General features: G+C 45.1%; 1 protein-coding gene across 3 annotated transcripts; it reads left to right on the plus strand.

The window, feature by feature from the left end:
* Positions 1–30,457: 30,457 nt before the first annotated feature.
* GASK1A (golgi associated kinase 1A) lies at positions 30,458–110,496 on the plus strand. Of its 3 annotated transcripts, XR_004058721.1 has the most exons (6): positions 30,458–31,053; positions 83,867–85,153; positions 106,234–106,356; positions 108,127–108,230; positions 108,871–109,228; positions 109,958–110,496. XR_004058721.1 is itself a non-coding variant. In XM_010374337.2 (5 exons), exons 1-5 carry the CDS (start codon positions 31,051–31,053, stop codon positions 109,079–109,081), a joined length of 1,728 nt encoding a protein of 575 aa, XP_010372639.1. In that variant the 5' UTR covers positions 30,458–31,050; the 3' UTR covers positions 109,082–110,370. The 3 variants fall into 3 exon arrangements, 2 of the variants coding, with proteins under 2 accessions (XP_010372639.1, XP_010372640.1); XM_010374337.2 differs by having other exon boundaries at positions 108,871–110,370; XM_010374338.2 differs by lacking the exons at positions 106,234–106,356; positions 109,958–110,496 and having other exon boundaries at positions 108,871–109,487.
* The last annotated feature ends 12,238 nt before the right edge of the window (positions 110,497–122,734 follow it).

The following is a 122,734-nucleotide window of genomic DNA, read 5'->3' on the forward strand; positions in this document are numbered from 1 at the left end:
GCATTTCAGGTGTGATGGCTCATATCTGTAATCCCTGCTACTTGGAAGGCTATAGCAGAAGGATTGCTTGAAGATAGGAGTTTGAGACCAGCATGGGCAACATAGTAAGACCCCCATCTCTGAAAACATACCATTAGCCAGGTGTGGTGTTACATGCCTGTAGTTCCAGCTACTCAAGAGGCTAAGGCAGGAGGATTACTTGAGCCCAGGAGTTCAAGGCTTCAGTGGGCTGTGATCACCCTACTGTACTTAGTCCTGGGTGACAGAGTGAGACCTTGTGTCTTTAAAGAAAAACATTTTATAAGGACACAAAAGCTGTGTAATAATAGGACATATTAATCTTACTTGCTGATTAGTTCAGGCAAACTATGACCCATAGGCCAAAATCTGGCCTACCACTGGTCTTTTTGTAGATGACCTGTGAAATAAGAATGGTTGAATTTTTAGTGGCTGAAAGAAATCAAAAGAAGAATATTTTGTAACACATGAAAATTTTTTGAAATTCAAATTTCCGTGTCTATAAATGAAGTTTTATTGAAATGCAGTTATGTTCATTCATTATGTTTTGTCTATGTCTGCATTCACATTACAATGATAAGGTTGAGTACTTGCAACAGAAATTGTATGGCCTGAAGAGCCTAAAATATTTAATATCTAGTCGTTTACAAGAAATGTTTGCTAACTTCTGGTATACTTCCCTCTAGCATTGCTGAGAGGTGGGTATTTGTATTTCTTCTTCTCTAATCAGGTGGACAAACCTCGGCTGAGAATGAGCATCTGACATCAAAACACTTTCTGATAAACGCAAATCTTGTGGCATGGTATCAGGTGAATATCTGAGAGGGGGACCTGATATTCAAGATAATTTGCAGATCAGAGGGCAAGTTAGCGAGACATAAAAAAGATTTCACAAGGGATGAAATAAATAAAAATGAGAAAGGTTCTGTGAAGGAGGTAATCAATAATGAGAAACTTCATGTAGAAAAGACAAACCATCTACAAAAGAAATCAGAAAGAAATATTAGTGTTAGTTCTCAGCATGAAACGCATCTGCAAGGACCAGGTATACAGATTTTCTATAAATCTGATGTGTGGGACAAACATTGCAGTCACAGTTCAGACTTTTCAGTGTCAGAAAAACTACACTAGAGCTCCCCCAAGTGCCATCATCACTTCTGTCCTTTCTGTGATCTTTCCTGGACTTACATAGGCCCTTTGCCCTTTGTAAATTTCATACTGCCTTTTACATTCAGTCTTAACTTGCACCCTCCTCCATTTTGCATTTTTACCTTTCTGTAGATGGCCACAGCACTCTTGCTGCTCAATTTTATACCCTGTGGTGGACATAGGTTTCTGTTTTTGTCTGTTGTAGCAAGGGTAAGAAGCAACGATTAGATGAAAAAAGGTCAGGAAATATGAATATATTTCCACTGTAAATGAATATATAGCATGATCATTTGAGTACATTATAAGAATGGCAGAAGTGAGTGAGTTCACTCAACTCAGGAAGAGAAGGATTCAAATAGAAACTGAAGATATTGCTGCCAGAAATGGACTTTTTAGAGAGGTGTTTATGCCTTGACCTCATAGGAGGCTGTAACATAGTAGTAAATGGGAACCGGTCCTCAGTTTTACTTTTTGAGGGTTGATTTCATCTGGGGTGCCACATTCAATGAATACTAGCCACTGAGTTCATTTGACATTTCACAGGAGACTGAATTGTTAAACAAAAAGTCAGTTTGTGGCTGGGCATGGTGGCTCAGACCTGTAATCCCAGCACTTTGGGAGGCTGAGGCAGGAGGATCAATGGAGGCCAGGAGTTCAAGACCAGCTTGGGCAACATAGCAAGACCTCCATCTCTACAAAAAATTTAAAAATGAGATGGGTGTGGTGGTGCACACCTGTAGTCCTAGCTACTCAGGAGGCTGAGGCAGAAGGACCACTTGAGCCCAGGAGTTTGAGGCTGCACTGAACCGTCATCATGCCATTGCTCTCTAGCTTGGGTGACAGAGCAAGATCCTGTCTCCAAAAAGTCAGTTTGTTATTTTCCATATAGGGACATCTTTTCTAGGTCCAAAGGAATAATTTACTTACTTTTCATGTGTCTGTCTTTTCTTCCCTCCATAACTGGGTCAAGCAGTGTTGTTTATGAGAAAGGTATATAAGCCTTTGTAGGTTGACTGCTTCTAGATGACATTTTCAGGAATAGAGTGATGAATTACCTCCCTTTCCTTTGTCTCCCCTTTGCAAATGTTACCCTTTGTTGTAGGCAAAGGTTATGCTTTGCAAAGGTTACCCTTTGTTATAGTCAAAGGTTACCCTTTGTTATAGTCAAAGGCTATGCTTGGCCAGAAGCTACAGTTTAGAAAAATGTAAGCGAGCTAGATGTTGGTAACTTTGAGCCAGAATAGTCACCACCTACTTAAGAGACCATTTTATCCAAGGTTAGAAAGTATGAACTCAGAACAAGGTCTTGTAGCTGAAAGCAGCATTGTCACTTAGAGAAATGGTCTAGAGGAGACATACTGTGAGCTGAGAAAAGAAAGAACCTCAGTTAATGGAGTTCACAGATTTATTCAAACAGCAAAGAGGTTTGGGAACCCCAGGATGAGGAGCATCAATCCAGAGAGCAAGAAGAAACATCCCTGGAGGTCCAGGCTGTGGTATTTATGGCCTGAGTGCATTATTGGTAACTACATTACATATGATGGATGATGGGTAATGCATCCATGGACTGTTTCTAGATATCTGACAAAAAGGGAACTTGTCCTTGAGATCCGTTCATAAGATTGAGAGGTTACCAGGCCAAGAAGAAGATAAAGGAGACTGAGTACTCACATGAAACAGTCTCCCCCACCTGTATATTAAGCTCAGACCAACTGGATTATGTTAATCTCATTTATTTGTAATTACCAGCCTGCATGGAACTTCTTGTGTCTGGGGCATATTGGGCCATCCAGACATAGTAGGGAGCTGAAAATATTTAGCGTGATGTTGAGGGTTACTCTAAGAATTAATGTTGAAGAGGTGAACAACATTTAAATTACTAAGAAGCTGGTATGCCATGCTAATGAGATTGACTTTATTCTTGCCAGGGGAAGCTCATCAGGAGTTTAAAGCAGGGCTATATGTATAGTCGATCTGCTTTCTAGCAAGGTCATTGACAGCATGGGAAGAGTTAAGGGTTGGTGAAATAGGAGCCAGGCAAAATAGACCAGCAGTTCCAAAATGGGAGTCTGTGGACTAGGGGAAGTCTGTGATAAAATTTCCACTAATTTGAAGTTAGAAAATGAAGGAAATGTGGTAGAAATCTAGGTATATATGAGGTGTATATGTATACATAAGATGACCCACAGTTCTTGGAAACTTACACATTGTTGTTCTTTCTCTTTTGGCATAAAAGTTATCTTTTATGAAGTAATCATGAGCCTTGTATGCTTTTGTTATAGTTATGCATTTGTTTTTGATGTCCTTTATTGGAAAATAAGAAGATGACCATGCCATATTTCTGTTCCTTTTGTCCACCATTCATGTTTTAAAAACTGTTTTGTGAAATAGAAAAGATAGCTAACCAGTTTTGTATTAGGGTTCTCCAGAGGGACAGAACTAATAGGATATATGTGTGTGTGTGTGTGTGTGTGTGTGTGTGTGTGTGTATATATATATAGACACACATGGAAGGGAGTTTATTAGGGAGAATTGGCTCACACAATCACAAAGCGAAGTCTCACAGTAGGTAGTCTGCCAGCTAGGGAAGAAAGAAGCCAGTAGTGGCTTAGTCTGAGTCTGAAAACCTCAAACGCGGGGAAATTGACAGTGCAGCCTTCATTCTGTGGCCAAAGGCCCAAGAGCCCCCAGCAAACCACTGGTGTAAATCCAAGAGTCTAAAGGCCAAAGAACCTAGAGTCTGATGTTCTAGGGCAGGAGGAACAGAGGGAAGCATCCAGCACAGGAGAAAGATGAAAGCCAGAAGACTCAGCAAGCAAAGATCCTACCTTCTCCTGCCTGGTATGTTTTAGTTGTGCTGGTAGCCAGTTGGATGGTGCTCACCCACATTGAGGCTGGGTCTTCCTCTCCCAGTCCACTGACTCAAATGTCAGACTCCTCTGGCAACACCCTCACAGACACACCCAGAAACAGTACTTTACCGGCTACATAGGCATCCTTCAATCCAACAAAGTTGACACCTAATATTAACTATCATAAGTCTGCTAAACTTTTCTGGATCATCTTTGGAAAATTGAGTGGAGATTAAACCAGAACTTTCCATACTACCTCTGGTTAAGGATTAGTCTCCCACTCCCCCCACCAATCTTTCATAGACAAATAAATGCTTCTGTTGCACATGACTAACACATAGTTCATGCCTCATGTGACCCATTGATGGGTTCCAAACTGGTATAAACCTTGTGTGAAATGAGTTCGCTGATCGTATGCTTGGATGTCCTGGCAATGTAAAATGCTATATAAATTTTTAAATGTTTATTCTCAATTTTTGGACTTAGAGGCCAGTGAGAAAGAGTCCACAGATGGACACTAGCCCACAAACCCCCCTTTGAATTGTAGGGCATTAGACTGTCTTTATGGATCAAATCAGGAGTTTGTCAGGTTAGTGGGTTGAACAATTGAAGAGAATTTGTTGGCCCTACAGTCAGAGTACCTTGGGGCAAAAGGCACTGCTTTTCCTGGGATATTAAGAGCTAAAGGGAACTCCATTAAGCCATGGAGAGATAAGTAGTGTGATTGGACAAGAACTTGGGAGTGTAAAATTCTCAGAGGAATGACTAGAACCACCAAGAACCCTTCATAAATAACATTTTTGCTTGTTTGATTGTTTTGATACTGAGTCTTGCTTTGTGGCCTAGGCTGGAGTACAGTGGCACAATCTCCGCTCACTGCAACCTCTGCCTTCTGGGTTCAAGCGATTCTCCTGCTTCAGCCTCCCAGGTAGCTGGAATTACAGGCACCCACCACCATGCCCCGCTAATTACTGTATTTTTAGTAGAGATAGGGTTTCACCATGTTGGCCAGGCTGGTCTTGAACTCCTGACCTCAGGTGATCCACCCACCTCGACCTCCCAAAGTGTAGGGATTACAGGCGTGAGCCACCACACCCAGCCTTAAATAAGGGTTTTTATCATGTAATTGTGTTTTATGTGAACTATAATTTGTATTTCCCAGATTGTTGCACTGTAGTAAAGCTAGGCTCTTAAATGAACCTGGAACATGTTATGTAGGGGCTGCTATGAAGAAAGTCTACAGAGTGAATTAAGGCAAAGTTGGCTAGGAGTCAAGCTTAGAAATCTCCAGTTTGGTACCCCTGCTCCCCGCTGGAGTGTCCAATTTGGTTTCATGGCTGAAATCTCGATGTCCAGTTGTGATAGCATCAGTAACTCTGCCTGCTGCTGTCAACCTTGAGTGTCCTTAATGGGGTGCAGTGCACAATAGGCAAATGGTGGTGGGAAGCAGGTTGTAGAGAATGTTCAGAGTAAATTGCTGGCATGGCCTGCCATTTGCTACTGAGACCCAGATGTTTTGACTCCTCCCTTATGTGAGCGGTGGGCCTGTTATAAGGAACAGGGCTGTCCAGAAAGTCCTCAATAATAGAAATAACATATAGTTACACTACCATTTATTACATTCTTACCATGAACCAGGTCCTGTGATACAGACTTTATATGCTTTATCTCAGTCCTACAATAAGTGTGAAGTAAGGGGTTATTACTGTCATCCTTTTACAGATGCATACTGGGTATGAGTGGTCAGAATTCAAACCCAGAGAGCGATGCCATGATTCACATGCTATTGTGATTGCACCACCTTTCGCATTCAGGTACCCCTGTTGATGCTTTGTAACCTAAGCTAGGCTCTTTGAAGTCAGGGATCCCAAGCTTCTCATTCCTCCTTCTGTCCCTGCACTGCTGAAAGATATCCCAAGATCCTGCTCCCACACATAGCCAGCTACAGTTTCTATCTTCGCATGCTCAAGACTGGGAGTGGCTGAAGATCTTGCTCCTGAGCCTCTCTGGTGAGAGGTCAGAAACTGAAAGAAAAAATGGGGGTGAGAGAGAGAGGGCTTGGGGAGAACAACTGCAGCCTTGCTCACAGCTCGGGGTGGGGAAGAGGGTTAGCGTCCAGCCATGTTTGTTGGGAATGGGTGGTACCTAAATGAATGTATGTGTGAGGATCACATTGTATATGTAGCAGAGTCAACTGTTGAGATACGCAGGTGTGCGAAGAAGGTGGTAACCACTTGGACTTCCTAAAACTTGAATTAGTTTTAATCAATACAGTTGGATCTCAGTTTCATTTGATTATGACACTGGTATTTTGTAGGCTGAGACTACATAATTCATAGTGTGTTCATGTATTATGAATCTTATAGGACAGTGAAAAATTTATCACAGTGTTGTACCAATAAATTATAACTAAGCAAGATTTAAAGAAAAATACACCTCCATACCTCCAATTTTGATACTCCAGTAGATCCCCATTTTTATTTCTCTATGTCCATTGCTAACCCTTGTCCATATGTATACATAATTTAATCATAACAGATAAAATGTTACATGTCTTTTTCTTTTCATTACTATTATCTTAAGTATCCTCCCTTTCCCCCAATTCTGTATACCCTATAATTACTGTTTGTGATAACCCCTTCTTGATTACCCGTATGAGTACGTTTCTTTATTCCCTTCTCCAAACTGTGAATTGCTTTTAGGGTAGATACTGTGTCTTTTTTTTTTTTTTTTTTTTTTTTTTTTTTTTTTAGACAGAGTCTCGCTCTTTTGCCCAGGCTGGAGTTGAAGTGCAGTGGCAAGATCTTGGCTCACTGCTGCCTCGACCTCCCAGGCTCAAGCACTCATCCCACTTCAGCCTCTCCAGTAGCTGGGACTACAGGCATGCACCACCACACCTGATTTAATTTTTGTATTTTTTGCAGAGATGAGATTTTGCCTTGTTGCCCAGGCTGATCTTGAACTCCTGAGCTCAAGCAATCCATCCATCTCGCCTTCCAAGGTACTGGGATTGCAGGCATGAGCCACTGTGCCCGGGTGAGACTGTGTCTGAATCACATTCCCCGCCCCACCATCCATCCAGTTGGTGTTAGTTCATTTTTATTAAAATGCATTGATGGGCATTAGGACATTTCTATCTGTGAGCTATTGCAAATAGTGGTGTTGTCAACAATGTCATGAATATAGTGTTTTTTTCCCTTTCTTTTGAATGATTTGCTTGAAATAAATTCCCAAGAATGAGATTAACCAAATCCAAAAATGTAATTATTTTATGTTTTAAAAACATGCTGCAATATTGCCTTTTTAAAAGATTGTGCCAATTTACTCTGCTATTAGAAACGTATGAATACAGTACTTAATTTCAATCTTATCAACAATAAATATTACAATTTAAAACTTTAAAAGTTAATTGGTATGATTGTTTTTATTTATATTTCTTTTTTTTTTTTTTTTGAGATGGAGTCTCGCTCTGTCGCCCAGGCTGGAGTGCAGTGGTGTGATCTTGGCTCACTGCAAGCTCCGCCTCCCGGGTTCATGCCATTCTCCTGCCTCAGCCTCCCAAGTAGCTGGGACTACAGGCGCCCGCCACCACGCCCGGCTAATTTTTTGTATTTTTAGTAGAGATGGGGTTTCACCATGTTAGCCAGGATGGTCTCGATCTCCTGACCTTGTGATCTGCCCACCTCGGCCTCCCAAAGTGCAGGGATTACAGGGATGAGCCACCTCACCCAGCCTTATATTTCTTTACTATAATTAGTGAGGTTGAATTTATTGTTACTTTACTAATTTTAATTCCACAGTGGAAAATTTCTCTTTGTGTCATGTGCCTTTTAATATAGTAAATTCTTAATGTTATACCTAAGAATTTGAGATATTTAATGCAATATATAAAAACCCATTGTTGGCCAGGTGTGGTGGCTCACACCTGTAATCCCAGCACTTTGGAAGGCCAAGGTGAGTGGATCACCTGAGGGCAGGAGTTTGAGACCAGCCTGGCCAATGTGGTGAAACCCTATCTCTACTAAAAATACACACACACATACACACTCACACACACACACACACTAGCTGGGCTTGGTGGCACGTGCCTGTAACCCCAGCTACTTGGGAGGCTGAGGCAGGAGAATCGCCTGCAGTGAGCTGCGGAGGTGGCAGTGAGCCGAGATTACACCACTGCACTCCAGCCTGGGTAACAGAGCGAGACTCCATCTAAAAACGAAAAAAAAAAAACCCCAAAAAACCCAAAAAACCCATTGTTAATCAATCTTCAGAAAAATGATACCTACTCATTTCTACTTTATGCTATATTTAGCAAATATAACTTGATTTAAAAGCATCTAACCACCTGGAATTTTTTTTTAAATACCTAGAAGTATTCCCGTAAGTAAATAAGTATTCTGAGACCCGTTGATTTATGATGGCCCTCATAATCATGTGTTTAAATTCTAAGATAAAGTAGGATTGATTTCCAGGCTTTCTATTTTGCTCCATTAATCACTGAATCTTTTTTTTTTCTTCACAGCAGTATGTTAAACTAGTAATTATTAGTTGCTTAGAGATTGTTTTAATTTCTGGTGGGACTGTTCTCCATTCATGGAGTGTATTTCAAGTACATTTGTTTCAACAACATTCCCTGTACTTTCTTAAATATTTAAACTATTTCATAATTTTAAAGTGTAAGAATACATACCGTGTAACCATCACCCAGATTTTTAAAAATGTTAATCTGTTATGCACTCATTTATTTTTCCACACACTTTTCCTTTTTTCCAAATACTTAAACATTTTTAGAGCACTTTTAGGTTCACAGCAAAATTGAGAGGAAAATACAGAGATTTCCTGTATATCCGTTACTCCAACACATGCGTAGCTTCCCTAGTTATTAACATCTCTTACCCGAGGGTACACTTACTGCAATTGATGACCCTACATTGACACATCATTATTACCCAATGTCTATAGTTCACCTTACTGTTTGCTTAGCTCTGTCATCCCGCCTGGAGTGCAGTGTCACGATCTTGGCTCACTGCAGCCTCCGCCTCCCGGGTTCAAGTGAGTCTTCCACCTCAGCCTCCCCAGGAGCTGGGACTACAGGCACGCACCACCACGCCTGGTGAATTTTTTATATTTTGGTAGAGATGGGATTTCACCATGTTGCCCAGGCTGGTCTCGAACTCCTGAGCTCAGGCAATCCACTCACCTCATGCTCCGAAAGTGCTAGGATTATAAGTGTGAGCCACCGTGCCCAGCTTTGTTATAATCATTATTATATATGTATAAATTTTAGTCCCATACAGAATATTTTCACTACCCTAAAAAAAATCCTCTGTCCATACACATTTCTCATGGTTATATTGAGCTCAAATCCTAACATTGAAAAAGTGAGGGAACCTTGTGTAACAGCATGAATATGAAGCATTATTGCGAAGTTCTTTTTCTCCCTATTTTACTGACTGACTTCTCCTTTACTTCATCTTTTGTTAAAGCCAAGAATCATGTTGATTACTGTGGGGATAGATCTCCACTGAGGAAAGAGCACAAAGACCCTGCCTCACAATTATGAAGCTCAAAGAGCACTTGCCAGTTGTGAGGTCAAATTTGTGACCCAAAAAACTAGTTTCTTCTTCCATCCAAACAGAGGTAGATTTATAAAGTGGTTTGGAGGGAGAGTTTGGGGAAAATGATCCCTGCTACCTCTCTCCCTTCGTGGATAATTCAGGGGAAGAAGTGGGATGGGAGACCTAATCCTGTCATGTCCTCAAGTGGGGTGACTGGACTGAGGGCCAAGTTCCCACATCTCTGGAGTTTGCTTATTATGAGCATCGGAACCAACAGGCTACGCTTCTACAAAGATGTTGGGAAGGAATGGCAGGAGAGGCTTTTTTTTTTTTTTTTTTTTTTTTTTTTTGGTGGTGGTGGTGGTTGTTTGAGATGGAGTCTTGTTCTGTTGCAAGGCTGGAGTGCAGTGGCGCAATGTCGGATCACTGCAACCTCCATCTCTCAGGTTCAAGTGATTCTTCTGCCTCAGCTTCCTGAATAGCCTGTAATAATACAGGCACCCACTACCACGGCCAGCTAATTTTGTATTTTTAGTAGAAACGGAGTTTAACCATGTTGGCCAGGCTGGTCTCGAACTCCTGACCTCAGGTCATCCACCTGCTTCAACCTCTCAAAGTGCTGGGATTACAGGCGGGAGCCACCGTGCCCAGCTATGAGAGACCATTCTTTGCCTGCCATGTCTTAGCCATGATTGTTTCTGCTAAGTGGAGTTTGGCATGGGGGGGGGTTTACAGTGTTTCCAGTAGGCATAAGGTAGGCTATGGAAACGGGATCCTAAAGTGGTTTGGAAGACCCACAGACTTCTCTGTAGTGAGAGGAAGCTATTAGAGCTGTTGGAGTAGTGAGAACGAGTGGCTTGCCTCAGTAGTATTGCCTATGCCAAGAAACTGCTCAGGTCTAATTGGGACATGAGTCTAATAAGCCACACCACAAAAGAATCTGCATTGCAGGCCATATTAGTCTGTTTTCACACTGCTGATAAAGACATACCTGAGACTGAGTAACTTATAAAGAAAAGAGATTTAGTGGAGTCACAGTTATATGTGGCTGGGGAGGCCTCACAATCATGGCAGAAGGCTAAAGGCACGTCTTACATGGCAGCAGGCAAAAGAAAATGAGGACCAAGCAAAAGGGTTTTTCCCTTATAACACCATCAGATCTTGTGAGACTTATTCACTACCATGAGAACAGTATGGGAAAAACCACCCCCATGATTCAATTATCTCCCACTGTGTCCCTCCCATAACATGTGGGAATTATGGGAGCTACAATTCAAGATGAGATTTGGGTGGGGACACAGCCAACCCATATCACAGGCCATCTATGCCAAGGAGCCAGCCACCAGACCAACAACTTGAAGGAAGGAGAAGCCCTGAAATACAGTTTGAGCTGGAGAGTTATTGAGATGATACATAAAACAATTCCTTGACAGCACCATATTTACCGGATTAGACTTCAATAAAGTTTTTTTTTTTCCTCCAGGCAGAATGAGATCTCAGAAGTGTCTATGCAGTTATAACAAAAATGGTAGTTTACTTTTACTGAGTTTTGTAGCACAATGGGAACTGAAACAACATTAATAGCAATGCTAGGAAGTAAGTTACGTTTTTATGAACTTCACCCCAAAGTTGCAGCTAATAGGGATGTAATAGACCAGTTCTGTGTTTTAAAATACCATTCAGAATGTTTCAGCTTAAGATGATGAGTTGAGCACAGACATCCAACTCTCTAACTCCCCACCCTTGTGGCCTGATGTTGACCTGAAAAGAATAAAAGACTACGTAAAGAGGAGAGTGAATCTCAACATACCACTTGTCTGAATCTGTTAGTGCTGCTATAACAGAATACTTGAGACTGAGTAATTTATAAAGAACAGAAATTTTATTTCTCATAATCATGGAGGCTTGGAAGTCCACTAAAGGCACTAGAAGGTTTGGTATCTGGTAAGGGTGTGGTCTTTGCTTCAAAGGTAGTACCTTAACACTGCATCCTCTGGAAGGGAGAAATGCTGTCTACTCAGCAGGTGAAAGGGCAAAAGGGAACCAAACTTCTTCCATCAAGCTTCTTTATAATAGCATTAATCAATTCCCTCATGACCTACACACCTCCCAAAAGACCCCACCCCAGCATTGTTCCTTTGGGGATTAAATTTCTAACACATGAATTTGTGGGACACATTCAGACCATAGCACCACCTTATTGCTTCTAACTGATGACTTTCTTCAGGCTGGTATAGGTGGGTCTGGACTGAAGTATTCTTTGAGAAAGACTCAAGACCTTTTCTGAGAAAGTTTACAGTAATTAGAGTATATCCACGCAAGATTTTACGAATGTCCCTGAGTTTGGAGGCACTAGATAGAGCATGTTAAGTTACTGTGGAGGAATCAAATGAGAGTGTCAATATTTGTTGCAAAAGCCCGGTAGCAATAGAAACTCTGCTAAACAAAGCCTGAGAAGGTTAGACCTTTTCTCTAACATGGAGCAATAGTAAAAGGAAAGAAACTACATGCAACAAGGCCTGAGGTCAGTATGTGGTGGATCGGTGGCCTCAAATACAAGAGAAACCACTGTGCTTCCTCAGTGACAGTTTTTACCAAATTCTTTTTTTCCTGTGAGTGGGCCAGATTTCTTTGTATGCTTTGTGATTTTGTTGTTGTTGCTGTTGAGAACAAGACATTCTGCATATTAACTCCAGAATGGTAACTCTGGAAATTTGATTCTTTTGCTACTTAAGAATTGTTTATTTTTGCTTGTTGAGTCCTGCAGCCATCTATTTGTGTCTTTTCTGAACTATTTTTGCAAGATGTGTATTCCTTATTTGTGGTCACTGAAGTTTCTGATCCATTATCGGTGGTCAACTAGTCACCAAAACAAGACTGCTTACCCACCCCCCCACCCCCCCCACCCCCCCACCCCCCCCACCCCCCCACCCCCCCAACCCCCCCACCCCCCCCCCCCCCCACCCCCCCCCACCCCCCCACCCCCCCACCCCCCCACCCCCCCACCCCCCACCCCCCCCACCCCCCCACCCCCCCCACCCCCCCACGTATTATACATATTATACGTGGCAAAAGAGACTTTGCAGATGTGGTTAAGGCTAAGAACCTCAAGATGGGGAGATTATCCTGGATTATCTGCATGGGCCCAATCTAATCACCTGAGACCTTGAAACTGGAAATCCTTTCCTGACTATAGTCAGAAAGGTATGTGACTTCGGAAGAAGACGAAAGTGATGCAATGTTACTAGTTCTAAGAACGAAGGAAAAGAATCATAAGCCGGGAAAGGTAAGAAAATAGATCCTCCACTAGAGGCTCCAGAGATCAATACAGCCCTGCTGATATCTTGATTTTAGCCTGATGATACCTGTGTCAGACTTCTGATTTATTGAACTGTAAGATAATAAATTTGTCTATACATTAAAAAAATTTAAAGCAGTAAATTTGTTATAATTTGTTACTGCAGTGACAGAAAATAAATACAAGTGGATTTTTAAAAATTTAATTTGGCCAATGTTACTGTTATGTAGAAATATAATTGCCATTTTTATATTGAGTTTATATCTATCTTACTAAACTACTGATTCTCATAATTAATTTGTAGATTACTTTAGATTTATATCATTTGTAAATCACAGTTCTGTTTCTGTCTTTTAAATCCTCATACTTTTTATTTATTTCTTTTATTAAACTAGCTAGAACCTCTGTTACCATGCTGAATAGCAGTGATGATAGTGAGCTTTCTTGCCTTATTCCCAATCTCAATAATTTCATTATTAAGTATGATCTTTACTGTAACTTTTCATTATTATTATTATACTTTTAAGTTCTAGGGTACATGTGTACAACATGCAGGTTTGATACATAGGTATACGTGTGCCTTGTTGGTTTGCTGCACCCATCAACTCGTCATTTACATTAGGTATTTCTCCTAATACTATCCCTCCCCCAGCCCTACTGCAACTTTTAATAGATATTCTTTATAAGATGAAGGGGAATCCCTCTGCTTCTAGTTTTAGCAAGGTTTTTCCTCCCTCCCTCCCTCCCTCCCTTCCTTCCTTCCTTCTCTTTTCTTCTCTTTTTTTGAAACAGAGTCTTATTCTGTAGCCCAGGCTGGAGTGCAGTGGTACAATCACAGCTCACTGCAGCTTCAGTTTCCCAGGCTCAAGCAATCCTCCTGCCCCAGCCTCCCAAAAGTTGGAACTATAGATACGTGTCACCATGCCCAGCTAATTTTTTTATTTTTATTTTTAGTGGAGATGAAGTCTCACTATGTTTGTTGTCCAGGTTGGTTTTGAACTCCTGAGCCCAAGTGATCCTTCCTCCTTGGTCTCCCAAAGTGCTGGGATTAGAGGTGTGATCTACTGTGCCCAGCCAGTAAGGTTTTTGCCTTCATTTATAATTAGGAAAGAGAAGAAGGTTGAATTTTATCAAACGCTCTTTTGAAATCTATTGCGATGAACATAGGATTTTTATCCTTTAATCTAGTAATGTAGCCGATTACATTGATTGATTTGTTATGTTAAATCTTTCATCCCTGAAATAAACTAATATTTGTAATGATATATTAGCTCCTTCTCCCCTTTTTAAAAATTGATGTTTGATTTACTATTTGTAAATATGTATACTGTATAGTATTATATAGCAAACTTCCCTGTATTTACTACTTTATCTGCATCTCCAAATTTTGTTACCTTCATAACAAATATGTATACTATATTGTATACTATAGAGTATTTTGGCATCCATGCCCACGAATGATATTGGGCTCTAAATTTTCTTTTTATATCGTCCTCATAGGATTTTGTGCTATCAAGATTGTGATAGCCTCATACAATGAGTTGGGGAAGATATACCTTTTTCTTTCTTTCTCTGGAAGACTTATAAGATTGGCATTGTTTCTTCCAAGTTAATTTTGTGGAACCCCAATTGAATGCTTCTGGGGATGGAGATTTCTTTGTAGGAAGATTTTAATTATTGATGCAGTCTATTTCATAGGACGATTTCAGATTTTTAAAATTTCTTTCTGTTGTATTTTTCTGAAAAAATTTTCATTTCCTGTTTAAATTATAAATGTAGTGGCATAAAGTTATTCATATCATCGTATTTTCTTTTTAATTATTATAGAATCTGCAGTTATGTCTTTTTCATTCATGATATAGGTTATTTGTGACCTCTCATTTTTCTTGATCAATCTCATTAGAAGTTTATCGATGTTATTAGTCTTTTCAAAGGACTTTAAATTTCACTTTAATCTTCTTTATTGTATGTTTGTTTTCCCTTTTATTTTTTCTCTCATCTTTACTAACTTCTTCCTTTTATCTTTTGTTTTTGCTTTTCTTTTTATAACTTCTTGGGCTAGTGTTTAACTCTTTAGTTTTCCACCTTTTATTTTTTAACATATGAATTTAGGCTGTTAACGTCTCTCTATTTACTACTTTGTCTGCATCTCCAAATGTTGTTATCTTCATTTTCATTCAGTTCCAAAAATTTTCTAATTTATATTATGAATATATTCTTTGATCTATTTGTTATTTAAAAGTGTATTTCTTAATTTCCAAATACATGAGAATTTTCTAGTTATTTTCTGTAACTGATTTCTAGCTTGGCTGAATACTTTGTAAATAATATACTCTTATGATTTCAGTCCTTTGAAATATGTTGAGACTGTACAATGGACGCTTAATTTTAAGAAATGTTCCATACTTTAACATATGTATTTTGCAATTTTTGGTTGCAGTATTCTATAAAGATCTACTAGGCCAACTTTGTTTTATATTCTTCTTATCTCTTATACCTTGACTCAATATTTGTCTGATTGTTCTATCTGTTATTTTAACCTCTCCTATTGATTCTGGATGTGTCCATGTTTCCTTGTTTACTTGGTAAACTTGGAGGCCATGTTTTCAAGTCTGTAGAGCGCCTAATGAGTTGGAGTTGCCATGACTGAAATGTCAGTAGATGGGTAGGCTTCATGCCACTGTCTGTGGTCCTGAAATGTGCTCAAGATTCATTTTTAATTTTTTCTCTTAACCTGGGGCAGCAGTGCTTCCTATGGATTCTTGCAGGGATTCTGAGACTGGGTAGGGGAAAGGTAACAAGTTGGGGAGGAAGGAGAGAGGAGAGAAACAGACAAGGGGTCAGGAAAGCAGAGTTGCCAAAGGATTACCAGGGAGGAAAAAGAGAGGTCATTATTTTGAAATGTTTTCAAATATTCCTGGTTGCCAAAAAGGGAATTATTACTTTTGCGGAGAAGGTTTTGAGGGCTTTGCCCTATTGCTTCCTACCATGCCTTCAAATGCTGTCCTTATGAAGATGGGTATTTTGTATTCCTCAAACACAGCAGAAAGCTCAGCTTCTTGCTCTGTGAAGTCCAGAGGTGAGACCCTGCTCAGACTCCATGCACAGCATCCTGTTCTCTTTGACTAGAATTCCTCTCTCCAACCCCCAATTTATAGTCCATCTGGAGAACTACTCATCCTAAACACTCTTTTGACTCAGAAGCCCTGGAGGCCTTAGCTCTTCAACTCAGGCAAGTTGAATTCCTCTTTCTCCTCCAGGTATCAAGAGAAGCCTGCTAATTCCTTTCTTATAGCTCTGGTTATATTATTCATGTTCATAACTGTCTGTTGCCCACCTAGAGATACTTGCAGGCAGAGGACTGGTGTTCTAGTCATCTTTGTCACCCTAGCCCCATACACAATTATTGGCGCATAGGAGGTACTTAATATGTGTTGAATCAAGGAGTGAGTGAAATGATTTCTGAAGTCAGTGGATATATCATATATTGAACAGTTGAATCACTTTTATATTAGTTTGCTCAAAAACATTTATTAAGCTCATTCTCCATGCCAAACATCATGATTGGTGCTAAGATTACATCTTTGAATAAACTGTCCTCATATTGTTCAGGAAAACCCGTAAGTAGATAGGCAGCCATATATGGTAGAAGACAGGAACTGTGGCAAGAAATATGTTTTTATAAACCCCACATTGAGAGTTCAGCTGGCAGTAAGTCGGAGTAGGGTGGAGTTTGTACAGGTTAAAGTATATAAAATGCCACGACGAGGTTGAATTAGAGCCTGATTATGAAGTTAGGAGGCCCAAAATACAGTGGGCACATATCCACAGATCTTGTTGAGGAACAGATGGAGGGATCAACTGTGCTCACTGCCCTTTGTTTATCTTATTTCTCTGTCCACTCCTGTGAAGCCAGGACATTATATAGTAACTAGGAAAGATTCATGGCTGAATCCAGGCATAGAATGACTTCCATATGGAATGTTGGCCACTTGGTGGTGCTATTTGCTTCTTCAAATTCTCGTTATATTTCTTTCTTGTACCCTTGATTCTGGGATCAGCCTGGATGTGTCAGACCCTGCCTGCCAGGCTTAGAGCTCAGTGCATTTCTTCCCTTTTATTCCTGCTAATGGGATTGCTGGCCATGACTGGTGAGAAGAGGAATCGAGGAACCCATTACTATGAGTTCTCAGGATTCATCTTCAAATCTCAAATGATGTGGTAAGTTAAACCAAATTAAAAACAAGCTCTTGTTAAAAGCAAGTTAAAAACAAACTCTTGACCTTGGGAAGAAATGATTGGTATTAGGAAGACTGTTGAGCTGATACTGCCCTTCATTCATTCTCTACCCTGGTGCTTGGATACAGGAGCAAAGTAAGAAAATAATCACAGCTTTATTGAGGGCTCTATGAGCAAGGCTTGGTGAGGATGGAAGAGAAAGGGGTTATCATTTGATGAGAACCTACTAGGTGTTGAGCTCCTTACATTCATTGCCTAGTTAAAACTTTCTAACAACTTTATGTATAGGTGTTATCCTGATTTTAAAAAAATAGATGTGGAAACTGAACCTGGAGAAGGTGTGTAATTTGTCCAAGGTTGCACAGGCAAAGGGGCAAAATTGAGCTTTAAACCCAGGACTGTTTCCACAGCTCCAAGTTCCCTTTCTTCATGGGATTTGTAAGCTGGAGCCCCTGCCACTGTAGCATTTGTAATTTACTTTGGAGAACAAGATTCCTGAAAGTGTGTTTAATAAAAAAAAGATGTCCAGCTATGTGCGGCGGCTCACGCCTGTAATCCCAGCACTTTGAGAGGTCAGGGCGGGAGGATAGCTTGAGGCTAGGAGTTTGAGACTAACCTGGACAACATGGCAAGACCGTGCCTCTAAAAAACAAAATTAGCCTGGCATGGTGACATGCACCTGTAGTCCAAGCTACTCAGGAGGCTAAGGTGGAGGGTCGCTTGAGCCCAGGAGTTTAGAGGCTGCAGTGAGCTGTGATGGCGCCACTGCACTCCAGCCTGGGCTTATACAGACGGAGACCCTGTCACAAAAAAAGAAAAGAAAAAAGACGTCAACAACTTAATATTAATGAAAGAGATATCTTTGCTGACATGTAAATGGTCACAATATATTGTTAAGTGAGAAAAAGCAAGCTTGAGACTAGCAAGATAGTATTTAGCAGAGGCAAATCGTGAGATTTATTGTACCCTCCACCCAGATCAAGGTAGCACAGAAGGCTTCCTCAAAGTTTTCTTACAGTCAGTCTCCTCCCAAGGGTTAGTTACCATTATGATTTCTATTACTGTAGGTTAGTATTATCTATTCTACATATAAATAAAATCATTTAACATATACTCTTTTATGTTTAGATGCTTTCACCAGAATATATCTGTGAGAGTTATCCATGTTGTCGTATGTAGCAGAGGCTTTTTAAAATTGCCGAATACTCTTCCATTGACTGAATATACCACAAGTTGATGGATATTTGGTTGGTTTTAGATTTGGGACTATTGTGAATAAAGCTCATATGGACATCCTTTTATATGCCTTTGGGATAACTTATTCAGTACTCCTTTTTGGAGATATATATATGTATATGTAAATATATACATATACACAATATATGTATATGTATGCTAAACATATGCCTACACTATAATAAAACAATTCCATTCCCATATATACGTATGTGTATATATGTAAATATATAGCCTGTATGAAAAAGCAAGCTTGAGACTAGCATAATCAATTTGGTCATAATATACACTTTTTTTGATCATAACATACGCAAATGTAATATACACATACATATATTTGGGAATGGAACTGTTATAGGGTAGGCAATTGCATTTTTTACATTTTGAAGGGTTGTGACAACCCTGCATTGAGCAAGCCTATCAGCGCCATTTTTCCAACATCATGTTCTCACTTTGTATCTCTGTATCACATTTTGGTAATTCTTGCAGTATTTTAAAGTCCTTCATTGTTATTAAATCTGTTATTGCAATCTGTGATCAATGATCTTAGTTGTTAGTATTGTAATTGTTTTGGAGCACCGTGACCTTCACCCATGTAAGATGGCAAACGTATTCAGTAAATGTTGGTGTGCTCCACCAAGCAGCCATTTTCTCCATCACTCTCCCACTTCCCAGACCTTAATCATATTTAAATTAAGCCAACTAATAACTATAAAATGGCCTCTAAGTGTTCAGGTGAAAGGAAGAGTCACACATCTCTTACTTCTAATTAAAAGCTAGAAATGATTAAGCTTAGTGAAGATGGCATGTGAAAAGTCAAGACAGGCCAAAAGTTGGGCCCCTTGCCCCAAACAGCCAATTTGTGAATGCAAAGAAAAAGTTCTTGAAGGAAATTAGAAATGCTACCCTAGTGAATTCACGGAAGTGAAATAACCTTAAGTTTTAGTGGTCTGGGTAGAGGATTAAACGAGACACAAAATTCCCTTAAGCCAAAGCCGAATCCAGAGCAAGATCCTAACTCTCTCCAGTTCTATGAAGGCTGAGAGATGAGGAAGCTGCAGAAGAACAGTTTGAAGCTAGCAGAGGTTGGTTTGTGAGGTTTAAGGAACGAAGCTGTCTTCATAACATAAAAGAGCAAGATGAAGCAGCAAGTGCTGACAGAGAAGCTGCAGCAAGTTATCCAGATCTAGCTAAGATAATTGATGAAGATGTCTACGCTAAACAACAGATTTTCAGTGCAGATGATACAGCCTTATGTTGGAAGAAGAGGACTTTCATAGCTAGAGAGGAGAAGTCAATGCCTAGCTTTAAAGCTTCAAAGTGCAGGCTGACTCTCTTGATGAGCTGATGCTGCAGGTGACTTTAAGTTGAAACCAGTGCTCATTTACCATTCAAAAACAATCCTAGGGCCCTTCAGAATTAAGTGAAATCTGCTCTGCCTGTGCTCTATAAATGGAACAACACCTAGATGACAGCACATCTGTTTACTGAATATTGGTTTACTGAATATTTTAAGCCCACTTTGATATCTGTTACTCAAGAGAAAAAAGATTTCTTTCAAAATATTACTGCTCACTGACAATGCACTAGTCATCCAGGAGCTTGATGGAGATACACAAGGAGATGAATTCATGTTGTTCTCATGCCTGCTAACAAAACATCCATTCTGCAGCCCATGGACCAAGGAGTAATTTCAACTTTCAAGTCTTATTATTTCAGACATACATTTTGTAGGACCATAGCTGCCATAGATGGTGATTCCTCTGATGGATTTGGACAAAGTAAATTGAAAACCTCCTAAAAAGGATTCACCATTCTAGATGCCATTAAGAACATTCATGACTCATGGGAGGAGGTTAAAATATCAACATTAAGAAGAGTTTGGAAGAAGTTGATTCCAACCCTCATGGATGATTTTGCTGGGGCTCAAGCCTTCAATGGAGGAGGTCACTACATATATGTGTGTGTATACATATTGCTGGATTTATTTGTTCATACTTTGTTTTAAGACTTTTGTGTCTATGTTCCTGAGAGGTAAGGGCTTATAAGTTTTCCTCCTTGTAATGTTATTGTTAGGTTTTGGTATCAGGGCCTCATTAAATGAATTGGAAAGTGTTCCTACTTTTCTTTCGTCCTCTGATAAGGTTTGTATTATTTCTTTCTTAAATATTTGGAAGAATTAACCAGTGAAGCCACCTGGGACTAGAGTTTTCTTTGTGGGAAGGCTTTTAATTTTGAATTCAATATCTTTAATTATATTCAAAATTTCTATTATTCTTTTGCTACTTTTGGTAAGTCGTGTTTTTCAGAGTATTTGTTCATTTCACCTATCAAATTTATTGGCATGAAGTTGTTCATAATATCCTTTTATGTTTTTAATGTCTGTTGTAATCACTCTGCCAGGTGAGATGGAACCATCCACCCACCCATGCATCCAAAATTGGGTTGGGTATCAAAACTGATGGTGCCACACATGTACAAAGAGGATATGAGGGAATTTTTACTTAAATATTGAGGCTTTCTGGGGAGGGCCAGGAAGGCACCCAAGCCAGTCTGAAAGTAGGTTAAAAGAACAAGGAAGGGAGAGTGGCTTGAAGTTTAATTGTGGTTATGGGGTAAAATTGGGGTGAGGGTTCCCAGTGTGCCTGCAGGGGCTTACATGGTTTCAACTTGCTGCTAGCACCAAGGGAGGAAGCCAACAGGCGTTCTAATAGGCTTGTCCAGGTGTGGGCAAGAGGGTAAGAGGAAGAGGGGAGAATCAAAAGTGCTGGCTGTCAAACGTCAATAGTGGAGTTAGACTATTACAGTGTCTGTAAGATCTGTAGTGGTGAGGAGATAATAAATCTTTATATTCATGGAAATAATACTTACCTAGTTGCCTGCACTTGGAACAGAAGACAAGTAAGTATGAAAATGAGATTCTGATATCTTAACTCTTTGGGCTTGGCCAGTGAATTAGTCTTTAAATGTGATATATCTTTTCTGGTTATGCTGTGACTGTTTGCAAGTGAGAACTAGTGTTAGAATTCCAGAAAAAGTACAATTATTTATACTATTCAGTTATAAATAAGTAAGCAGCTTAAATAATATGTTTTATCTAAATTCTTCTAATTGCTTGAAAAAGTGGAGAGAGAGAGTAATTTTGTATTTTCTTTGATAAGAAGCTTAGAAATGATAAATGGCTTGCCCACAGTACAACCTTCTGAAGCAGTAATTTTAGACCTAAGATTTTGAAACACAGTGTCAGAAATGTATTTAAAATATTTAAATAATAATTTAATTATTTTAACATTAAAATAATTGCACATGTATATAGTGGATTGGTGTGAAAGAATTTCATGCTAGCTGTGAGGTAATGGTCATGTGCCTTGGGGTCTGAATTTTCTCTGGTTTGACAGAGTCTTTTACTCTTGTTTCTCAGGCTGGAGTGCGATGGTGCAATCTCAGCTCATTGCAACTTCCACTCCGCCTCCCAGGTTCAAGAGATTCTCCTGCCTCAGCCTCCTGAGTATCTGGGATTACAGGCAGCTGCCACTGCGCCCAGCTAATTTTTGTATTTTTCAGTAGAGACAGTGTTTTGCCATGTTGGCCAGGCTGATTTCGAACTCTTGACCTCAGGTGATCCACCCGCTTCGGCTTCCCAAAGTGCTAGGATTGCAGGCACAAGCCACCACACCCAGCCAGGGATGTAACTGTGGCTTTTTTTTTTTTTTTTTTTTTTTGACAGAGTTTTGCTGTGTTGCCCAGGCTGGAGTGCAGCGGCGCGATCTCGCTCACTGCAACCTCTGCCTCCTGGGTTCAAGCGATTCTCCTGCCTCAGCCTCCCGAGTAGCTGGGATTACGGTGCCCGCCACCACACCCAGCTAATTTTTGTATTTTTAGTAGAGATGGGGTTTCACGATATTGGCCAGGCTGGTCTTGAACTCCTGACCTTGTGATCCACCTGCCTCAGCAACTCTTAAACAAGGTCCCAATCTTCCAGGAACAAAGTAAGTCACCAGGAGAAGTAAAGAATAGTGGGATTATGAGGCCCTAATTCATTCGCCTATAATTTGCTGTCCTTTCCTTAGAGTTCTCCAATTTGCTCCTCTTTGCCAGTGTGTCTGATCTTTGGTTGACTCAGATATGATTCCTCTCTACCCAAAAATAGGGGCTGAAAGCAATACTAGTTTTAGTGTCAAATGGATAAGGTATAGATTATCTGCCTTTTGTAGCTGCTCTTTCTTGTTTTTCCCTTGACCACCAATGTTGACAACCATGATTTGTGGTTCACAGTAATGGAGTATTCATTGTAGCTTCACTCCAAGTGATGTGACCTAAGGGTCCATCTTAAGTGTGTTGTAATTGTGAGTGTTAACACTCTGTTTTTGATTTTGTCTGTGGATCAGCTGTTGAACTTTGTGTTGAGATAGTGCTGGTTTAATTTTTAACATTGTGAATATTATGGCCATGTTTTCTAAGAGTTCAGATATTGAAAATAAGAATTATTATTATACTATTGCCAGCATGACCCAGATATCACTGCAAAAAAAGACTAAATAACTTATTTTAATGATAGATGGAAGGACACATCCAGCCAGATCAGGGAGGTAAATGACAGAAACAAAGCATATTGTACCCTATTATGGAAAGAATTTGGGATTGGGCATGGTGGAGAAGGAGATATGAAAATGCAGATAGAGACTGAATCTCACAAGTCTAGGATAAGAAATTCAAATACTTCTAATCAATCAGAAGTATTTTTCCCTTCTCTTGCCCAAAAGACATCAATGTTCAGTAGAACATAGAGGCCACTGAATTAGCTTGGGCATACCACATGAATGAACAAACATGCATTATTGTATTGTTCCTTTGATTGCTCTATGAAACCAAGTAAGGTTTTTTCCCTGATTATAGAAGTTGCAACTAAAAAGTCCTGTGGGCTTTTAGAGGGGGAAACTGCTGTGTTAGCCCCCTAGCATATAGAGCTGATTCTGTCAAATCTTACCAATGATCATACTTTCTACCATACATTAAGTGATGTGTCAAATCATAGCAACAAAAAATGTCCCGACCTATTAGGTAGTTTGATTTGAAAAACAAGATTTCAAATCATTTTCTTGATTTCTGTTAAGATCTTAATAAAACTACAGAAAACACAAAAAGAATTGGTATTGTGTTCAAATACAAACTGGACTTTACTCAGCAATCTGCCTATTCAGCAGACAGTGCAGATACAAATTTTGGCAAATTCCATTCAGTCTATAAATTTCTTACCAAAAAAAGAAAAAGAAAACACCTTACCTACTAAATAACCTGCATGTCTTATATGCAATACTGCTAAAAAGGCATATAATTTGCTTACTTGACATTGAGCCTTTTATAATGAAAATTTTTGGCCACTTAAAAATTCCTCAAAACCTGCAGAAACACTTAATAAGATTTTTGACTATATAGAAGTGGAAAACACCTCTTTAAACGTGGCTGTCATTGTTGTCAACCATAGAAAAGATACTAAAATGTTGGCCTGCCATAAAATAATATTTTCAAAGTGTTGGACAAAAGGATGTCTGTTTTAGTAGGCTTGGGCTGCCTTAACATAGACTGGATGGCTTGAAAAGAGAAGACTGGAAAGCAAAAGAGAAGCAGATAAGCTATAAGCCTGCCTTTCTTCATGGTCCAGGACATGTAGCCCTCTTGCATCCAAGGATCACTAGATACCTGCAGGTTAGCTCACTGCAACCTTGGTGTTATCAGTACTGCACAAAGCTCTCTTCAGCATAAACACTATTGCATGAAATCTCCAGCAAGCCCTTTTTCTTTGCAGTCAGCTCTTCTCATGCTGATTTGCTCATTGCTTTCTTGGAATGTATTCTCATACTTTCTCTAACAAATCTGTCTTTCTTTATTTAAAACTGTCTTGGTGAATTCTTTTCCCTCTCCATGCCATGGGCCCAGCTAGTCATTGCCCACCCATGACACAAGAGAAATTTATTTTCTCCTGGTTCTGGAGACTGGAAGTCCAAAATCAAGGTGACAGCAGGGTTAGTGTCTTGGCGAGGGCTCCCCGGGTTTGCAGTCCATAACAATGTTCTTCTTCAATTTGGAAATATACTGAGGATGAGAATGGAGAAAAGATTATAGTAAACACATTTATATACATTTATATGCTGGTTTCTCCAAAACTGTTTGATGCTCTTTGAAGAGGCCAACAAGGAGCCTGAAAAAGGATGAACTGACTACACCTGAGTCGTTCGATGGGTATGTGTAGGCTGTTTGAAAACCTTAAGTAGCAAAAAATGACTTGAGTTTTAGAAGATGATTTCAGAATTTCAAAAACTGTCACCAGGAAAGGGCAGCCAAGATAAACAGGATTTTAAAAATTTTCTTTATTAAAGACTGTAACTTATTTAGAATACAACTTTAATTTCAAAAGATAAAATTACCTTTGTGCTTGTTCTTCACATGATGCATCATCAGAATGTAAAGCCAAGCAATACTGCACAAGCACACACAGTGCCTCTGTTTGCTCACGTCTTATTGGTCAGAGTTAGTCCATGGCCAACCCCAACAACAGTGCAGTAAAGATATATGCTCTGCTTGCAGCAGGGGGAAGGGGAGTAAAATGGTTTGGCTGTGTCCCTACCCAGATCTCATCTTGAATTCCCACATGTTGTGGGAGCGACCCTGTGGAAGATAATTGAATCATGGTCTTTCGCATGCTGTCCTCATGATAGTGAATAAGTCTCACAAGATCTGATGGTTTTATCAGGGGGTTCCACTTTTGCATTCTTCTCATTTTCTCTTGCCGCCATCATGTAAGAAGTGCCTTTTGCCTCCCGCCATAATTCTGAGGCCTCCCCAGCCATGTGGAACTGTAAGTCCAGTTAAACCTCTTTTTCTTCCCGGTCTCGGGTATGTCTTTATCAGCAGCATGAAAATGAACTAATACATTAAATTGGTACCAGTAGTATGGGGTGCGGCTGAAAAGATACCTGAAAATGTGGAAGCGACTTTGGAACTGGGTAACAGGAAGAGGTTGGAACAGTTTGGAGGGCTCAGAAGAAGACAGGAGAATGTGGGAAAGTTTGGAACTTCTAGAGACTTGTTGAATGGCTTTGCCCAAAATGTTGATAGTGATATGGACAATAAGGTCTAGGCTGAGGTGGTCTCAGATGGAGATGAGGAACTTCTTGGGAACTGGAGCAAAGGTAACTCTTGTTATGTTTTAGCAAAGAGACTGGCAGCATTTTGCCCCTGCTGTAGAGATTTCTGGAACTTTGAACTTGAGAGAGATGATATAGGGTATCTGGCAGAAGAAATTTCTAAGCAGCAAAGCATTCAAGAAGTGACTTGGGTGCTATTAAAGGCAATTTCATAAGGGATGCAGAGCATAAAAGTTTGGAAAATTTGCAGCCTGATAATGGGAGACACAAGAAAATTCCATTTTCTGAGGAGAAATTCAAGCCAGCTGCAGAAATTTGCGTAAGCAATGAGAAGCTGAATGTTAATCCTGAAGGCAATGAAGAAAATGTCACCAGGGCATCTCAGAGGTCTTCACAGCAGCCCCTCCCATCACAGGCCCTGAGGCTTAGGAGGAAAGAGTGAATTCGTGGGCTGGGCCCAGGGTCCCCATACCATATGCAGCCTAGGGACTCAGTGCGCTGCTTCCCAGCTGTTCCAGCCATGGCTAAAAGGGTCCAATGTAGAGCTTGGGCTGTGACTTCAGAGGGTGCAAGCCCCAAGCCTTGGCAGCTTCCACGTGGTGTTGAGCCTACAAGTGCACAGAAGTCACGAATTGGTGTTTGGGAATCTCCGCCTAGATTTCAGAGGATGTATGGAAATGCCTGGAAGTCCAGGCAGAAGTTTGCTGCAGGGGTGGGGCCCTCTTGGAGAATCTCTGCTAGGGCAGTGTGGAAGGGAAATGTGGGGTGTGAACCCCCACCCAGAGCCCCTACTAGGGCACCACCTAATGGAGCTGTGAGAAGAGGGCCATCATCCTCCAGATCCCAGAATGGTAGATCCACCAACTTGCCTTGTGAACCTGGAAAAGCTGCAGACACCCAAGCCTGCTCTTGAAAGCAGCCAGGGCGAGGGGCTATACCCTGCAAAGCCACAGGGAGCTGCCCAAGGCCATGGGAGCCCACCTCTTGCATCAACATGACCTGGATGTGAGACATGCAGTCAAAGGAGATAATTTTGGAACTTTTAAGATTTGACTTCCCTGCTGGATTTCATTTACATGGGGCCTGTAGCCCCTTTGTTTTGGCCAATTTCTCCCATTTTCAATGGCTGTATTTACCCAATTCCTGTATCCCCATTGTATCTAGGAAATAACTAACTTGCTTTTGATTTTACAGGCTCATAGGTGGAAGGGGCTTGCTTTGTCTCAGATGAGACATTGGACTGTGTACTTTTGAGTTAATGCTGAAATGAGTTAAGACTTTGGGGGGACTGTTGGAAAGGCATGATTGGTTTTGAAATGTGAGAACATGAGATTTGGGAGGGGCTGGGGCTGAATAATATGGTTTGACTGTGTCCCCACCCAAATCTCATCTTGAATTCCCACATGTTGGAGGGACCCTGTGGGAGGTAATTGAATCATGGGAACAGATCTTTCCCATGCTGTTTTCATGATAGTGAATAAGTCTCACAAGATCTGATGGCTTTATAAGGTGGAGTTTCCCTGCACAAACTCTCTCTTTGCCTGCAGCCATCCATGTAAGACATGACTTGCTCTTCCTTGCCTTCTGCCATGATTGTGAGGCCTCCCCAGCCATGTGGAATTTTAGGTCCATTAAACCTCTTTCTTTGGTAAATTGCCCAGTCCTGGGTATGTCTTTATCAGCAGCGTGAAAACAGACTAATATAGGGAGTGAATATTTGCTGAACAATAATGTAAATTACCTCAGCCCCCTTCACATGCTTCTGTGGGCTCCACCAGTGACTTCCATTTGCTTCTTATTGGCTGTTCCTTTTTGCAAGGGAGGTTGTGAAATATATAATTTTTTGGCCAAGTGTACTGCTGCCCCTTAAAATATACGAGTTAAGTGAGAAAAAAAAAAAAAAAAGAGAATGTGAACTGGATGCTAACCTTCTCTGCTGCAAAAGAAGTTTTTTTCTCATTCATCATTCTTGGATTCAATAAATGTTTTTGAAAGTTTACCATGAGAAAAGTCCTGTCCTTGATGATGTAACTTATATGAGCACACTACATGGTTGCAGGAATCCAGGGATGGGCTGGGATGATGGTTCTTATTTGTCAAATGAGGAACTTGAAGTCAGTGGAGAGGAAGTGGCTTTGCTTTGTCAGGTTGGAAATAGGAATGTGTCAAGAAAAGGCTTTGAGTTGGAGGTAACTGCCCTGAAGGAGGTTTATGAGTGTGTAAAAGGCCTGAAGAGGTAATAAGAGGTCAAACCTTGAAGAAGTCTGAAAGCTATCCTGCTGAGGAATTTGCACTTAATCCTGAGAGTTATGTGGAACAGGTCAGTGGCAGACCCATGTTTATGTTTTGGCAGTGATGTGCAGGATGGATTGGAGAGAGCAAAAGTGGAGCCTGAGATGCTAGTTGAGTTTCTGAGAGTAGTGTAAGTGATGACAAAAGTTTGAGCCAAAGAACTGGCCGTGAGGAGGAGAAAGATTCCAGAATCATTTAGAAAGGCCATTTGGATATGGGAGCCAAGGAAGAGGAATTGCTTAGTTCAGCAGTTCTCAGCCCTGGCTATGCTTAAACAATATAAAGACACTCAAGCCTTGGAAATTTTGATTCAGTAAGTCTGGAACGGAGCTAGACATGGAATCTTATTAGAGAGCGGGCCTGTTGGGCAGCTGCCTGACCAGTTTATAAGAAACCCTAAAACGTCCTTAGAGCAAGTTGGAAATCTGCTAACTGGTGAAAGATAGACTCACTCCTATTGAACTTGGAAGCTCCCTCTCATGAAAATAATAAAATATTCCTCTCTAGCACCAACCTGTCTCAGTTGACTGAGTTGAGTGTTTCCTACTTGCAAGGTCCACAGTGTAACCAGAGGCTCTGCCAACAACCTGCGAGCAGCCAACCACCAATCAACCAAAATTTGGAAAGTAACAAAACAAGAAGCGTTGTTTCCTAGAAGGGAGGGTTTTACTGGTTATCTAAATTTAAAACCCTTTAATATAGTTTCCAAGAAGTTGCCTAGTTCAGGAAAAAAATAATTACAAGGTGGAACTTTGAATTACAAAGAGGAATGGAGTGTGTAATCTTAAATAGGCCAGGGAAGGCTTCACTGAAGAGGTGACACTTGGGCAAAGACCTGAAGGAGATGAGGGAGCAAACCATGGGGATATCTGGGGCATTCTAGGGAGAGGGATAACAAGTGCAAAGGTCCTGCGGTGGGATCATGCCTGTAATATGCAAGGAACAATAAGAAGGTGAGTGTGTCCTGGAGCACAGTGAGAGAGAGTGTGCAGAGATAATGTTAGAGAAGCAATGAGGGCCAAAGTGTGAAAGGACTTGTAGACCCCTGTAAGATGTGAAGCAGTAGATGTGAAGCCTATGGTAGGTTTGAGCAGAGAAATGACAAAAATCTGATTTATGACTCTTTTCAAGTAATTCTTCTTAAAAGTAATTTTATTCATGTTATTAGGATGGACCAGGATATGCTATAACAACAAACAATTCTTTACAACTTACCCATGTTCTTGTGTGACATTTTATTTGGCTGGGCTAGATCCTGCAGCAGCTTTTCCCAAGTGTGTTCCATGAGTCATCGGAGCTGCTGCTTTTGAAAAACATTTCTGCTTCCAGTAATGCTGGAAATACTGGGCACTCTCTTCCTAAGTTAATGATTTGAGAGCACCATTAAAAATATGTAAAATTGAAATAGAATAGAAAATGTCAGAGTGCATTACATGAAGTAATGTTTTATAAAACGTTATTTTAGTTACATTTATACATATATGTTTAATATACATCTTGTGTGGAGTCACAGTCAGAAAATGAGACTCAAAAGATCACAGCGTCTCCCTGAACATCTAAATACAAACCTGAATGGTTTGTACTGTCCTCCCCCCTCTTCCCTCATTTCCCAACCAGGGCTCAAACTCTCTGTCCTTTCAGTACTCCATATGCACCGACAAGCTGCAGTTTGCAGTGCTACATCCTGCCTCCTGTTTCTGCCCTATTAGGTCTTCCTCTTCGTTTCATGTTCTAGCAAATAGACTTAGATTTGCTAAACTGTTTACTGGCTATCTGGTCTCAGGAAAGTTATTTCACCTCCCTAATCCTGACTTTCCTCATTTGCAAAAGTTTTCCTTTTAGGATCGTTTGTGATGATTAAATGAAATAATGTACAGAAAGCATCTGGAATGTTAAGGACTCAATACTTGCCCTTCATCTGTTCCTCCCGCCCATACACACATACACAATTTAAGGGGACCCTCTGGATCTTTGCTTCCTTTTAGAAGCACTGCCATCAGTGACAACCTCAAATCATTCTGGGGCAGATGACTGCTGGGAAGATGCCTGTCTTCATCTAACTAATGATGCTTCCTGTTAGTTTCAATATTGGAGTCTAATTTTTCAGCCTGGCCCCCAGATTCTCTCAGGACACCCTACTACTGAGTCTGCCTCACCTCCATCTATTGCCTACAGGCTCTTAAGAATCCTGGGGTCCAAACATTGGGCCACTGGGGGACACAAGTCATAAAGACGTCTGGGGACTAGTCGATGGTCACCCAGTTGTGAATAGTGGGGCTAGCCCTGATTTTGGGACTACAGACCCCCCTAAGCCCAGGACACTCCCCAGCGAGGAGCAGATAGACTCTCAGGTCTTGCTCTGACTGTTCCACTGTTGGCAGTAGGTGACTTAGGGGACACAAAGGCACTGTCTGTGCATCCAAAGCAGAGAGGTATCAGCCACTTACTTCAGTGACTTTAACAGTGATTAGTTCTCAAGGACAAAAACTCTTCACTGTTAATTAATGTAGTGGTCAACGGATTTTCCTTCCAAATCTTGGGGACCGAACCCAAACAAAGCGAAGAAGTGACAGTAAAAAAAGACTTGTCCTTCTGACAAGCGACAGTAAAAAAAAAAAAAAAAAAAAAAAAAAGACTTGTCCTGCTTGGCAGAAGAGGGTGGCAGTTTGGACAACACTCAGCTATATTGCCGAGTTGCAGCGAACTCACCGAGCACCCTCACACCTTAGAGGCGTCCCTCACCGCCCAGCCTTGACACATCACCTGGCAGGCGGGCAGGCAGAGCGTGGACCTTTCCTTCCTAGCACCTGGGCCCCTACTCCAGAAGACTGCGGCTGGCCGAGCCCCCGGCAGGGCTTTTATTGTGAAAGGAACTCCCCCCTCCCGCGCTTTCGGGGGAATGGGGAGGCTGGGCCCGGACGCGCGGCAGGGACTTTGCAAACTCTGCAAACGTCCCCAGTAGACCGCAGAGGCTCGCGGCTGCGGGTAGGCTCCCGCAGATCCCGGCAGATCTCAGTAGATCCGGCGTGCATTCCCCACCCGCGGTGTATCCCGGCGTGCAGCGATCTCCCGAGAGTTGGCGCGGGGCCACTTGGCTGCAGGGAAGGTGTGCACCTTCAGTCCGGGAAACGCGCCCCAGCCGAGTAGTCGCGCATCCTGTGGAGCCTGGCGAGCCACCGCGCCGGGGGCGGGCAAGGGGAGGCGGGATGAGTCTGCGAGCCGGCTGAGCGCGTCGAGGAGCCGGCCAGGACACCGCCGGGGACATGGTAGGACTCGCGGGAAGGAACGCGCAGGCGGAAGGTGGGGCGATCACCCGGACAGGTGGCTGCAGGCAGCGCGCAGCGGCCCTGGGCGCGCGCAGCCTGCGCGGCCTCCCAAGGCTGGAGTTGTTTCCCCGAAAGATGCATGGGGCAGAGGCGGCTTTCATTTCTGCACCAGAACTGGGGGCAATGGGCTCTACTGCCGCTCTTGGCGGGGCGGACGGTAGTAAGGGGGCTTTTATTACGGATCCTCACACCTTAACCGAACCGTAACCCACTCGCAACTCTGTGCAATCTTCATGCAATCCACAGGGCAGGGAGAGGGGAGCATTCCCTGGGGAACCCATGGCAGCCTCTGATGAGAAGCTTTTGAAGTCATTTTAATACTCTCCAAAGTTTATGTGAATTATGTACTATCTTTTCTAATTTAGCTATGTATTGACATTAAAAATAATGTCCTAACGTTTATTACTATTGAGTTAAGTTGGCTTTAGTAAGGTTCCAATCCACCTCCCTCTACCTCCCCGACAGGAGGACTATCGGGCAGTTGTGGAAGCACTGGTGGGTCTGGGATGTCACGATGAAACCACGGTCCTGTGGACGTGGTCCTTCCATTGATCAACCTCACAGACACTAACAGGCAGAAAAGAAAAACCCATTGAGAATGTGGCCCAGGTGGCTTAGCTAAAGGACACATGCAACCCTAGGAAAGGGGCGTCCCTCAGGCCCGGCCACTGGTTAGTTGCTCTGCTTCTCTTGCAGCAGAAAACCCCTGCAACCCCAACTGGGCTCCTGCAGTTCACCAGGCTCCCCTGTCTGCTTCCGTGCCCTCTGGCCTCTTCCCTTCCCTTCCAAGCTCACAGAGGGCAGATCGGAACCCCACCGGAGATGCTTCCTGGGGAGTTTCGCTGGGCCTGGAGTTTAGAAGGCTGTCTAGAGACTGCGCTGTAGGATGGAGGGTCTCTGAGAGAACAGCTCCTTTGCGTGCAGGGGGGCCTGGCAGGTGGCTGGAGCAGAGGTGGAGGGCTGGTCATCAGGTGCTGGGGGCTCAGGAAGGGTGACTTTGAGGCCAGGGGTGTGTGTATGTTTCACCCCTCCTGACACCTATCCAGCTTCAGGTTTTTTCTCAAAGCTGCTAAAATGGTGGAATCTTAAGCTTCAAAAGGGGGAATGATTGGGGGTAGGATGTGAAACGAAAAGAGTGGAGATATCCTATTACAAATTCCCTGTTTAAGAGCAAGAGTGTTGCCAGAACTGAGGCCACAGCCATCCATTCTGAGGGGCATTAGCACTGTGCTGGAGTCTCCTGGCTTTAAAGGCAGATGTAGCAGAGGCTCTGTGGTCTGCGGCTGAAGCAGAGTGCCTGGAGGAGAGGTGGTACCTGCCTTCTGCTCAGGCTGCCTCGGGGAACATTGGTGTGTTTGCCCCACTGCCAGCACAAGCTTCCAGTTCTGTGAGTCAGTGCAGCTTCCCTGTTTCATGTCCCTGGCTCTGGGTTCTGGTATTGTGTTAGGAAGAGGACTTGTGTCAACATTTTGTAGTCTCGGGGTTCACCTGCAGAGAGAGGGGCCTGATGGGCATCCTCTGGCAGTGAAATGGCCTTGGAGATCTGAAGGCTCTCCTTTGCTTCTCCCTCTGAATGAAGGGTCCTGAGGTCCAGAGGCCACAGGGCAGCCTGGCACTGGCTGAAAGCAGCATGGGAGGAGACAGGGGGCTAGGAATCCTTTGAGGACCTTAGTTTCCTCTTCTGTAAAATGAGAAATTGGACTAGATGTTATTCAAGGTGCCATTTAGCTCCAAAAATGGGTGATATGTGAATAAGTTTGAGATTGGATCTCAATTCTAGTGTTGAGTTATGCTTGAACAACTAAAAAGGTGTGGGGAAGAAATGGTTCTTAGCCCTGACTCAGGCTGCCCCCATCCCCCAGCCCAAATCCAGATGAGACCCAGACCAAGGGATGTTTTCAGGCTCTGCAAGTGAGCCCAGTGTGCTGCCAGGGCTGAGAACCACAGGGCAAGAAGGCTGAGAGAATGGGGGAAAGCTGGGGCTCAAAGCTGCACTTCCCAAGATATCCTTATGTCCATAGAGTGGTCATTCCTTGAGATAGTCCTAAAATAGTTTTTGGGAAATGATAGATGCTATGTCATTTCCCATTATATGATATCGCACATATCATATGCTATATCTCTTTGAGGGTCCTTCCGTAGAGTATCCTCTTTTAATTCATTACACTGAGATTTGAACTTGCCCAGCATGTTTGAATACGGTATCCTTTATTCAGTAATTCCCTAATGCCGTCCTATTATTGATCCGAGGTACATATGATGGGAAATTCTGGGTTAGAAGTATACAGATAAAAGTCTAGAATCCTTAAATGTCTTTTTGGAAAACAAATAAATAAAGAAAGAAAGAAAAGAGCATTGAGCTGCAGTATCTGTGGGGGCATTTTTTTTGATCATCCTGGGGGGTCGGGGTCATTGCCATGGCTTGGTGTGTAATTTTCTAAAGCTAAGATTGGAACACTTGTCAGTTTCTTTCCTTGCGATGGTGGTGGGAGGTTTGGTGTTTGCCAAGGACTCTGTACTTGATGAAAAATATTGATAGAATCAGATGTATATGTGTTGGGTTAAAAATTAAAAAAGAAAAAATATTGATAGAGAAAGTTGAAACTATTACTGCCAATTAAAAAATGTTTTCCTCCTGATTTTTGAGAAAAAATATACAACTTCTACAGGAACCATGATTATCATTTTGGCACATTTCCTATTCTCTTTGAGTATTATTTTAAAGAGCTGAGATTTCACCACACATGCAGTTTTGCAGTCTGATTTGTTTTACTTCAGTTTATATCAAAACACGTTTCCATGTCTACATCTCTAGAAAAATCTTTCATAACCGTACATTTAATGCTCAGTACGATGATTTTGATAATCGTCTCCCTGTTTGTGGACATTTAGGTCACTTCAGGATTGGGGCTGATTTCAGTGGCATGTGGCCACCTTCTCATTATCCATGGAAATGAGGACCTGAGTGCCCAGCTATGTGGAAATCAGACAAATTCACAAGAACGAATTGCTCCGGCCTCTGTCTCTATCCAAGCTTTTACTGTAACTACCCTCCCAGGGCCCAGCGTGCTGCGGGAGGAGTTTCCTTTTGCCTATCTTCACTCTATGCTGTGGGCAGGTCATCAGGCAGGCAGCAGTGGGGGAAAGGGAGTCCCAGGGGAGCCCACATGGGCCAGTCCTCCTTGGGAGAACCAAGAGCTAAAATCCCTGGAGGTTAAGACTCAGAGGAGAAGGAGCTGAGGCTGGAAAAGGGATGTGGCCTCTTTAGGGTCACTTAGAGCCGGGCTAGGGCCCAGGTCTCCTAGGGCCCAGGTCCCCATCCACTCCCCGTGCAGGTCCTGTCACAGGCACTACAGCCCCATCATAGACTTGGATGTGGTGTGGCTTGGAGTGGTAGAGGAAAGGCCCGGGGTTTGCAGTAAGAATGGGGTTTGTGCTGGGCTAGGTTACCATGTGGCTCTGGGTAAGTGCTGCCTTGCTCTGAACCTCAGCCCCTTATCTGTAAAAGGAGTCATTGTGAGGAGCAAATGGAGTCATGGAGGTGAAAACACTTGGTGTCTCAAAGGTGCTGTAAGATTGGGGGCTTTACAAAGGACCCACAAAAATAGGTTTGATTTTTGTTAGGGTCTAAAACAAATGGTAAGGAAGTCACAGGTGCCTTTCATTCAATACCAGTCAAGGGGATGCTTGTGGGACTCTTCTCTAAGTAAGGATCTAGTATAGACGGAATTTATCCTCAAGTAGTTTTCTTGCTTCTTGTCTTCTCATCAGGCAGGAAAACCCAGCCTGCAGATGTTTGTCCAGTCTGTCTCCCACACGCCTCCTTGCACAATGTTGCTGACTGGATGAGAATGTAGCTCCCCAAACGGCTGCAGGCCCTTGGAGTCTAATGCTGGGGTCCCCTCATTGAGTCCCTCTGCACTGAATGAGTCCTAAAAGTTATCAGGCTCAGCTGAAAAAGAGGTTAAACTGGTATTGGAACCTTGAAATGCAGCCCATGGAGCCTGTGGGAAATTTGATCCCCTCTCTCTTCTGGGGTACAGCCCTTACTTGTCGCTCCTGCTGCATACCTAACCCAGGTTTTGTGCAGGGCTGGGCAGGGAGCAGAATGTTTTAAACAATCCACTGGCCCCAACCATACCAAACAAGGGTTGATCCAAAAAACAGGGATGTAGGGGGTGGTGGGAACAGGTCTCACAAAGAAATGAGTTCCTTAGTTGTTTTAGCGACTAGTGAGAGAAACATGCTTCAGCTTGGCCTCAAAGATGCTGACAAATCCCTCCAAGTAGGTCTGGGAGGCCCAGTATCCGCTCCCACCTAAGGTACTGGTAGAGAAACAGAGTGCATCAGTTTTCTTTGAGGCATGGTTGCTGTGAGTCACCTGGGGCTGTCTTTGCTTGGATCATCTTGTGATGTGACTGCTAAAGTGTTTCCGCCTAGGGAGTTTAGGGCATGATCCTTTCATTTTCTGGATGTGTCTGCACAGGCCTGCGTGTGAAGGACCACTTGGCCTGAGAGTGAGAATGAGAGGGAGCCATGATTGTGGGAAAACCCCAGGCCGCCCTTCTTTATGTGGATTTCACTTCCTCTCTCTCGCTCTCTCTTTCTCTCACACACACACACACACACACTCACTCTCACACATCACACACATAACTCATATGCACACACGTGCACGCACACACACACTCACACATGCACACATACTCCTGGGAGTTGCCTGGGATCTGATCCTATTCCCCAGAGTCCAGCTGAGTGGAAGATGGAAAGTCTTTATGATAGCATCTGGTGAATCCTGGGGTCAAGGAGGTTAAGAGTGAAAGGGAAGCAGGATGAGGGCTGATGTGAAGGGCGAGGAAACAGCAGGAGTGTAACCGAAATGCAGATTCAGTCACTCACCACTTGTAGAGTCCAATTAACCAGAGTGAGGTCTGGTATAAAGAAAGTGACTTTATTCTAAAGCTTAGCTTAGAGGAAGAGGTACAGGCTCCTGCCTTTAAGGATACCGCTTTGCTTTAGAGCAGAAAGCAGGGTCCTTTAAAGGGATACTTGGCATGAATGGCATGCAGGGGAGTGAGCAAGCAGGTGGGGGTCTCCATGACTCGCTTGGGTGCCTTTTTCTACCAGGGAGTTGAGCTAGCACCATCACAGGCAGATCTAGGTTGTAAGGTCATCGTTGTCTTGAGATACTCTGCAGGTGGGAGAGAGTTTTGGAGTGGGCATAATTTAGGTTGCAAATTGACTGTTATCTCTCGAGGCAAGCTCCTGATGGAAGGTAGCTCAGGCTCTGGAGCTTCTAAGTAAGCACATAGTTAGATAAGCTTTTCATGTAGGGAGTGTTTGGTGAAGGGAAGGTAGAGCTTCTAACTGCATTTCTAAAGAGCTAAGTAGGAAGCAAGGACTGGGGGAAAAAGAGGAAAGAAAGAAGAAAAAATAATTTTAAAAAATTTATTCTCTTTGTCTTAGACAAATGGGGGTACTCGGTTATAGGGGCCTCACTCTGATCTCTAGGCCTTCACGAGCTCTGAAGGAATGAGTGTCTCCATGGGCAGGGGCTGAGTCTTGCTCCCAAGTGGCTTTGGAATTCCTGAGTGGCATATCAGGAAGGCCACAAAAGGAGGATTCACATTCAATGTGTAAATGTGTGTTAATGCTCCCTCTGTCTCCCTGCCGCCTTGTCATTCATTCATTCATTCATCAATTCATTTAGAAAATGTCTTCTTTAAGCCAGACATTGTGCAGGGCAGAAAATAGAAAAATAAAAAACACATACTCTGCCTCTGAGGAGTACACCGTCTATTGAAGCTGCCTGTGCGTACGTGTGTATGTGTGTGGGCAGAGGTGGTGGGGGCAGGGGGTAGGTGGTAGGTTCAGGGGAGAGGGAAGCACAAAGAAATGCTTCAGCCCTGTAGGCCAAATGTTCTGCAGAAGATATAGAGAAAGGATAGACCCAACCTGAGGAGTGAGTGGGGCAGAGGGAGGCTCCAGAACAGGGAGTATCTGAGGAGGATCTGGATTCTGTCAAGGGAAGAAAGGAGAAGCCACTGTACATCTGTTAGAATAGTTAAAAAGTGAAACAAAACATCCTGACAACCTCAAGTACTGGTCAGGATGCCAGCAACAGGAACTCTCATACATGAAAGTGGGAAACAGTAGAAAGCAGTTTGTTAGTTTTTCATAAAGTTGAACATACACTTACCATATATCCCAACAATCCCCTTCCTGTGTATTTATGCAGGAGGAATGAAAACCATGTCTACAAAAAAAAACTGATGCAAATGTTTATAATAGCTTTATTTATAATTGCCCCAAACTGGAAACAACCCAAATGTCACTCAGCTGTAGATTGGATAAACTGTGGTATGTCCATACGGTGGACTACTCCTCAGCAATAGAAAAGAACCATAGGTCCATGCAACAGTGTGGAAGGATGTCACAGGCATTATGCTGAGTGGGAGAATCCAATCCTACAGGGTTACATACTGTGGTATTCCTTTTATATGACATTCTAGAAAGGGAAAAACTATAGGGATGGAAAACAGATGAGCAGGGGTTGGGGTGAAGAGGCTGTGATTATAAAGGGGCAGCACAAAGGAGAATTCTGGAGTGAAGGAAGTGTTGTGTCCTGACTGTGGTGGTGGACATGCATATCTAATACATGTGTTAAAACTCATAGAATGATACAGAAAAGTTTCAGTTTTACTGTATGTAAGTTAAAATATATATATATAACAAAAAGAAGAGGGAAAGGCATTCTAGCAGAAGGAACAGCATGTGCAAAACCCCTGGAGGCAAAAATGAGCTGTTAAAAGTTGGCTGGGAAGGAGCTGAGCTGGGACCACAGGGGAACTTCCTGGAGATGGGACTGGGGCTGGGGCCTGGCTCTTGGATGTGGGTGCTCTCCTCACCCAGCTAGGGGTTTGTGTTATTGTCCCTAGGGCAGAGGGGGCAATGGAAGGGCTTTTGAGCTTGGAGAGGTGCGATTGCGTTTGCATTTTAGACAGCAGTTTTGGGGACTGAGAAGAAGGAGTGTGATCCAGCGGGCCAGGATGGAGGTATGGATTCTGTAGCAGGCTGGAGGAGCAGGTAGGAGGATGTTTGGGCAGGAGAACTTCCAGCCCTTGGTAATCTCAGATGTGGAGGCTGAGAGCAGGTCAGGAGTGACTCCAGGTTCTTGTTCAGGCATCTGGATATATGGGTCTCTGTCAGCCTTCCTCCTTTCTCTTCATTTTCATTTAAATTTAGCTTTTGGTGTTTCTTTTCTAGTCACACTTAGAAATTGTTAGGAATAATGCTCAAATCCTAAGGAAATTGAAGACTCAAACAAAAGATTCTTAAAGCAATTTTACTTCTGCGTAGAGGGTTTCCTCCGTGGCCAGTGGCCATGAGAGCACACCTGAACAAAGGGGCACGAGAGCCTTTATTCCTGACCCAAGTCCTGCCCCTGTACCCTTTCCTCATTGGCTGGGGTCGGGTCATACAATCTAAACTAATCCTGGTTGGCTAAACATTTGAGTTTTTTTAGATAGGGTGGGCACATAAAAGAAAGTGGAGAGGAAGGGGAAGGGGTATCTGTAATGAGCTAGAAAGTAAGTCCTCTTTCCAAATAAGGAAAGGAATGCAAGCTGGTACTGATAACGCCTGGTACTGTGGCATGCCTGGGCATCTAACAAAGGCAAAAAGGAAAAAAAGGAGAAAAAAGCAGGGGTGGGCTGGGGCGCGGGTACTATGAATTAAAGAATAAAAGATTGATCAGATTATTTGAAGAGAAACCTCATCATATCCCACCAAATGATCATATACAGAAGTAACTTAACAATGATACTAATCATTTTAGTTCTATAAAATCACTTATGTTATATTCTTAAAAGCAATGGTGAAATGTTGGATACTTCTCCTTAAAGCCTTTGAACTGATTTTGTACATATTGCCTTCATAATCACAAGAGTAGGATAGAGAGAGGCTGGGTGTGGTGGCTCACACCTGTAATCCCAGCACTTTGGAAGGCTGAGGCAGGCGGATTACCTGAGGCCAGGAGTTTGAGACCAGCCTGGCCAACATGTTGAAACCTCGTCTCTACTAAAAATACAAAATTTAGCTGGGCATGATGGCGTGTGCCTGTAGTCCCAGCTACTCGGGAGGCTGAGGCAGGAGAGTTGCTTGAATCCAGGAGGCAGAGGCTGCAGTGAGCTGAGATTGAGCCATTGCACTCTAGCCTCGGTGACAGAGCGAGACTCTAGCTCAAAAAAAAAAGGGATCCAGGGTAGGATAGAGAGAATTCCAGTGATAACTGTGTGTATAGGTTTACTTATGTCCCCCAAGCCACCTTGCCTGTGGTCCCTGATGCTCTCCTCCAGCTGGTATAGACACCTGACTCCCTTCCTTCTGGCCTCCAACCCAGCTGACCACCACTGCTGGAGAGTGGTTAGGGGCTGTGGCTGCTGCATCCTTCCTAGCCCAACTTCTCGGCCTGCCATGGGCTTGGATTTCTGCTAAGTGGCCGCGGGAAGGGGCTGTATCACATGCTGTTTACTTGTGGGCAGTTTTTGTTTGGCTTTTGAGGGTGTTTGCTTGCAATGAGCAAACAGCCTCTTCCAGAACCAGCTGGAGGATTCAAATCCTCCCATCTTGGGGAAGCAGGTTCATGGTTCTGTAAGAACCAAGTTGGGTAGGGATTTTTCCAGAAATGCCATCAGCCAAAGAACTGGTCAGAGACAGCAGAGGGGATAAGACTAGAAGAGAGAAAGGGAGGGAAAAACGAGAAGAGTCAGAGCCAGAGACACAGGGATGTGAGATGAAGAGAGTAAGGCACAGAGACAAACAAGACCAGCTCTGTGGAGAACCCTTCATGTCTAGGCATGGTTCTGAGCCAGGCAGGCGCCCCTTTCAGCTTGTGAGCGTGCCATGCAGTGGGGCTCCTGGGCTGCACGGGGCACGCTCTTCTGAACTGGCTTTCGTCAATGTTGTTGCCCTTTGGCAGAGCAGCGCTCTTTTCTGCTGGCCTGGATGGACTGAGGGCTGACTGCCACTGCCTCTCTGTGCTTCACATGCTCCAGGGCTGTCCCTAGTGTCAGCTCTGTGCTCCTGCTGGGGAGGCATATCAGCAGGACAAACCCAGTGGTTCCACTGGCCAGTCTTGCTTCTAGCCAGACTGGCTTTGCAGCAGTGTTGTGAGTTGACTTCCAATGCACTTGGCACTAGGAAATTCTCAAGATATTCTGGTAAAGTAACTGTAGTGTTTTTAAATGCTTGGTGATATCTTTGAGATGGGAAGGGAAGACCCAAATACAGCCAACCCATAACATTAGAGGGCCGTAATTTCAAAAAGTGCAGGAGCCGCACTCCCTTTCATTCTTATCTACAAAGGAGATGAATGAACTGCAGCTCAGGGATAATGTGATAACTCTTACTGGCCAGGTGGAAGGAAAGGGGCAGACGTTGGTACGGGGAGAGGGTTGCAGGGAGGAGCAAGGAACACATTTCCTACAGAGCCTGGGAAAAGGCGCATTAATAGATGGGACGGGTCCTCACATTTGCTTTCTGTCTCCGGGTCTGTGCAATCTCTTTCTTCTAGGCATCCCATTCTGTCTGTCTGGACTTCCCTTTTAGGGTTCAGAATGCCATTGATCTCTCTTTTTGGTGAATGTAGAGTTGAGGTAGGATTCTTAGAAACTTGTTCTTTTGAATATTGTCACTGCTTCTCTTCCTGACCTAATCATAGGGGAACGTTTTCCTCGATTTTCCTTTTGGGCCTGATAGGGTTTTGCAACTCTCTTGTTTTATCTCTGTCTTTTGTGAATTGCAAGAGCAATACCTGCTTATCATGGAAAATCCTACCTGCTTTTGGGTCTCTTTGGAGGAGTCTCTGTGTGGTGCTCCCAGCCTTAGACTCACAGCATAGACAGATGCACCTGCTGGGAGGTCTGCATGGTCAAGAGTTCCTGTGCAGGGCCAGGTGTGTTGGCTCATGCTTGTAATCCCAGCACTTTGGGAGGCTGAGGAGGGAGGATCCCTTGAGTTCAGGAGTTCAAGACCAGCCTGGGCAACATAGGGAGACCCTATCTCTACAAAAATTTAAAAAGGTGCATGCCTGTAGTTCCAGCTACTTAAGAGGCTGAGGTGGGAGGACTGCTTGGGCCCAGGAGGTGGAGGGTGCAATGAGCTATGATCATGCCACTGCACTCCAGCCTGGGTGACAGAGTGAGTCCCTATGCATACACCCTTGGGGATAACTCCCAACCAACTTCCCAGAGTGCTGTTCTGCCTGCTTCTGGGACAGCAGCGGTGGTTGTCTGTGGTGGAGGAAGGGAGGACAAAGGAAACCCACATTTACTAAGTTTGTTTCTCAGAGAGGCATCTGCCTGCCATGTGCCCAGCCTCCATTTGAGCATTGAGATGAGAATGAGCATGCCTTATACCCTAGGCCCCTCAGGAATTCTGAGTCTTCGGGAGGATGGGGGCCAGCCTACTTGCCTACTTAATGACAGTGCGTTGACTGCATCCCAGGTGTGAAGCTCTGAGTCCCAGTGTGATGTTCTGAGAGTCCCAGGTGTGATGTTCTGAGTCCTGGCAGTGTTGTTCTATGTTCCAGGCATGTTGTTCTGCGGGCCAGGTGTGTTGCTCTGTCAGCTAGGTGTCACTCTTTTTTATTACTGAGGAAACTAAGGCTCAGAGGAACCAAACACTTTGCCTGAGCTCTTGTGGCTGGGAAATGGTGGGGTAAGGGGCTGGACCCAAACCTGAATGAGCTCGAGGCCTGTGCCTGGGGCGACTATGGACAAGTAAGCAAATGATGGGTGCGGTTATCTCACTCTTTTCACCCCAGCTCGTTGGGAGGAGGTCTGGGGACCCCTGAAGTCTCTTGGATCTGTCTAGGTGGAAGCAGTGGGGGTGGGGGCCAGGCCAGGCCACTGGCTGGGGAAAGTTCCTGTAAGGATGTCGTCTGAGGTCTTGGGAGTCTCCTGGGGGCTTCTCTTCTAAGTCTCCTTTTCCTGCTTTCTTTTTTTGTTTCTTATTTTTAGTAGAGACAAGGTCTCACTTTGTTGCCCAGGCTGGTCTCAAACTCCTGGCCTCAAGTGATTCTTCCCTTTCAGCCCCCTAAAGTGTTGGGATTACAGGCATGAGCCACCACCCTGGCCAATCAGTCTTTTTCTTGCTGTTGTCTCTGCTATTCATACCCTCTACAGAGTCACGCAGATATACACACACACATCCACCCACTATGCACTTAGATGCATTATTCACACACTCACACATAAACCACATGCTCACATTGACATTCACAGTGTCACAGTGAAACACACACTCACCCACACACTGGTAATCTTGCATACACACTCACACACCCTCACACACTTGCATAGCCATAGAGCAGCTGCAGAGGTGCTGCCTGGGCTCTGAAGCAGAGGTGTTTGATGGAGTAGTGCGGCTGGAGCCAGGCTCAAGCTGTGCCCAGACTATGGTGGGGGCTGCGGTCATGCTGCCTGGGTGCCTGGGCCCAGTGGAGGTGGAGGCTGCAGGCAGTTTGAGGGCTGGAGGCTGTAATGGCCAGTGAATGGGCCATTTGGATGTCTGTGCCTGTGCTGGAAGGAGAGCGAGTGGGACACACAGGGTTCTTTCTCAAGGACAGAGTGGCTCTGTTGTCTGTCCACATAGAGGCTCAGTGTGTGCCTCCTGGGGGACCTGGACCCCAGCTCAGGGACTGTCTGCTGGCAGGGTTGCTTCCTGGATAGCACGGGTGCCCATTCCCAGCCTCCCTGCATGCCTGGCCACTGTCTGCAGGCCCTGGACCTAGTGGGCTCTTACAGTTACTCACCACATTCTGGCCCCCCACCCCCACCCCTCTGCTCAAGATCCTGTTGCAACTACAAAGATGCTATTGTATCCCTTTCTTTCAGAACATTCTCCCCTAAAACTCTGGTTAAAATCCCCTCATCTCCCTTTAGGCTGACTGGGCAGGGATGTCTTGTGTAGTCACTTCGCTGGGAGTCTGGAGAGGCTCCTAGCTCCTGGTTCACACTCACTTCCCTCCCTGGCGGTGGCTGAGTTTAGACTGTAATTGTCGTGGTATCTTACTTGGTGTGGCTTTAAAGCATGAACGGTTCAGAAGGTGAGTTGTAGTCAGAACTGAATTCAAACTCTGCTCACCACCTTGGACATGTCAGTGAACCTTTAACTTCTTAGCCTCAGTTTCCCTTGGCAATACCAGGGCCTCCTTGTGGGAATGTATGCTCAATGCTTTAATGAGCATGAGGCACCTTGCATAACAGTCAGCACATAGTCACTGCTCAGTTAATGGGAGCTGTGATTACATTGTCCTTGGACAACAGACAGGCCTGAAGGCACAGCAAGGCCTGGGCTTCTAGAACTGTCAGGAGGATCCTTCAGTGCAACACGACGATTAGGAGTGGGGGATGCCTTAGACTCTGGCTCCCTTCAGAAGGAGTTTGGGATGTATGCCAAAGAGGGGCTGCCTTTGCCTCATCCCCGGGGATCCATCCCTATGACGGTGAACTGGAATTAAAGGAAGGGGAAAGGGACGCCTAGTTCAAGAGTTCTTGATCTGGGGTCCAAGCATGTGATAAAACAAAAACTTCAGCCGAATTAAATTTAAAAGGGTTTAATTGAGCAATGAATGATTCGCAAATTGGGCAGCCCCCAGAATCACACAGATTCACAAAGACTCCGGGGGTGCCTCATGGTCAGAACAAATTTATAGACAAAAAAGGTAAAGTGACATACAGGAATTGGAAGTAGGTACAGAAACAGTGAGATTGGTTACAGCTTGGCGTTTGCCTTATTTGAGCAGTTTGAACATTCGGCAGTCTATGAGTGGTTGAAGTATGGCTGCTGGGATTGGTGAATACTCAGCCGTTGTTACTGCTGCATACTATTATGTTAGGTTTTTAATTTTGTCTGACTATTAAGCTAGGTTGCAGTTCATCCACAAGGACTCAAATATAGAAGTACAGAGTCCTTCTCAGGCCATATTTAGTTTGCTTTAATGCATGGAATTCAGGGGAGCACTAGGTTAAAGAAAGTTACATCTTTATTTTCACTCATCTCTAACTGGAATTCAGTGTTTCTTCAATAACGAATGTAGGCACCAGCCACAGTAGTGTTGGCAGGACCTGTGACTTTGCCATCAAAAGAAGTCACAGATATTGTATGTAATGACAGCAGAAGCAGATACTTTGAAATATAGTTTTTATTCATCACTGCTTTGAAAGTGCATTTGTTTTTAGATATACTGATAGATACTGGTTTTTAATGTGTTATTAAGGAAGCACGTGTAGAATTATATCACACATCTGTTTTTTAGAAGATCTGGATAATTATTTCAATGTAATTGATTATCTTGGTAACCTTGTATTTTTCATTTTATACAATAAAAAAACGCATCTTGAGAAGAATCTTCAGCTTCACCAGGTGGCCAGAAGGGTCTTTGGTATTAAAAAGATTCGGAACCCCTGCCTCTGCGTAGATATTCATCAATGTGATCTGTTTCTGGGGGAGTGACAGAACCCCTTTGCCTAAAAGCATCTTTGCCCAGCCTCTACTCCACGGCCATTAAAAAATAATCTTTAAAAAAATTAAAACCTGGTGTGTGCCAGGCACCATGCTGGGTATTGGAAGATAATTTCCCCTCAGTAATAATAACATACTGTATTTACAACATATTGTATTATGTCATTGTAGCATAACAACTCAATAACAACAATGCCCAAAGCATTAGGCTTTGTAGCTTTCTCATTCATCATCTCCTGGAATTCTCATCCTTTAAATGTTAAGACTACTGTGTGAGACCCATTTTAGAGATCCGTAAATAAAGGTTCAGTGAATCTGAGTCATGGCCAAGTCATGCAGTTCATAAATATGAAGGACTTCCAGGTGGGCCCTCCAGTCACAAATGTGATGCTTTTTCCACTCAATCAACCTGAAAATTCCCACACTTGGACTTAGCCCTTGCATTTTGATATCTAGTCTTTGGAAATTTTTTGTTAAAAATAAATATCCTTGGAAATTAGTTTGGTGCATCAAGCATTGTCCCAAGGGTCTGGGTCTCAGGGACATCTTGTATAGACAGAGGAGAAGAAAGGGCAATACTAGAGAATGGGCCCTGGGAGGGAACTAGGTCTGGATTTGGGGAGGCCTGGGCAGAGGACAACCCCAGGGGAGGCATGGAGGCAGGAGCCGGGCCTAGAGGGATGGGGAAGGCCAATGCTGGAGAGGAAGCACTGATAGGGAGGACAAGCCCTGAAGCCCAATTTGACTCTCTTTGTGTGTTTTGCTTGGGGAGCCTCCAAGACACATGCATGGAGACTCAGCCTCAGTCTTCTAAGCAGCATCTTCATGAGAGGGCTGAGGGAACCTCCATTTCTAGAGGCCACTGATGCAGTTTTCTGCTTGGGACTGGGCTGAGAGGGCATGCGGTAGACAAGCAGAGCATTTTCTTTGTGCCATGGACACAGAGACCTGTTCCTCTTCTCCGAATCCAAGAGGGTCCATCAGACACTGCGAGGCACTTCTCTTGTCTTTGACTGAGAAGTCAGAGACTCTCTAATTAGGCTTTCTCCCTAACTCTTGGAAGGCAGCGTCCCCAATGCATATCATTTCCCCCGACAGCATCCAGCACAGTGTAGATGTGGAGGATGTGGGCAACAGATGTTTCGACTGGTTGTTAGCCTCCTACATCTCATATTTAAATATCTCCGGAGTTGTCCAACAGAACTTTCTGAGATGATGGAAATGTTCTATCCTGTGCTGTCCAACATAATAGCCACTACTTGCAGGTGGCAGTTGAGCCCCTGAAATGTGGCCAGTGCAACCAGGAATGGAAATTTTAAAATTTTAATTAATTCAAATATAAATAGTCACATGTGGCCAGTGGCTCTCATATTGGACATTGTAGCCCTGGACCGAGAGATAAAAACTGAAGTGCAGATGGAGGCCAGGCTTCTAGCATAAGTGAAGGAAGTGGGCTGGGTGTAACGAAAACACATCCGCCTATGTTTTGTTTTTTTTCAGGTTTAATTGAGCTGTAGTCAGAGAAGTCTTCATCTTCTGTAAGAAAAACAATAAGGCAAATGAGATGCCAAAGGCAACTGTCCTTCCTTGGTGTTGGGAGACAATAGGGAGTTGTGGGGCTTGTGCGGAACTTCAGGGAGCATATCATTGAGAGAGAGTGCCATACTCTACGCCAGCCATATAGGGACCTGGGCCCAAAGTGTAACTAGAACTTCCCCTTTTTCAAGGGAAGCTGGAAATCTGAATTTTTATGTGAAATATCCTGGATTTTAAATATTGGTTCAAATTTATTTAAAACACTACAAGCCAAGCAAAACACATCTGCAGGCCAGATTTGGCCTGTGGGTCCTGGTTTATAAGCTCTTCTCTACGTCTCATCCTGTATGAGTCTCTACTGCCTCCTGGAGACTAGGGTGGATGTCCGGTGAAGAGCGAGGTGGATTCTGTCCTGAAGTATTCCTAATTGGCTCGGCCTCCCCTGTTGTCATGTGTTTAGTCAAAAGAGAGGAGAAGTGCACAGGGAAGGCACATACTTGCTCCCCTCCCCTTCTTCTCTGAGGTTGCATCTTGGCCTCTGAGCAGCCAGGGAGCAGAAATCTCTGGAAGGTTGGAAAGGTATAGCCCAGAAAGAAACTTGCTTTATTTTTCAGCAGCAATCCCCACCCCTCTTGATCCCAGCCCCACTCCCAGATCTGAGAGCAAAATATGTGGCTGTTAATACAAAGGCAGCCAGAGAAATTTTCCAACAAATGACAGGGTCTCCAAAATTCCATCTGGCCTGTGGTGTTCCCACACTGGTGCTCTTGTGAGCTGGAACAAAATGCTAATTCAGCTGTGGATGTGGAGAGGGCTCCTGGGGCCAGCAGGGCTGCAAAGCCCCAACGTATAATCAACGCGGAGACTGGACCAGGGCAACCAGCAAACGGGGGGACATAAGGGACACTCCGTTGACATTCCTGCCTATGGGGCTCTTGCTCTGAGCACAGTGCCAGGATCCCTGCCATGGAGTTGATCCCATGGGCGTTGCTAGAAAATTACCATCATGGTAATAGCAACAATCCTAATGACAGCTAACATTGACTGAACTTAACTGCGTGTCAGGCTCTGTTTTGAATGCTTTATCTACAACACCTCATGTAACTCTCATAGTGTTTAGTAGAGTGATTTTATTTTTATGATTGACAAGTCACATTCTTTTCCCGTCAGAGTGTCACCACCATAACAGGGCTTTTGTCTCTTTTGTTCGTGATGTTTCTCTTCTGCCTGGAACAGTGCTTGGCTCAGGAAATACCTGCTTAATGAACTAATGAATGGACCACCCTATGAAGGAGGTACTAGGTACTGTTATGACCCCCATTATACAGATGAGGAGATCAAGGCCCAAGGTCACACAGCAAGGACACAGTGGAGTTGAGACCAATGCCCACAGTGGAGTTGGGATCAATAGCCCATGTGTTATTTGCAGCTATGCTAGGCTGGTGATGGCAGGAGGCCACGGGGACCTGGCCATCTCCCCTCTAGGCCCAGAGATGAAACTTGTCAAATAGTTTGGGGACTGGAGAAAGGTCATGGTCCTGTGGTCAGGGACTGAGGGGTGCTCCCTGTGACCATTTGGGTGTAGGATACTCAGTTCCTGGCTCAGCCTGTGCCCCGTGGGCTATGGGTCATCCACACTGAGCCTCAGGACTTGTGGTCTCCTTGGAGAATGTGCACAAACTCCGAGAGGCCATTTGTCTTTCTGATGACAAGTAGGTCACTCTGTCCCTGGAGCAGAGAGCTGGCAGCTGCATGTGCTAAGAGCCCTGTACAGAACTGCACATCCCATGCACCCTTCATAGGCTGAGCAGTTTCAGAGCGGAGGCTGGAACCTGGGCTGGAATCATGTCCAGGCCGAGGGGCCCTGTGATGAGCAACCCCACCAGCCAGGGTTCCTCATCTGGGACAGGAGATGAATGATTTTTTCTTCCTGCCCACACTCTACCCTCTGCTACCTGCACCTTGGGTGACATCTGCAACTCCATTTCAGAGAGGCAGAGGAACATAGTTTTGTGTGTGAAGTGTCTGGGGTCCAGTTGCTGGGTCTGAGGGTGAGAAGGCCTCAGTAAGTCTTGCTGATCCCACCTCTGGCTTCTGCTCCCTGCTCTTTGGAGCTCCCTTTTGGCCTGACTTTCCGTGTTTCAAGTGTCAGGTATTACATGTTCAAGCTACTACTTTCACATGCATGAGAGACACAGAGAGAGAGGTGAGTGTGGAGAGAGAGAGAGAGAGAGAGAGAGAGAGAGAGAGAGAGATCTGGGATCCACAGAGATGGAGAGAATCATCTTTAGATTGGAAAACAACACATGCACATTCTTTTTCAAAGGTGTATCTCCCAGGAGCCTCTCCTCCATGGGCTGTTCTGGCCCTCACTGGGTGCAGATTCTTCCCTCCTCAGTTGTACCTGGAATAACAACTGCACAATGGAGGAGTTCTCCTCCTCTTTTTCCCCCTCATAGCTTATGTTTATTGAGCATCTATTGTGGGTCTAGAATAATTGTAAGCATTTGACAGTTGTTTCATTTAATTAGCATAATGGCCCTATAAGGTTGTGTCTTAAGTTGGCTTCCTCCAGCAGGAGACCTTGAGACCAGGATTCCAGTGCAAGCAGTTTATCTGGAAGACGTCACCAGAAGACAGCAGCAGGTAGGGAGGAAGCGAGATAGGGAAGACAGCCAGTGCAGGGTGCATGAGAGGGCAGGTTCCTGCTGGGGACTTCGGGGGCTTGGTCCTGCTGGGAACTTCTGGGAGACCTTGAGAACATGCCACTCTTAGGAGTTGTCCTCCCCCACAGGTAAAGAGGACGGAGTCTTTATTCGCCAATTCTTGTCTACCATAGGTTGAGGGCTGCTCCTGGGGGTATTAGCTTCCCAGCAGGCACACTGCTGCTGACCACTTCTGAAGTCCTTTAAGGGGTCTGGGACATCGCCTTGCTGTCCACTGTATGGAGGACATTGGTTGTGATGAGCTCCAACACTGCAGAAGACGCAGCTGGGAGAACGCCTAATGGAAGGGGTCTCCACCCAAGAGCTGGTTGGATGAAGGGTCAGCTTTTGTGGAATATTCTGGGGGCCTCATATCCGAGAACTAGGAGAGGCTGAAGGAGAAGAGGTGGTGGGGGCAGGGCAAGCGATGGAGACGCACTCAGGACTGGGCCTCCTGGCAGAGTTTGTGGCTGGTGGGTGTGTCTAGGGTGGACCGGGAGCTCAGCTCCTTAGCTCAGTTTACCCTTTGCTGTAGCTTTTTCTTAGCAGGGTAATGTTAATAATGGGAGCGACCACCTTTTGAACAGTTACTATGTCCCTGTGACTTTTATAGAACTGTACACACATTAACTCATTAAACACTATATCAACCCTAGGAGGTGGGTGCTAAGCTTTCCACCATTTTAGAAATGAGTGAAGAGCTAGGATACCCAGGACAGGTGTCTCAGCAGGAGTGTGCGGCGGGTACACTGCCTCCTGCTATGACAGACTGCCTGTGTGGGTGGCCCTCTCCTCTTGGTGGCTCTTCCTCCCACCTGCTCACTCCTGCTCCCTGTGACCTTAGGTGCTAACCTGGGGTTTTCTGGTGCCAGTTCACCTGATACCACTTCTCTGGTTATAACTGGTGCTGACTTGTTCCTCCGTGGCTACTAGTGATGCCTAGATTTGGGTGGAGGGACCCTCTAATCCGTGTCAGCTTCCCTAGGATTCACAGGGTGGGAAAAACCTCTGTTTCTTACTGCCACAACTACATCATTTTATCTATTGGCTTTTGGACTTTTTTTTTTAAACCAATATGCATAGGAATACATTTTACATTGTGACCCAATATATGTGCATGTGTGTGTGTGCACATGTACATATCAGTGTGTATAGCTGAAATTAAAGTCTCATGAAATAATATACCCTTATGACTTATTTTTTTCCTCTCTTCTTTTTCTCTTTTCTTCCTTTTCTTTCCCTTGTACTAATGGGTTCCAATCACAGTGTGACAATCTGATTGAACTACTCTCTCGTTTTAATGGAGCTGCCTCTCTTCTGGAACTTGGTTCAGGTTGGTGGGTATGAAGCCAATTTAGAAGGCAGTGCATGCGTTGTTGCATTTTCAAATCACTGCTCCTGCCTGTGTATTCTCCACATTCTGGACGGAGCTGGTGCACACTGGTGCTTCTCCTCCACAGGTAGGTGCCTTCCACATGCAGCAAACCCTGGGGTGAAGGTGCTCAGCAACCTCTGTCCTGGGTCTAGCTGTCAGCCCCAAGCCTGCCTCCCCACTGTTCCTCCCAGGGCAGGGCTGTGGGGAGGAGCTTATCTACTGAGGCTTCAGTGGCTAGCTCTCTCGCAGCCCACCGTGATGTACTCAGATTCCTGAGGTGGGCAGTGCTGGGCCTGGCCCTCTTGGTCCCCTTGTTGCCCAGGGACTCCTACAATAGAAAGGCATCTTAAAGAGGCCATGCCGCCAATCTCTGCAGCAGCCAGTGTAGGGGTTGTGTTCGTTTCCCATTGTTGCTGTCACAAATGAACACACATTGAGTGGCTCAAAACAACACAAATTTTTTCTCTAAGGCTCTGCTCAGAAGTCCAAAACCAGATTCACTGGACTAAACTCAAGTTGTCGGAAGGGCTGGCTTTCTTTGGAGGTTCTAGGGGAGAATCCTTTTTCTTGCCTTTTCTGGCTTCTAGCAGCTGCCTGTGTTACTGGCTTGTGCCAGGAATTCCTCTATCTTCAGAGACCATCATTCCAGTCTCTGCTTTCATCTTTCATCATCACTTTGCCGTCACCTCTTCTGTATTCATTTCTCCCTCCACCTGCCTCTAATATAGACACTTATGATCACATTTAGAGCCCACCCAGCTAATCTAAGACAGTCTCTTTCTCTCAAGAACCTTAACTTTATCACATATGCAAAGGTCCCAGGTCTCAGAGATTAGGGCCTGGACATCTTTGGAGTCAGTATTCAGTTAACTACAGGGGCTGTCCAGGCTCTGCCTTGAGGACCATGTGTTCTTACTCATCATCGGTTGGCCCAGTCCTGTGAGAGCGGTCAGGCTGGGGCTGTGTGCTCCTGGGGCTGAGTTAGACCAGTGTGGCCTTTCCAAGGCTTTCTGACTCCCATCTACCAAAACAAGAAAAATCAGTAGTTACTAGATATTTAACAAGAAACTGCTGTGTTCTACCACTTCCAGAGGTAGGGATTTGCTCTTCAGTCAGGTTCCTCTTTGAGTTTGTGGACAGGCAGCCAAAGTCTCAAAAGCAGAAGGAGATCCATAAACAGGGGACTCAAGCTGGAGGCCCCTGGGCCAAATCAGCAAGATTCTCCATGCTTGGCTTTTGATGCTAAAGAGGGAGATGAAGAAATCTGGGAAATCTTCTCCCAAGACAGCAGCCATGCCTACAAGACCATGCATTTCCATATAATTCTATTTCACATATCGGAAGGCAAACATTCCCTTGGCCCACGCTGCATATTATCTTTATAACATTCCTCTGTCACATTTCCCAGTAGATGAATAAGATCAAGCTCAGGTTCTCAGGAAAGCAAGCAGGAAAATCACATTCATACTTTGTAAAGAATATCCTTCTCACTTTAGTTGTAGAGTGCTGCTCCCAAGGAATTAACTGTACAGTCATTCAACACATGGATGAGGTGATGGACAATTTCATTGTAGTTGTATTTTGGGGCAAGGTGGGGCACGGAGGACAGTGAAGATTAATTTCTCCTGCTTGCTAGTTTTGTCTTTGAAAATCTGGCCTGGACTCATTTCCTCAACTGAATTTTACATTTCCATGAAGACAGAAAAAGCTTTGTTCTTTTGAGACCCTATGGTACCATCATGAACTGGTGGAGATGCCTGGGTGCCTGTCACAGAAAGGTAGAGGGGGTTGAGTCCCCATTTCCCTGCCTAGGAGGAGAGCTCTCTCCTTGGCTCCTCTTCCCCTCCTCCACCCCTGCCCCGCCCTGTCCACCAGATGCATCATTCCAGACGCCTCAGTGTTGGGAACACCCAGTGCCAGATCTTCACCTTGGCAGAACTTCACCTTGGCAGGGCCCAGACATTGTGGGCCTAGTCCAGAAAGCTGACCCCAGGTCATGTGCTGTAAGAAGTTCCACGTCATGACACAAGGGAAGGAGCAAAACCCTTCCAGCTGCTGCTTTTCTTGGTGGAACTTGATGATATGCAGTCCGGGAAAGCCATCATTCCTTCTAATGCTGGATACAGCTAAATCCAAATAGCACGTGGCCACATCTAGCCTGCAACGGACTTGGCCTGGCCAGAGCAGGGCAGGAGGCCAGAACAAAGAAAAGGAGCCAGATATTATGAAATATTGGTCTGTGCTCAGCAGGCTCATGCAGCCTCTAGCAAGTATGTGGACAAGAATGCAGAGCTTGTCTATTTGTTTGTGAACTGAAGCTGCAGACAGGGAGCTGAGGGGAAATACTGATTAATTTGATCCCTTTCAAAAGAGAAGAGCTGAAATCCAAGGTGAGGGTCTATGGCCACTTACTTCCAGGGACACTTTATTTTTCCAGGCGCCTCAGTGAGACATGAGAGGAGGTGAGAAAGGTGAAGGTGGGGACAGGTGGGCCTCTGCGGGTGTAATTAGACTGCTGGCACTGGGGGCCTCTGGAGGCAGTCAAGTTTGCTTTGGATGAAGAATTTCTGAGGAGTAGGGAGGGTTCCTGTGAGGTGGGTCCTTGCCTCACCCCTTCGCCTTCTCCTGCAGGCTCCAGGGGTCTGACCGGCTGCCTGTCTCTCTTCAACCACCCTCTTTCCCACCCGCAGTTGTGGCTCTTCAAGGCTTCCTGGGTGCCCTGCCCTTTCTACGGTCACGTATACCCTCCCTTCCCTTTGGGATGCTTTTTATTACTAAAAGCTACACAGCATAGAAAGCTTGCTGATTGGAAGTTTTGGAAATCAGCTTACTATTCTGGTGTTAATAATCACTGGTCTCCTTTTAAATGTGAGTGGAGCCAGGTAGGTCCGCATTCAAACATTCTTCTTCCCAGAATCCTCCTTGTCGGATGGTTTAGTTTATTTCTCAAGACTGACAATCCCAGAGGCTGAGTACGTGACATAATTTTCCAACTCTGCGGTTTTAATTTGTTGAGACAAAAGACTCAGCATGTGTCCTAAGACTGGAGGAAAAACTGATGGCATATCAATTTCTTAAGGGATTTTCAAGGGTAATTCTGATCTGGACTTAATTTTTGTCTGATTTGCTGTATTCAGAATCTGACTCTCTCATAAGTTGGGATTCTACTGTACCACAATTTTGTATGCTTGCTTTTGTGTTTTTATTGGTCTGAGTGATCTGCTGCTGTTTATCCTTTAGTATAGCATTTCTCAAGCATTCTGTGGGCTCCTGGGGCTCCAAGGACCTCTGCCTTGGTTTAGAGCTGTGCTGTTCAATATTGCAGCCACCAGCCACATACTGAAATGTAGCTAGTCTGAACTGAGATGTGCTGTTTGTGTGAAATACACATTGGATATCAAAGACGTTACAAAAAATGTGAAATATCTCATTAATAGTTTTTATATTGATAACATGTTGAACAGATAATATTTTTATGTATCAGGTTAAATAAAATATATTATTAAAATCAGTTTCAATTGTTTCTTTTTCTTTTTTAAAAAATTTGGCCACTAGAAACTTTGAAATTTCCTATATGGTTCACATTGTATTTCTATTGGACGGTTCTGAGTGAGGAAAACATTGGTTTACGGCCATTTCATTCTTCAGTTCTTTTATGTTGAAAATGAAGCCCAACAATTCCCACCTTCCTTGTTTTCAGACCTTTTTCTCTGATTTTCATTTCTGAATGTTTGAGAATGACAGGTGTTCATTATGCCTTAATTTTCTTATTCAAATGTGCCTGGAATCCATTTGATTAATTTATTTCTGCAATGAATCTCTAGGGCACTGATCTCAATCTTGGTGATCCTACTGACTCACACAGAAAAATAGCTACTTTACTTAGTCCCATAATCCCTTCAGATTATGTCTAGTACACTGTGGATAAATATGCATTTTTAAAAGAGAATAGATGTGTTAAAAGTAAAACCTTAGAGGACGGACATGGTAGCTCACACCTGTAATCCCAGCACTTTGGGAGGCTGAGGCAGGTGAATCACCTGAAGTGAGGAGTTCGAGACCAGCCTGGCCAACATGGCAAAACCGTGTCTCTACTAAAAATACACAAATCAGCCGGGCGTGGTGGCAGCCACCTGTAATCCCAGCTACGTGGGAGGCTGAAGTGGGAGAATCGCTTGAACCAGGGAGACGGAGGTTGCAGTGAGCCGAGATGGCACCACGGCACTTCAGCCTGCATGACAGAGTGAGACTCTGTCTCAAAACAAAACAAAACAAAAAATAATAATAGATGATAGACAGACTCAAACTCAAGTCACTCCCTGCCAGAGTCATCTTGTGTGTGAAGGCAGTCTGCTACTAGATCAAAGGTCTCAAAGTGGGGCTCAGCCACTTCGGTGGATACACTAGACAATCCACCAGGTGCAGCAGGAAAATATCAGAACTGCTGTTTACGTTTATTTTATCTAATTCTTTTATGATTTTAAATTTATTGTCCATGTTTTATAATGAATGTATTTATGTAGTATTACATGCTTCTAATTTGTAAATAGTGGAAAAAATGGTTTGTAAATATTGGAAGGATGTTCTCAGATTTTTTACCAGTAAAGGTATATGACCAAAATGTTTTGGGACTACTGGCCCAGAGAAGGTGATTTTGCTCCCTAGTGATAATTGAATCCCACTACTGTATCAGTGACTCTTTTGAATATATGCACTTCATTCATTCATTCATTCATTCATTCATTCACTCATTCTTTCATTTAGGATCTATGAGGCTGTCGTTGTTTTGGTAACATTTACCTGCCATCTGAGAGCCTGGATTCTGACTCTGTTATTTTCCTGCCTGCCTCATGGTTGAAGAACTTTGGCAGGCTTCAGGTGTTTGGGAGTGGCAGAATGAGTGAGGAAGGCCTTTTTTCTTAAGCTTCCCGAGGTGAGTTTTTCGTATTTAGCATGTCTTCAATGGGGAGAGATGTCTGGGTCAGGCCATGGAAAATAAAACCTGTTGACTTCAGGTGAAAGCTATTTCATTGGCCAAGGAGATGTTTAGCTGCTCAGAGCGAACGCTAATGAATGACTTCTCACCTAGGAGTTGAGACTGCAAATATCAGATCTTGCCAATAGTTCCCCCAGGTTAACAGGGGGATGACTAGGTTAACTGATTAGCTGTTTTATTGCTTAATTAAGACACAAAGCATAAACTAACTTATGAGTGATCATCACACAAGAGCCCACACCCACCCACCCTCTTCTCAGGAGAAGATGACTCACTGGATAGCTCAACTACAGCTTCTCTGGAGTTCCTTTTCATCATTTATCAAAAATGAGGGTGGAAAACTGGAACAGTGCTTCCCAAACTGTTCTCAATTTTGACCATTATTTATTCACTTCCCTCTCTGGAAGATGAGGATTTGGGCCTTTCACCACGTTTCCCCACCTCCAGTACAGACACATCATTCTCATCCATCTATTCCCCCAATATAATTAGGTAATAATTTTGGTGAGATCAGTGTTTACATTATGACTACTTAAAACCTATTCACAGCTGTATTAGCTTCGTATTGGTGCTGTAACAAATTGCTAGGAACTTGTTGGTTTAAAATGACACAAATTAATTTTCTTACAGTTCTGGAGACTAGAAGTCCAAAGTAAGTCTTATATGGCTAGAATCAAGGTGTTGGCAGGGCTGGTTCTTTCTGGAGGCTCTGGGAGAGAATCCATTTCCTTGCCACCTCTATCCTTTAGAGGCCACCTGCATTCCTTGGCTTGTGGTCTCCACCTCCATCTTCAAAGCCACCAGTGCAGCATCTTCTCTCTCACTGACTCTGATTCCCTGTTTCAGTCATCACATGGCCACCTTCTTGCTTCCCTCTTAAAAGGATACTTGTGATAACATTGGACCCATCAGATAATCCAGGATAATCTCCCCATTTCAAGACCCTTAATTTAATCACACCGTCCAAATCCCTCTAACCATGTAAGGTAACTTGTTCACAGGTTTGGGGATTAGGACATGGATATCTTAATGGCTGAGCGCTATCCAGTAGTACCCCTTATCCTTGGTTGCACTTTCCACAGTTTCAGTTACCCAAGGTTACCTGCAGTCTGAAAATATTAAATGGAAAATTCCAGAAATACACAATTTATGTTTTTAATTGTGTGTTGTACTGAGTAGTATGATGAAATCTTGTGGCATCCCACTCTGTCCTACTTGGGACATGAGTCATCCCTTTGTCCAGTATATTCACGCTCAGACGCTCTCTGCCCATTAGTAACTTAGTAACTATCTCAGTTATCAGACGACTATTGGAGTATTGCATTGTCCATGTTCAAGTAAACCTTATTTTACTTCATGATATGGCCCCAAAGTGCAAGAGTAGTGATCCAGCAATTGGAGTATGACAAAGAGACGCTGAAAGTGCTTCATTGAAGTGAAAAGATGAAAGTTTCTCGACTTAAGAAAAAAAATCGTAGGCTGGGGTTGCTAAGATCTGCAGCAAGAATGAATCTGCTATCTGTGAAATTGTCTTCTGAAGAAAGAAAGAGAAATTCGTGCTAGTTTTGCTGCTGCACCTCAAACTGTGGCAAAAGTTACAGCCACAGTGTGTGATAAGTGTTTGGTTAAGATGGAAAAGGCATTCAGTTTGTGGGTGGAAGACATGAACTTCCAGAAATGTGTTCTGATTTATGGCAATTGGGTTTGGTACTGTCCAAAGTTTCAGGCATCCGCTGGGGGGCTTGGAACCTATCTTCCAAGGATAAGGGGTGGGGACTGCTGTATTATGTTATGATCACTTTTCCTTTCCTGGGCACCTTTCTGTTTCTCTGTAGTTAGTAATCGTCTTTTTTGTTTCCTTAGTTTTTTTCATGTACTTATCACAAGTCAACTTCCTCTTAATAGACTCAAGAACACATCAAATTCACCTTCTTTGGAAACCCCCTGCCCAGAGCCTTTTGACCTGCCCCTTCTGAGCTGGTCGCTTTCTTGGTTGCTGCACAGCCATTGGCTTAGGATGCTCCTTTCCCAGCATCCCACGAGTCTCTTTGCCTCTCTTGGGTTGCATCTTTGTTTCCTGCATCCTGTGTCTTCCTCTTTCTTGGCTTACCTCCTGATTTTAGTGGAGTAATGTATCCAAAAGCTTGTTAAAAGTGGCTACAGGATGGGTAAACCATGTTGAAATGTTATATGCCTGAAATTGCCTTCATTCTACCCTCATATTTGATTGATAGTTTGGCTTGAGTATAGAATTATAAGAAACAATTTTATGTCAGATTTTGAAGGCTTTGCTCAATGGTGCTCTAGCCTCTGGTATTGTAGTAAAGAATTCCACAGCCATTCTGATTCTTGATTACTTGGTATAAAACTTGTTTTATTTTTTTCTCACTCTCTCTCTGGAAACTTGGAGGATATTTTCCCCAGTGTTCTGAAACATTACATTGGTGTGCCTTGGTTTGTCTTAACCTGGTTTTCTAATAACAGAGCCGGAGGCTGGAGGCTTATGTGCTGTTATTTGGGAGTACAATCTCAGGAAACACCCAAAGAGAAGCAGGGAAACAGGAGAGATGATATGGCGATGTATTATCAAGCTGGCTGCTGCTACAGGCAATTGATTGTGTGATCCTATGGACCTATCCAAGAAGCTGCATAAATTGAATTCAGGACCACTTGAATTTACTCACTGCCTTCAGTCTCCCAATGATCAAAGCTTTGCTCCACTTGACATAAATTTCCCTATACTTCCGGATTGTGTACCCCTCAGTATCACACACCTGGTAGTCAGTCACAGGGGAGCAGGTGAGAGGCACAGCACAGCCAAGTGGTGAAGCTCAGGATAGGTGACCCCAAGCAGCCACTGCTATGGAAGCTTTTGCTTTTAATGACTGCAGCAACCAACTGTCTCCATGACCATGGAAACAGGACATACTGTTGCTAGGGGGTGAGCTCGTCAAACTGCAAGTGTGTGGGACAATTGCAAATAACTGAATTCTATACCCCTAAGGTTTCACTTTTTAGCCATTGTGTTAGATACCTGGGGGGCCCTTTCAATAATCCAATGTTCAGCATGTAAATGTTCTCTTAAAACTCCTGTTTTCAGGATAGTCCTCACGGCCCTCAATTGTCCCACGTGTCTCCCAGCATGTAGATTCCCCGGTTTTCTCTCTCCATAGAACAATCTTCAGTCTTTTGCTGGGTGCAGGAGTGGCATCTGCCTGACTTCATGGTATAGAATAAGAGATCTGGGTGTCTATCTTCTTCTTAAGTCAACTTTCAGCCAATCCTTTTGTTTTTTATTCATCTTTACTGCCTCTTCTGGAGCCACCCGGCAACACCAGTCCTTGACCTGTTAGGGGCTCCCTTGGTGTAAATCATGTTGAGTTTTGACCTGCCTTCTAGTTTAGGATTCAGCCTTCATGAGTCTGCTAGGCCATTGCTACTCATTCACCTGCTTTCCAGCTTCCTGAATTTTGCTTTTATGGTTGTCTGCTTTTCTGTTCTCTTTATCCTTAGGGGTTTGTTCTTTAAAAATAAGAACACTTTATTATTATTTTCATATTTCAGGAGGAAATAAAGAGAATGGCAGGTGCTTAATCTACCATTGTTAGCTGAACAACAGCGTTACTTTTCTAAATCGAATTGTCTGGTTCCAAGCCTGTCCTCACCCAGGTGACCTGATATCAGTCAGACAGCCCAGCTCAATTTACTTCTAGGAGCCTTGGTTGGCTTTTAAAGCAAAGGCCTTTTTATTCTATCCTGGGGCAGGAAGAGGTTGGTTTCCAGCTCTCCAGGTTTGCTTGCTTGCTTGCTTGCTTGGAGAAGGGAGGCAGGTGGAGAAACAACTCATTCTTTAGGCTTCTATAATAGCAGGGTCAAAACTCCGGCTAATAAACTGATGGAATTAGCTAGACCTGGGTTTGAATCTAACTCTGCCACTTAGCTATGAGGCTGTAAGAAACCAACATAAGCTGTCTATGCCTCAGTTTCCTCAGCTTCCCAATGTGAGGAATGATACCTCCTTCCAGGGAGGTTGCAGGAAGTAGAGGAACCATCGTGTCAGGTACCTGGCACAGGGCCTGCCACGGGAGATGCCCAGCAATGCTGGCTACAGTTGGTGTTCTGGAGTCTCTCAAGGGAGGACCTCCATACCTCCATGGTGCCACATGCATCCCCAGACGTGGCTGACTGCTTCCTTCCTAGTCCTCTGAAGCCGGAGGTCACCTGGCTGAAAGGGGCTCTATGCCCACGGTTGTCAGGAAATGCCTCATGAGCATCCCAACTCTAGGGCCTCTTTATTTCCCATTCAGTTTACAGATTTCCTATCTGATAGACTCACTGAAGGAAAAAGGAAAGATTTAATTTTTCCATCTCAGATTTCAACTATAGCTTTGTTTTAACCTTCTCAAGTGCCAATCTTCTAGGTATTTTGTGTCTGAGCCCTGATCTTCTGCTGCCAGGAATCTGCCCAGGAATGCTTTCACCCTCGCCAGGACTCTAAGGTGTATACAGAGCAGCCATGCTTTAGAAGTCAACTGCACTTGGGAGCAGCAGAGCAGGGAGTCAGAGGTCACTCTTTTGGTCACGTGAGCAAGTGATGGCTCTGAGGAAGCACCTTGGCATCAGTCCCTGAAACCTCTTCACATGCTTTCTTCTCAGTCGTGGTTTACCAGTGTTCAGAGTGCTGTGACCCTAACTGTTAGCAGCCCATCCACAGATGGAGAGAGTGCGGCAGGGGCAGTAACTTAAAGGAGATGCCGGAGTTACCAAGTACCTCGGAGATTTAATAATCATGAGATTTAATGATAACGCTAAGTAATAACTATAAAAATGTATGCAAGGCTCTGTTCTCAGCACTTTATATACATTAAAATGTGTTGAATCCTCACAGCAACTCTTTGAGGTGAAGGAGGAACCATTTTCATACTCATTTTTCAGATGGAGAAACTGATGTGAAGTTATATGCTCATTAGTGGCAAAGTTGGGGGTTGGACCTAGAGAGTCCAGCTCCTGTGTATCCTTCAGTGGATCCTTCCAGATGCTGCCTTTCTGAAGTGAGTGTAAGTGTTTGTTGAAGGAAAACACAATTCATCATCTCCTGTGCCTCAGCTGGTGTCAGGAACCCCAGCCCATGTACTGAAGATACAGATCAGGTATTTCTCAGGTCTTTAAAATCCTTCTGCTAGCACTGCTTCCCCCAGATTATCTGGGAACATTGAAAATGCTTCTGGATAAATCCCTCATAGCCCAAGCTAATTCTTTCCCCATGTGCCCTCAAGTCCCCAGGGCCATAATTGGCTCCTGTGCGCTGGGAAGGGTTTGGTCTCTGCAGGCTGGAGGCCAGAGTTGGAATCCCAGCTCTTCTACTTAGATGGTGTGTCAGCTTGAGCAAATTTCGAGGTCTCTTTTTCAAGTTCCTCAGCCATAAAATGGTATGATGTTTGCTTCCTACGTGCTAGAGTCATTGTGAGAATATCTGGAGGCAACATCCTTCTAGCCATAACAGTGAAAAACGTGTAACAAACTCATGGTGTCATCAGACGTTGGTGGAGTCCTCAGGTGGTGGCACCCAGAGCTACTGTCCAGCTTTCCATGCTTCACCGGCCCTGTCCCACAAGCTTGGAAAGATAAGTGGCCTGAATGTAGGCAAGGCTAAATTTGCCAGAATTGGCATGGGGGAAATGATTAGATCATTACGTCTTTGCTTGAGACAGTGAGTTGCTGGAGGGCAGGGGCCAAGCCTTCTTCACACTGGTGTCCTTATTTCTTGGTCCAGTGCTTGGCGTTAGGGGAGGTCAGAATAGAAGGATAGAATTATAAGGCAGCACAATTTGTCTGGGGAGCAACCTCACCCCTACACTGTTCCTTTGGAGGAAGCTGCCTCCTGCCCCAGGGTGCTCTGGATTCCCACACTGGTGCCCCGAGGGTCTCCAAAGTGTCTAACATCACATGCCTTTCCAATGTGTGTCTACCAGGCACACGTTGGCCTCCAGGCAGTTATAGATAGCAACTCATTACCTACAATAACAGAAACCACTCTGGTGAAGGAGGGAGTCTGAAAAGGTGAACTCATACTCAGATATTACCCAGCCAGAGCCTTCTTCCTGCTAGGCCATACTCTTCAGTAGAACCCTAATGCTTTCAAGGCTTTTCAACAAAGCGTACTTCTTGAGGCTTTCTCAAATCCCCGAATTTGAGAAACAACATTATAGCATTTTATGTTCTCCCATGAAATGCAATAGAATGGGCTGCAAGGGTTAAAATTTCAATTTCTATCACTGTTCTTGAAAAATAATTTTTACCTTGGCTGAAGCCTTTGCTGAAATGATTTTTTGAATTGCTTTTCTTATTTCATGAGGGTGGAGAATTCATTTGGATTATAGATTTCTGCAATCTCTAAGTCTGACATTCCTTTCTTTATTGCTTTAAAAGCTAATATTTTCTGGGTCTTGTCTCCCTGTATACCACTCACTCCCCACGCCCATCCCAACTGAGAACCATCATTTTCTAAGGCTTCTTTTGGTTTTTATTCCTTCCCCAGCACTAGCTATTGCCATTTGTTCACCAAGGAAGTTTCCATCACCTAATAAGATTACAATATCTCTGATATTATGCAATGGAAGCTAAGCAGCAGAACCTGGGCAGACAGCCATGGATGTGTGGCTGGCTTCTCCTACCGTATTTGCTTGAAGTAAATGAGATTCAAATCTGAGCCTCAGAGGAATTTCAAATTATACCCTGCCATGGACCTTTAGCCTCCTACCTCCCCCAGCTCCCCCGCTTTCCACCCTCCAACAAATCCATTAAGGTCAAATATCTATAGTGCTTTTAAGTGTTCAAAATAGTTTTCTTCAAATGTGCCAAGAGGGCATTTGCTTAGGCAGATTAAGAAATGGGCCGGGCGTGGTGACTCACACCTGTAACCCCAACACTTTGGGAGGCTGAGGTGGACAGATCATAAGGTCAGGAGATCGAGACCATCCTGGCCAACATGGTGAAACCCCATCTCTACTAAAAATACAAAAATTAGCTGGGTGTGGTGGCACGTGCCTGTAGTCCCAGCTACTTGTGAGGCTGAGGCAGGAGAATCACTTGAACCCGAGAGGCAGAGGTTGCAGTGGGCCAAGATTGTACCACTGCACTCCAGCCTGGCGACAGAGTGAGACTCCATCTCAAAAAAAAAAAAAAAAAAAAAAAAAAAAAAAAAAAAATGGTTAGGAGGAGATCACAAGAGATTTTTATGGCAAATAGGAACGTTTTTCTGTATGTAAGAATGCACTGTGTGGGCTGTCATTTACAAGGCAGGGCTGGCTTCTAGGATTTAGCACACACTGAATTGCAGCAAGTCAAGGCTGTGTGAAGCCATGGAAAATGGCTGTGTGAAGTCACAGAAAGGGATAATGTGAAGTCACAGGAAGAAGCAGAGTGAAGTCACAGGAAGAAGCAGTGTGAAGCAATAGAAAGGGGCTGGAAGATGTCATAAAAAGAAATTGTGTGAAGTCACAGGAAGGGGTTGTGTGAAGCCAGAGAAAGTGGCTGGGTGAAGCCAGAGAAAGAAGCTGTGTGAAGCCACAGGAGGGGGCTGCACAGCGTCAGTATGAAGTCACAGGAAGGGGCAGTGTGAAGCCACAGGAAGAGGCAGTGTGAAGTCAGGAAGGGGCTGTGTGAAGTCGCTGGAAGGGTAGTGTGAAGCCAAAGAAGGGGCTATGTGAAGTCACAGGAAGGGGTAGTGTGAAGCCAAATAAAAGGGCAGCGTGAAGTGACAGGAAGGGGCAGTGTGAAGACAAAGGAAGGGGTAGGGTGAAGTCACAGGAAGGGGCAGTATGAAGTCAAGGAAGGGGCTGTGTGAAGTCACAGGAAGGGGTAGTGTGAAGCCAAATAAAAGGGTAGTGTGAAGTCACAGGAAGGGGCAGTGTGGAGCCACAGGCAGGGGCTGTGTGAAGCCAAATAAAGGGGCCGTGTGAAGTCACAGGGGCAGTGTGAGGCCAAAGGAAGGGTCAGTGTGAGGCCACAGGAAGGGGCTGTGTGAAGTCACAGGAAGGGGCAGTATGGAGCCACAGGCAGGGGCTGTGTGGAGCCACAGGAAGGGGCAGAAGGAAGTCACAGGAAGAGACTGTGGGAAGCCACAGAAAGGGGCTGTTTGAAGCCACTGGAAGGGGCTTGTGAGGTCACAGGAAGGGGCAGTGTGAGGTCACAGGAAGGGGCTGTGTGAGGGCACAGGAAGTGGCTGTGTGAAGCCACAGGAAGGGGCAGTGTGAAGCCACAGGAAGGGGCTGTGTAAAGTCACAGGTAGGGGCAGTGTGAACTCACAGGAAGTGGCTCTGTTAAGCCACAGGAAGGGGCAGTGTGAAGCCACAGGAAGGCGCAGTGTGAAGTCACATGAAAGGGGCTGTGTGAGGCCATAGGAAGGGGCTGTGTGAGGTCACAGGAAGGGAAGTGGAAAGTCACATGAAGGGACTGTGTGAAGTCACAGAGGGGGCAGTGGAAGTCACAGGAAAGGGCAGTGTGAAGTCACAAGGAGGGGCAGTGTGGAGCCACAGGCAGGGAGGGGCTGTGTGAGACCACAGGAAGGAGCTGTGTGTAACCACAGGAAAGAGCAGTGTAAAGTCACAGGAAGGGGCAGGGCAGTGTGAAGTCATAGGGAGGGGCAGGGCAGTGTGAAGTCATAGGAAGGAGCAGTGGGGTCATAGGAAGGGGCTATGTGAAGTCAGAGAAAGGGTCTGTGTGAGGCCACAGGAAGAAGCAGTGTGAAGCCACAGGAAGGGGCTGTGTGAATCATAGGAAGAGGAAGTGTGAAGTCACAGAAGGGGCTTGGTGAAGCCATAGGAAGGGGCATGGGAAATCACAGGAATGGGCTGTGAGAAGTTGCAGGACGGGGCAGTGGAAAGTCACAGGAAGGGGTGTGTGAAGCCACTGGAAGGGGCAGGGTGAAGTCACACGAAGGGGCAGTATGAGGTCACAGGAAGGGGCTACGTGAAGTCACTGGAAGGGTCAGTGAGAAGTCACAGGGAGTGGCTGTAGGAAGTCACAGGAAGAGGCAGTGTGAAGCCACAGGAATGGGCAGTGTGAAATCACAGGTAGAGGTTATGTGAAGTCACAGGAAGGGGCAAAGTGAAGTCACAGGAAGGAGCTGTGTGAAGTCACAGGAAGGGGCTGTGTGAGGCCACAGGAATGGGCAGTAGGAAGCTACAAGAAGGTGCAGTGGGAAGTAACAGCAAGGGGCTGTGTCAAGTCACAGGAAGGGACTGTGTGAAGCCACAGGAAGGGGCAGTGGGTAGTCACAGGAACAGGCATTGTGAAGCCACAGGGAGAGGTATTGTGAAGCCAAAGAAGGGGCAGTGTGAAGCAACAGGAAGGGGCAGTGGGAAGTCACAGGAAGAAGTGTGAGGCCACTAGAATGTGTGGTGGGAAGTTACAGGAAGGTGTTGTGTGAAGTCACAGGAAAGGGCTGTGCGAAGGCACAGGACAGGGTAGTGACATCACAGGAAGGAACTTGGTGAAGCCACTGGATGGGGCTATGTGAAGTCACAGGAAGGGGCTGTATGAAGTCACATAAAGGGGCTAGATGAGGTCAGAGGAAGTGGCAGTGTGAGTTCACAGGCAGGGGCTTTGTGAAACCACAGGAAGGGGCAGTGGGAAGTCACAAGAAGTGGCTTTTGGAAGTCACAGGAAGAGGCAGTGTGAAGTCACAGGAAAGGGGAGTAGGAAATCACAGGAAGGGTAAAGTGAAGCCACAGGAAGCAGCAGTGTAAAGCCACAGGATGGGGCTTTGTGAAGTGACAGGAAGGGGCAGTGTGAAGTCACAGGAATAGGTTGTGTGAAGCCACAGGAAGGGGCAGTAGGAAGTCACAAGAAGGGGCTGTGTGAAGCCACAGGAAGGGGAAGTGTTAAACCACAGGAAGGCACAATGTGAAGTCACAGGAAGGGGCTGTGTGAAGCCACAGGCAGAGACAGTGAGAAGTCATGGGAAGAGGCAGTGCGAAGTCACAGGAAGGGGCAGTGTGAAGTCACAGAAGGGGCAGTGTGACGTCACAGGAAGAGGCAGTGTGAAGCCACAGGAAGGGCAGTATGAAGTCAAAAGGAGGGGCATTGTGGAGCCACAGGAAGGGGCATTGTAAAGTCACAGGAAGTGGCTGTGGGAAGTCACAGGAAGGGGCATTGGGAAGTCACAGGAAGTGGCTGTGGGAAGTCACAGGAAGGGGCTGAGGAAAGTCACAGGAAGTGGCTTTGTGAAGTCGCAATACGGGGCAGTGGGAAGTCAGAATGAGTGGCTGTGTGAAGCCACTGGAAGGGACTGTGTGAAGTCACAGGAAGTGGCAATGTGAGGTCACAGAAAGGGGCTGTGTGAAGCCATAGGTAGGGGCAGTGAGAAGTCACAGGAAGTGACCATGTGAAGTTACAGGAAGAGGCAGTATGAAGTAGGAAGGGGCAGTGTGAAGTCACAGGTAGGGTTCTGTGTGAAGCCACAGGAAGGGGCACTTTGATGTCACTGGAAGCAGTGGTGTGAAGCTACAGGAAAGGCCAAGGGGAAGTCACAGGAAGGGGCTGTGTGAAGCCAAAGGAAGGGACAGTGTGAAGTCACAGGAAGGGGTTGTTTGAAATCACAGAAGGGGCTGTTTGAAGTGGTGTGAAGTCACAGGAAGGGGCTGTTTGGGTGGTGTGAAGCCACTGGAAGGGGCTTGTGCAGTCACAGGAAGTGGCAGTTTGAGGTCATAGGAAGGGACTGTGTGAAACCACAGGAAGGGGCAGTGTGAAGTCACAGGAAGTGGCTGTGTTTAGCCGCAGGAAGGGGCAATGTGAAGCCACAGGAAGGCACATTCTGAAGTCACATGGAAGGGGCTGTGCATAGCCACAGTGTGAAGTCACAGGAAGGGGCTGTGTGAACTCACATGAAAGGCCAGTGGGAAGTCACAAGAAGGGGCTGTGTGAAGCCACAAGAAGGGGCAGTGTGAAGTCACAGGAAGGGGCAGGGTAAACTCAAGGAAATGGCTGTGTGAAGCCATAGGAAGGCATAGGAGGCCACAGGAAGGCAGAATGTGAAGCCAAAGGAAGGGGCTCTCTGAAGCTACAGGAAGGTGCAGGCTGAAGTCACAAGAAGGGGCTGTGTGAAGACACAGGAAAGGGCAGTTTGAAGCCATAGGGAAGTCACAGTGTGAAGTCACAGGAAGGGGCAGTGTGAAGTCACAGGAAGGGGCTCTGTGAAGGCACAGGAAGGGGCAGTGTGAAGTCACAGGAAGGAGCTGTGTGAAGGAATAGGAAGGGGCAGTGTGAAGTCACAAGAAGGGGTTGTGTGAAGTCACAGGAAGGAGGCTGTGTGAAGCCTCAGGAAGGGGCTGTGTGAAGCCACAGGCAGGGAGGGACTGTGTGAGGCCACAGGAAGGGGCAGTGGGAAGTCGCAGAAAGGGACAGGGCAGTGTGAAATAACAGGGAGGGGCAGTGTGAAGTCACAGGAAGGGGCTGTGTGAAGCCACAGGAAGGGGCAGTGGGAAGTCACAGAAAGAGTCAGGGTGGTGTGAAATAACAGGGAGGGGCAACATGACATCACAGGAAGGGGCAGTGGGAAGTCACAGGAAGGGGCAGTGGGAATTCACAGGAAGGGGCTGTGGGAAGCCACAGGAAAGAGCTGTGTGAAGCCTCTGTAAGGGGCTTGTGAGGTCACAGGAAGGGGCAGTGGGAGGTCATAGGAAGGGACTGTGAAGTGACAGGAAGGGGCATGAGAAGTCACAGGAAGGGGCTATGTGAAATCACAGGAAGGGAAGTGGGAAGTCACAGGAAGGGTGTGTGAGAAGTCACCGAAAGGGGCTGTGTGAAGCCACAGGAAGGGGCAGTGGGAAGTCACCGAAAGGGGCTGTGTGAAGCCACAGGGAGGGGCAGTGTGAAGTCACAGGTAGGGGCAGTGTGAAGCCACAGGCAGGGAGGTGCTGTGTGAGGCTACAGCAAGGGCCTGTGTGTAGCCACAGAAAGGGGCAGTGTGAAGTCACAGGAAGGGGCAGGGCAGTGTGAAGTCACAGGGAGAGGCAGGGCAGTGTGAAGCCACAGGAAGGGGCTGTGTGATGCCACAGGAAGGGGCACTATGAAGTCACAGGAAGAGGCAGTGCAAAACCACAGGGAGGGATAGTAGTGTGAAGCCAAAGGAAGGGGCAGTGTGAAGCCACAGGATGGGGCAGTGGGAAGTCACATGGAGGGGCAGTGTGAAGTCACAGGGAGGGGCTCTGTGAAGTCACAGAAAGGGGCTGTGTGAGGGCAGAAGAAGTGGCAGTGTGAGGTCACAGGAAGGAGCTGTGTGAAGCCATGGGAAGGGGCATAGGAAGTCACAGGAAGTGGTTGTGTGATGTCACAGGAAGAGGCAGTGTGAAGTCATAGGAAGGGGCAGTGTGAAGTCATAGGTAGAGGCTGTGTGAAGCCACAAGAAGGAGCAGTGTGAAGTCACAGGAAGGGGCTCTGATGACAGGGAAACAGGCTGTGTGAAGCCACAGGTAGGGGCAGTGTGAAGACGCTGGAAGTGGACCTGTGAAGACACAGGTAGAGGCTATGTGAAGCCACAGGAAGGAGCAGTGTGACGTGACAGGAAGGGCAGTGTAAAGTCACAGGAAGGGGCAGTGTGAAGCCACAGGAAGGGCTTGTGAGGCCACTGGAAGGGGTTTATGAAGCCCCAGGAAGGGGCTGTGTGAAGCCACTGGAAGGGGTTTGTGAAGCCCCAGGAAGGGGCTATGTGAAGCGTTAGGAAGGAGCTGTGTGAGGTCACAGGGAAGGGCTGTGTGAATCCACTGGAAGGGGCTGTGAGAGTTCACAGGAAGGGGCTGTGTGAGGCACAGGAAGGGGCTGTTTGAAGCCACTGGAATGGGCAGTGGGAAGTCACAGGAAGGGGCAGTGGGAAGCCACAGCAAGTGGCTGAGTGAAGTCATAGGAAGCAGCAGTGGGAAGTCACAGGAAGTGGCTGTGTGAAGTCACAGGAAGAGTCTGTGTGAAGTCACAGGAAGGGGCAGTGGAATGTCACAGGAATGGACTGTAGGAAATCATAGGAAGGGGTTGTGTGAAGCCACAGGAATGGGCAGTGGGAAGCCATTCCTGTGGGAAGGTGCAGTGTAAAGTCCCATGAAGGGGCTGTGTGAAGTCACAGGAAGGGGTTGTGTGAAGTCCCAGAAAGGGGCTGTGTGATTTCACAGGAAGGGTCTGTGTGAAGCCACTGGAAGGGGCTGTGTGAGGTCACAGGACAGGGCCATGTAAAGTCACAGGAAGTGTGTGAAGCCACAGGAAGGGGCATTGTGAAGTCACAGGAAGTGGCATTGTGAGGTCTCAGGAAGGGGCAGTGTGAAGTCACAGGGAGAAGCAGTGTGAAGTCACAGGAAGGGCCAGTGTTAGGTCACAGGAAGGGTAGTGTGAGGTCACAGGGAGGGACAGTGTGAAATCACAGGAATTGGCAGTCATAGGAAGGGGCAGTGAGAAGTCGCAGATAGAGGCAGTGGGAAGTCACAGGAAGGGGCAGTGTCAAGCCACAGGAAGTGGCTTTGTGAAGTCACAGGAACGGGCAGTGGGAAGTCACAGGGAGGAGTGTGAATTCATAGGAAGGAGCTGTGTGAAGTCACTGTGTGAAGTTACTGTGTGAGTTCACAGTAAGGAGCAGTGTGGGATCACAGAAGGGGCCATGTCAAGCTACAGGAAGGGGCAGTGTGAAGCCACAGGAAGGGGCAGTGTGAAGTCACAGAAAGAGGCAGTGTGAAGTCACAGGATGAGGCTGTGTGAAGTCACAAGAAGGGGCTGTGTGAAGCCACAGGAAGGAGCAGTGTGAAGTCACAGGATGGGGCTGTCTGAAGCCACAGGGAGGGGCAAGGGGAAGTCTCAGGGAGGGTCAGTGTGAAGTCACAGGAAGTGGCAGTGTGAAGTCACAGGAAGAGGCTGTGGGAAGTCACAGGAAGGGGCTGTGTGAAGCCACAGGAAGGGCCAGGGTGAAGCTACAGGAAGGAGCTGTGGGAAGTCATGGGAAGAGGTAGTGTTAAGCCACAGGAAGATTCAGTGTGATGTCACAGGAAGGGCTGTGTGAAGTCACTGGAAGCGGCTGTATGAAGTCACAGGAAAGGCTGTTTGAGGTCACAGGAAGTGGCTGTATTTAGTTAGATGGAAGGGCTGTGTGAAGTTACAGGAAGTTGTTAAACAAGACAGCAAAAATCACAGCAAAATCCCAGGTTTCTTCCCCGTGCTTAGCACCCCCCTATACTCACATCTTTATCCCAAGATTCTGGATTCTTCCCTCATCCTTGTGTGTGAAGTGAAAAGTACATGGACTATCAGAAAAATTTAAATCTTGCCTGCCACTAATCTGAATTTCTACCATTGTAATGTTATCATATTAGCACATATGTTGTAGGATTTTGAGAGTTCCTGGCGCATGGTATGTGCTCAGTAAGTGGTCATTTTTATTGGGATCTGCTGTAGTCACCTCACAAGTCAGATGTTTTCAATTTCCTGACTGACAGTCTGGAGAATTCTTGACATGGAACTGAGGCACCATCTGGTTCTGGAATGAGCAGGAAGCATAGAACCTGCCTGGTTTAGATATCAAGCCCTAGACTAATTGGAGGATAACAGATTATTGGTAAGCTGCTTCTGATACTACCTCTCAAATATTCCAGATTGGAGTGTATCAAGTGTGGTGGCATTTTTCTCATTGATATTCTTCTATTTCTCAAAGAATAAAGGAGGACAAGAGACATAACAAAGCTGTTTTCATTTTGAATGAAAAACATTTAGCCTGAAAACATTTTTATTTTTCCTTAATTTGTCCTGATACAAAAAGGTTGCAACCTGCCTTTGACTTCATTCAAGCCCACTTTATGGATGAACTGGTTAGTCCTGAACAGATAAGCCTCCTTTGACAGAAGGCCCACTCCTAAGACCTAGTGCAGTCTTTCGGAATTAGGGCTGGAGCAGGGGCTTTAGGTGGCAGCTTCTTCCTAGGGTGGCACAGCAACTAGGTCAGCTAGCTCTGAAGCCAGACTGCCTGGGTTCGTGTCCTGGTGCTGCCCTTGCCAGCAGTGTGAACCTTTGACCTCTCTGTTTCTTTATGTGTTGTTTTCCTCACCTGTAAAATAAAGATGATAACAGTAGTATATACCTCATAAGACGGGCATGAGGATTAAATTATAAGTAAGGTTTTCAAGCAGTCTCAGACATGTAGCAAATGGTGAATCAATGTTAGTTATCATTCCTTTGGTTTTCTTTTTTTCCTGGAATTGGCTGAGCCAGAAATTATAGGGGTAAAAGTCCACTCTTGTCTTGAAGTTGCTGATGTGTAAGGAAAAATCAAAGTCCTCTGATGGAGCTGAGCAAGGGAGCCTGGCCTGGTGGTAGCTTTGGAGACAGGATGCCTGTTATTCTGCCCACAGTAGAGCAAACAGCCCAGTCTCCCAGGACCCAGCAGATCCGACTGGAGAGGGATGTTGTGTCTGTTGCCTTTGCCCCAGAGGCTGGTTCAGCTCTCCCTGCCTGGGGTCTGACTTTGGGAAGTCAAGGAAAGCGGGGTTGCCTGCTGAGTTCCTCCCAGGGCTGGGACTTGTGGTTTTAATCCAGCCCTCTGAAAGTCTGCTCATATATTCCCTTTCACCCCAGCCATAGTTTTGTTATGACAAACTGCACTTTAAGAAATGGAACAGAAACTCCAAATTCCCGAATTTTTGCCAGTTTAACTCAGAGCTTAAGTAGTGATGAATCAGACAGGGTGGCTGTTTAGAAGGGGGCAAAGGTCGGGGAACAGAAACTAAGGGGTTGTCACACCTTTAGTGATGACTCCAGAGTTAGACCCAAATTCAATTTTTAACACACACACACACACATGCACACACACACACACTATCACATAGTTCCCTCTACCCCTTCTCCCACCCAGAAAACTCTTAAAAAACACTTTACAAGGGCTTTGTGATTTTTTCTCTTTGGGTGGGGAGAAGAGCATGTGATCTGTCTTCTCCCCATCTTCCCTGCCCAACATGTTATCCATTGTCCATGGCAGTTTGGTGGAGGACCAGATTTTTGTCATCCTTTTTTGATATCTGGTAGTTGAGGAAAGATAACTTAGCCTCTGTCTCTGCCAGCTGGTCCTTGTGCAGTCAGCCAACTCTAGTCATATTTGTAAGCAGTGGAGGTGTCAGGGTGTAGAGTGGTGCAGGGCGTAGAGGCAATCTGGGGAGTGGTGATCTAGTGCCAGACTGTCAGGCAAGATCCTGACTGGATTTCCCCAAAGAAGAGCTTTCGTTTCCCTACAAAATGAGGGAAAATCTCCTGCTGCCTATTACAGTACAAACTATAAACTATAAGTTCAGTCCTTTCCTCCAAGTGTCCCTGTTTTTCAAGCTGTCTCTGGGCAAAGTTCACTTGTACTACACGTTTTCAGAAAAGTCCTTCTTAAAAGACCTCCATTTGACAGAAGCCTCCCTCCATACTATCTTACTGGGGAAACTGGTTCAAGAGATATATCTGTGACTGTGTTGCACCATCATCCTCATCACAGCCTGAGCCCCATTTGTAGAGACAGCACCACACTCTTGTTAACTGAGGGAGGGGTGCTAGGTTTCATTGCTAACCTGCCTGCCTGTTATCTGACCAGGGGCACACATTGAGCCCTAGAGATGCCACCAAAAGGTGTGTATTAGTTGGGTTTTGCTGTAATAATGCTGCATAACCAATAGCCTCAAAGTCTCAATAGCTAACCAAAACATATGCCTGTATTTTGGTAATAGGAGTTGGGTAGGCTGGGCCCATTGAGCATGGCTGGGTTGGTTCCAGGCTGGAGGTTGAGTTCAGGTTTGCTCCAGGTGCTTCACCTGGGGCAAGCTCTTCTCATCATGAGGACAGATTTGCAAGGAGGCAAGCCAAACCACAAAAGCACATTTAAAGCCTCCCATAGGACATGGTATATGTTATGTCCACTCACATCCTGGTAGCAAAAGCAAGTCACATGGCCAAGGTCAAAGAAAGTAGGCAGGGAAGTAGACTGCATCTGCAGTGCAACCATGGTAAGGTGGGGAAGAAGGAAGAATTGTAAACAAATAATGCCATTAAGGACACTGCCCTTGATGGTTAGAACTTCATGGTTGAGAGGTGAACTTTCCGGTTGAGAGCTGTTTCCACCCTTATGGAGGCAATGGCAGGGAGTTTGGTAGTGGCTCCTGTCCCCTGCCCCGCATAGTTCCCCAGCTTCTCAGTGGGCTGGGATCCTTCAGGCAGAACTCTCCTGGTTTCCCTTCCCTCAATTGCTAGGCAGCCCCAACTCCATTCTTGTCAGAATCTCAGTCTTCTCCTTTAACTCCCTGACATACTTCCCTTCTGGCTCCCACCCTTTCCCTTCTCACCTTCCCACGTGATTTTAAAAGGTCAAGAAATTCTTTCTTGTTCCATCCTGGTTATCTTTGGAGGCAGCTTCAGCAGACAGTGAGAACTTTCTCACTACCCAAGTGGCCTCCTCCTGGCTGACGCTTGTGGTTTTACAATGAAAGAGCTTCTCTTTCTGTCTCTACCTTCCGTTATGTTCCCAAATATCCCCGTTTTTACTCTGATTTTACAATGAGCCAAAACCCAGGAAGAGAAGTGTTTTCAGACCCCAGAAAGGTAGACTGTATCCAGAAGTGGGGACAGAAAATTCCGGATCCCACAACTCACATAAATATACCCAACCATGTAGTGGGCTTTTACATACTTCGACTCGTTTATTTATTGTGCCAACTCCTGGAGGGAGAAGATATCTCATTCTCCCCATTTTACAGCTGAGGAAACAGAGCAGAAAGGTTGTGTGACTTGCCTATTGCAACACAGCTCAGAAGAGCAGAAGCAGAACTCAGAGGTGTCTTCCACAAAACCTGTGTGTCTATTTATCTGGCTATCCCCCTGTTTTCACTGCTCCTCCTCTGCAACTGTCGGTGGATGGGACTGTTAAGCCCGTGGGCATCTTCTCTGAGGAATTAAGGATGGGTATTTGTGAAGGGGTGGGAGGTAGGGGCTTGACAGGGAAGGAGAAAGAGGGTAGCTGTAGAATCAGACAGTGAAGGTAACTCCATTTCTCTTTCCCTTCTGCCATGATCATTGCAGGGCAGAAGAGACAGGGTGTGTTACTTGGATGGTCAGAATTGAGGGGAGGAGGTGGGCCCCCCCACCCCCTCCGGCATGTCTGCAGTGACAGGGTCAGTTTGGGTCTCACTGGCAAACTTTGTAGTAGATTCTGCATCATTTCCCTTTATGTTTTCTCTAATGTACTCTTTATTCTTCAGCTGAATATTTCTCTTCAGATGATGTTTTCTTTCAGTCTGATCAAAGCTGCTTTTCTTTTCCCAAAACTTTACTTGGGTGGCCCTGCCTGGGACATCTGCTCATGGTCATTTCAAACTTTTCTTTCTGCACAACTGCCAACTTTCCCCACGTTTTGTGAAGCCAAGTGAGGCTGAAAGAAGGATCAAAACAGCCTGTCTTCTTGAAACATTTTTAAAAGATGATTTATTTTTCCCTAGTGGTATCCAATACTTTGAGAATACAGATTAGGAATTCAACACATTTTTCATTGTAGAAGAAAAAAAAAAAACAAACCCAAGCCAACTTGTCCATGGCCATTTTCCTTTTTAGTGTTACTTTAAAATGTTGGTTTTCTTGCCAGCTATATGGCCCTGGGCAAACATTGGCACTCTGGACCTTTCTGTTTTCTCAGTTGTAAAATAGGAATTTTATAATTCCCATTTCTCTAGGTTGTTGTGAGGATTAAAGGAGAAAGTAACTTATATATGATGAAAGGGTAAGGGCAATAAGAAGAAGTTGGACCCAACAACTTCCTCTTTTGGCGGCATCTCCTCTATAGAAATGTTTACATTCTTTCCAAGAGCTGCATTTATTGGATATTCACTGCAATATTGTTTGTTATAATAAAAAACTGGAGATGATCTAAGTATCTTCTGTTGAAGGATGGGTAAAGAAATCATGGCACATTTCCGCTGTAAAATATTATGCAGCAGTTAAAAAGAGTAAAGTACCTCTATATGGATAGATATGGAAAAAGCTTCAGGGCCTCTTATGTCAATCAAAGCAAGTGGTGGCATAGTCATTTCCTCTATGCTGAAAATAATTACCACGTGTAATAGGCTGAAAAATTATCCCCAAATGCTGTGTGTGTTACCTCATTTAGAAAAAGGACCTTTGCAGATCTGATTTAGGATTTTCAGATGGGGAACTTATCCTGAATTACCCAGGTGGACCCTAAATGCCATCACAAATATGCATATAAGGAAGAGACAGAGGGAGATTTGACACAAACAAAAGAAGAGACCGTGGAGGCGGAGACTGCAGTGATGTGACTACAAGACAAGGAATGCTGACAGCTACCAAAAGCTGGAAGAGGCAAGGTATAGATTTTCCCATAGAGCCTTTGGAGGTAGCACGGCTCTGCTAACACCTTGATTTTGACCCAGTGAAAATGATGTGGAACTTCTGGCCTCCAGAACTGTGAGAGAATACATTTATGTTGTTTTAAGCCAGCAAGTCAGTGGTAATCTGTTATGGCAGCTACAGGAAACTAATACACTGTGACATATGCATATATTATAATGCAAAGAAAAGCAACAGCCTGAGAAGATGCACACCCTAATTGCTAACTGTGGCTTCCTCTGGGGAGGGGAAGGAGATGTTCGATTTTGCCCTGATTTATTTGGTATTACATGGGTTTTTAACAGTGCATATCTACGCATGTAGTACCTGTGTGTTTTTTAAAATAGCAACAGAGACCAAATTAAAAACATATCTAATTGGGACAGAAATTTAGGATCTCACTTCAGAAAAATCATCAGATAAAGGTATCTTAGGGGGTGACAAGGCATCATTTGTTTTATAGAAAAGAGGCTCAGTCCTATTGAGCACCCTTAGTTGCAACCATATTGAATGCCTCTCAAAAGGGAGGTTGGCTTATATACCCACTGACTTTTGTCCCCTGTTGGTTGAGGGCTGTCACCAGAGGTGTTAATTTCCCCTGAGCTTCCTGGCACAGCAGGCAAGAAAGCAGGAGCGATCAGGTCCTTGAGGTGGGGACTGGCAGTGCACAGGAGATTGTCTGCTGTGGGGGCAGCTGGAGTCAACTGGGGGCCACGGCGACATAACACGGGTGTGTTCACTATATTCTCTTATTTTCTGGTTTTTTGATGCTCTGGTGTCTGGTGCCTTATGGACTCAGGGAAGGACTGTGCCTCCCAGGGTTAGCTAATTCTTAAGAAGAGAGAGTAATCAAATGGCCTGTGAGCATACCATTCGTGTGCAAACCAACCAGTTCTGAGTCTATATCACCCATCTTCTTTTATCAGGTTTCTGTCTGTATTCTGCCCTATCACCTATAGCCTAGAGTCTGCTGAAACTATTCAATTTCAGTTTGCTTCACTTTCCTTGCTCATTCTGTACTGTGAAAACCACAGTAAAGGCTTCTGCTGCATTTGATGTCTCAATTTGCCTGCCCATCTCAGCTCCTGTGGCCCTGTGTGGCCCTGTGTGGCATGCCGCACCTCCTGTTTCTAGTGGATTGTGAATGTAACAAAAATTTATTTCATGGCAATTATTTTTGTGTCTGTATGTCTTACCATACCGGCTTGAAACAAATTCTGTGTACATTTTAAAATAATGGAGCACAAAACACATCTGCTGTGTTGGGTCGTGGGTGGGGGTGGCTGGCATTCCAAACAGAAAAGAGCCCTGGAGATTGGAGGAGCCCTCCTCACCAGCAGACTTGCAGTGCCACAGGCCAGGCAACAGTGTTTCCACCTCCCTGATAACCCCTCTTATCTGACAGCTCATTTTGCAGAGAGCTTCTCACGTGCCAGGCACTGTGATAGTCTGGAGATGCAATTGTGAGCCCGTGTCCTGCCTGCATGGATCAGCCCATCCATTGAGAGACAGACATTAAATGATCAAATCCAGTACAGAGTGAAAAGGGGTGTGCTTGGGGAGGAACGGTGTGTTACGGGAGCACATGGTGAGGGCATCCAATTCATTGAGGAGTCTCAGGGGAAGCCTTCCTGGGGGAGGTGGTGTCTAAGCTGAGACCTGAGCAATGGAAACAGGAGGAGGGGTCTATTCCAGGCAGAAGGATCAACACATATAAAGGTCTGGAGACAGAGTGGGTCTGGCACTGTCCAGAATTGAAAGAAGTTTGGTATGGCTAGAGCCCTTCTGGCATTTAGATCTTCTCTAAAGAGATTTTGAAGGGTGTGATCCAGTTTGTGGCAAGTGGCCTGCAGAGGAGCAGGAGTGGGAGCCAAGGGAGCGGTTGCAGGTGTCCTGGTAAAGAAGAGGGCACCTGGGCTCAGTCACAGAGGGTCTAATGAGAAATGGACTGGTTCAAGAGCTGTTTAGGGGAAAAAATTGGCAAGATTTAGATGTCTGGGGCAGAGGAAAGGTGGAATGAAGGTCAGGCCCAGATTTCTGGCTTGGGTATCTGGGTGGACAGTGCTACCTTTTAGCCAGATTTTAAACAGAAGGAGGGGCATCCATAGGAGAGGGGATGAGATGGTGCATAAATTATAAAGTGGAAAACTGCTAGGTGACCCTGTGGTCCCTCCCTCTCCCCTTGACTCTTAGAAGTCTAACTGGGATAGGTGGATCACCTTACTTCCTGGTCCATGTCACTCCAAAGGGCTTCAAGGGTGGTCTTTCCAGAAGAATGTTGCTAAGTGATCAGCCTGGAGGCTGCACTCAATTCACACAAAGCTGGTGAATAGATCTTGTGGAAATGTGCAGCAGGAGCAAAATCCTTGGAATTCTCAGGGCTGTTTGGGTGCTGTGTTTCCCAAGCACGGAAGTTGGAAAAAGGTCATTGCTCTGAGGGCCGATTAGTCACTACATTCAGTAAGGGCGCACTCCTTTCTTTTTAAAAATGTGCTATTGAGGACTGCTGGTATAAACACGGCAGCATAAACTCTGCATCCTCACCTTATCCTGGAAACTAGCAGAAAGCAACAAAGAAGATAGAAGACAAAATGCAAATTCCTTTTTCAGCTAAATTAGGAGGCAGTCACCAAAATACTTGGGAACAGCGTAAGCAGCAGCCAGTTTCATGCAGGTGCAGTGTTGGAGGAAGTGAGAAAGAGTGGAAGAGGGAGCCCAAGTTGGCAGATCTCAGAAAGCACCAATGAAATATACCTGAAGGTGAGTGACACGCCTGAGGAGCAGAATCATCATCCCCCACTTGTCTGCAAAAGAGGGTGTGGAAATGGGATGGGGTAAGTTTAGTGGCTCAGAGGATCCAGCTGGACAGTTGGGATTAGAAAAGCAGAGGACACTGTGATACATAAAGAGCCATGCTAACAAGCCATATTTCAGGATGCAGCCTGGCCATGGGGTAGATGAGAAGAAGAGAGTATCTGCACTATGAAAACCAGATGATTTCAAATTCCACCAGAATTTGAAAGGAACTTCTTTCAATTGACTGGTCCAACTCATACAATAAAAAGAGTTCAGCAGCTATACAGAGACACTGTGAGAAAAAAGGAAACAAAGAACAGTAATGTTTCTTAACAGATGAGGGCTGGTCACCTGAAAATGTTACCCGGAAACAGTGGAATTTTGAGCAATCTTATCACAGTGAATTTTTAAAACTTAAAATACCCTCTGTGAATAAATACCACAAAGCAGAAATGCAAGAACTCAAGAAAAAATGGTAAGATGGAAAGATGTGAAATATGAGTTGGAAAGAAGTAGGGAAAAGTGGAAAATAACGGAAAGAGTGAATAAATATTAGATAAAACACAATAAGTCAGAGTATAAAAACAAGAACAGTGAACAAAATGAAATGAAAATGTTTGAAAGGATTAAAGAGAAGGTAAGAAACATATAAGGAAGATAAAGGAGAGCCACCATGTACATAATTGAAGAGCCTAAAGAAAAAAGTAAAAATAAAGTCATGGAATGAAAAAATATTTAATATTTAGTTCAAGAAAATTCTGATGAAATAAAAAGACTTGTGTTTATCTTTTCTAATAGGGCATACTGCATGCCAAGAAAAGCTGACCTGAAACAGTCAACACAGATCTTAGGAATGTTACTGGATATTAAAGAAAAAGAAAGAATTCTTAGGGCAGCCAAGCAGGGTAAAAAATCAGTTTAATCTTAGATTTCCCTTACCGTTACAAAACAGTGGAGCAGAACCCATAAGCTGTTCAAAGAAAGAAACTGTGAGCCAAGTATTTTCTATCTAAGCAACTTGACTTCACGTACGAATGCTGTAGAAAACAGTTTGAACGTGCAAGAAATCAGAGAATATTGTTCCCATGTGAACTTCAGTCAACCAAGAAATAATGGGAAACTGGGGCCAAGGGGACAGGAGTGTACATAGAATATATTTAACTGAATAACTAAGACCTGAATAAATGTGGGTATTAGAGTGATGGAATTGAATGTATATGCTTCCTATTGTACCAATGCAGAAATGACACAAATATAAACAATTGGAAGGGGGATGAAGGCAAAAGTGGGAGAAAGAAGTAATATGCTGTTTACTTCATTAATAATAGCAGAGAACTAAAGAATATCATTTAAAGCTGAGAAATATTAGAAATGTAAACATATTTAATTGTACAAAGATAAACATTAAAAAAGGTAATACTAGTAATGAAAATTGATTGGTAGAGGAAAGAGAGGGGGAGGAGGGGGAAGAGGAAATAATTTTAATATTGTTCTTTTTAGGGGATTAAGAGCTACAGTCTAAAGAACCAGACAACTAAGGGCATATAATAATAAAGGTAATAATTAGGACCCAAATCAAAATGTCCTAAATATTATAAGAAATATACACCAAAAGACAAAGTCACAGTAACTGAAGAGAAAACATAGTATAAGACTTCAAATATTGGGCCGGGCGTGGTGGCTCAAGCCTGTAATCCCAGCACTTTGGGAGGCCGAGACAGGCGGATCACGAGGTCAGGAGATCGAGACCATCCTGGCTAACACGGTGAAACCTCGTCTCTACTAAAAGAATACAAAAAACTAGCCGGGCGACGTAGCGGGCGCCTGTAGTCCCAGCTCCTCGGGAGGCTGAGGCAGGAGAATGGCGTAAACCAGGGAGGCGGAGCTTGCAGTGAGCTGAGATCCGGCCACTGCACTCCAGCCTGGGCGGCAGAGCAAGTCTCAAAAAAAAAAAAAAAAAAAAAAAAAAAAAGACTTCAAATATTATAAATATTGTTGATGAGAAGGTCAAACTATAAAATATTAAAGAGATTTGTTCTGAGCCAAATATGAGTGACCAGTGGCCTGTGACACAGCCTTCAGGAGATCTTCAGAACAGGGGATCAGACTACAACTGGGTTTTATACATTTTAGGGAGACATAAGACATCAATCAATACATTTAAGATGTACATTGCTTTGGTCCAGAAAGGAAGGACAACTGGAAGCAGGGGTTCCTAGGTCATAGGTAGATTCAAAGATTTTCTGATTGGTAATTGAAAGAGTTAAGTTATTGTCTAAAGACTTAGAATCAATAGAAAGGACTGTCTGGGTTAAGATAGGGGCTTGTGGAGACCAAGGTTTTATCATGCAGATAAAAGCTTCTAGGTAGCTGGCTTGAGGGAATAGATTGTAAATGTTTCTTATCAGACATAAAGAGGCTGTTCTGTCAGTCTTAAGGTCTGTGTTGATGTCAATGCTGGTCAACTGGGCCTAAATTTCAAAGGGGATAAGGGTATAATGAGGCATGTCTGGCTTCCTCTTCCGATGATGGCCTCAACCAGTTTTTCAGGTTAACTTTGGAAGGCCCTTGGCCAAAAGGAGGGGTCCGTTCAGATGGTAAGGGGGCTTAGAATTTTATTTTGAGTTTACAATACAGAAAATATACCACAAAATATTACAACAGAACTAAGACTAAACATGTATGGCATATCAAGTAATATAAATTAGCTAAACCCGCCATAAAGAACACAGAGCTCCCTTGGTGGAAGTGTATGTGGGTGTGGGTGGCGGTGGCAAATGCAGAGCACACAGAGTCATCTCCTAACCCCCCACCCCATGGTAGAACATGAAGGAAGCCCCAGAGCAAGTTTAAGAACCATTGTTCTGTCCCATCTCTGGTAAGCCGGAGAGAGATTCCAGATGCAATCCAGGTTTGGGGAGCAAAGGTTGTCTAGAGGACCACACAACTGACAAGGAAAATATTCTCTAGGCTTTGTCTCCCTGCCCTGTGGTCCTGGAGGCCCTGGCTGAAGTGAGGGGGATATCAGAAGCATGACTTCACCTGATTTCCCCACTGTTTATTTAGCTTGCTGGTCCCCACCCCACCCCTCCTTAAGCAAGGTGTCCAAGCAGGGCTTTGTGGCCCTGGGACATAGACTCACCTGCTGGCTTCACAGAAGCATGAATGCATGGGGTGTCAGGTGATGGGGAAAGATATTTTAGCACGTGGGTGCCAGAGGCCAGAGGGGTTTTCTCTACTGTCTCCTCCCCTCCACCTGTGGGGGAGGGAAGGTTAGCTTAATTGGTCCCTCCAGCAGCAACTTCAGGTAGATGGAAAGTGTCCATTGGCCCTGAGTCACCCTGTATTGGCGTGTCCCGCTGAGTCTTGGGGGATCAGTTCAGAGCTGCAAGGGAGGCTTTGGTTATCATGGTCTTACTGTTCAGGCCAAGGTGGGTGATTGGGTCTCCCAGTGGTGACTGGGCAGGGGCAGAAAACCCTCATCTCAACCCTTTTCTCTGAAAGCCACCCTTAAGGGCCTACATTGACTTACTGGGCAATGGTGGTGTGTGGGTCCTCTTGTGCAGCTTTATTCTGCTACAGGTGCTTGTCATGGACAGGAGGAGGTTCAGGGGAGCCCACAGCTGAGTCAGTTCACCTCCACTGTCCACCAAGAGTTAGCATCACTGGGTATTGGGGGAAGTGAGACCTCAAAGGCTATTTCATCCAACCCAACCCCTTGTAGATGAGGAAGCTGGTCCAGAGAGTGGGTAAAGGTGGCCCCACAGACTGCAGCCTGCTGACTCCTGTCCAGCGTTCCTTCCACCACCACACACTGGCTTCCTGTGGCTGAGGTGTTTGGCAAAAGTGGGGCCAAGAGACATCAGTGCACCATTCATTGAGGCACTAAGAGGGAGATGCTGGCCTCATGTCCAGGAGGCAGAAGGGGTTAGGACAGGGAGAGAACCAGTGTGGAGGAACTGGAGGTAGGAGGCAGCCATGGGCACTTTTTAAGGCTGGGTTGTAACTGAGATTTCCCACTTCCCCTTCCTTTTGATTATTATCTGATGTTCACGGTGCTGAGAAATGTTTTGGTTCCTGCAGAAACTGTCACTGACTTAGAAGGGACTGAAAATACAGACAAATTAGGAAATTCATGAGGGGCGACATTCCTCCAGGCCATGTGGTTGGAAGGAAGGGGAAGGTCAAATGGGTACTGAAGGAGGAAAGGCTCTTTTGTGATTTTTTTTTTTTTTTTGAGATGGAGTTTTGCTGCTGTCACCCAGGCTGGAGTGCAATGGTGTGATTTTGGCTCACTACAACATTCACCTCCCGGGTTCAAGCGGTTCTCCTGCCAGGTTCAAGTGATTCTCCCGAGTAGCTAGGATTACAGGCACGCACTACCACACCCAGCTACTTTTTGTATTTTTAGTAGAGACAGAGTTTCACCATGTTGGCCAGGCTCGTCTCAAACTCCTGACCTCAAGTGATCCACCCACCTCAGCCTCCCAAAGTGCTGGGATTACAGGCGTGAGCCACCGCGCCTGGCCAGGAAATGCTCTTTTAATTGTAGAGGAAAGAGAACTCAGGGATGATCTGAATTAGGCCTTTTTGGCTGCATGTAGCAGGAGTACCCATGACCCACAGCTCAAGTGTAGAGGGAGAATGGGTACGTGGATGCTGCTCAGTCCCGAAGAGCCCCAGGCAGTGGCTACTGCTGTTCCTGGGCCAGGCTCAGAACTGGAACCGCGGCTCAGAACTGGAACCGCAGCGCAGAAAGCTGGGCAAGGCTCTTCCTCCTATTTTCATCTCTGGTTTGTCTATGCAATTATTTCCTTCTCTCTCCCTGCAGACTGGCTCTCAACAGAGTATGGCCCACTGCTGTCATCTCTGGCTGGGTGCCAATGGGCCCCTGCTCTCTATTTCATGAGCAGGACAAGTCAGCCTTGCTGATTTATCACAAGCCCATGCTCCCAGGGCTGGGTTGGGGGTGAGGATCTGTTGGTCCAGCATGGGTCAGGATCCAGGATGGCCCCATCAGCTTAGGTCATGGATTGGGGTCCCTGGATAGATATGGCTTGGGTGGATTGTAGGGGATAGAGGTGGCACTTTTGAGAGAAAGCAGGAGGCTGCTGCTGATGGACTTCACCCACATGTCCACTACAGATCCCAGATAATCCTCTTTTGACACCCACAAGGGAGCTTCTCAGAAGAGCAAGCACATGCAGGGAAAAAAGTGGAATCTGGTTTGTTTTGTGGGTGTTGTTTCTTTGACATCTTTATAATTCTGTTTACCTGTGTGCCTTTTCTGTGCATTCCAGCCAATTGCCTCACACTGCATATAGTATCAAAAATCTCTAAGGAATATCTCATGGATTTAATAAGTAAACTTAATTTGGGGAGTTTTTTTTGTGATTTGGACTAGATTTTCCATGCATTTTGTCAGTCACATATCTGTTGAATTCCATTATGTACCAGGGCTCTGCCTGTAGGTCTGTCACGTAAAGGCTCGCAGGTACAGAGACTCCCAGCTGCAGGCTTGCACTGCTCCAGACACCGTGTTCCTTCCCTCTTGTGGCTCATGATGCCCTAGAGCAGTGGCTCTCAAGCTTAAGCCTGCATCAGATTTACCCAGAGAACTTCTTAAAACACAGGCTGCCCAGCCCCTGTTTCTGATTCAGTAGTTCTGGGGTGGGGCCCTGAGAATTTGCATTTCTAACAAGTTCCCAGGTGATACTGATACTGCTGGTCCAAGGACTACGTGTTAAGAAATCACTGCCCCTAGGGTGTGTCCTTGCTAACATGTGCAGAGCTGTTGCTGCCACATCTGTGTGCAACCAGCAAGGATGGCGAAAGAGAAAGGCCAGGGCGGCCAACTTCCTTTTAAGCATGTGGGGCTAGCAAAAGTGGTTGGCTGTCATGACATAGTCAGAGACTTGGTCATGTGGTCACACCCTGTTGCTAAGGAGGCTGGCAAAGTCATCTCTGACTGGGTTTCCATGTGCCTGGAAAAGGGTAAGGGCATGTATGTGGGGACATCAAGAGATCTGCCAGAATGGGCCCATGGGATCACATGGAAACAAAAAGAGAAGGCCAGATCTTGGTGGTGGGGACAGACGTGAGAAAAGCCCCTTATGGTGCAAGGTGACGGTGTTGTAATGGCAGTTTATTCAAAGGGAGAATAGGGCAGAAGAGCATGGGTCTGCAGGCCTCAGCAGAGGCTGCCCTAGAAGGAGAAGCAAGCCAATCTTAAAAGCAGGAGTGCAGTTGGCTGGAGTTGCCCATTTCCTCTCTTGAAGGCAGCCAGCTGTCCCTCCACTTGGGCTGTGCTCTTCTCAGTCTCTCATGAACTGGGCGTCTCCTTTGCTTACCATCCCCATTGTTTTGTGGGTTGGGCTGATATATTTCCCAGGTCTCAAGTTTTTTTTCTACCCTGTCTCCCAGGCATCTTGGCTCTGGAGAAGGCTGCGTGGCAAGAGGCGGCCAGTGATAGCGTTCTGCCTCTTGATGACCCTCTCTGCGATGGCTGTCACCCGCTTTCCCCCACAGCGTCCATCTGCCAGCCCAGACCCTGGTCCCGTGGAGCCTCAGGGGGTAACTGGCACCCCTGCAACCCGTATCCGGCAGGCTTTGAGCTCCAGTCGGAGGCAGCAGGCAAGAAACATGGGCTTCTGGAGAGGCCGTGCTTTGCCCAGGAACTCCATCTTGGTCTGTGCTGAGGAGCAAGGCCATAGAGCAAGAGTGGACAGAAGCAGGGAGTCCCCAGGAGGGGACCTCAGGCATCCAGGGAGGGTCAGGAGGGACATTACTTTGCCAGGGCATCCAAGACTCAGTACTCAGCATGTTGTGCTCCTGAGGGAGGATGAGGTCCGAGATCCAGGAGCCAAAGACCTGGGTCACCCCCAGCATGGCGGTCCCATCCAAGAGACACAGAGTGAGATGGTTGCCCTGGTCAGTCCACTCGCAGGGAGCGACGTGGCAGCTTTACGGGCTTGGAGAGCTACTGCTGGGCTGACATTCTGGCCCCATACAGCAGAAGGCAGGGATCTGCTGGCAGCTGAGAACAGAGCCTTGACTGGTGGGCGACAAGCAGAGAATCCCACCTTGGCCTCAGGGGCTCATCAGTGGCCTGGCTCTGTTGAGAAGCTGCAAGGGTCAGTATGGTGTGACGCTGAGACGCTGTTGAGCAGCTCGAGGACTGGTGGGCAGGCTCCCCCATGGCTGACAGACCACGACGTGCAGATGCTCCAGCTGTTGGCGCAGGGGGAGGTGGGGAGCAAAGCCAGGGTCCCTGCCCATGGGCAGGTGCTACAGGTTGGCTTCTCCTCTGAGGGTGCCCTTCAGGGCATGTCCTCTCCCAGGCTCAGCCAGCTCTGCTCCCAGGGGTTCTGTGGCCTGATCAAGAGGCCTGGGGACCTGCCTGAGGTCCTGTCCTTCCACGTAGATCGTGTGCTGGGGCTACGCCGGAGCCTACCTGCTGTGGCCCGCCGCTTCCACAGCCCCCTCCTGCCCTACCGCTACACAGACGGTAGAGCGAGGCCTGTCATCTGGTGGGCGCCCGATGTGCAGCACCTGAGTGACCCGGATGAGGATCAGAATTCTCTGGCCTTGGGCTGGCTGCAGTACCAGGCCATGCTGGCACACGGCTGCAGCTGGCCAGGCCAGGCCCCATGCCTGGGCATCCACCATACCGAGTGGGCACGCCTGGCACTCTTTGACTTTCTGTTGCAGGTAGGTAGGGTTGGGCAGTGGGGGTAGAGAGCTGCAGAGGTAGGGGGTTCCGGGTGGAGAGGCCTGAATTGCCCACCTGAGGTTGGATGGTGACTCTCCCCCAGGTCCTGGATTTTTGACCACCAAGCACCTGTTTTTGTAATTTTCCTTCCTCTATTTATTTATCCAGTGGTTACCAGAGCCAGCTCATCGGCTCACAAGAGCTGATGGCTAAAATTTTCAGGAATTTTGTACCTAGTTGTGAAACACAGGCATTATGAAAAAAATGAGTTGTAGAAACAATAATAAGTTATATTAGCAACAAAGGTAATAACTACTCAGAATGTGTTATTTCCTAAGTATTTTCCTATCATTTGTGCTTTTGCAGCTTCGTGTCTATGAAATAAATGCTGGCTAACGGTGTGCCACTGCACATCTCTCAACAACTCCACATTTGCTCATGTTGGTAGCTTGAAATCCATCAGGGTGTGAATATCTGTTTACACCATGGAAAGCAGCAAATGCTACCAATCAGGACTCCCCTTTACTCCTGGAGAGCTGATTGTTCAACATTTACCAGCACACCACTGTTTATAACTTTACATCTTTGACTCAACAAGGATTCAAGATGGTGGTATAATTTTTTAAAAAGTGAGAGAGGGAGAGAGAAAGGGAGGATGCTTGGGCACTGAAGAATGAGAAGGAACTGTGCTTGCTGAGGCCCCTGACCTGTCAGGAGTTAACCCTGGAGTTGCTGGATCGAGGGGTAGTGTGGGAATCCCAGGGAAGGGGTTGGACTGTCGGGGTACACGGGCTGACTGGGGGACTACAGGCACCAGCTATTTACTAACTGGTCTGTTAACAACCAGTGTGGCTGTTCTGGTGCCCATGAGCTGGATGTCTACCATAGATATACATGTGGGGAAACATGGCCAGACAGTAACAAAGACAAAAAAAAGATAAAGCTCAGTGAGGGTGGATGTGTGCACCAAATGCACATGGAGCCAGCCCCCATTTCTATAGAGACCCCTGTTGAAGAAAAGGGTCCTCAATGTCAGCCCTTAGGGTTACATGCAGAGGTGAGTGGACCAATATGCGGTGTTTTCATTCACACGGGTTTGGGTTTCTATTTTAGAATATTCTTAGAAAATATGTAATACTTCAGAGATTTACCATAAAAATCCAGCTTCCCTTGAAAAATTGGATGGTTTAGTAATACTGGTCCTTCATTCCTATACAGCAGGAAGCAGCCTGAGCTGAGCATCTGCTGCCCCCTTTGGAGGCTGCCGTACTCTCCTTTTGGCCACAGGCTCTACCTCTTTATTGTCCGACACTCACCTACTGTCCTCCTGGCCTCTTGAATGTTACCCCAGTCTGCCTACAGATAAGTCTGTTTCCAGTCACGAGACTAGCTGATCTCCTGTCGTCCTCCCAGCTCCTCCAATCTATGTCCCCGTTGCTACTTTGTGGAAGGAGGAGCTATGGACCCTGATGGTCAAGAGCATGGGCCTTGGCATCAGACCGACATGGGTTTGAACCCCCACCCCCAGGACACTTCCCACTGTGTACTCCTGGGCAGATTATCTAACCTTTCTCAGCTCTACTTTTCTCACCCCAAAATGGGGTTGTGCACCCCAACCTCATCCCCTTGAGCCTGACCATTTAGTACCTGGTATACTCCTGGTTGCTGGCACCTGCATCTGCAGGCTTGCTCTGCTTGCTGCACTGGAAGTGCTGGGGAATGAGCACACTCCAAGTAGTGTGGCCAACCATGCGGGTTGGGAAGGAGGGGTTTCCCAGATCGTAGATCATAGGACTTTCAGGGCTGAAGCTGGGACAGTCGTGAGCAAACAAGGAAGGTTGGTCATGCTGTCTCCAGGAGCAGCCTCCAACTGTAACTGAGTAGGTGTATAGATGCCCTGTATGCATATTCTACACACCTCTCAGTTAATCTAGCAGGATTGGAGCCCAGTTATTCACAGTGGTAACTGCTGACTCTTTTCCCCACTCTACTTGTGTTTCTTGGAGTTAGCTCACAAGTAAACTGCTCTCAGTTGAATCCTGGTCTGTCCTCTGGGGATCCCAGCCTTCGTCAGATAATAACATTGATCACGCATAGTTTCTGGATGCAAGGTCATTCATGTAATGTACTTAGTACAGTGCCTGGCTGATGGCACACACTCAATAATAAGCAGGTACCATCGCACTTTATGGGAATTTGCTCATCCACTCTTCATGGCAACCTATGAGTGAGATACTACATTTAATCCTATTTTAAAGTTGAGAAATTGAGGCCCAGAGAAGTTAGGTTACTTGCCCAAGGTGGCAGCTGGTAGGCTGAGCAGCAGCCTGGATGGGCTGACTCTAGAGCTCAGTCTCTGAACCACAGTCACTGTTCAGCTGTCCATGAACGAGGGCAGGAAAAGGGGATGCTTGCAGGGGTGTCCTGGGGCCTTGATCTCTGAGGTACAGCTCCTTGCAAAGCCCCAGTCCAGCTGATGTGCTCGCAGCTGCTCTCTGCTCCACACAGAGCCCCTCTGTTCACCTCTCAGGGTTGCAGCGTGGGACTCTTCCTCAGCTGCCAAGCCCTGCTGTGGGGACAAGTCTCTGTAGCCAAAACACACACAGGTTGGTTGTATGGGCAGACATGACTCGGCTGGACTCGTGCCACTTCTTCCCTGGTTTGCTGAATGCCAGTCCAGTCAAACACCCCCTGTCTGGCTAATGCCACCTTCCTAGAAACCACTGACAAGTCAGAGAGATGCAGGGCTATAGAATGTGGGTTTTCCTGCCCAGGAACCTTCTGATGAGGGGCTGGGTATAAACTGCTTTCAGCCCACTCTGGGGTAGGTTTTATCCTGTATAAACCCTTGCTTTTCTGTGTACATCTCCACATCCCATTTACTTAGGTTCAAAACACAAGCACTTCACACATACACATCTCTTATACACCCTATAAAGCCTACCTATGCTTCACAAATCCCATATAACACTCTGCATTATTAGGGATTGCTGAAATAACACTGTGTATGTAACAAACCTCCAAAACTCAGTGACTTACAATGCCAGCTCTTTATTCTTGCTCCAGGATCTGTGGGTCAGTTGGGTTCAACTGAGCTGAGCTGCAAGCTGTGGGTTGGGTTCAGGTCTGCTCTCATTCTGGGGGCCGAGGCTGAAAACAAATTCACACAAAGATCATTTTGTTGTGGCTGGGTTTATCATAGTTTTATAACCTTCTGTGCCAAACCTTGACACCTCAAAATATCTAGCAGAGACAAATATAAAACCCAGTCAAAAGGGTATGCTGACAATTCCAAAGCCATTCCTATTTTTATTTTACCAAAATCTCAGGGTCAGTTTGTTTATTAAAAATTTATTTAAGTCACATGGACTTGAAAAACACTTGGACTTATTTATGAGTGTTCTTGTATTTATAAACCAATTTGGTAGATACAATGTATAATATGTGTAAATACATCTAAACATGCATACACACACACACACACACACACACACACACACACACACACACACACACACACACAGTCACTAAAATACAATTCAACTGCTGCAACAAGCAACAAGCCCTAAGAGTTTCCAAACTGAAACAATCAGGATGTTTTCCTCTCTCAGTCAGTTGGATTTGTTCAACATTCAAATGGATATTCCTTCAGCTCCCAAATTGAGAGGAGCCAATCCTGCTGTCTGGTACCCACAAAAGCCACTCACTTGTCTGGATGCACATGTCAAATCTCAAAGCCTTCCTAGACAATCAGGAATGCAGTTGGGGCCAGCAGTGACAAGGCCAGAGAGAGAGCCCAAAGCCAACCACTGGGCCAAATGTAGTCAAATGTAGTCAGGCAGCAGCTTCGGAGGCTGCTGACTCTCCCAGCCTGTGGCAGCTGACCCACAAGTAAGGTGTTTCTGGTCAGAACCAAACTTTGTTACTGAACACCAGGGTTTCAGTTTAGGTCCCATTGCTTGCCTCACAGAAAGCCAATCAATGAGACAAGTGTTGCCAGGGAAGAAGGCTTTATTATTTTACCAGCGATGCTAGCCAGAGAGACAGAGCACCAAATCTCAAATCCATCCTTCCTCCCTGACCAAAGTGAAGAGTTTATATAGCCAGGAAGGAAAACAACAGGCGCAAGGAAGAGGAGTTGGTTAACAGGCAGCAGGTGGTCTAGCGTCATTGTAACCAGTGGGGGAAAACAGGAATTAGGGGTATGGAAGAGGAGCTGGTCGACAGGTGGCAGGTACATTTTATTGTACAAATGTACTTTTCTTAAGCTTCAGTTCTATGGGCATCCAGCTGGTTGGACAATTGGGCCAGTTTCAAATATGAAGGAATATTACTCCAGTGATTAGTTTACTAATCAGTTAACTTTGAGTTAATCAAATAGGAGATTATCCTGGGTGGGTCTGACCTAATCTTTAAAGAAGGTGAAGCACCAGAGAGTCTTCTGCTGGCCTCAAGGAAAAAAGTAAACGGCCATGTTATGAACTGCCTATGGGGAGAGGAGACATCTAGAAGGACTCTGGCAACCCTGAGGACCTCAGTCCTCCGACTGCAAGCAATGGTGTCAGCTGGCAACCTGAATAGCTTAAGAGAGGACCCTGAGCTAGAGTGAGATCCAACCCTGGTCCATACCTTGATTGTAGCCTGGGGAAACCCTGAGCTGAGAACCTAGCAAGAATGTATAGGCTCCTCACCCACAGAATCTGTGAAATCATAGAAATGTTCTTTTAAGCCACTGAGCGCATGGTAATTTCTTACATGGCAATAGAAAACTAACACATGAGGCAAGGGAGGTTTCCAAGGTGCAGAAAATTAAGAGCATGCTCACTCTTGGGTACTGACCCTGCGATTGCACAACACTGAAAGTGAGTACCTCAAACCAGGCAGCGATTCAGGGCAGACCTCCTTATGCTGCTTCAGCGGAAGAAGCGGCCAAAGAACCTAAGTCAAAATCTGGGGAATCGAAGTCCTCTGTCTTCAGAAGGGTCCCTGGCTGAAAATGGAGTGATGGCTGAGGAATGGAGTGAAGCCGACTCCCAAGATGAATGGGACGCCAGGTGATGCCAGGGCCCCCAGCTACTCTGAAAGTGTCTTGAATAATGACTCTAAAACGTGCGATACAAATCGTCATTTAAATGCACTAAGTACAGACAGCCCTTGTGGCAGAGAAGCTGCTCTGGAGGCAGCTGTCTTAAATGAAGAAGAGTAAATGTATTTTTTATAGAGGGTGAAGGATGCTGGAAGGTAAGGATTTAGGAATATCTGGAGAGAAAGAACCTGCAGTTATGTACATTTTGTCCTTTCTGTAAGAGAAAAATGAGGACTTTGGAAATTCAGATCCCTCTTTAATATCAGAGATTTAAACAATACATTAAAAATTTTAACCAGTTATAGTCAAAATGCTATAATAAAACAAAAAAGAGAAAGAAAATGAAGAGCATTTGACTCCCACTCTTAAAATGAGGTACACATAAAGTTTAATAAACTGGTTATGACAAAAGCCTATAGTTGTGTTTCTTGAAGTATAAAGAAAACAAATTTTGGCAGTCTTGAAGTATATATAGTTTAAAATATAATTTTTAGTATTTGGCACCATATGTATGCCATTATATTTGATTTTGCATTGCTGTTTCACAATGAAGCTTTCTTTAAGGTTTGACTTTTATGATTATGAAAGAAATAAGGCACAACCACAGTTTTTCTTTCTTAAATTTCATCACTGTTGATGTGGTTCTTTTGTGTTAAAAAAAAAGTGCAACTATCAAAACTAAAAAATGATAGAGTAATATTGCTGTTCTGCTGATTTTAAATATACAATACATCATACATACTTATGAGCAAGTTAAATGGAGATAAAGTTGAAATAGAAGTTGCAAATGACCTTTCAAAATCAACACAATGTGTTCTGAAACTTTTTGTGACTCACACCATGCATCTGTGATCAATGAACTATGTGGTTTTGAATCGGATGTAGACCTTTAGTACTACTACTTGAGCTAAACTTCTGCATAGTTCGTAATTTTTGAAGTGTATAGTTAATATTATGCATGTTATCATCCTTTCTTCCATTCTTATCAGTATGTGTCCATTTGCAAAACAAAAAATGCTAATAATTAGTAATAGTCCTAGAAAAGATGTTAACTCTGTTTAGTCATTGACTGATCTTGCGCTAACCTTGCAATTTTATGATTATTGACTTCTGTTGCATTTATTCTAAAGCCCCCCCAAAATTATCTAGCCATTTCAAACATCAATATTACACTGGTGTATTCACTGCTGTATGCACTATTGTTCTTTGTTGCTGTTTTATGCTTTCATATTAGCAAATACGAAATTCTGTGAAAAAAAACCCTTTGATCTTTAAAAAAAACACACACATACACACCCCATTCTGTAGCAGGAAACAAATTGCTTGTTCTTGAGAACTTTCCCATTGAGAATTTAGTAGAAGCAGGTATATTCCTATCATTTTGATGTTTTTGTTAATGTTTCCAAACAATGTACTTTGAAATCAGAATCATTTCTTATCATTTTCATGTACTTCTGATGCTCTTCATCACATTAGTGATGAGAAATGAGGTGTAATCCCCACCCCTGCCCACAAGAACTAAATAGGATCTTACTGTAAGTTGAAGGGAGTTCGGCCCTGACTCATGGATTGTGCAAGAATAAACTGCTGTTGGGTTTGATTGAGTGTTGATGGATTGTGGTGTGGTGTATCTGAAGGCTATTGAATGCAACTTACAATGCTTAATAAAAATCTTTATTCTTTTAGTATATATATTAAAAAAAAGAAAGTGAGTACCTCTTTTGATTTTTTTTTTTTTTTTGGCCTCAATCTTAGTCCTGCTTCTGTTTAAAAGCCTTGTAAAAGACAAAAATACTATCCATATTCTTTGCCCCATTTTCTTTTCTTTTTTAAAACATCTATTTTTCTTGCTACCAGCACAATCTGCCACCAGGTAGGTTTTTTATTTATTTATTTTTTTGAGACGGAGTCTGACTCTGTCATCCAGGCTGGAGTACAATGGCACAATCTTGGCTCATTGCAAACTCCGCCTCCCAGGTTCAAGTGATTCTCCTGCCTCAGCCTCCCAAGTAGCTGTGATTACAGGCGCCCACCACCATATTTGGCTAATTTTTGTATTTTTAGTAGAGATGGGGTTTTGCCATTTTGGCCAGGCTGGTCTTGAACTCCTGACCACAGGTGATCTGCCCGCTTCAGCCTCCCAAAGTGCTGGAATTACAGGCGTGAGCCACTGTGCCCAGCCTAGGTAAGTTTTATTTATTTATTTTTAAAACTTTTATTTTAAGTTCAGGGGTACATGTGCAGGTTTGTTATCTGGGTAAATTGCGTGTCGTGAGTGTTTAGTGTACAGATGATTTTGTTACCCAGGTAATAAGCATAGTACTCGAGAGGTAGTTTTTCGATCCTCTCCCTCCACCTTCAAGTAGGCCCCTGTGACTGACTGTTGTTCCCTTCTTTGTGCGGCCCCTGTGATTCCTTTCTTTGTGTCCATGTGTACTCAATGTTTAGCTCCCACTTATAAGTGAGAACATGTGGTATTTGATTTTCTGTTCCTGAGTTAGTTTGCTTAGCATTATGGCCTCCAGCTCCATCCATGTTCTTTGCCCCATTTTCTGTTGGGTTGTTGGTCTTTTTCTTAATGATTTTAAGAGCTTTTTATAAATTAAGGAACTTAGCCCTTTGTTTTCCATTGTAGTATATAATATTTCCCTTAGATTAATTGTCATTAAGCTTTGTTTGTAGTCTTTTTGCAGTGTAGAAAGTTTTAAAAATGTACATTGTTAAAATGACCAGGCTTTTCTCTGATTTCTAGGTTCATGTGTTATATTTTAAAAGGCTATTCTCATTTCAGGGTTATTTTTTAAATTCTCTCATGTTTTTGATATATCTCTGATCCATCTGGAATTTATTTTGGAGTAAAGGATAAGGTATAAAACAACTATTTTTTTTTTTTCAGATGGCAACCCAAATGTCCCAGTGACATTTGTTGAATAATCAATCTTTCCCTCAACTTGAAAGGCTACCTTTACCATAGAGCCAATTTCCATATGTATCTAGGTCTATTTCTGGACTCTTTTCTGTTCCAGGAAAGGGTCTATTTATATGACAGAGTCACACTGTTTGAATTACTGAGCTTTATATTTTATGTTAATAACTAGTAGGACTTGGTCCTTCTCACTGCTCTTTTCTAGAATTTTTTTGATATTCTTGTGTACTTTTTTGCTTGTTACTTCCTTCCCCTTCCCAGATCCTTTTGGGATTTTCTTGAAATCAAGTCAAGTTTTTGTGGATTAATATAGAGAGCATTTACATCCTGAAATATAGTCACTCTAGCCGAGAACAGGTTATGCCTCTCCATCTGTTCACGTTCCTCGGAAGCATTTTGATGTTTTCTTCAGCTGGGTCTTCACTTTCAGGTTGGGTTATTCCTGGGCATTTTGTCTTCTTGTGCCTATTGGAAATAGGATCTTTTTTTTTCATTACATGTTCTGGCTGGTAGCTCTTTGTCCATATTTAAGCTATTTCTTCTGCATATTGACTTTGCCACCATCCACCTTCTGACTTCATCTTGCTTTTAATGTTTGTTCAGTTTATCCTCTTGGGCTTCCCCTGCATACCATCATTTCATCTGTAACAAATGGGATTGTATCTTTTCATTTCCTCTTTCTTACTCTTACCTCATTACATTTACTGGTGTCACAAAGCAATGGTAAATATTAATGGAATGATGGACATGATATGTTTCTTACAGACTTGGGACAATTCCTAGTGTTTCACCATTAAACAGCATGCTGGCTTTTGACCAAAGACGTGATGAACTATTCATTATTCCTGCTTTATTAAGAGTTTTTCAGGCCAGGTGCAGTGGCTCACGCCTGTAATCCCAGGACTTTCCATCCTGAAGGCCCTAGGCCTGTGACTCTTCCCAGTCTGGGGAAGCGTCTCTGTGCTGGGGGCATGGGCCACCAGGGACAGCAAGTTGCTCTTCTGGACTCTATCAGACCCAGATCAGGCACTGCTTGAGGAACCCGTCTTGGCCCCAGAGACATGACAGGTTTCTTACAGATTTGGGACAATTTCTAGTGTTTCACCATTAAACACTATGCTGGCTTTTGACTGAAGATATGAGGAATTCTTCATTATTGCTATTTTATTAAGAGTTTTCAGGCTATGTGCAGTGGCTCACCACTGTAATTCCAGTTTGAGTGGGCCAGGTGGGAGGATTGCTTGAGCCCAGGAGCTCAAGACAAGCCTGGGCAACATAGGGAGATCTTGTCTCTAAAAAAAAAAAAAATTAAAAATTAAAAATTAGCCAAGCATGGTGGCATGCACCTGTAGTTACAGCTACTCAGGAGACTGAGGGGGAAGGATCTCTTGGGCTTAGGAGGTGGCAGTTGCAGTGAGCTATAATCACACCACTGCAGCCTGGGTGACAGAGCCAGACCCTGTCTCAAAAGAAAACAAAAACAAAAAAAGAGTTTCATTGTCAGGAATGGATTGTAATTTTATCAAATGCCTTTTGGGTATTGTGGAAGAGGTCACCATATTTTCCCCCCTAATTATTAAAGTGGGGACATTTTGTGACAGTGTTCCAATGGTGATTCATCTTAGCTTTCTTGGTCAGAACCTATTTTGCTGTGGTGGATTCATCTTTTAACAGCTGCTGGGTTTTGTGTTGATGTTTAAAATTTAGGAGGCTCCACAGATGTCTTTTTAGATAAGCCACAGTCCTTCTCAATCCAGCTCCTCAAAGCCCATCAGCTGGTCTATTTACTGGCTTCCGAAGATGGTGCTGAGACTTCTGGCCTTGGGGTTTGGGCAGATGAAGCAGTCTAGATGTTTCCTCCCTGGAGCTTCCAGGGAAGATGCCGTGTATGTGGAAAGGCAAGGAGCACAGCAAGGTGAGTCTTTAGAGGAGAGTGAGAGTCAGTGCCGAGTAACTCCCTCCTCTTCCACACTCTGACCTTCCCAAAGCCTCACCAAATTCTTCAACAGCCAGCCAGCCAGTATGGGAGCAGCCTGCCACCCTCCTTGGAGAGAGGTTTTGGGGTATGGGAAGGGGAGTTGACTCTCCTCCTGCCTCCAACTATGCTGCAACTCTCTGACCCCCAGGCAGTGAGCCTGCCTAGCCAGCAGCCACCCTTTCCACCGTGAAAGTCCCAGGCCTGTGACTGCTCCCAGTTTGGGGAAGCATCTCTGCACTGGGGGCATGGGACACCAGGGACAGCAGATGGCTCTTCTGGACTCCACCAGACCCAAATCAGGCACTCATTGAGGAACCTGAGTCTCGGCCCCAGAGCCTTCACCCTGTACCTTCCCACCCCTACAGCTGGACCTGGTATCCCTCCTTGGCAGCCTGCAGTATCTTGTCCCATCCAGATGTCCTGTTTGGGAGGTCACAGAAACAATGACCCTACTATATCCTTCATGCTGGCAGCCATTCATGTGCTTCAGTTTGTTCTTACATCCAAAACCTTCAACTAAGTCTCTGGTTATGACAAACATGTTCTGGGGGCTGGATCACATTACTCAGCATCTGTGACTCATTATTCAGCCTCATCCTTGAAATGGGAACAATAACAGTATCTATCTCTTGGCTGCTAGCAGGGGTCAAATGACTTGTGATAGGTAAAGCACTAAGGATAATTCCTGGCACAGAGTAAGGGCATTAGAATGGCTTAACTAAAATTAAACAAAAACTTCAGTCCACACGATTATGTAACACTGCCAGAAAACCCAAACTCTAAAGGTGTATCATTTTTTCTTGGTATCTCTTCATTTTTTCAAAAAGGGGAAAAAATCAAATCTTGAAGGAATATGGGAATGAAAGTTAAGCTTGGTCTTGTTTGGCTGCTAGTCTTCTACTATTTAAACCTAATTTCTCTTCTGTAGAAAAAACCAACCAGACAGCACAGCAGAATAATCAAACTGGCAAGTGTGTCAGCCAAGCCCTCACTGTGAAACATTCAAATGGGTGTAGATTCTGGGAAGCCAGCACTGCACGCATCATATGGGCCAGTATTTCTTGTAGTTTCCTCTGGAAATAAATGCTGCTGCAAGTTTAAATCTGCATAGAATGGCCTTGAGACGGGAGCAGGGAGGGTTTGGTGGGAGCAAGGTGGTTTGGCTGGCCACGCAGCTGGTGTGAAGCAAAATCCAGAGCAGTTATTGCACTTCAGGCTTGCTAGAGCTGTCCTGACATTTGCTCTCCTGGCCCAAGGTAATTCAGCTGGTGGGTTTCTGTCTCACAGATATGTCCATGCTCCAAACACTAGACTTATGCATGGAAGAGATACTAGACCATCATAACTTCCTTTATGTCAGACTCTGGTTCTCAGGCCTGTAGTGCTGGGTGAGTGGGGGGTGAGGCCAGTGCTTTTTAGGAGAGAAGCACTGACCTGTCCCCTCCAGGGCCAGAGACTTCTGGGAACTCTCCATAACATCTGCCTCCTGCATTACATCCTGTGTGATCCTCAACACGGCCCCATGGGAGTATCACCTCCCCATTTTGTTGATGAAAAAACTGAGGCACAGCAAGATGAATAATTTCCTGAATTCACACAGCCAGGACATAGTGGAGGCAGTATTCATCCCCAAATTCATCTGAACTTCAAACTGGGGGTCACAAACTAAACCATGGCCCACAACGTTGCCAAATTTACTCCTCACCTGTTTGTAGAATGGTTTAGAATGATTTAGCACTTTTAAGTGGTTAAAAAAATGAAAGAATAATATTGTGGGACGTCTAAATTTATATGAAATTCAATTTCAGTGCACATAAGGTTTTACCTGTGTTCCAATATGTTGGTAGAAGAGCTGAGGCAGGACTGGCTTGTCTGTCATAATATAAGAGAGTCTTGGAAGATGTCCTGGGTCCAGGGTCTAAAACCCCCCATGGACTTTGGAACACCAAGCTCTGTGCCAAAGGGTGGAAGGGGAAGGGGTGATCACACCCAACACCAGGCTGTGGGGGCTACAAAGTCCGGCGGAGTCAAAGGAATGAGAAAAGACAAGTTAAGAGGGCATAAGGTGGGTCCAGGGGGCCAATGCTGGTATGGAGGCTGCAAAGGCCCTGAGCTCTGGGAGCCCACACTATTTATTGGTGATCAAACAAAGAAGCAGGTGGTGAAGACGCTCAGGACGTGGGGGTAAACAGGTGAGGGCGTGAGGATGTGGGGGTAGAAATGTAGCGGTACATCAAGAGTAGCTGTGATGGTTTAGCATTTTCTTTGACACATATAGAATATACTCTGCTGCTTGAGATAATGTACAGCATGTTTACGAGCCTGGGAGAGCAACCAACAAGTCTATGCATATTGCAGAGGCTACAAGGAGTTTTATGCCCTGAGCCCTGGATTCCATCCAAGTCATGAGGGGTTTTATGCCCTGGGCTTAGATTTGTGGTGCGGCAGGGTAGCCTTCCACCCTTTGGCATAGAGCTTGGTGTTCCAAAGGCCACGAGGGGTTTTAGACCCTGGACCCCGGACATCTTCCGAGACTCTTTCATATTATGACAGACAAGCCAGTCTTGCCTCAGCTCTTCTACCAACATATTGGAATATAGTCACGCCTATTTGTTTATGTATTATCTATAATATATAAGATATGCACTACAGTGGCAGACTTAAGTAGTTATGACAGAGACTGTATGGCCTCCAATGCCTAAAATATTTACTCTCTGGTCCTTTATAGAGAAGTTTTCTGATCTCTGCAGTAAACCACTGTGTTGGTAGCCTCTGGTGACTCTTGCTAAGGATAGGGTGCATATGAAAGCATGGAGTAGGCTCATATATGGGTGGTGATGTGGTTTGACTGTGTCCCTACCCAAAATCTTGTCTTGGATTGTAATACCCATAATCCCCACATGTCCAGGAAGAGACCAGGTGGAGGTAACTGAATCATGGCGGTGGTTTCCTCAATGCTGTTCTTGTGATAGTGAGTTCTCATGAGATCTGATGGTTTTATAAGTGCCTGGTAGTTCCTCCTGCATTCATTCTCCTTCCTGCCACCTTGTGAAGAAGGTTTCTTGCTTTCCCTTCACCTTCTGCCATAATTGTGAATTTCCTGAGGCCTCCTCAGACATGCAGACCAGTGAGTCAATTAAATCTCTTTCCTTTATAAATTACTCAGTCTTGGGCAGTTGTTTATAGCAGTATGAAAATGGACTAATACAGTAAATTGGTACCACAAAGAGTGAGGTGCTGCTATAAAGGTATCTAAAAATGTGGAAGTGACTTTGGAACTGGGAAACAGGCAGAAGTTGGAACAGTTTGGAGGGCTCAGAAGAAGACAGGGAGATGTGGGAAAGTTTGGAACTTCCTAGAAACTTGTTGAATGACTTTGAACAAAATGCTGATAGTGATATGGACAGTGAAGTCCAGGCTGAAGTGGACTCAGATGGAGATGAGAACTTGTTGGGAACTGGAATAAAGGTGATTCTTGCCATGCTTTAGCAAAGAAACTGGCGGCATTTTGCCCCTGCCCTGGAGATGTGTGGAGCTTTGAACTTGAGAGAGATGATTTAAGGTATCTGGCAGAAGAAATTTCTAAGCAGCAAAGCATTCAAGATGTGACCTGGATACTCTTAGAAGCATTCAGTTTTTTGCATTTACAGAGATGGTTTGGAATTGGAACTTATGATTGAGATGGAATCAGAGCATAAAAGTTTGGAAAATTTGCAGCCTGATGATGTGGTAGAAATGAAAAATTCATTTTCTGGGGAGAAATTCAAGCTGGCTGCAGAAATTTGCATCAGCAACGAGGAGCCAAATGTCAATGCCAAGATAATGAAGAAAACGTTTCCAAGGCATGTCAGAGGTCTTCACAGCAGCCCTCCCATCACAGGTCCAAAGGCCTGGGAGGAGGAAATGGTTGTGTGGGCCGGGTCCAGGGCCTTGCTGCTTTGTGTAGTCTTAGGACTTGGTGCCCTCCATCCCAGCTGCACCAAAAAAGGCCAAAGTACAGCTCAGGCCGTTGCTTCAGAGGGTACAAGCCCCAAGCCTTATTGGCTTCCACATGGCATTGTGCCTGTGGCTACACAGAAGACAAGACTTGAGCTTTGGGAACCTTCACCTGTATTTCAGAGGATGTATGGAAACACCTAGATGTCCAGGCAGAGGTCTGCTGAAGGGGTGGAACCCTCATGGAGAACCTCTGCTAGGGCAGTGTGGAAGGGAAATGTGGAGTCAGAGTCCCCACACAGAGTCCCCAGTGGGGCACGGCCTCATGGAGCTGTGAGAAGAGGGCCACCATCCTCCAGACCCCGGAATGGTAGATACACTGACAGCTTGCACTGTTGCACTTGGAAAAGCTGCAGACACTCAATGCCAGCCAGTGAAAGCAGTCAGGAGGGGTCTCTACCCTATAGGGCCAGAGCTGCCCAAGACTGGGAGACCATCTCTTGCATCAGCATGAAAACAGACTAATACAGGTGGTATGATACTAGCTTTAGTGACTTAAAATGAACTGGAAGGCTGTGAGGTCTCTGGTGGTATGCTGCAGGGCTCTCTAATCCTGTCCTAGCCAACATTTTTATTAGTAGCCTGAATGAGGACATCTGGGCTGTAGGGGACCCAACCAGTCTCTTGTAGTCCTTCCTCACAGAGCTCTGATTTGATTCACCTTCCACCTATTCCTAGATTCAGAGGCAATGGGTTCAAGGATCAGTGCATTAACATCTTCCACTGAGTGCTATTGGTCCAAGAATGTGTGCCTCTTAATTTGGCTGAAGGGAAGGCCTTCTATTCCGTGGTTGTTGAGGGGAGAGATTCCTTCTCTCTCTCCCCTTCTCTCATACTCTTTTTCTTTCTCTCCTGCTGGACAAGAACAAAGAAACATTCCCACAGCAACTACCTGCAGGCATCCTAAGACAACACTGGGATGCTGTTAACATTGTGGGTGGTATGTGGAGGGCAGAAAGAAACCCAAGTCCTTATCATGACAATATAGAGCTGCTAAATCCACCCAGTCTGCCTTTCCTCAAGACTTCCTTCTGTAGATAATCTCAATCTTCCTTAGGGTTTAAGCCATTTTGAGTCAGGTTTTCTGTTACTTGTGGCTGAAAACACTCCCATTGGTATAGTAGCTTACTGATCTGGCTGGCACATAACCTAAAATTGGCAGAGGAAGGAAAAGCAAATGAATGTGACAACAAAACCGTCCAAAAAATATTCAATGGGTTGTAATGAAAGATTAAAGGAGGAAATGGAATAGTGTTAAATGCAAAGTCTTCTACTGAGGGCCTGTGAGTCAGTGGTATAAATGCAGGTTAATGAAGCCCTGGCTGAATGGACTTATATGAGACAGAGACTTGCTAATTTTGGACATGCAAAATAGGTGTCAACAATATGATGAGATTGGCAAAGATGCGAATCTAGTCTTAGCATCTGGAATCAGGGAGGCAATGTTTCTGTGCTACTCTATAACTTGATTCTCAACTAGGTACTTGTGTCCAGTGCTAGGTCCTAAAGTATGACAAGAATATTGACCAACAAGAACTTGGACATGTGACAGCAATAGAGACTGTGACAGGTTTCTATCTAGGTTTGAGTTCCCCAAAAAGAGACTCTGACTAGAAATTGAATAGAGCAATTTATTTGGGAGGTGGTCCTAGGAAACCTGGTGAGCAAATGGGGAAGTGAAACAGGGAAGGAAGAAAAGCTAATGAAGGGTACAGTAAAGAGCAGGCTGCCACCATGAGCAAGTGCGGCTGAACCCAGATGAGGGCCCTTGACAGACTTTGTAGAACACTGCTGTAGGGTATCATTCCCCTGGGAGATGAGGGGCTATAATATTTGTACACTAACTGCCATAAGTCATTGGTTGAAGCTTGCTCCTGGGAGCATTGATTTTCCAGCACTTTCAGCCTGCTGCGTGGGTGGGTTAAGCCTGTTATGGGCAAGAGTACCTCTACATATGGGCACTGTATGGTCGGGACCTTCTGTAGGTGAGCCCTAGGCTCATGGGTGGGGGGCATCAAAAACATCTACCATAGTTTCAGAACCCAAGTGTGTTTTAACCTGGAAGAAGGAAAATTCAGGGGGTACATCACTTGAAGTGAGTTTGATTCCAAGCAACAGAGACTAACTCTGATTAACATAAGCAAGGAAAGAATCTGTATTTGGTAAGACATTAAGGGCTTCAAGGAATGGAAGAAAAAGGCTTGGGAAGCCTGAAGAGTCAGGGGAAGGATAAAGGGTATATGGTTAGAGGAGCTTGGACCCCATCTTCACTTCATGGCTGGATGCGCAGGGTACTTGGATTGATGATGCCACCAGACTGTATCTAGCAGGGAAGATTGGTTCTCTTATAGGAAAACCAGGAACTCTAATGAGCGGTGTGCATGCCAACGTATTTAGAGGGAAATTTCTAATGTCTGCAACTTACTTTGAAATGCATAAAAAATAAGAAGTAAGATGATTTAATGGATGGATGTAGAGATGTATCGATGGTTAGGTATGTCATAAAATAAGTAAAATATTCATGGTAGAATTTTGGTGATGGGTATGTGAGTATTCACCATAAAATTATTTCAAATTTGCTGTATGTTTGAAATTTTTCATAATAGGGTATTAGAGGAAAGAAGGAAAATTGGGTATTGGTTACCCAAAGTTCAGGAGGCCAAAGCAGTAAAGAGGGTCCTCCTCAGGAAGTCTTGCTAATTGGCTCACTGCATAAACAGGGCTGTGGTTCTTTGCCAAGATGGACCAATCTTCTGGGCTTTGTGCATTGGCCTCTGTGCATAAACTTGCTTTTTTACTAGAATCAGTGGATATATTTAATCCATTTGGTCTACTGCTACTAATGTGGTCTCACAGAAATGCCCTCAGCCTATCTAGACCTGAGGGGTGATTTCTCCGTTTTCAACTGTATAAAACAGAGAAAATAATGTTTGGGGACAGTACTTGGGACTATTGAATGCTGTCTCATTTCTCAACATCTGGTTTTGTGAGATTGGTTGGTGACTAGGACTATAGTTATATTCTTGTTGGTTGCACTGGGATTACCATTAACATCTTGATTTATAACAATCTAGGTCAGATTACCAGCAATTTAATAATGTAAAAAGACTTTCTTTCTATATAAATCTGTTCCCCTCCCACTTTTATGCTATTGTTACAAATTACATCTTTATACATTTTCTGCCCATCAGCATAGATTATAATTATTGCTTTAAGCAGTTGTTTTTTAAAATCAGAGAGGAAAAAAGAAGTCCAGACCAAAAAAAAAAAAATTTATACTGTCTTTTATGTTTATCTATATAGTTATCTTGAACAGAGCTTTTTAGTTCTTGATATTAATTCAAGTTACTACTTAGTATCCTTTCATTCATCCTGAAGTCCCCCTTTTAGTATTTCTTGTAGAACAAGCCTGCTGACAATAAATTCTGTTTTTGTTGTTCTGTTAATGTCTTCATTTATCCTTAATTTTTGAAGGATAGTTTTGCTGTATATAAAATTCTTGGTTGACTGACTCTCTTTTTTTAAATTTAATTTCAACACTTTGAATGTTATTCCTCTGTCTTTTGGCCTCCATGGTTTTTGATAAATCTGATACCAAACCACTCTTTGAAATAATCCTTTTTATGTGATGAGTGACTTCTCTCTTGCTGCTTTTAGGATTCTCTCTCTGTCTTTGGCTTTTGACAGTTTTATTCTAGGTGTAGGTCTCTTTCAGTTTATATTAACGATGGAGTTCACTGGACCTCTTGGATGTGTAGATCAATGCTTTTCACCAAATTTGGGGAGGTTTTGGACATTAATTCTAATATTATTTTCACATCCTCCTCCCTTCCTTTTAAAACTCCTCTTATATATATGTTGGTACACTTGATGGTGTTACATGGGTCTCTGAGGAACTATTTATTTTTCTTCATTTTTTTCTTCTTATTCCTCATACTTGATAATCTTAGTTGACCTATCTTCAAGTTTTCTGATTTGTTCTGCCTGCTCATAACTGCTGTTTGATCCTCTCAGTCAATTTTTAAAAGCCCTAGTACTTGTCAACTCCATAATTTATATTCGGTTTCTCTTTATAATTTCTATCTCATTATTCATGTAGTCTTTATGGTGAGGTATCATTCTCATACTTTACTTCTCTAGGCCTGATTTCCTTTAGTTCTTTGAACATATATGTAAAATAGCTAATTTAAATTTTTTCTCCAATATCTGGGCTTGCTCAGGAACAATTTTGATTGATTGCCTTTTTTCATGCATATTGGCCATACTTTGTTTCTTTGACTGTCTCATAATTTTTGTTGAAAACTGAGTATTTAAATAATATAAGGTGGCCTCTCTGAAAATCAGATTCTTCTTTTCCCCAGGATTTTTTTTTTTTTTCCCCAGGATTTTTATTGTTGCTGTTTGTTGTAATTTTTTTTGTTTATAGTTATTTTCTTTGTTATTTGCTTGTTTTATTTTTATGAACAAATTCTATATTCATCTGTATTCTTTTTTTTTTTTTTTTTTTTTTTTTTTTTTGAGACGGAGTCTTGCTCTGCCACCCAGGCTGGAGTGCAGTGGCCGGATCTCAGCTCACTGCAAGCTCCACCTCCCGGGTTTACGCCATTCTCCTGCCTCAGCCTCCCGAGTAGCTGGGACTACAGGCGCCCGCCTCATCGCCCGGCTAGTTTTTTTTGTATTTTTAAGTAGAGACAGGGTTTCACCGTGTTAGCCAGGATGGTCTCGATCTCCTGACCTCGTGATCCACCCGTCTCGGCCTCCCAAAGTGCTGGGATTACAGGCTTGAGCCACCGCGCCCGGCCCTCATCTGTATTCTTTATTGTATATGGCCACTGAAATTTCTGCTCAGTTAGGTCAGTGATCAGCTGATGATCGAGCAGATTTTCATGAATTTCTGGAGCCAGTAAGTCTCCTAGTGTTTGCCAAAGGGTCTGTGTGTGTGTGTGTGTGTTGAGGCATCTCCAACACATATGTATGCAGTTGATAAATCTGCTTTGGCCTTCACTCATGCTTGTACAGTCTCAAGGTCAACCAGAGGTGAGAGCTTAGGGTCTTTTCACTTTTTTCCTGAACATGTGCACAGTCCTACACATGTGCATGTGGCCTTCCAGATTTCCAGGAACATATGGAGCTTTTCACAGCCCCTTGGACATTTCATTTCTTATCTCTTCCTTTTTAAGCTTTTTGGTTAATCTATTGTTTGTCCCAACTGTTATCCATTGTCTCAGACAGCCATGCTGTTGAAACATTTGCCAGTAAATGTTTTCAACATGTGTCCTCTACCCGTCCAGGAGAAGGCTTTTAGTACTGGGCAACCAAAAAAAAAAAACCATGCCTTTTAGTGGAGTTTACCAGGGAATCACCAGACAGTTCAGATAATGACAATTTTCTTGAAATGAGGTCTGCTCTGCTCCCTTCATACTGAGTTTCCAGGTTCCCAGGCTGATGTCTTCCTCTCCAGTGGTGTTCCTAGGCTTTCTAATTCAGACTAGCCATTCTGCAAAGATGGGATCAGAGTGTCCAATCTAGGTCTTCCCCACAGCAGGCCCTTTCAGGAACTTAGTACATTTTGCAGCCTGAGAGTTAGTTACCTATGTGATTCATTGTCCTGATTGGTAGATCCCAGAGGTCCTCAAGGCCTCCCACTGACTTTCACCACCACCTGAGAGATTTAAGAAAACAACTAAAACCCCTGGTCCCATAACCTGTGGGGTTTGGAGCCCTTCCTAGGATTTGGATAAATCCCAAGTAGTGGATGGACTCCTTCTGTTTGATGTGCCATGAGCACTACCTTGACTTGCCCCACACCAAACCTGAACTCAAAGCTCAGCATCCACCAAACATTTCACAAGGGTGGCAGCTTCACTGCAGGATGGAGAACTTATGGGAGGGTACATCTCACAGCCCCAGCCTTCTGCTGCTCCCTGCTTCCCTTCACCTTCTCTATTCCTCTGTCCTCCCCCTTCCACAGCAAGAAACTAACTTTTCTTCTTGTCCCATGCAAAGCAAGTCCTCCCACACCCAGACCTCCTGTAATTTCACCTTCCACCCTAAGCACTCATCAAGGTATTGCATCAAACCAAGTTTCCTTTGTAAAAGGAAAATAGAGTGAGTTTTTCCAGGCTTGCACATCCTGTGTGTGATGGTGATTCCGTGCTGCTCAGCCACCCTCACTTCATCTTTCATCCACTCCCTAGCATCTCCCAAGCCTTCTCCAGACCAACTCCTCACTTTGACTATTCTCCCTTTCCTGTCTTTCTCCCCACAGCAAGCCCTCCCCTAACTATCCTCAGAGGACTCTACCACTTCTGCTTGTATGCCTCTCCATCCTCAATCTCTTTGTCCTAGATACTTACAGCAGATACTATCCTCATGTAGGTCAGGGCTGGGGCAGACCACGATTCTTCCTACTGCCGACTTGCAGGCTGTGACTTTCCTTCTGAAGAAAGCATCCCAGAAGCAAGTGAGTGGGAAGCGTGATTCTAGGAATCCTCTGATCCACTCTAAAGTGCTGTGGGTGTCATCTGTATGTATCTATTCAGGGGAAGGGTGGCAAAGTTCCTCAGAACTGACCGCACACCACATTGAGGATGGCCTCCTCTTTCCCCGGCTTGATTCAGGCCTGCTGCAGGGTGAAAGAGCTGTCCAGTTGGAGCTGTTGAGATGATCATTAAAGGACTTGCACCTCTAAAGAAAGGAGGAATCCCTGATGTAGCATTTGCTGCTTAAAGAAAAAATAGAGTGATGTGGAATCTCCCTGGGTAGACAGGCAGACGGTCAGCATTTGGAGCCCCAGTGGTGCCGGGCTAGAGCTCAAGAGCAACAGTGTAGGCCAAGCTGTGGGCACTGGGTGAAAATCCACACTGGCCCGAGGCATGAGCAAACAGCTCCTGGTGTGCAGAGTGACCTGGCCAGAGGAGGAAAGCGGAAGCCCCATTTAGCAATGACCAGCACAGAGAACCACTGAGGGTCACCCCTGCTGTGGCCCCAGCGTCATGTAGGAAATAGTAGGTCAGGTGGCCTCTGTGCTGTGCCTGGTGGAGGCAGGCCCCCTGCCCTGCCTCACCCTACCAAAGGCTGGGTGTCTCCACAGGTCCACGACCGCTTGGATCGCTACTGTTGTGGCTTTGAGCCTGAGCCCTCAGACCCCTGTGTAGAAGAGAGGCTCCGAGAGAAATGTCGGAACCCAGCCGAGCTACGGCTGGTCCACATCCTGGTATGTCTCCACACCATCCCCTTGTCACCCCAGAACCAGGTCTTCCTGTGTCCTTCAGAAGATGCTAACAAGTTTCAAAGATCATTTGATGCTGGGGTTTCCCAGTCTTGTTCTTTTCAGCAAAACCAGTTGGTTGAGTATTTCCAGGAGTCTGCAATATATAAACTGACAAAATGGAGCTTTAAGAATGTGCCTGAGGAGGAGTGTGGCGTGAGGGCTGGAGCCCCGTTTTCACTGTCTCCACTGCCCCTAAGAGACTCCAGAGAACAACTAGGGCTCCTGGAAGTAGAGTTTGAGAATGGTGTGTCTAGTGAACATCCTCATTGTGCCAGTAAATGAGGAATTGCAGTCTGGAAGGAAAGGAATCTCCAAGGCCATATGGTAGCAGCATTAGGGCCTGAACCCAAGACCCCAGTGGCTCACAGGCTGCTGCTGCTTCTGTCAAAACTAGAGTCCAGGGTGGGAAGCAATGTTCTGTGGCCATCGGAGAGGGCAGAATAAGCACTTCTTCTGCATAAGAAGCAAGGTGCTTCCCCTAGGGAAGGGCTTCTCTATCTTCTCCTGCAGTGAGGCATAGTGTCCCCATAGCCTCCCTTTCCTCTTGGAGGGTAGCTGTCAGCATGGTGTCCAGGGATGGGCTTCAGGGAGGCCACATCACCTGGAAGCCAGGATTGCTTAGTGGGGGTGCTGGCAATTCTCCTCCTCTACCCCAGAGCCATCTCTCCTTTTCCCTTGTCAAAGGTAAATATCCACAGGAGAGACAAAGCTTTAATAGCCATTGTTTACCCCTGGTGAGCAGGCATTTCACAGATCTTTTAAGACAGCAGTTTCTAGAGGGAAGAGCCACCCAGCTTTGAGCAAAAAGTGATCCTGACATGTGGAGTGGGATGAGAAAGGAGAAGAGGCAGAGAGAAGGGAAGCTGGGATCCTGGAAACAGAAGTTCGTAGCTTAAGCCTAGGCCACTGGAGAGGATTGTGGGAAATGCCCATGGGCTTTTGGAGGCTCTGTGGGAAAGGAGTACGTGCATGGGAGTGGGGACCAGAAGAGATGGTCTCCCATTCACAACCACACTATATTCTTTAAGGTACTAAAGAATTCTCTGGTGCTAATTTTAGTTTTCAAAATGTTTAGGAGCTGCTAAACTCTTCTGTAGAAACAGAGTGTGGTCACTGCTTTTCGAGGATAAGGGACATCTCTGTGTGCTCTCAGTGATGCTAAGGGGGATGCCCAGGTGCGTAGGCACAGGTGGCACAAAGGGGTGACTGAGTGTGTACACATGTGAGCAGCACATGTGTGATGCCTCTCACAGTGATGGCCCTGAGGAGCAGGCTCCCTCAGCACCTGCCGATTCCCACCTGTGCTCCTCACCCCTTCAGCCACCAAAACAGAATCAGTCCTTTGGCCTTGCAATTTAGCAGATGGTGCTCTGCCTTAGCCCTATGGGTCTAGGTTTGAAATAGGCCAGCTACTTACTAACTGTGATTCTGTGCAAATTGCTTAACTTAAGGTGCCACCATTTCTGTAAAATAGGGCTAACACTAGTGCCCGCTTCCTAAGGTTACTGGGAGGATTAACTGACAGGATGCCTGGAAGCACTTAGCACAGTGCCCAGCATAGAGTAAGTGCTCAGCTGTGAGGACTGTTTGTTAGCATGGACTGTGGGACTGACAGCTCAGGGCTCTCAGCCCCTTAATCTTGACCAAGTCCATAGGTGTCAGCCGTAGTTGCACCCTTACCCACCTCTGTCTCTGTCCACCCTCTTCCCTGAGGTCCGGAGCAGCAATCCATCTCACCTGGTCTACATCGATAACGCTGGCAACCTTCAGCACCCTGAGGACAAGCTGAACTTTCGGCTGCTGGAAGGCATAGATGGGTGAGGGTCAAAAGGGTTGGGTGGAAGTTCACGGGACTGAGACCTGATGGCCTTGCTGCAAACCTTGGGACCTTGAACTGTGGCCTTGAGAAGCCCACGGTCCATCAGACAAGCTGTTGGATCAGAACTTCAGGTGGTGGTGGGGAGCCCTGGGAAAGCTGAGAGGGGACACAGTTGGCAGGGCCTACCCCAATATCCAGAGGGCCTCCTGTGCCTGCAGAATACTAGCTGCATTGCTGGGGTGTGGAGAGGCTAGTCCTTCCCTTGTTCTGGGTGGGAGCGCTAGGCTGAAGAGTCTACCCCTCCCTGCTCACTCTTGGCAGGCAGCTCTGCCTTCCCAGGATTCTTTCTGGCCCTGCATTTGCCAAATGGAGCCTGGGATAGCAGAATTTGTTCACCTGGCTTCTCTGTAGGATGGGACCCATCTGAAAGGTCTATCCCCTGCCTTCACAGCAGAGCTAGGCAAAGGGTCTTCTGTTAATGAGATAGCAGGTGCAGGCCTGGGGAGTTTGCAGGGTGACTTTGCCAGAGTTCCTCAACTATGCAAGCTCTGGCCATCTGACTTCACCTGTTATTGAAATTCTCTGAGATCACTGTTGCTTTTTCTTTCTGTTATGGGGTTCTGGGACCTTCGCTCCAGGTTTCCTGAGTCTGCCGTGAAGGTTCTCACATCAGGATGTCTACAGAATATGCTGCTTAAGTCGCTGCAGATGGACCCCGTGTTCTGGGAAAGCCAAGGCGGGGCCCAGGGTCTGAAGCAGGTCCTCCAGACCCTGGAGCGGCGAGGACAGGTGCTGCTGGGACACATCCGAAAGCACAACCTCACACTCTTCAGAGACGAGGACCCGTGAGCCTCACACCAGCCCTGAGTCAATGAGCATCCATCCTGATGGCCACATTTTCTTGGGCTCACTCATCTTGAGGACAAATGGGAAAAGCCAGAAGCCAGAGGGGCACAAGGATGTCATGGGATTTTTCACCTGCCCAGGATGGTGGAGGTAGCATGGGGTTTTCAATATCAATGCATCCCTTTCTGCTTTCTCGGCTCTGGCTATTTATTCCCTTGCACCAACAAATACATTAAAAAATGTTCTGGAGCTGCTCAAGATACTGTAAAAATGTGTGATGCATGTGCATATGCAGAGCTGGAGAACTTTGTGTGTGTGTAGAGGTGTGTAGGTGTGGGTGGCATGTGTGCATGCCTGCATGCAATACATGAGCCAAACCTAATAAAGGTAAAATCTTCATAGAACTGCACTTGCAGCCTAGAGTTGCTTTGGCTGAAAGTAGACTCAGGTCTAATAAATGACACATAATGTGTTTGTCTTTATAGACTTTAACTTTTCAATTATTACTCAGTTATGTTTTTTGGTTTAAAAAATTATAAAAGTCTAAAAGTAATACATGCTCAGTAAAAACAAGTTCATAAATAATAGAAGCATATGACAAAAAGCATAAGTTCCACAAACTCTCTAGCAGTGTGTATGTGTGTGTGTGTTATTCATGGTCACACTACTTGCAATTTAAAAAATAAAAGTGTGGTTATGCTTTGTTTGTCAACTCACTATATTTTTACTTTATTAACTATATTCTGTATCAGCCATCTGATTTGACCCAATCTTTATTGGTGACTGCATGAAATTCCAAGGCAGGGATGTGTCATATTTTCTTTAGCTGGTCCCATAATCCTGAACATTTAAGTAGCTCCAATTTTTCATCAATTACAGACATTGCTGCCGTGAACATGACTCCATGGCGTGCAAGTATTTCTGCGAGCCAGATTTCCGTAAGGGATTTCTGGGGCAAAGGGTATGGGCATTCAGTATTCTGAGAGAAACTGCCAAATTGCTGTCCGAAGTGGTGGTGTCAATTTACGTTTCTCCCAAGAGGGTAGGAGACTGATTATTTTTCTACACCCTCACCAACACTTAACATTCTCAGACTTTTGGTTTTTAGGAGGAAAACCTATTTAAAAACTGCATTTCCTTAATCATGAATGAAATCATCTTTCCACTTATTTGCCAGACATTTGTATTTTCTTTTCTGCATTGTCCTTTTCTTTTAAGATGCTTGCCCTTTTCTTGTTACTTTGTTGGAAATCTTTGACTCTAATGAGTGTAATCAATCTTTTCTCTGTTGACTTGGTGTAAATGTTTTCTTCCAGCCTGTCATTTGTCTCTTAACTTTGTTTATAGTCTTTTGCCAAGTGTAAAATGTTAATTTCCACGTAGTCAAATTTGTTTATCTTTCCCTTTAAGTCTTTTGAGTTTCATGCCTTCTTAGAAATGTTGCCACCACTTCAAGATTATTGAAATAATCTCCTGTGTTTTATTCTAGTATTATATAATATTTCTTATATATTATATAGTATTTACTATATATTTTCATATACTTCTTATATATTCCCTGTAAATTCATATATAAAACCTATATTTTATGTGGATTTAAGCAGAGAATGGTGTGAGTTAGGGATCTAACAAGTTTCATTTCCCTTCCAATGGATATTTAGTTGCTATAACATTATTTCATAGTCTATTCTTTCTCTACTGCTGTGAAAGTATACTCTTATCAGATACTAGGTTCCCACATGCATGGAGGTCCATTTGTGAACTCTGTTCTGATATTATTTTTCAGTTCCTGCATTAGTATGACAGTGTTTTAATTAAAGTTACTTTATTCTTTTCTTTTTTGCTGTCTGGTAGACTGAGTTCCCATATTTTTCTTCTACTTTAGTTTTTTTCCTTTGCTATTTTTGTGCATTTGTCTTTCATGTGATAATGTCAATCTATGAAGCATGCCACCCCTCTCCTATTATCCTCAAAATCCCATTGGTGTTTTGGTTGTGATTATATTGAATTTATAATTAGTGGGAATCTGACTTATTTGAATATTGAGTGCTCTCATTCAGGTTTATCAATCCACCTATTCTTGGTTTATTGATCCACCTATTCTTTGATAATCTCTAGCAATATTTTTTTGTTTATTGAGACAGGGTCTCACTCTGTCACCCAGTCTGGAGTGCAGTGGCAAGATCTCAGCTCACTGCAGCCTCAGCCTCCCAGGCTCAGGTGATCCTCTCACCTCAGTCTCCTGAGTAGCTGGGATGGCAAGTACACACCACCATGACCAGCTAATTTTTGTATTGTTTTGTAGAGATGGGATTTTGCCATATTGCCCAGGCTGGTCTTGAACTCTTGAGCTCAAAGCACCTGCCCATCCCAGCCTCCAAAGTGCTGGGATTACAGGCATGAGCCACGGAACCCGGCCTCTAGTAACATTTTTAAGTTTTCTTCGACAAATAAGCTCATTTTAAAGTTAGCTTGTAATTTTTACTCCTATTGAGAATGAGTTCTTTTTCTTGATTAGATTTTTCTAGATAGACTTTTAGGTGCATATCTTATAGTTTTTAAGTAGAAAATAATACTTTCAAATAATGATAATTTTACATTTATATTTCACAAGTGTGTTTGTGTACTCCTCTCATTTATTTATATTGTCTTATTACTTAGGTTGGGAGCTTTCTGGAGAGCAACAATAGTAGGCATCCACATCTTATTCCAGACTTTAATGGGAACACCTCTGTGGTTTCTATTAAGTTTTGTCAGGTTTAATGAAATCATTCTGATAAATATCTTTCATCAAGTTAAGGAAGTTTCTTTGTATTCTTAGCTTACTAACATACTTTTTCAAAAATCAAGAATGGGGATTGAATTTTATTAAATGCCTTTTCAATATCTATTGGGCATTTAGCTTTTCTCCTTTATTTTCTAATGCTGAGTAATCTTTACATTCTCAGAATAAACCTATTTGGCTGAGGTATGTTAGTATTTTGGGAACTGCAGAATTTAACTTGCAAATATTTTATTTAGAATCTTTGCATATACATTCATAAGGTTTTCTTTTTTGGGCACTCCATGGCTGTCTTACTATTAAATTTAAACATACCTCATAAAATAAATTCAGAATTATATTATCTTTTCAATGCTTTGTAACAGTTTAAATAAGAACCATTTATTCCTCAAAAGTTTTATAGCACTCTCCCATAAAACCATCTGGGCCCTGTGCCTTTTGCTAGTTCTTTTACAACCTCCTATAGGAGATAGGTAGCAGGGGCCTGCAATAAACCAACATGCCTGGCATATTCAGTGGGTGTGGAAATGTAGAAGTGTCCTGGGCAAGACTCAGGCCCTTGGAAAAGGGAGTTTGGATTTAGAGAGTTCAGGCATTTCTCTTAAGGTCACCAATGTTTATTTGACTTTGATTTTTTTGTCTTTTCTACTCTCTTCTTCCTGTGTTCCACTTCTTTCCAAGGATACCCTTATCAAGTGATGCTGCTCCTCCAGGCCTCAACCAGTTTCTGTTTAACAGTCTCTGCTTTGCCTTCTGCCTGGTAGACCTACACTCAGCCAGAGGTGGGAGCGAGACACTTGTCATCCTAGAAAATGTCAAGGAGAAAGGAATACAAAGAAACATTTCATTGCAAAGCAGAGTTGGAGCTCTCACATCAGATGAGGCTCATTCTACTTTGTGACTTAAACAGCCCCTTTGAAATAAAACAGATCTAATTCTGTCTCACCACCGAGAGACTGAACATGCAAGTGGACAATGACCAAACTACATATAATAATAAAACTCTACCCACCACCTCTGTAGCAGCTCAGAGAACCAACCACAGTGTCTGTAGCATCTGCCCAGTAGGGTGAGGACCTAGTCAGTGACTGCCAGCTTCCTTACTTTTGTCCCTACTTCCAACTCAGGATCAATCAGAGAAAGCCAAATATGCTCCCCTAACCAATCACTTAGGATGCCCCACTTCTAGTTTGCCCTCCTCCGGTGTCTCTCATGCCAGCAGCCTCCAATCAGGGGCACCTGGAGCCTTCCCTTTCTTTCTCACTATAAAGCTTTCCCAGTCCCTGCCTGTCTCGGAGTCCCTGCCAAATGCAAGTGATGGTGTTGACCCCCTTGCCGTAGCAAGCCTCTGTCTATTCTCCCTTGGATGGTCTTTGTTGATTTCCATACTGCCTGGCTGTGAGCATTAAACAAAGTTAGCTGGTAATCCAGGTGAAGGCAGTGGCCCAGCACCTGGAAGAGCAGGCAAACTGAGCCACATCCTGAGAGCAGATTTCCTTTACACTGAAATGGGGCAAAGGTGGCCACCTAAGAAAGGAGGGGAAATCTGCCTGGTAGGGTTGCCTGGTTGTGTGTGTGTGTGTGTGTGTGTGTGTGTGTAGAGTTTCTCTTTGAAAAGACCACACCAGACTCTTCCTGTCAGTGAGCAAGGCCCCAGCTTGCACCAAGCCCTTTTGTGTGCTGACGTGAACAGGTCTGCTCAGCATAGACAGGAGGCATGTGGGCAGATATGGAGTGGCCCCTCTCAGCCTGCCCAGTGCACAGCAACCACTTGTAGCACTGTGGCATAGGGCCAGCACTCCCTCCTTAGCTTATCTGGCAAGGACACCATTTCCAGGCACTCCCATCAACACAGACCTCTTCCTCCTTGGGGCTGGGAGGACAGGCTCCCTAGGATAGGTGGTTTACATGGATCAAAGCTTTTAACCTCACAGCAACCACATGGGGAAGTGTGATTGTTACCATCTCCATTTTACAGATGAGGCACAGAGGGGTTAAATAATGTACCTGAGGTCACCCAGCTTGTAGGTAGAAGGGTGGGACTTCAAACCCAGCAGGAACTGTGCTAGCAAGTCTCGCCTCCAAGACCACCACTTTTCCCACCACACTCCCCAACCTAGCCACCCTGACAGTTCCTCTTCTGCTAATCCCTTTGGATTCAGAAGGATTAGCAGAATAACTTTCTGTTAATGATGTGGCAGGGCTGGTTCTCTGGACCAGGGAGCCGCAAACTGCAACTCCTGGTCAAGCACATTCACATGCATTTGGCTCTTTGCTTGTTAAAGTCTGCCTAATCTATTAGCTGTGTCTTTCCCGCAAACTGGAAACTTCATCCACTTTTATCCTTTTCAAGAAAGGCTCTTCACCTCAGTGCTTGCTGTTCACCCAGCCGTTCCCTCTGGAATGAGAACCATGTGCCAAGTGAAGCAAACAGCTGGAAATCAGGATGTTCCCACTAACCTTACAAGAGTCTGTAGGGTTGGAGCTGCCATGGGTCTGCAGTGGGTGGGGTGAGGTGGGGGTTCTGCTCCGCTTCAGGCAAACCGGCCTCAGAGGCTCTGCTGAGGCAATCACGGTTGCCAGCCTCCATGCTGCCAGACAGGCCTCATCCCAGGTCCAACCTGCTCCTCCTGCATCCCCAGCTGAATGGGCTGTTCCAAGAAAAATGATGGTTTCCAAGCTGGAGGAGCTGATGATAGTAACATAGGTTCACAACCTTCCAGATGCAATTCCAACAATTCCCGAGAGCACGAAAATCAAAAGCTTTTTTCTATGTTTGATGCCAAAACTCATGTCTCACTCAGTGTGAATATTTATACAACTTACTGCAGAAATAGCGATGTGTTTTGTTATTGGGTGTACCCTCGGACTCTGCTGAGGGTACTGCATAATGCACGGCATGTGCACCATATTACCTTTCTAAATCTGAAAGATTCAGAATTCTGAATCAAATCTGGCCCCCAGGGTTTGAGTATGGGATTCTGGACAGACCTGTAATAAGTCATACTACGGGTTTTATACAGATTATTTCATGAATGACTTACAACAACCCCAATTTGATTATGGTTACCCTACAGATAAGGAGCGAATGACAGAGGTAGCGGGGAGGGAAAAGAAAGAGGTGGCTTGCCGGAGGCCACACAGATGGGAGCAGCAGATTTTAACCTGCGATGCTGGACAGATGCTTCAGGGATCCTGAGATCTTTGACTTCAGAAGTTTCCAAGGTGGAGGCTCTGGGTGTGGTGCATCTTGGCCATGTGGCCACAGCAGCATCTGAAGGCTCTGTGATCCTGAGGCTACAGCCCTGTTCAGTGCAGCCCTTCCTAAACTTTTGTCAAAGAGCCCTTCCTTTGTTTTTTTGTGGCCTTTGTATTGCTGTTGTTATCTCCGTTTTACAGATGAGGCACAGAAGCATTAAGTAACATCTGTCAGCATTCCTCAAGATGCACTGTGAGCCATCCTGACTTGGCTCAAACCCCTCTGTTCTGCAGACAAGGATCCTAAAGTCCAGGGACAGGAAGGCCTGACCAAGGATGCAGGCGATGGCTCTTCCCTGGAGGGGTGAATGCGATGCTCCTCCTCCTCTAGCCACGGCCCCCACCCTAAGTGGAATGTCAGATGTGGGTTCCCTGAGTTGGGTCGGGAGCCAGGAGATTGGAAGGAAGCCAAGCAGCCCCTTGGCCCGTTCATCCTCCATGAGGCTAGAAGGATGTGAGGAGCTGGCCCACGTGCCTCAGTGGGCTGAGGTTTAACTGACTTCCGCCATACTGTAGGCCCAGTATAAGAGTTCTGGGCAGACTCTTATCAACTGAGTGGAAGTAGGAAGCATGAGTGCTGCTTCTCCTCTGTCCACACCTCCAGGCACTCTGTGTTTCAAAGGCACCAGAGAGGTTGTGGCTGATCCAGAGAGTGAGTACTCCGATGGATGAGAGTGGCAGTCGGAAGAATGGGCAGAAGTTCCCATAGCCTAAGCCATCTGGATGGCAGGGCTCCACCCAGGCTGGAGGGGCTGCCCCTCCTGGCAGGATCTGGTCTCTTCCTTGTGCTCCAATTCCTGCAGTGTGCAGCTCACATGCTTGGAGCCCTGAGCAACCTCCTCAGTGCAGGAGCTCTGGGCTAGTTCCACCCCAACTTTCAGGCATCATCCCGGGTCCCCTGGCCTGCTGCTGAGTCTGAGAGCCTGAGCAGACTCTGAAACCATCCGTCTGTGCCTGCAGCTGCGAACTTGAGCCAGCATCAGAATCATCTGGAGATCTTGTTGAAACACAGATTGCTGTGCCCCACACTCAGAATTTCTGACTCAGTGGGCCTGGGACCTGGCCTGAGAATCTGCATTTCTATCAAGTTTCAGGTACTACTGGCACTGCTGTTGCAGGGACAACATTTTTCAAGTCTTTGCTGTTAAGGAAAAGGTGGAGCCTTTCCGGAGTTTATGAAAATGCCAGGCAATTTGGAAACTGTGATGGAATCATTCTATAATGTATTTGAGAACTAAGCAAACAGCTTATTCTAGCAAAACCTGAACTACGCAAGTCCCTCCAAAAGGAGAGTCTGGAGACTGATAGGAAGACTCAGGAGGGATAGGAGTTTAACCCAGCTTTTAATCCAAAGGAAGAAATCTCTGCAAAGAAGGCAGCCATTGGTTTTGGTTTGCTTAAGGACAAGACAAATACCTGAGGTCCATGTGAGAAGAAGCGTCAGGCCTGTAACTGTTTTCTCAGGCTGCCAGGACAATCTACCACCAATGGGTGGTTCAAAACCATAGTTCTGGGGGTGATTTGAAATCAAGGTGTTGGCAGGTCCGTGCTGCCACCTGAGGCTCTGGAGAGAATCTGTTGCATGCTTCTTCTAGCATGTGCTGGCTGCTTGGCATTCCTCCTGTTTTGTTTGTTTGTTTGTTTTGAGATGGAGTTGCATTTTTATTGCCCAGACTGGAGTGCAATGGCGACATCTCAGCTCACTGCAACCTCCACCTTCCAGGTTCAAGTGATTCTCCTGCCTCAGTCTTCCAAGTTGCTGGGACTACGGTCATATGCCACCACACCTGGCTAATTTTGTATTTTTGGTGGAGATGGGGTTTCTCCATGTTGGTCAGGTAGGTCTTGAACTCCTGACCTCAGGTGATCCACCCGCCTCGGCCTCCCAAAGTGCTAGGATTACAGGCGTGAGCCACCACGCCTGGTCTTGTTTTGTATTTTGGTTTGTGGCTGCATCGCTCCAATCCCTACCTCTGTCTTCACATTGCCTTCTCCACTCCATGTGTGTCTATGTCGAATCTCCTGTGGCCTTGCTCGTACAAGGACACTTCACTTGTTATTAGATCTAAGGCCCACCTGGATAATCCAGGGTAAGAGCCTCCTCTCAGGATTTTTAGATACCACTTTCACCAAATAAAATAATATTCAGTCTTTTGCATTTAAGGTAATAATTATAGATTCTGGATACTAGGAAGTGAATATTTCTTTGGAGGGCCATTCTTTCAGCCGGCCACAGTGAAATACTCTAGTCTGTTCATACTGGCTTGCAAGAGCTTATGTTGTAAAGCACAGCCATTATTAAAAAAATTAAACTATATGCTGGGTGTGGTAGCGCATGCCTGTAATCCCAACTACTCGGGAGGCTGAGGTAGGAGGATCACTTGAGCTCAGTAGTTCAAGACTGGGCAATATAGCGAGGCCCCACCTCATTTTTTTTAAAAAAAAAAAGCATATCCCAATTGAAGGGTATTAAAAAAGAGAAAAAAAAACTATATATAGTTACCATTAAATAAATTACATTGAAACAAAAGCAATAAGTATTCAAAATATACCACTTACAATTATTTTACTATATTTTGCTATCATCTATGACCTCGAGCTTATTTACATCTATTGTATATCTGTACAGTGGAAACACTGTGTAAGTGTGCACTACTATGCATTTCTTTCCAACTCTGCATTCAGTGATGTCACACTGGTGGCCTGGAATCTGCCACGGTAGGAGTATTTATACCAAGGACATCGGTAAATGCTACAATTCAGGGCTCTTTGCTTTGGAGAGCTGCTGGAAAGGATGGTCCCCCTGAGGAATGCCAGAGGGGGTCTCCAGATTTCAGGTCCACTTAGGGAAGAGAGCTGGATAGGGAAGCCACACCTGCTCCTCGCAGGAATCCCAGGCAGAAAATGCTGCCCCCTGTTGGTGGAGAGAAATATGGTCATTGTTCCTCAACAGAGGAGTGCCTGGGTGACTCCAGGGAGGCAGCTGCCAGGAGCTGTAGCTTACCCCAAAGGGGCTGGGTGGCAGAAGCAGGTGGTGTGGGATGAGGGGATGCCCAGGCCACATGATGTTTCAAAGGGTATGAAGGGAACGATAAACCACTCTGCTTGTGAGAAGCCTGTCCCTGCATCCCTGACTGGAACATGTCACCCTTGCATTGCCTTGTGAATGGGCAGCATTGAGCTTGTCTGAGGGAGGAGGCTCACTCTAAGACAGCCATAAGCACCACCTGGCATGTTCTGAACATTTACAGTGGTCTCATGCCATGCCAGGAGCTTTAGATACTTCCTCATCTCAAACTCTCACAACTCCACAAGGTAGGCATTATTGTTCCCATTTGACAGATAAGGAAACCAATGCTCAGAGAGGTTGGGTCACTTGCCCAAGGTCACAGAGCAGGTAACTAGTGGAGCTGGGATTTGAACCCAGGTCTGTTTGACTCCAGAGCCCTTGGTCCCAACCACTATAGCATCTTTCCTTCCTTCTTACATTCATTCATTCATTCATTCACTTATTCGACAATTATTATCAAGCAAATTTCCCACAGAGAATGTAGAATTTGGAAGGAGTAAGAGGCCATGCTGTGGTGGCCCCACTTTCCAGATGTTTGGGGACAGGCCCAGTCTTCCATATTCCGTCTGGCTGTCAGAGTCTGTGTCTTGGTGTTGTGTATGGTAAGCACGTCTCCTGTAACTGAGGATCCAGAAAGCCTGGGAGGGTAGACAAAGCACTGTTGGCAAAAGGGGGTCAAAGGAAGATCTCTGCCTACACAGAAATGCAGGAGAGACCTCTGTGAATATCTGGAGATATTTCCACTTGGCCTGGGCTTGTGGGTGAGTAAACAGGCACCGCCTGACCCTCTGAGGTGCGCTGGCCGGCTCAGGTAGACTTCCTCCATCCCACTCCTGGACTACCCATTTTCCTTTTGCCCAGGCAGGAGGTTTTGGCTCTGAAGCCTGCCTTGCTACCGACACTGGTCTTTCCTCCTCTCACACATGCACCTACTCTGCCCCAAGGTCTCTTCAATGGGGAGGAGGCCCAGGGGGATTTCTTATGATCTCTCCGAGGAACTGTGGAGTTCTTCCTCCTCTGTTGCCTCCCTCTCCCAACCCTGGACCAGCAAAAGTGCTGCCTGAGGCCTTTCCTGAACTATCTTGGGTTCTGGTTAGCATTGCTCAGGGGTGCTCATTTGGGGGTTCTGGAGATATGGCATTTGGGTATAGGCACTGAAGACTTTTGGGGTGCCTGAGAGCTCAGCCTCTGGGACCTCTGGGCAGGGCACATTGGGTAGTTTTGCCCAAGCAACCAGGGAAGAATCACTGAGTCTCCAAGGCAATGTAACCAGAGAGGAAAGTGTCTCTAGGTAGAAACTCAGGGTTCGACACATCTCACACAGCAGCAGAGGTAGCAGCACCCAGTTTGTGCAGGAAAATAGCAGTAGGGGTCATGGGTCCAGTGGACTTGGAAGAATCTGGGTAGGGGAGAGTGCTGGACTACCAGGACTCTGGGAGGCTGTGGGGCAGAGGAGGAAGCACCTCTCGGGGAGATGGTGGAGTGAGGCCCAGGGAACCCCAGAGGTGGTGTTAGTTGGAGGGGTGCTGGTGATGGGAGGGGCTTGGCCTGCAAGAAAGCAGGCTTACTTGTAGATGGAGAAGGAGCCACATGTGAGGTGTGATCTGAGAAATGCTAGGAAAGTCTAACTTGGCCCTGCTGACCTACTGCTAGTGTCCAAAATTCCACTGTAGGACCTAACTCCTCATAAGGATTCCTAGGGAACATCTGGCCTTTTGAGGCAGGTGCATGGAGAGAGCAGAAGGTGGAGTGATAGGTCCAACGCAGGCTTGTCCCCTGACCCAGAGCAGGCTAAGGTGGGTGAGCTCTGGAAGGTCCCTAGTGCCCAAGGGAATGGAGGTCCAGGGCCCCTCAAGGTGTAGGTACAGGTAAAGTCACTTAAAGCTGATGGATATGAGGTTATGGATTTTTACAGTCTCCTGTGTGTGTGTGTTCCCAGCCACATTTGCCATGGATCATTGTATACCACAGACTCTGCATAACAACAGGACACAAGGCTTTGCCCTCCCTGTGTCCATGTGTCGGGTGAGTGGTGCACTGGGCATCACCTTGGGCATGAGGAGCATGACCCGGGAAGCCACGCCTAAAGGGAATGGTAAGGGTGCCCTGCTTCTTGGACATCTGATTGCCTGGTTCTCACGACTGCTGCTTCATTTAAAACACGCACCCACACACAACAGTGGGGTAGGATCCCAGGCATCTTGGATGATTTTCACATCGGGAATGAATGGATGCATCCTTTCTCTGCCCTGCCCACATGGAAGTTCTGCTGCCCACATGAAGGCACATCTAGTTCTGGTGGGTGACCATGGTGAATCAGGAATTGGGCTGCCCAACCTCCACCCCACCCTCTTTCTACAGAGCCTCCTGCAGTGCTGAGACTGAAATGCTGCACACTCCATTACCCAGGCTCCCTTGCAGCTGGGCTCTGGATGCAAATTAGACTCTACCTTTCAGATGCTGTCCTGGGAGGGCTGTCTTCCTGTGTGGACGTCCTCCTGTGCCTTTTAGCTATTTTCAGTTCACAGGCAAAGTGGTGGAGATAAGAGGTGTTCTAGAGCAGGCTTCAGTATCCACTTGCCAGCTTTCTAGGTCCCAAGGGTGGGAGGCTGGCAGAGTGGGGCTGGACTATGATTCCAGTGCCCAGACACCAGCTTTGTGATGGTTGAGAGGTGGTTGTGACACTGGTAACAGCATCCCGATCCCTACATCCCAGCTCCATTTGTGGTTCTTGAACTCACAGCCACAGCAGCAGCTGCTGGGGTTGTGGTGTTTGCAGAACTGTTCCTTGAGGCTCACTCTAGAGCACACTCCCCCAGCCCTTCCAAGGATTTCCTAAACACTTTCTGTTTTGGAAAAAATTATAAATTCACAGAAGTTGCAAAGGTAGTACAGGGAGGTCCTGTGTACCCTTCACCTAGTTTCCCCTGTAGTTACATCCTCCTTAATTATAGTGTGATATCAAAACCAAGAACTTGACATTGGTACAATATGTGTGATTCTACAGTCCTGTTACCACGTGTACACTCATCAAACACCACGGCAATCAAGATAAAGAACTGTTTCATTGCCACAAAGATCTCCTGCACTCCTATATAGTCACACCTACCCCTTTCCCTCTCTCCCATTCCTAATCCCTGGCAACCACAAATCTGTTCTCCATTTCTAAAATTTTGTCATTTCAAGAGGAATGTTACATAAATGGAACCACCCAGGATGTAAACTTTTGAGGTTGGCTTTTCTTCCCCTCAGCACAATGTCCTTGAGACCCATCCAAGTTGTTGATGTATCAGTAACCCAATCCCTTTTGTTGCTGAGTAGTATTCCATGGTACAGATGTGCCATGGTTTGTTTAACGATTTGCCCATTGAAGGACATCTGGGTCATTTTCAGTTCTTGACTATTGCAAACAAATCTGCTTGGAACATTTGTGTACAGGCTTTTGTGTGAACATCATTTTCATTTCTCTGGGGTAAATGCCCAGCAGTCAAATTTCTGAGTCATAGGATAAGTATATGTTTAATTTCTCAAGAAACTGCTCATCTATTTCACAGAGTACCATTTTCCATTCTGACCAGCAATGAATGTAAACCCAGTTGTTCTGCATGATTGCTGGCATTTGGTATTGTTGCTGTTTCTTATTTTAGTGGTGGCATGGTTGAGTCTTCCCTCTCCACCAGTGTCTCTATATTTGAACTTGGAAAATGGGAATGATTTGGGGATAGTGGGGGATATTAACCTCATGGTTATACAGTAATCCACCCCCACCTCCATTTTCCATTAGTTGGAAAAGGTAGTATTGCAAAATATTGTTTATCAGAAATTCACATTGAACTGGGTGTCCCCTACTTTTGTTTGCCAAATTTAGCAACCCTAGGAAAAGGCTGACCTACCTGAACCAGTCAAAAGTCTGAAAGTACAACACTCAAAAACGCATCATTTGATTATTTCCACTAAATGTAACCTCCCAGAAGGCAAAGATTACATCTTCTTGTACTTTTTACTCCCAGGATCCAGGAGAGAATTATCTCAAATTCTAAATTAGTTGTGTGTGACTTCATGAAATTTTTTGAGAAATGAAACCCCTTTGGTTAAAGGATACACACAGCTGACTATGCTGCTGTTTGGAAGGGTTGTGTTTTTTAAAATGTTAATTCGAATTTATTTGGCTTTCAAAAATTCATATATAAACATAATGGAAACAGAAACGACACAGGAGGCTTCAGACCACATCCCTTTAAGGTAACTCACTCTGCCCACCTGCTTTCCCACAGGCTCAGTGTGGCTAGAGCGGACTGCGAGGCTGGCTTTGTGCTGCTTCTGCGGTGGGACCTGGGCCCCACAACCTGTACCCTCCTGAACGGAGGCCCACAGTGCCGGTCCACAGGTCAATGCAGCCTTGGTTCACTGCCTCTGGTGCTGACTGCAGGGGCCTAGCCAGGCCATCATCATCACCATTGCTTGGACTGGGAGGGTGCAGGGCTGCACTTCTGCAGAGACCAGCGGTGGCAGCAGGAGGCTGCCTCCCTTCTGTCCTTCCCTGCAT

This window comes from Rhinopithecus roxellana, chromosome 1 (genome assembly GCF_007565055.1).
Source record: "Rhinopithecus roxellana isolate Shanxi Qingling chromosome 1, ASM756505v1, whole genome shotgun sequence".
Lineage (NCBI taxonomy): Eukaryota > Metazoa > Chordata > Mammalia > Primates > Cercopithecidae > Rhinopithecus > Rhinopithecus roxellana.

Bases quoted from the DNA above. Each gene is read 5' to 3' on its own strand.
- GASK1A (XM_010374337.2), top strand. The intron at 106,357-108,126 runs GTATGTCTCCAC...CTCTTCCCTGAG, and splicing joins TACGGCTGGTCCACATCCTG to GTCCGGAGCAGCAATCCATC. The intron at 108,231-108,870 runs GTGAGGGTCAAA...CCTTCGCTCCAG, and splicing joins CTGCTGGAAGGCATAGATGG to GTTTCCTGAGTCTGCCGTGA.